The following is a 144,179-nucleotide window of genomic DNA, read 5'->3' as shown; positions in this document are numbered from 1 at the left end:
TCTTTCAAAGTTAATCAAGCTCCTAGACTGGGGTATTAGTTTTTAAAACTGCTTTTAAAAAGCAAAAGCCAAAACTATAAAAATCCTGGAAGACAACCTAAGCATTGCCATTCTGCATATAGGAAAGGGCAAAGATTTCATCATAAAGAAATCAAAAGCAATTGCAACAAAAGCAACAATTGACAAAGGGGATCAATGTAATTAAAATAAAGAGCTTCTGCACAGTAAAGGAAACTACCAAGAGAGTGAACAGACAGCCTACATAATGGGAAAAATTTCTGCAATCTATACATCTGGCAAAGGTCTAATATCCAGCATCTATAAGAACCTTAAAAAATTTCCAAGAAAATAAAAAAAAAAGCACCACCATTAAAAAGTGGACAAAGAACATGAGCAGACACTTTTCCAAAGAAGACATGCATGCAGGCAATGATCATATTAAAAAAAAGCTCAACATCACTGACCATTAGAGAAATGCAAATCAAAACGAGATACCATTTCACGCCAATCAGAATGGCTATTCAAAAGTCAACAAATGGCAGTTTCTGGCAAGGTTGCGGGGAAAAGGGAACACTTATACACTGCTGGTGGGAGTTAAATTAGTTTAACAATTGTGGACGACAGTGTGGTGATTCCTCAGAGACCTAAAAATATAACTACCATTTGGTCCAGAAATCCCATTACTCATTATATACCCACAGAAATATAAAATGTTCTATTATAAAGACACATGAACTCATATGTTCATTGAAGCACTACTTGCAATAGCAAAGATGTAGACTCAACCCAAATGCCCATCAGTGGTAGACTGGATAAAGAAAATGTGGTACATATACACCATGGAATATTATGCAGCTATAAAAAAGAATATTATGTCCTTTGCAGCATCCTGGGTAGAACTGGACGTCAATCATTATCTTTAGCAAATTAATGCAGGAACAGAAAACCAAATACTGCTTGTTCTCACTTACAAGTGGGAGCTTAATGATGAGAACTAATGGATACTAGGCTTAATACCTGGGTGATGAGATAATCTGTACAGCAAACCCCCATGCAATAAGTTTACCTATCTAACAAAGATGCACATATATCTCTTAACTTAAAATAAAAGTTAAATTGTAAAAAAGGAAAATAAAGTGATTCCTTGCCACCTTATCCCCCAAAGACATTCTATTTTCAACTATTTGACTTATTTGACTGATTTATTTGGTATTTAAATAAATACATGAAAATAACTTTCTTGTATGACTACTTGATGATTTTCAGCTTTAAACATTATGTAATAATTTTTTCACTAAAGATAAGAAAACCTTAATCCACTTTTTCCTATCTCTTCCCAACACTAATGCTGAGTTAAAATATTATATCCTCCCATTGTAGCTATATGAATATTTGATTGATATCAGTATCTGTGGCTTATTTCACTATGAAAACTATGTACCATATCATTTACAATGCAGTCATGTAATATACTATGATTGTCTTTTATTTTATGCCTAAGTTTTTAAATTATTCTTGGATTTAATCATTATATTGAATTTTTAGTTGCTTAATTTATTGTGTTATTATTAGTGACTTAAAAGGCAATGCCTTCCCTCATTCCATAATTAGCTTCCTAGTCTATTCCAACACATTATCTTCTAACAATCCATTGTCTTAAAGTATCTCTAACAGCTTCTGGTCTATTAAAGTCGGGAGTGGCTGCTCTCTAAATCCATTGAAAGCACTTGTCTTGTAATTTCTCTTCACCCTCACCCTGGGTTTTTCTATTTCTCTTTTGAATCCTCTCTTTCTTAGATACTAAGTCTTCTGTGTTTGGTAGAGCCCATCCATTAGTAGTTTCCTGGAAAGAGTGCATGAAAGTTTATTTTCAGAGACAATGCATATCTGTAAGTATACTAATTCACCCTCACACTGGACTAGTAGTCCATATTCAGAATTCTAGATAGGCAATTATAATTCTTGAGAATTTTGATGACGCCCTTCATGTATTTTCTAGCTTCCAGTGTTACTATTGGGAAGTTTAACCCCTTTCTAATTATTTTTTTAATTAAATGAAGAAACATGTTTGTCTATTTTGCAAGTCTCTGAATGCTTGTAGAGTTATATCTTTGTCTTTAATGTAATACAATTTCAAAATAGTAGTTAAGATTCCTTGATATGTTTTGGCACTGTGTCCCCACCCAAATCTCATGTTCAATTGGAATCCACTATGTCGAGGGAGACACCTGATGGGAGATGATTGTATCATGGGGGTGGAGTTCTCCCTTGCTGTTCTCATGATAGTGAGTTCTCATGAGATCTGGTTGTTTGAAAGTGTGTAGCACTTCTCCCTTTGCTCTCTTTCTTCTGCCATCATACGAAGACATGTTTGCTTCCCTTTCACTCTTCTGCCATGATTGTAAGTTTCCTGAGGCCTCCTTAGTCATGCCCTATACAGCCTGTGGAACTGTGAGTCAATTAAACCTCTATCCTTTATAAATTACCCACTCTCAGGTAGTTCTTTATAGCAGTGCAAGAACAAATTAATAAAGAAAATTGGTACCAGAGAAGTGGGGCATTGGAATAAAGAGACCTGAAAATGTGGAAGTGACTTTAGAACTTGGTAATGGGCAGAGGCTGGAACATTTTGGAGGCCTCAGAAGAAGATGGGAAGATGAGGAAAATGTTGGAACTTCTTAGAGACTTGATAAATGATTTTGAACAAAATATTGACAGTGATGTGGACAGTGAAGCTCAGGCTGAGGAGGTCTCAGGTGGAGATAAGGAACTTATTGGGAACTGAAGTAAAGGTGGCTCTTGTTATGCTTCAGCAAAGAGACTGGTGCCATTGTGCCCATGTTCCAGAGAACTGTGGAACTTTGAGCTTGACAGAGATAATTTAGGATATCTGGTGGAAGAAACTTCAAAGCAACAAAGCATTCAAGAAGTGGCCTGGATGCTTCTAAAAGCCTGTACTCATTTGCATACACACAGAAACTAGAACTAATTTTTAAAAGAAATGTAAAGCATAGAAGTTTGGGAAATTTGCAACCCAGCCATGTGGTAGAAAAGAAAAACCCATTTTCACAGGAGAAATTCAAGCCTGCAGCAGAAATTTGCATAAGTAGAGAAGAGCCAAACGTTAAGAGCCAAACGTTCATAGCCAAGATAATCGGCAAAATGCCTCCAAGGCATTTCAGAGACCTTGATGGTAGCCCCTCCCATCAAACGCCTGGAGGCCCAGGAGGAAAAAATAGTTTAGTGGGCCAGACTCAGGTCCCTGCTGCTCTGCACAGCCTTGGGTCATTGTGCCCTGCATCCCAGCCACTTCAGCTTCAGCTGCAGATATATCCAGACCACTGCTTTAGAGGGTGTAAGCCACAAGCCTTGGCAGCTTCCATGTGATGTTTAACCTGGGAGTGTGCAGAGGGCAATAGTTGAGGCTTGGGGCCTCCGCATAGATTTCAGATGATGTATGAAATGCCTGGATGTCCAGGCAGAAGTTTGCTGGGGCAGAGCCTTCATGAAGAACCTCTAATAGGTTTTTTATTGTGGAATAAAAAATGTGGTGTTGGAACCCCCACACAGAGACCCCACTGGGGCACTGCATAGTGAATCTGTGGGAAGAGGTCCACCATCCTCCATATCCCAGAATAGTAGATCCAGCAACAGCTTGCACTGTGTGGCTGAAAAAGTTGTAAAAGCAGCCATGGGGTGCTTTACCCTGCAAAGCCACAAACTCAGAGCTGCTCAAGGCCTTGGGAGCCCAACCCTTGTGTCAGTGTGGCCTGGATATGAAACATGGAGTTAAAAAAGATTATTTTGGAGCTTTAAGATATAATAACTGCCCTGCTGTGTTTCAAACTTGCATAAGGCCTATAGCTCTTTTGATCTGGCTGATTTCTCCCTTTTGGAATGGGAGCATTTACCCAATACCTGTACCTCTATTGTATCTTGGAAGTAACTAACTGTTTTTTGTTGTGTGTGCATGCTTTTTTTGTTGTTGTTGTTTTTTGTTGTTTTTTTTTTACAGGCTTATAAGTGGAAGGTACTTGCCTTGTCTCAGATGAGATTTGGACTTTGTTGGACTTTTGAGTTAATGCTGAAATGAGTTAAGACTTTGTGGGACTGTTGGCGAGATATAATTGTGTTTTGAAATGTGAGAAGGACATGAGCTTTGGGAGGGGACAGGGGCAGAATATATGCTTTGGCTTTGCATCCCCACTCAAATCTCATCTTTATCTGTAATCCTCAATGTTGGGGGAGAGACCTGGTGGGAGGTGATTGGATCATGGGGGCAGATTTCTCCCTTACTGTTATCATGATAGTGTTTTCATAAGATCTGGTTGTTTGTAAGTGTGTAACATTGCCCCATCTATTCTCTCTCTCTCCTGTCACCATGTGAAGCTGTGCTTGCTTCTCCTTTACCCCTCTTCCATGATTGTAAGTTTACTGAGGCCTGCCCAGCTATGCCTCCTGTGCTGCCTGTGGAACTGTGACTCAATTAAACATTTTTTTTTAATTACCCAGTCTAAAATAGTTCTTTATAGTAGTGTGAGAACAGATTAATACAGTCCTTGAGATCAAATCACTGTTCTGTGTAATCTTGACCTAATTATTTAACCATTGTGAAGGTCTTGCATGTAAATTAACCTTATCTTTAAAAATGAGTATCATAATAACATGCACATCTTGGAGATGTTGAGAGCATTAAAATGGGTTAATTACATGAAAAGTGTTTAGAACAATGGCTGGCATGGGGTAAGTACTTGATAAACATTATAGGTGCTCATATGGGTCCATTTTCTAACATTGTGCTGGAACTTGATGAACCCAAATAATCTGGAAGCTCATGTATTTTAGAGTGGATAAAATTACCTGAAAAACACTTTTTGGTAATTTTCTACTCTTTATTTTCTGAGGTCTCCCTCTCTGGAATTTGGACTAACCTCTAATTGTCTTATTTACTTCTCTTATTGTTTAATCCATTTGTTTGTTTTATTTTCTGAGATACATTCTCAACTCTATCTCCCGACCACTTTTTAAATTTTTTTTCTTCATTTCTTTTCATTTCACTTAACAAAGTTTTAATTTCCAGGACATTTAAACTTTTTTCTGAATGTTTTACTTTTATTCAATATATTCTTATTTCATATATATATATATACACACACACATACACACACACATACACACACACATATACACATATATACATATATACACACACACATATATATACACACATATATACATGTGTTTGTAAATTTTCTTCTATGTTCATGATCTGTTTCTGCTAATTTGATTATTTGTGTATTTTCGATTTGCTTGTTATGTTCTCACTCTTTCAACCTCTTTGCTTTACTCAAATGCTTGTTAATGCTCACTACATAATTACATTGAAGAGTGAAGTGCTGAAACTGATTAGAAGCTCTCTACACAAGGATATGGCTTTTAGTCTGTGTTCTTCAATGTAGAGTGGTTTGTTTAAGCCAGTTTTAAAATTTATCTTAGTTTTTAATTGGCACAAAAAATTGTACACGTTTATGAGGTACAGTGTGATATTTAAATACATATATACATTTTATAATAATCCATTCATGGTGTTTTGCATGTCTATGGGAAAATCCAATGTCTATATCAATAGATCTCTTTTCTCGGGCAGTATAATCTTCCAGAGAAGTTTCTCCAGTATTTTTTTTTTCTTGGGTCTTATCCTGGTTGCCATCATTATGGGGTAAGAACCCCGAGGTCTCAACATTCATTTAGTACATAGCTCCCTGTATTCAAGATCATACAAGTTCACCTCTGCTAGATGTACCTCAGTCACGATACCTCTATTTCATCTTTTCTATAGAATAAAACTTTAACCTTCTGCTGGAGTTGGGAAGACAAAGGTTTTATATGTTGAGAGGAGAAATACTATTTATTTTATTTTGTTACTATTTTATTTAACTGTATAGCTTTTAAATCTACCCTGCCATTTTCAGCTCAGCTTGCCTCAACACTGCCAGAGGTACCTGATGTTTGCAGTTCCTAAACTTTGGGAAGATATCTCCACTTTTCCAACTTCTACCTTAAGATTCAGGTTTCCTGGGCCTGCTAAGTCAGTTATCAATCATCCATCTGATTTTCAGCTTCCCAGATTTGTCACTATTTTGTTCCTTTTTATCATTTTTAATTACCAATGTATGACTTTTAAAAATTTTAAACCTTATTATATGGAGGTATTACGAACTAGCAGAAATAAATGCATATATCTTGTCCACCATCTTTATCTGTAAGTCTTTCAAAACTACTTTGCAAAATGTTTGCTGTAATAATTTTATCTTCAATTATATTTGATATATGGACAGAAGTTTAAAGACATTTCCTATATGTGTACTTAAACTTTGATTCAGTATGTCATCTAAAGACAAAATAAGCCAATTTCCTGTAACCTGTATGGTAGTAAAAACGACTCCTTTACTTGAAAGAGGTGTATGATGATTTACATTGCTCAAAACTAAGAACTCTAGTTCACAATAACCATGCAGTAGAAAACTAAACATGTAGGTTAAAAGAAGTAATAAATTTAACAAATTAAACATAATCAGGGCTCAACAATCTCTTTAGCATAAATGCCTTGTAAGCAGAAATGCTAAGAGCACCAAATTTTTAAATTTGACCTGCTTATTATGGTTTTAAATTAACTATTATAATAATATTTCAATGCTGTTCTTATGTTTTGTACTTTTAACTGATAATTATGAAAAGATGGTAAGTTAGGCGGATGCATGGCAAATTATACATTGATACAATTAATAATGTTATAGTTTCTTGAAAGGACAAATGAAGTGCCTAGGTAAAGAAAAAGGTTTCTAAGATTAGAAGGTATATTTCAATAACAATTAAAATATTATATTTCCACTATTTATTTTTAAAAATCATTTTACCTAAGTTCTTTGATGAATATACTGTGCCACTGATCTCTTAGCAACTTCAAGTGGCATAAAAAATACATTTTTTCACACCTCTGAAAATGAATCAAATCTTAAATCAAGTAATTTTTCCAATCTTACCTTCTCTCATAATAATTTTCCTTTAAAAGCAATCCCACTTTATAGGTTTCTTTTTGCTAATGTCTAGTGGCAAAGCAAGACTTTTTTCAAAGTGAAAATTTTAAAAATCACTGATTTGTGGCCAGTAATAAAGACCATTCACCTGTAAAGGGTTATCATGATTAATTAAGTATTAGCTGTACAGAAAATAATAACCCTCTGTGAATTTTCTAGTAGTATTAAAGATAAAATCACTAACAGAGTAAAAATCAGAAATAGTTATAAATGCAGCACAACTTTTCATGGTCTAATCCATTGTCATAATTTAATAATCATGTGCAAAGAACATACTAATTCATTAACAATAAGAACTGTAAGGTTATTTTGCTATGAACTGGACAAAAATTCAACCCTATTAAGCTCACTTTGGTTTAAAAATGAAATTCAGTATCATTCATAAAGTGTTGGAAGCATTGCTACTGCTGTATAACCAACTGGTAAATGTGTTAAAGGATAGTATCCTCTGTCATACTCTCTCTCTCTCTCTCATTGTCGAAGTTTAAAATCTGTACATTTTTTTGTAGGTGGTATATATTTGGAAGCTTACAAAGATAACTTTTTGGGGCCTTCATATTCTGCATTACAAGTTATAGCTTAAATATATTTTAACAGCTTAATTGTGACTGATTACCAATTAGCTGAGAACTCAATTTGTGTTTCACAATTGAGGTCAATGGAGTTGATCATTGAATGCCTTTAAACATTTTGGTCTGACTTGCAGTTTTCAGGTGCTAGTGTTACTCAATGACATTAGTATTGCTTAAGGAACCCTCTGTTTGTAGAAATGTTTCAAGGCTTTATTTATTTATTCACTTAAAACATTTTTTTGAGGGATGCAGAGGGTAATTTTTTTTTTTTTTGAATAAAGAGGCTGGCTTAGGAACTTTGGCTGAGGCACCCAGGCCCAAAAGGATTTCAGCCACCTAAGCTGAGCAATCAAGTACTTGGGGTTTAGTTTGTCTTCCCTCAAATAATGTACTTGAAAGGCTCAAAGAGTAATTCTGATATCTTAGTAGATATTATGTAGATTTAATTGTTTTCATAAAAAAAATTTTGTCTGATTTCATTTATTGGTTAAAGTGCCCTAATTCCCTATGTTGTAATTTTAAGCTTTTTATTGTTCCTGACAGAGGACATTCAGACGTAGAATGGAGAATAAATGGATAATAAGGGCCCTTTTTTATTTTTATGCCTGAGGATATCCAGCTTTCCCAACACCATTTATTGAAGAGACTGTCCCTTCCTCAATTGTGTGTTCTCGTTTTTGTGGAAAGCCAGTCGGCTGTGGTGCAATTGTTACAATTGATGAACCAATATTGATACACTATCATTAACTAAAGTTAACAGTTTACGTTAGGGTTTACTTTATGGTACAATTCTATGTATTCTGGCAAATGCATAATATCATATGTCCACTATTACAACATTATACCGAACAATTTCACTGCCTTAAAAATCCCCTGTGCTACCACAATTCATTTGTGTGTCTTCTTTTGAGAAATGTGTATTTGAATATTTTGCCTATTTTTTATTGGATTATTAGATTTTTTTTTTCCTATAGAGTTGTTTGAGCTCCTTATATATTCTGGTTATTCATCCCTTGTCAGATGGGTAACTTGCAAATACTTTCTCCTATTCTGTGGGTTGTCTCTTCATTTTGTTGACTGTTTCCTTTTCAGTGAAGAAGCTTTTAAACTTGATGTGATCCCATTTGTCTATTTTTGGTTTGGTTGCCTGTGCTTGTGGGGTATTGCTCAAGAAATGCACGCCCAGACCAGTGTCTTGGAGAGTCTCCCCAATATTTTCTTGTAGCAGTTTCATATTTTGAGATCTTAGATTTAAGTATTAATCCATTTTGACTTGATTTTTGTATAAAGTGAGAGACAGGGATCAAGTTTAATTCTTCTGCATATGGATATTGATTTTCCCAGCATCATTTATTGGAGAGACTGTCTTTTCTCCAATGTATGTTATTGGCATCTTTCTTGAAAATGAGTTTACTGTAAGTGCATAGATTTGTTCCTGTGTTATTTATTCTGTTTCATTGGTCTGTGTTTCTGCTTTTAAGACAGTACCGTACTTTTTTGGTTACTATAGTTCTACAGTATAATTTGAAGTCAAGTAATGGGATTCCTCCAGTTTTGTTCTTTTTCTCAGGATGGTTTTGGCCATTCTGGATCTTTTGTTATTTTGTATAAATTGTAAGATTATTTTTTCTCTTTCTGTGAAGAATGTGATTAGTATTTTGACAGAGATTGCATTGAATTTGTATTGATTTATGTAGTATGAAAATTTTAACAATATTGATTATTCTAATCCATAAACATGAAATGTCTTTTCATTTTGTTGTGTGTCCTCTTAAATTTCTTTTATCAGTGCTTTAATGTTTTTATTGTAGAGATTTGTCATGCCTTTGGTTAAGGTAATTTCTAAGTACTTATTAATACTTGCATTTTCGGCTATTGCAAATGAAGTTACTGTTTTGATTTCTTTTTTACATTGTTCAATATTGGCATGTAGAAATGCTACAGATTTTTGCGGGTGAATTTTGTACCCTTCAGTTTGACTGAATTTGTTTATCATTTCTAATAGTATTTTGGTATATAAGATTACATTATCTGCAGCAAAAATAATTGTGACTTCTCCCTTTTGTCATCTGAATGCCCTTTATATCTTTCTTTTGTCTAATTCTTCTAGCTAGGACCTCTAGTATTATGTTGAACAATAGTGGTGACAATGACCATATTTGTCACATTTCCTATCTTAGAGGAAAGTTTGCAGTTTTTCCACATTCAGTATGATACTAGCTGTGGGTCTGTTATATATGGCTTTTATTATTTGGAGGTTGTTTCTTCTATCTCGACTTTCTGATAGTTTTTCTAATGAAGAGATGTTGAAATTCATCAAATGCTTTTTCAGCATCAATCGAAATAATCTTTTCTATCATTCATTTTTTTTTAATTATTATACTTTAAGTTCTAGGGTACATGTGCTTAACGTGCAGGTTTGTTACATATGTATACTTGTGTCATGTTGCTGTGCTGCACCCATCAACTCGTCAGCACCCATCAACTTGTCATTTACATCAGGTATAACTCCCAGTGCAATCCCTCCCTCCTGCCCCCTCCCCATGATAGGCCCCAGTGTGTGATGTTCCCCTTCCCGAGTCCAAGTGATCTCATTGTTCAGTTCCCACCTATGAGTGAGAACATGCGGTGTTTGGTTTTCTGTTCTTATGATAGTTTGCTAAGAATGATGGTTTCCAGCTGCATCCATGTCCCTACAAAGGACACAAACTCATCCTTTTTGATGGCTGCATAGTATTCCATGGTGTATATGTGCCACATTTTCTTAATCCAGTCTGTCACTGATGGACATTTGGGTTGATTCCAAGTCTTTGCTATTGTGAATAGTGCCGCAATAAACATACATGTGCATGGGTCTTTATAGCAGCATGATTTATAATCCTTTGGGTGTATACCCAGGAATGGGATGGCTGGGTCATATAGTACATCTAGTTCTAGATCCTTGAGGAATCGCCATACTGTTTTTCATTATTTTAATATGAGTTATCACATTGATTGATTTGCATATGTTGGCCCATCCTTCCATCTCTGGGATAAATCCCACTTGGTCATTATAAATAATCTTTTTTAATGTACTATTGAAATCAGTTTACTAATATTTTATCCAGGATATTTGCATCAATATTCAATGAAACCTTTTCAGACTGGCTTTTTTAAACCTCTGAATAATATTCCAATTTGTGGATGCACTATGGAATATTTATTCACCTCTTGAAGCACATTTTGGTAGCTTCTGTGGTTTGAAAAGTATTAATAAAGTAGTTATTGACTTTTATGTACAGGGTTTTCTCTGGACATAAGTTTTTAATACATTTGAGTAAAGACATGGGATCGTGATTATGGAATTTTATGGCAAGACTATGGTTAGCTTGTAAAAAGCTGCCAAATATCTTTTAAAGTGTCTATACATCTTTGCATCTGCCAGCAATGAATAGCAACCTGCACTGTTTCACATACTCGCCAGCATTTGATGTTGTCAGTGTTTGGGATTTAGCATTTCTCTTAGGTGTGTTTTTGTTTTACTTTTTAATTCTATTATGACATGTGATGTTTAGCATCCTTTCATATGCTTATTTCCCATCCGTATATATTCTTTGATGTGGTGTCTTTTCAGCTATTATACACAGTTTCTATTTGGTTTTTATTTGGGTTATTTGTTTTCTTTTTGATGAGTTATAAGGGTTCTTTGTATATGTTGAATACAAGTTTTTTGTTTTTGTTTTTGTTTTCAGATATGTGTTTAACTCCAATCAGTGGCTCATCTTTTAATTCTCTTAAAATGGCTTTCACAGAGCAGAATTTTTATTGATTTGCATATGTTGAACCAGCCTTCCATCCCAGGGATGAAGCCCATTTGATCATGGCGGATAAGCTTTTTGATGTGCTGCTGGATTCGGTTTTTCCAGTATTTTATTGAGGATTTTTGCAAGGATGTTCATCAGCGATATTGGTCTAAAATTCTCTTTTTTAGTTGTATCTCTGTCAGGCTTTGGTGTCAGAATGATGCTGGCCTCAAAATGAGTTGGGGAGGATTCCCTCTTTTTCTATTAATTGGAATAGTTTCAGAAAGAATGGTACCAGCTCCTCCTTGTACCTTTGGAAGAATTCAGCTGTGAATCCATCTGGTCCTGGACTTTTTTTTGGTTGGTAGGCTATTAATTATTGCCTCAATTTCAGAGCCTGTTATTGGTCTATTCAGGGATTCAACTTCTTCCTGGTTTAGTATTGGGAGGGTGCATGTGTCCAGGAATTTATCCATTTCTTCTAGATTTTCTAGTTTATTTGCATAGAGGTGTTTATAGTATTCTCTGATGGTGGTTTGCATTTCTGTGGGATCAGTGGTGATAACCCTTTTATCATTTTTTATTGTATCTTTTTGATTCTTCTCTCTTTTCTTCTTTATTAGTCTTGCTAGTTGTCTATCAGTTTTGTTTTTCAAGCATCTTTACATCAGCACTCCACTACTTAGTACCAATTTACTCTATTAGCCTGCTCTCACACTGCTAATGAAGATATATAAGACTGGTTAATTTATAAAGAAAAGATGTTTAATTGACTTACACTTCCACATGGTTTCGGAGGCCTCAATCATATCTGAAGGCAAATAAGGAGCAAAGTCACATCTTAACATGACAATAGACAAGAGAGCTTGTGTAGGGGAACTCCCCTTTATAAAACCATCAGATCTCATAAGACTTATTCATTATCATGAGAATAGCATGGGAAAGACCCGCTCCCATGATTCAATAACATCCCACCAGGTCACACCCACGACACATGGGAATTATGGAAGCTACAATTCAAGATGAAATTTGGATGAGGACACAGCCAAACCTTATCAGAATGCTTTATATTTCTTTGGGTATCAACCCAGTAGTGGGATTGCTAGGTCAAATGGTAGTTCTTTTGTTAGCTCTTTAAGGAATTAACACACTGTTTTCCAAAATGGTTCAACTAGTTTACATTCCCATCAAAAGTGTATAGGCATTCCCTTTTCTCCACAGCCTCCCCAGCATCTGTTATTTTTTGACTTTTTAATAATAGCTATTATGACTAGTGTGAGATGCAACTCCTTGGGGATTTATTTGATTTGCCTTTCTGTAATGATTGGTGATATTGAGGTTTTTGTTTTGTTTTGTTTTGTTTTGTTTTAATGCTTTTTGGCTGCAAGCATGTTTTGTATTGAAAAGTGATGGATCGTGTCCTTTGCCACTTTTTAATAGGGTTGTTTGTTCTTTTTTGTAAATTTGGTTAAGTTTCTTACAGATACTGGATATTAGACCTTTGTCAGATGCATAGTTTTCAAAATTTTTCTCTCATTCTGTAGCTTGTCTTTTCACCCTGTTGATAGTTTCTTTTACTGTGCAGTAGCTTTTTAGTTTGATTAGATCTCATTTGTCAATTTTTGCTTTTGTTGCAGTTGCTTTTGGTGTCTTCAGTATAAAATTGTTGCTTGTGTCTATGTCTAGAATGTTATTGCCTAGATTGTCTTCCAGGGTTTTTATAGTTTTGGGTTTTACAGTAAAGTTTTTAGTCTATCTAAAGTTAATTTATGTGAACAGTGTAGGAAAAGAATCCAATTTCAATCTTTTGCATATGTCTAGCCAGTCATCTTACCACTATTTATTGAATAGGGAGTCTTTCTACATTGCTTATTTTTGTCAGCTTTACTAGATAGCTGTAGGTATGTGGCATTATTTCTGGGTTCTTTATTCTATTCCACTGGTCTATGTGACTGTTTTTGTACCAATACCATACTGTTTTGGTTACTGTTGTATTGTGGCATTGTTTGAAGTTGGGTAGCCTTCAATATTTCCAGGTTGTTGCTTTTTGTTTAGAATTGTATTGGCTATTTAGGCTCTGTTTTGGTTAGAGGTAAATTTTGAAGTAGTTTTTTTAGGTATGTAAAGAATATCATTGGTAGTTTAATAGAAATAGCATTGAATCTATAAATTGCATTGGGCAGTGTGGCCATTTTAGTGATATTGATTCTTCCTATCCATGAGCATGGAACGTTTTTTTTTTCATTTGTTTGTGTCATTTCTGATTTCTTTGAGCAGTGTTTTGTAGTTCTTCTTCTAGAGATCTTTCAACTACATGATTAACTGTATTCTAGGGTATTTTATTCTTTTTGTTGCAGTTGTGAATAGAATTTTATTTCTCATTTGGATCTCGGCTTAACTGTTGTTGGTGTTTAGTTATGATAGTGACTTTTGTACATTGATTTGTATCTTGAGACTGCTGAAATTGCTTATCAACTTAAAGGGCTTTTGGGCTGAGACTATGAGATTTTTAAAGCTAAAGGACCATGTCATTTGCAAACAGGGATAATTTGACTTTTTCTCTTCCTATTTGGGTATCCCTTATTTATTTTTCTTGCCTGATTGCTCTGGCCAGAACTTCCAATACTATATTGAATAGGAGTGGTGGGAGAGGGCGTCATTTTTTGTACTGGTTTTCAAGAGGAACACTTTCAGCTTTTGCCCATTTAGATTGATGTTGGCTGCGGGTTTGATATAGATGGCTCTTGGTATTTTGAGGTATGTTTCTTCAGTACCTCATTTATTGAGAATATTCAACATAAAGAGGTATTGAGTTTTATCAAACCCTTTTCAGAATCTATAAAGCTAACCACATGGTTTCTGTCTTTAGTTCTCTTTATGTAATGAATCACATTTAATAATTTGTGTTGTTTAACCAACCTTGCATCCCAGGGATAAAGCCTACTTGTGCAGGATGGAAAAGCTTTTTATGTTCTGCTAGATTCAGTTTGTATTTTGTGGAGGATTTTGCATTGATGTTCATAAAAGATATTAAAGATATTTAAAAGATATTGACCTGAAGGTTTGTTTTTCTGTTTGTTTGTTTTTTTGTTTTTTTGGTTGTTGTTGTCATTGTGGCTCTGCCAGGTTTTAGTATCCTCTGCAGGATTTAGTATAAGTCATTCTATGCTGACCTCATAGAATGACTAAGGAGGAGTTCCTCCTCATCAATTCTTTGGAATAGTTTCACCAGAAATAGTATCAGTACTTCTTTGTACATCTGGTAAAATTCAGCTGTGAATCCTTCTGGTCCTGGGCTTTTTTTGTTGTTGTTGTTGTTTTGGTTGGTAGGCTATTTATTACTGCTTCAGTTTTGCAGTTCATTATTGGTCTGTTCAGGTATTCAATTCCTTCCTGGCTATCTTTGGATTGTGTATGTGTCCAGAAATGTACTCATTTCTTTTAGATTTTCCAGTTTATATGCGTAGAGGTGTTCATAATATTCTGTGATTATTTATATTTTGATTGGTTATTGGTAATATCCCCTTCGTCACTTCTGATTGTGCTTATTTGAGTCTTCTCTCATTTCTTCTTTACTAGTCTAGCTATTGGTCTATTTTACGATTATTTCTTTCAAAAAAAAATCTCCTGGCTTTTTTGATATTTTAAATGTTTTTTTGTGTGTCTCAACCTTCTTCAGTTCAGCTCTAATTTTGATTTTTTCTTGCCTTCTGGCAGCTTTGGGGTCATTTTGCTATTACTTATCTAGTTCCTCTATTTGTAATATTTGGTTGTTCATTGAGCTCTTTCTAACTTTTTGATGTGGGCATTTAGTGCTATAAATTTCCTTTTTAATGCTGCCTTAGCTGTATTTCAGGGATTCTGTTATATTTTGGCTTTGTTTTCATTGATTTCAAAGAACTTCTTGATTTCTGTCTTAATTTCATTATTTACCCAAAGTCATTGAAAAGCAACTTACTCAATTTCCATGTAATTTTATGGTTTTGAGTGAATTTCTTAGTTTTGATTTCTAATTTGATTGCTCTGTGCTCCAAGAGATTGGTTGTTATACTTTCAGTTCTTTTGCATTTGCTGAGGAATGCTCTATTTCCCATTATGTGATGGATTCAGAAAATGTACCATGTGGTGATGAGAAGAGTGTATATTCTGTTGTTTTGGGGTGGAGAGTTCTCTACGTGTCTATCAGATCTATTTGTTACAGTGCTGAGTTTTGGTCCTAAATATATTTGTTAATTTTCTGCCTCAATGATTTATATAATATTGTCAGTGGTATGTTTAAGTCTCCCCTGTTATTGTGTGGGAGTCTAACTCTCTTTGAAGCCCTCTAAAAACCTGCATTATGAATCTGGGTAGTGATTCTTTGGGTGCATATGTGTTTCACATAGATAGGTCTTTTTGTTCAATTGAACCTTTTACCACTAACTAATGCCCTTCTTTGTCTTTTTTTAATCTTTGTTCATTTACAGTCTGTTTTATTTTTCTGAAATTAGAATTGCAATCCCTGCTTTTTTTCTGTTTTTCATTTGCTTGGAAGATTTTCCTCCATCCTTTTACTGTGAGCCTATTTGTGTCATTGCATGTGATATAAGTCTCTTGCCAACAGCATGCAAATAAGTGTTGGTTTTTTATCCCACTTGCCACTCGGTGCCCATTAATAGGAGAATTTCGCCTATTTACACTCAAGGTTAGTATTGATTTGTGTGGACTTGACTCTATCATCATGATGTTAGCTGGTTATTATGCAGACTTGCTTATATAGTTTGTTTATAGTGTCACTAGTGTGTGCACTTAATTGTGTTTTTGTAATGAGCGGTAACTGTCTTTTCATATTTAGTGCTTCCTTCAGGAGTTCTTGTAAGACATGTTTGGTGGTAATGAATTCCCTTAGAATTTTCTTGTCTAATAAGGATCTTATTTCTCCTTTGCCTAGAAAGATTCTTGGTTGGAATTTCTTTTATTTAAGAATGTTGAATATTGGCCCCCAATATTTTATGGCTTGGAGGGTTTCTGCTGAGAAGTATTCTGTTAGTTTAATGGGTTTTCATTTGTAGGTGACCTGACCCTACTCTCTAGCTGCCTTTACCATTTTTTCTTGTGTTTCAAACTTGGAGAATCTGAAAATTATGTGTCTTGGGGATGATATTCTTGTGAAGTTTCTAACTGGGATTCTCTACATTTCCTGAACTTGAATGTTAACCTCTCTAGCTAGATTGGGGAAGCAGTCTTTGATAATATTCTGATATATTTTTTCTGATTTACTTTCATTCTCCCCATCTCTTTCAGGGACATCAATGAGTTATGAATTTGATCTCTTTATGTAATTTCATATTTCTTGGAGGTTTTGCTCATTCATTTTCAATTTTTTTCTATTCATATGTGACTGTTCTATTTCAGAAATCTAATAACAAGCTCTGAGATTCTCTCCTCCTTTTGGTTTATTCTACTACTAATACTTGTGACTACATTATGAAATTCTTGAGATGTGTTTTTCTGCCCTATCAGTTTGGTTATTTTTTTTCTATACTGGTTATTTTGTTTGTCCGTTCCTGCATTGTTTTATTGTGATTCTTAGCTACTTTGCATTGGGTTTTAATGTACTTTTGCATCTCAATTATCTTTGTTTCTATCTATAATCTAAATTACATTTCTGTCATTTCAACCCTCTTAGCCTAGTTCAGAACTCTTGATGGAAAAGTGGTGTAGACATTTGGAGGAAACAACGTACTCTGGCTTTCTGAGTTCTTAGGGGTTTTGATGCTATTTTTTTTTTCTCATTTTTGTGGGCTTATGTTCCTTTGATCTTTGAAGTCACTTACCTTTGTATGGCTCTTTTTCTTTTGTCTTATTTAATAAACTTCAAGATTTGATAGTAGTTTGAGGTAGACTCAGTCAACTGGCTTCATTTCTGAAATATTTTATGGAGCCAGCACTAAGCTACCAACCCCTGGACTGCATTCTCTAACTCTGCAAAGCTTGTATTGAGTGTGACTGTTCTCTGGCTCTTTGAGGTTAGGTATCCACTGCACCGGAGGGGTCTGAGCTGCTCCTAGTCTGCTGGTTACTATACTCGGATGGGTGGTGTCAGCCAAAACACATTGTACTGCATTGACAGTAGCATCAATCTTTGTTTGCATATGCAAGCAGCAGAAGCAGCGGCAGCATGGTGGGCCCTTGCTCCTTCACTTTGGCAGGGTGCTAGCAGGTGCTGGGATGCCTGGCTCCATGCAGGCATTCACCACAGTGGCAGAAGCAACAGGGCTGTGGGGTCAGGTGATCCCTGCTGTCAGTGGTCATGCAGATGATGATATTGGCACAGGGACAGGGTGCTGACAGGCCCATGTCTGTGTGCTTTCCTTTGCCCTGCAGGACAGGATCTCACACAAACCTTGAATGTATTTTCTTAGATTTTATGCATAACTAGGATTTGCTTGGTTGGGACGCTAATAAAAATGGTATTGTTTTATATTTCAAATTCCAATTGCTCATTGCTTGTATATAGGAGCACAATTAACTTCTGTGTATTACCCTTGCAGTTTGTAACCATGCAATAATTGCTTATTAGTTCCAGAATTTTGTTTTTGATTCTGAGAATTTTTTTTTAGAACACCATCATATCCTTTGTGAACAAAGAAAGTTTTTCATTTTTCTTCTCAATCTCTATACTTTTTTTTTTTGCTTTGCTTTTCTTAATACATTAATTACAACTTACAGTACAAGGTTCAATATGAATCATGGGAGGGGATATGTTCACAATTTTAGAGGGTACCATCTAGTTTCTCAACATTAAGTATGAAGATACTGGTAGATATTTTGTAGATGTTTTTATCAAATTGAGAAAATCTCTATTGCTAGTTTCCTAACAGTTTTTACCATGAGTGGGTTGTTGGGTTTTGACATTTTTTTCTGCATGTATTCATATGATCATGTGATTTTTCTTCTTTAGCCTGTTGATGTGATTGATTGCACTGACTTTCAAATATTGAATTAGTATTTCATACCAGAAATAAACCCTATTTGTTCGTGGTGTATAATTATTTGTATGCATTCTGGGAATTATTTTTCTTATATTTTGCTGAGAAAATTTTCAACTATGTTTATGAGAAATATTTTCCTGTAATTTTCCCTTCTTGTGTGTCTTTGTCTGGTTTTTGTATTAGGGTAACAGTTATCTCATAGAAGAAGTTAGGAAGTATTCTCTTTGCTTCTGTATTTTGGAATAGATTAAAAACCATTATTATTATTTATTCTTTAAATATTCAATAGAATTCATCATTGAAACCATATGGATCTGATGCTTTCTGTTATGGAAGACTATTAACTTGAAATTTCATTACTTTTGTAGATAGAGACTTAATCAGTTTATCTATTTTTAATTTTTTTCATAAGTTATTGGGGTACAGGTGCTATTTGGTTATACGTGTAAGTTCTTTAGTGGTGATTTGTGAGATTTTGGTGCACCCATCACCTGAATGGTATATGCTGCACCATATTTGTAGTCTTTTATCCCTCGTCCCTTTCCACTCTTCCCTGCAAGTCCCCAAAGTTCACTGCATTATTCTTATGCATTTTGCAACCTTATGGCTTAGCTTCCACATATCAGTGAGAACATACAATGTTTGGTTCTCCATTCCTGAGTTACTTCACTTGGAATAATAGTCTCCAGTCTCATCCAGGTCACTGCAAATGCTGTTAATTCATACCTTTTTGTGGCTGAGTAGTATTTCATTGGCTATATATACCACAGTTTTTTGTTTGTTTTTTTTTTTATCCACTCACCGATTGATGGGAATTTGGGTTGGTTTCACGATTTTGCAATTGTGAATTGTGCGATTACAAACATGCGTGTGCAAGTATCTTTTTCGAATAATGACTTCTATTCCTATGGGTAGATACCCAGTAGTGGGATTGCTGGATCAAATGGTATTTCCACTTTTAGTTCTTTAAGGAATCTCCCTACTATTTTCCACAGTGGCTGTACTAGTTTATATTCCCACCAGCAGTGTAGAAATGTTCCCTGATCCCCACATTCATGCCAACATATACAATTTTTATGATTTTCTTATTATGGCCATTCTTGCAGGAGTGAGGTGGTATTGCATTGTGGTTTTGATTTGCATTTTCCTGATAATTAGTGATGTTGCACATTTTGTTTTCCATACTTTTGGCCATTTTTATATCTTCTTTTGTGAATTGCCTGTTCATGTCCTTAATCCACTTTTTGATGGGATTGTTTGTGTTTTTTCTTATTAATTTTTTGAGTTTGTTGTAGATTCTAGATGTTAATCTTTTTCAGATGTATAGATTGTGAAGATTTTCTCCCACTTTGTGGTTGTCTGTTTACTCTGCTGACTGTTCCTTTTGCCGTGCAAATCTCTTTAGTTTAATTAGGTCCCAGCAATTTATCTTTATTTTTATTGCATTTGCTTTGGGGTTCTTGATCATGAAATCCTTGTCTAAGCCAGTATCTGGAATGGTATTTCCAATATTCTCTTCTAGAATTTTTATAGTTATAGGTCTTAGATTTAAGTCCTTAATTTATCTTGAATTGGTTTTTGTATAGGTGAGAGATGAGGATCCAGTTTAATTCCCCTACATGTGGCTAGCCAATTATCCCAGCACCATTTGTTGAAAAGGGTGTCTTTTTTACCACTTTATCTTTTTGTTTGTGTTGTCAAAGATCAGTTGGCTGTAAAAATTAGGATATATTTCTGGGTTCTCTATTGGGTTCCATTAGTCTATTTGCCTATTATTTATACCACTACCACACTGTTTTGGTGACTATAACTGTATAGTGTAGTTTGAAATCAGGGAGTGTGATGCCTCTAGATTTGTTCTTTTTGCTTAGTCTTGCTTTGACTATGCAGGCTGTTTTTTTGTTCTGTATGAATTTTAGAATTGTTTTTTCTAATTATCTGAAGAATTATGGTGGTATCTTGATGGGGATTGCATTGAATTTGTAGACTGCTTTTGGCAATATGATCGTTTTCACAATACTGATTCTATCCATCCATGAGCATGGGATGTGTTTCCCTTTGTGTCGTCTATGATTTATTTCAGGAGTGTTTTGTAGTTTTCCTTGCAGTGGTCTTTTGGTTCCTTGATTAAGCATATTCTTAAGTATTTTAATTTTTCTGCAGCTATAGTAAAGGGGGTTGAGTTCTTGATTTGATTTACCTCTTGGTTGCTGTTAGTGCATAGAAGAGCTACTGATTTGTGTACGTTAGTCTTGCATCCAGAAACTGCTGAATTCTTTTATCAGTTCTAGGAGCTTATTGGAGGGGTTGTTAGGGTTTTCAAATTAAAGGATCATATCGTCAGCAAACAGTGACAGTTTGACTTCCTCTTTACCAATTTGGATGCCCTTTATTTCTTTCTCTTGTCTGATTGCTCTGGCTAGGACTTCCAGTACTATGTTGAAGAGGATTGGTGAGAGTGGGCATCCTTGTCTTGTTCTAGTTGTCAGAGGGAGTGCTTTCAACTTTTCCCCATTCAGTATTATGTTGGCTGTGGGTTTGTAATAGATGTCCTTTATTAGGTTAACTTATGTGGCTTGCATGCCAATTTTGCTGAGAGTTTTAATCGTAAAGGGATGCTGGATTTTGTCGAATGCTTTTTCTGCATCTGTTGAGATGATTGTGTGATTTCTGTTTTTAATTCTGTTTATGTGGTGGATCACATTTATTGACTTGTGTATGTCAAACCATCCCTGCATCCTTGGTCTGAAACCCACTTGGTCATTGTGAATTATCTTTTTGAAATGCTGTTGAATTAGGTTAGCTAGTATTTTGTTAAGGATTTTAGCATCTATGCTCATCAAGGATATCAGTCTGTAGTTTGCTTTTTTGGTTATGTCTTTTCCTGGTTTTGGTAATAGGGTGATGCTAGCTTAATAGAATGGATTAGGGAGGGTTCTTTCTTACTCTATCTTGTGAAATCATGTCAAAAGGATAGGTATCAATTATTCTTTAAATGTGTGGTAGAATTCTACTGTGAACCTGTCTGGTCCTGGACTTCCTCATGTTAGTAATTTTTTAATTACCATTTTAACCTTGCTGCTTATTGGTCTATTCAGGGTATCTAATTCTTCCTGATTTAAGCCAGGAGGGTTTTATTTTTCCATAAATTTATCCATTTATCCAGCTTTTCCAGGTTTTCTAGTTTATGTGTGTAAAGGTGTTCATAGTAGCCTTGAATAATCTTTTGTATTTCAGTGGTGTCACTTGTAATATCTCCTGTGGTGTTTCTTATTGAGAATATTTGAATTTTCTCTCTTATGTTCTCAGTTAATCTTGCTAATGGTCTATCAATTTTATTTATCTTTTCAAGGAACTAGCTTTTTTTTCATTTATCTATTGTATTTGTTGTTGTTGTTTCAGTTTTATTTAGCTCTGCTCTGATCCTGCTTGTTTCCTTTCTTCTATTGGGTTTGGGTTTTGTTTGTTCTTGTTTCTCTAGTTTCTTGAGGTGTGACCTTAGAATGTCAGTATGTGCTCTTTTAGTCTTTTTGATGTAGGCATTTAGGGTTATGAACTTTCTTCTTAGGACTGTCTTTGCTGTATCCCAGGGGTTTTGATATGTTGTGCCATTATTGCCATTCAGTTTGAATTTTTTAAATTTCCATTTTGATTTCTTTTTTAACCCAGTGCTCATTCAGGAGCAGATTATTTAATTTCTATGTATTTGCATAACTTTGAAGGTTCCCTTTGGAGTTAATTTCTAGTTTTATTCCACGGTGGTCTGAGAGGTGATTAATATAACTTTAATTTTATAAAATTTATTTGGGCTCATATTATGGCCTATTATATGGTCTATCTTGGAGAAAGTTCCACACACTGTTAAATATAATGCGTATTCTTCAATTTGGGGATGAAATGTTCTGTATATGTCTGTTAAGTCCATTTGTTCCAAGGTATAGTTTAAATCCGTTGTTTCTTTGTTGACTTTCTCCCTTGATGACCTGTCTAGTGCTGTCGGTAGTGTTTTGAAGTCCCCCACTATTATTGTTTTACAGTCTATCTCATTTCTTAGGTCTATTAATAATTGTTTTATAAATATGGGAGCTCCAGTGTTAGATGCATATATGTTTAGGGTTGTGATATTTTCCTTTTTCACAAGGCATTTCACCATTACATAATGAGTCTTCTTTGTCTCTTATAACTGCTGTTGCTTTAAAGTTTGTTTTGTCTAATATAAGAATAGGTACCCCTGCTTGCTTTTGGTGTCCATTTGCATGAAATGCCTTTTTACACCCCTTTACTTTAAGTTTACGTGAGTCCTTATGTGTTAGGTGAGCCTTTTGAAGGCAGCAGATGGTTGGTTGGTGATTTCTTATCCATTCTGTAGTTCTGTATCTTTTAAGTGGAGCATTTAGGCTGTTTACATTCAATGTTAGTATTGAAATGTGGAGTACTGTTGCATTCATCATGCTCTTTTTCGCCTGTGTACTTTGGTCTATTTTTGATGTTTAACTAGCATTTTTGTTTTATAGGTGCTGTGTGATTTATGCTTTAAAGTGGTTCTGTTTTGATGAGTTTCCAGAATTTGTTTCAAGATTTAGCACTTCTTTAGTAGTTCTTGTAGTGGTGGCTTGGTAATTTGTTTGTTTGGAAGCATTTGTTTGCGTGAAAAAAACTGTATGTTTACTTCATATATGATGCTTAGTTTCACTGGATACAAAATTCTTGTCTGATAATTGTTTCGTTTGAGGAGGCCGAAGATAGGGCCCTAATCCCTTCTAGTTCATAGGGTTTCTGCTGAGAAATCTGTTGCTAATCTGATAGGTTATTTTTTATAAGTTACTTGGTGCTTCTGTCTCACAGTTTTTAAAATTATTTCCTTTGTCTTAACTTTGGATAACCTGATGACATTGTACCTAGGTGATGATCTTTTTAGCATTAAACTTCCCGGGTGTTCTTTGTGCTTCTTGTATTTTTGTGTCTAAGTCTCTAGCAAGGCCGGGGAACTTTTCATCAATTATTTCCCCAAATATGTTTTCCAAGCTTTTAGAATTATCTTCTTCTTCAGGAACACCAATTATTCTTAGGTTTGGTCGTTTACCGTAATCCTGGACTTCTTGGAGAATTTGTTCATATTTTCTTATTATTTTTTCTTTGTCTTTGTTGGATTCGGTTGATTTGAAGACCTTGCCTTCAAGCTCTGATTTTTTTTTTCTACTTGTTCAATTCTATTGCTGAGACCTTCTAGAGCATTTTGCATTTCTAAAAGTGTGTTCAAAGTTTTCTGAATTGTTTTTTCTTTAAGCTATGTATTTTCTTGAATATTTCTCCCTTCACTTCTTGTGTCATTTTTTAAAATTTTCTTCCATTGGGCTTCACCTTGCTCTGGTGACTCTCTGATTAGCTTAATAACTTACCTCCTGAATAATTTTTCAGGTAAATCGGGGATTTCTTCTTGATTTGGATCCCTCACTGGTGAGCTAGTGTGATTTTTGTGGGGTGGTGAAGAGCCTTGTTTTGTCATAATACTAGGGTTGGTTTTCTGGTTCCTTCTCATTTGGGTAGGATCTGTTAGAGGGAAGGTCTAGGGCTGAAGGCTGTTGTTCAGATTCTTTTGTCCTGTGGGGGGTTCCCTTGATGTAGTACTCTCTCCCTTTTTCTATGTATGTGGCTTCATATGAGCTGAACTGCTGTGATTGTTGTCTCTTTTCTGGGTCTAGCTGCCCAGTGAGTCTACCTAGTTTTGGGCTGGTACTGGGGTTTGTCTGCACAGAGTCCTATAATGTAAACATCTATGGGGTTTGTCTGCACAGAGTCCTATAATGTAACCGTCTATGCGTCTCTCAGTTGTGGAAACCAACACCTGTTCCAGTGGAGGTGACAGGGTGGGGGGTGGGGTGGGTGGTGTGCAATGGACTCCATGAGGGTTCTTAGCTTTGGTAAATTAATGTTCTACTTTTGTGCTGGTTGGCCTTCTGCTGGGAGGTCGAACGTTCCAGAGAGCATCAGCTGTAGTAGTATGGAGAGAGACTGGTGGTAGGCAGGGCCCTAGAACTCCGAAGACTATATGCCCTTTGTCTTCCACTACCAGGATTGGTAGGAAAGGACCATTAGGTGAGGGCAGGGCTAGGTGTGTCTGAGCTTAGACTCTCCATGGGCAGGACTTGCTGCTGCTCCTGTGGGGATGAGGGTGAGATTCCCAGGTCACTGGAGCTGTGTACTTAAGAGGATTATGGGTGCCTCTGCTGAGTAATGCAGGTTGTCATGGAAGTGGAGGAAAGCCGACAGTCACAAGCCTCAGAAATCTTGGTTTCTGCTCTGACTTATACTATTTCTTTTCCTATTTATTTTAGATTTAATTTGTTCTTCTCTTAGTTTTTTAGGCTTAGATTATACATTTTACATCTTTCTCATTTTCTCATACATTCAATTTAGGTTGCAAATTTACTCTAAACACTCCTTTTGTTGCATCCTTCGGATTTTAATAAGTTTTATGTTAACTAGTATTTAGTTCAATGATGTTTTTGTTTTTCATGAGACTTCTTTGATTCACGGGTAATCTAGAAGTCTGTAACTTAAAACTTAAATACCTTGAGATTTTTGTAAACATACTTTGGTTATTAATTTCTAGTTTTATACTACTATAATGTAAAAGCATTTTTTTTCCGATTTTTACTTCTTTACATTTGTTAAGTCTAATCATCGAGTATGTGGTCAATCTTGGTGAATGCTCCATGTGAGCTAGATAATAAGTATTCTCTTGTTGCAAGAAGTATTCTGTTAATGTCAGTTACATTCAGTTGATTGATGGTGCTGTTCAGTACAACTATATCCTTAACAATTTGTTTGCTTGCTAGATCTTTTAATTATTTATAGAAGATTATTCAAGTCTTCAACTGTAATGGTTAAGATGTCTGCCCCTCCTTGTAGTTATACCAGCTTTTGCCTCATAGATTTTGAAGCTCTGTAGATAGACACATACACATTCAGAGATTTTATTTTGTCTTCTTCAATAATTGACTGTTATCAATATACAGTGACCCAATTTATTATTGATCATTTTCATGGCTCTGAAGTGTCTTTTTGTCTGATATTAATATTTTCCTGCTTTTTTTTCATTATTCTTAGCATGGTATATCCTCCACTATCATTTTACTTTTAATCTCTTTGAGTCTGCTGGTGATAGGCCCCCAAATCTGGCCATAAACTGGCCCTAAAACTGACCATAAACAAAGTATCTGTAGCACTGTGACATGTTCCTGATGGCCATGACGCCCACGCTGAAGGTTGTGGGTTTACTGGAATGAGGGCAAGGAACACCTGGCCCACCCAGGGTGGAAAACCGCTTAAAGGCATTCCTGAACCACAAACAATAGCATGAGCAATCTGTGCCTTAAGGACATCTTCCTGCTCAGATAACTAGCCAGAGCCCATCCCTTTGTTTTGGCCCATTCCGTTGTTTCCCATAAGGAATACTTTTAGTTAATCTATAATCTATAGAAACAATGTTTATCACTGGCTGGCTGTCAGTAAATATGTGGGTAAATCTCTGTTCGATGTCTCAGCTCTGACGGCTGTGAGTCCCCTGATTTCCCACTCCACATGCTATATTTCTGTGTGTGTGTCTTTAATTCCTCTAGTGCCGCTGGGTTACGATGTCCCCCACCTAGCTGGTCTCGGCAGAGACCAGGTATTACTGATGGAGGACTCCAACATGGCTGATTAGTGGCATCTCATGCTCATCTTTTCCATAAGGAATAACTAAAATAATGAGCAAATAATCATACTTTGAATAGGTCATGTAAGAGAGAATGCTATAATTCAACAGAAGAGTGACAAAAAAAATCTAAGCCAAGGAAGGAGAGAGAAGCAAGGCAGGCTGCTTGGCTAAAATTAGCTGGAAGCCCAATGACGATCCCATATGTAAGGAAAGGATAAATTAGACGCCCCAAGTAGTTTGTATTTCCAGTACAGACTCCTGCAATTCTGGCTATGGGAGAGTCTCTTGATCCCTGTGAGCCCTGAGACTAACATAGGGGAGCTGCATGGGGATAGTGCAATGGCAATGATCCAGAGAAGAAACACACAATGTCCCACACACCTCTTGAATCCCAAAAAAACTACAGTATGGTGCCATTTAAGATCCCAGTTCCCGCCAGACTGCATTGTGCCCTGGGGTGCAACAGCCCATGCATCTCAAAATCACTAGAGCCCAATTGACTTCCCCCACTCACTACCACTGAAACTGTGAGCTACTACTTCCAGGACCAAAGCACAAGTCATTGATAGTCACCCCATAACACCTAGAAGCAGGGCCCTTATACATTTTGATGCATCCTGGTGGCAGGCTTTCCCACCCATTGCATGTGCAGGCAGCTGCAGGTTGGTACCAAAGCATAATTCACTGGTGGTGACTCCCTTTTTTTACAGCAGCATGGCTGCAATACTTTTCTATACATCCTGAAGACACACTATCCTGTTCACAACAGCTTCTAATGCTTGTTGTTTTTTCCAGGACCAGAGCACAAGCCACTGGCAGCAACCCAGAAGACCATAGCAATGAGACCACTGCAGATTTGCAAACTTCCTAAAGACATGACAGGCTGGTCCACTCACAGTCGTTCCCTGGGGCTAAAGCATGTGCTCGCATGTCTACCTATGACTAGTGCCATTGAAAGCAACCTTGCCTTCGGAGGTAATAGGGCTGCAGCATAGCCACTGTCACTATTGCATGAACACTCGTCAGGGGGCCTGGGATAACCTTGTCCCTGTTTGCTATAACCAGCGACTACAACACTGAGGCCTGGAGAGGCGTACCAGGCCTGGTTCCGTCTCCTACCCTAGTCCCCAAGCACATCATCTGAAGGCCTGGGGATTTCCCTGCCTCATGCACCACTGTTAACACATGAGCACTTATCTCGGGGGCCTGAGAATAGGTCCACCCAACCTGCCACTGCCATTATACTGAAAACTACCTGCATGCAAATACTGAGAGCCTGAAGACTGGCTTGCCCAGCCCATTACAAGCACCACCAATATTAGCATGAATAGTTTAGGACCCAGAGAGGTTTCCCAACACTGCTACACCATGGACTACGCTATGCATACTGTCAAGGGACTTGAGAATATTGCCCATCAGCCATGTACACAATTGTCAATGCTAGCATTTGAGTAAGGCACCTGGAGGTCCAAGATTTGGCGTTCATAGACCCACTAACACAGAAGCCAGCATAGGCCAACCTGGGACCCAAGAATAGGCAGGTGTGTTCCATTGCTTCACCACTGGAGACAAAGAGTGGCCTACCTGGTGTACCTGTTCTCAGAAAAACTTTACCACAGTCTTCACTAACAACTACTCTCTAAACTGTCAAAGAAACCACAGACACAACTAATGCTGTTCACAGCTAAAGAAATTATGTAAAGACAACACTACTGCATGCACCCAGAATTAAAGCCAAAGTTCCCTCCCCAACAGGCATGATGAATAAACCTTCAGGAAAAAGTCATCTGCTTCAAAAGAAAATCCAAACCAAAAAAAGGAATAAACTGTTACAAGAGATGTACAAATATTAATGTAAGGACACAAGAAACATAAAAAGCAAAAAAAAAAAAAAAAAAAAAATGACATCTCCAAAGCAACAAAGTAATTCTTCAACCACAGATTTTGATGAAAAATATTCTGAAATCCTGGAAAAAAAAATTCAAAATGGTGATATTAAAGAAGCTCAGTGAGATAATTGAGAACAGAGATAAACAATCAAAAAAATCAGAACAAACACTAAGTATAAGAATAAAAAAATTTACCAAAGAGAAAGGTATCATGAAAAGAACCAAGTGAAAATCTTGAAACTAAAGAATTTATTGAATAAAACTTAAAAAAAACGCTTTCAAGGACTTCAAAAATAGACTAGTTCAAGCAGAAAAACAGTTTTAGAACTTGAAAATGAGTCCTTTGAAAAGACTCAGGCCAAAATAAAGAAGACAAAATTTAAACGAATAAGCAAAGTTTTTTGTAACATGGAAAACATAATGTGACAAAATATTTACATTTTTGGTGCGTGAAAGGCAAACAGCAAAAAAAAAAAAAAAAAAAAAAAAAAAAAAAAAAAAATTGAAAAATCTAGTTACTGAAATAATAGTTGAAAACTAAGCTTCCTCCCGCTTCAGCCCAGCATCTGAATCGTCCCACTGTTCACTCTCAATGACTTCCCTTCAAAGAACTGCTTGGAATGTGCCCGATTTTTCTATGTCCTCGTCTCTCAGTGGGAGATTCTCCACCTAACTGTGTCTGGTCGGCCATCTTGGCTCCCCTTCTATGTTATTTTTATGAAACATGCTAACTGATTTCCACAACTTACTGAATTTTAGAACGTAGTTGATGAAAATCTTGTGTGTCTGATTCCTTCTGTTTTGAGAAATATATTTATGTATTAGTCCGTTCTCACATTGCTATAAAGAAATATCTAAGACTGAGTAATTTATTTTTAAAAGAGGTTTAATTGGTTCACAATTCTGCAGGCTGTACAAAAAGCATAGCTGCATATGCTTCTGGGGGAGCCTCAGGAAGCTTCCAATTACGGCAGAAGGCAAAGGGGAAGCAGGCATGTCACATGGCAAAAGCAGGAGCAAGATGGAGGAAGGAGCTACACACCTTTAAATAACTGGATCTTATGAGAACTCACTCACTATCATGAGGACAGTACCAAGAGGGATGGTGCTAAACCATATATGAGAAAACTGCCCTCATTATCTAATCACTTCCCACTAGGTCCCACCTCCAACTTTGGGGATTACATTTCGATATGAGATTTGGGTAGGGACACACATCCAAACTATATCAACTTAGGTAGAGAAAGTAATAATTGCTCACATCGTTATACCAATTACACTTATATAATTTAATTAAATATTACATTAATTAATAAAAGATTAGTGTAAAAGGGCGTTTTTGAATGCTCTGAAAAGAATTGAGAAAAACAAATGAATAAAGTAATGTTAGCAAAATAGCTGTTTAGGAAGCCCCCGAGGCCTTGCTCCCTCATAAAAACATTAACAGTTTAATTAATTAAAACAGAAATTGGGAAAACCTTACAGGAGCTATGAAAAATAGTCAAAGTTTTACAGTAATCAAGTGAATACCCAATCAAGAAAAAAAAAATCCATATTCTAGATGGTAAATAATTTTGTGCCATTTTTATTCTCAATTGCCCCATCCACTTTGGGCATGATACAATCTTGGTCTGGAGAAGTTGGAAGTCCAATTACTAATTCCTAGCCTTAAACTAGAGGGAACAGAGCAGAACTTATGTGAAGTTCCTGTCTAAGAACTGCCTGAAGACCAGTCTCTATCTCACCTAGCTTAGATGTCAGGCAGGGAAAAGCAGCAGTCAATTGTCATGAAAGTTCCAGGGAAACTATAGATCCACAGGTTTCTGGGGCATGAGATTAGATGGATAGATATGTATATAATATACCACATAAGCTCCCAAAGAGAAGCTGAGACAAAACCTTTGAGAAATTAAGGCATTTAAAAACAAATGTGTAAAAGGGAAAATGAAAAAACTGACACACTGGTCCAGGCAAGAGGTATATTCAGAAAATCCCTAAAAAGGTCTAAGCTGTCACCTTGAGTTGACCTCTAAGCTCAGGATTTTTTCAGCTAATCAGAAAGGATAGCCACAACACAGAACCTTTCTACAAAGACTGGAGGAAGGGGCTATTTTTCTTAATTACCAAATTTTGTTTATTTAATGTCATGGGATACACAGAAATAGGAAAGCATAAATCATGACATTTGGTTTGGCAATAATTTTTGGATATAACAAAAAACCACAGGCAACAAAATAAAGAATAGATAAATTTAATTTCAACAAATTAAAAAATTTTGTTCATCAAAAGACAGTATCCACAGAGTTAAAAGGCATCCCACAGAGTGTAAAACATCTGCAATTGTATATTTAATAGAGTTAATTGTCAGAATATATAATATTTTACAAAAGAAACACACAAAACTTTAAAGTGTGCTTCAATCGTCAATTCTTCAATGGCTGTGTACACAAGGTCAATAAGCATATGAAAAAATACAAAACAAATTTCATCCTTACAAAAGTGGAAATCAAAACCACAATATAATACCACTTCTCACCCATTAGGATGGCTATTATAAAATAAAGAAAAACAGAAAATAACAAGTGTTGGCAAAACTGTGGAGAAATTTGAATTTTTTGCACATTGATGGAAATGTAAATGGTGTAGCCACTGTGAAAACATATGGTTATTCTACAGAAAATTAAACATAGAAATAACATGATATAGCAATTCCACTTCTAGGTGTGTACCTAAAAGAACTGAAGGCAGAGGGTTGAAAAGGTATTTGTACGTCCATATTCATAAGCAGCTTTATCCACAGTATCCAAAAGATGGAAGCAACACAAGTGTCCATGAGAGATGGATAAGCAAAATGAGTTATATACATACAATATAATATTATTCAGACTTTAAAGGCATGAAATTCTAATACATGCTACAACATCAAATCTGTTAGAGACAGAAAGAAAGCAGTGGTTACCAGGTCTGGAGGGAGGGTATAACGAGAAGGAATTAATTAGTGAGTACAGAGACTCAGTTTTGGATGATAAAAATGTTCTGGAGTTGAATGATGATGATAATTGTACAACATTGTGAATGGATTTAAGGCCACTGAACTTTACACTTGCTAATGCTGAAATAGTAAATTTATGCTATGTATATTTTAGTACACTAAAAAAAGAAAAAAACAGGTAAATCATTGTTCTTAAATTTTATATGAGTAAGACAACTATAAAAATTTGAATAAAGAGTAAAAGAGTAGCGTGTACCTGTAATCCCAGCCACTTGGGAAGCTGAGGCACAAGAACCACTTGAACCCGGGAGGTGGAGGTTGCAGTGAGCCAAGATCGTGCCACTGCACTCAGGCCTGGGTGACAGAGCAAGACTCTGTCTCAAAAAAAATGAAAAGGGTGCAAAAGTTTTACATTCTTAGTGTTATAAGTTGTCTTTAAGACCTTAGCCTATTAAAGGAAAAATAAAACGAACACTAAAAATAGTAGATCATTCGATATCAGTATGATAATGCAAGAAAGTAAGTGAAAAAATATTAAAACAAAATAAAGACATTAGTGAAAAGGGTGAGGAAATTTAACTAAGAAGTTGGGTTTATTTAGTAGTATGTTGATAGTCTTAATTTTCTGATTTCTGTAATTTTTCATGGTTATGTAAGATTTTAGCATTAAAGTAAGTGGGTCAGGGATTTATGGGCTCTTTATCCTTTTGAAATTTTCTCTGTGTCTAAAATAAGCCTAAATTACAGATTTTAAAAATTACTAATAAATATACATGTAATTTGTATGTTTCTTATATATACATACCAATCTTTGGCCTTTTTATTGTTTCAACAGGATAAAATAGAATAAATTCAGACCTGTGATTCTAAGACTTATGGATTTTGAGAGCTGAAGGTTTATACTCACAAACTGGGGGACTAAAATAGTGTAGCTAATATTTAATTTTATCAAGTTAAGCTATTTAAAAATCTCAAGAACTCTTTCTGCCAAGAAAAAAATATTTCAAAACAAATTATGAAGAATAAAATATCATAATAAAAGATAGTTCTTAATATTTTAAATACTCATTATAGACAATTTCAAACATATTTAAAAGTAGAAAAAAAATACTTTAATGAACCTCCATGTATCCATCCCAAGCTTCAATGTTTACCATCTAATAGGCAATCTTGTTTCATCTATATCCGTCGTAAGTATCCTATTCTTAATTCTAATGGATATTTTGAAGAAGGTACTAGATATTACATCGTATCATTCATAAATATTTTGCACATATATCTAAAAGATAAGGACTCATATTAAAAGTATACCATAATACCATTCTCACTTAAAACAATAATTCCTCATTGTAAACTATCCAGTTTTCAAATTTCTTCAACTATCTTATTAGTTTTTTCTTTTAATTTGCAATTGTTCAAATTACGAGCTAAATAAGGTCTACATATTTTAGTTGATTGATGCGTCTCTTAAGTCTTACTTAATTTTTATATTTTCTTCTCAATCTCTTATATTTTCCTTTGAAATTTATATATTAGAATGTCTTTTCATTTGCCATAGAGATTTTCCCTCATTCTGAATATCTTTGCTGTCATTTAACAGGTTCCTCATTCCCTTATATTTCCTGTATGCTATTAACTGAATCTAGAGAACTGATCAGATACAGGTTCAAATTTTTGGTAAGGATACTTTATAGATAGATCTATATATTTGTATTAAATATTCGTAATGTATAAATGCCTCTACTTTTTTGTGATGTTAAAATTAATCCGTGGTTTTTAGGTGTTAGTTTGATTTGTTTATCATAAAGCGACACATCAGCATTTCAACTAATGGTTTTCTCAAGAATTGATCATTGTTGCCTAGATTCATTTCTTTTCAAAAAATTTTGCAAAGTGTTAATTTTCCTTTTCTGTTTCTTTCCTTTTCTTTTTCTTTTTTTTCTTTGAGACATAGTTTCTCTCTGTTGGCCAAGTTGGAGCGCATTGGAGTGATCTCAGATCACTGCAACCTCTACTTCCCGGGCTCAAGCAATTATCGAGCTTCAGACTCCAAAGTAGCTGGGATTACAGGTGTGTGCCACCATGTCTGGCTACTTTTTGTCTTTTTAGTAGACATGGGGTTTCGTCATGTTGGCCAGGTTGGTCTCGAGCTCCTGGCCTCAAGTGATGCACCTGCCTCAGCCTCCCAAAGTTCTGGGATTACAGGCATGGGCCACTGTGCCCAGCCATATTTTTCTATTTTATCATTTTTCCTTTGATTATAGATATACATTCATTAAAAAAACCTTTCTCTCATCAATTTTTCAGTAGATTAACCTGATGTATACTTTATTCAGTAAAAGTATGATAAATGCTTTGTGAGAATAATTGGTTTGTTCCCTGGCACCTTTCAAAGTTAACCAATTAGTTTTTAAAAAATACTATAAAATCACAGATTTTAACATAATTAATGTGTCAGAATCTATTGAGTTATTTTTCTTTTATTTAGGACTATATGGTTTTATTTAATTTCATTGATTTTTATATTTGTAAGTCTTTTATACTGAAAATCTTAAATGTTCATGACAATAATGTAAATTTTTCAGTTTATCTTTGTTGTGGTTTGAATGTGTCCCTCATTGCTCATGTGCTGTAAACCTAATCCCTAATGCAACAGTATCGGGAGGTGAAGCCCAATAGGAGGGACTGTAATGAGAGTTGTACTCTATTGATTGGATTAATGTCATCATCACAGGAATAGGTTAGTTATTCCAAGAATGGCCTTTTTATAAATGCAAATTTAGCCTCCTTTTTCTTTCCCATGCTCTCTTGTCCTTCCACCTTCTGCCATGAAATGACACAGCAAGAATCCCCTCACCAAATGCAGATCCCCTTACCTTGGACTTTCTAGCCTCCAGAATTACAAGAAGTAAATTTCTTTTCAGAAAAAAGTAAATTGCTCAGGCTGTGGTAGTGTGTAATAGCAACACAAAATAAATTAAGACAATGTAACTTTCAGAGTAACAATTTCAATATTACTGCTAATAATATAATTACTAAAACAGATTATAGTTCTGTTATTTTTCACCTTAAGATATATATCACTGGGGATTTACTGATAAATTACTGTTTTATTTTTAGGTTTCCGGAAGTAAGTCTTCTTGTATCTTTAGGATAGACCTCGCTGAGATTGTACTGTCAAATCACTATATTTTAAAGTTATTTGAAAGATGTTCCCTCTGCATAGTTGAAGTACTCAATTAGCACACAGGTTAATTTATTTTATTTTGCTCTCAAGTTTTACATTTTTTATTTTTTTTTATAATTAGTTAAAATATTTAGATGGCTTAGAAAACCATTCTACAAAACATATTCAGAGAAGTCTACTATCCAGCTGCTTTGCTGCTCCCCATTTCCTCCTATCAATTACCTTATTTTTTAACGTTTTAAACATAAGGGATATATCATACCTTTCTTTCTTAGATAAATGATCACATACTATATAGAATTATCTGCACCTTACTTTGTTTGCTTAACAATGTATCCTGGAGATTCTCTCATAGCAATACATGGAAACAGACTGCCTTCTTTTTATGGCACCATTATAAACCCATTTTGTGTGTATGGACCATAGTTTCTTCTATCACCCAAGAGTAGTCATTTAAATGCAATCCATTTACACCATGGAAACATATTACTTTTCTTATTTTGGATATTTCACATGAGAAACTTTCCTCATAGATGAGCAGTGAGTTGGGAATCAGGATATGAGAATTACTAGTAAGACTGCATCTCTCTCTGAATTTAGGCAGCTGAAGTTTTTCACCTCTTATTTATTTCTATTTTTTAATTGTTAAATATTTATGGGGTACATGTGAAATTTTGTTACATATATACAATAAGTGGTGATCAAGTAAGTCTGCTTAGTGTATCCATCATCTGAATACAATACATTTCTGTGAACTGTAGTCACCCTAATCTGCTATCAAACACATTTCATATATATCTTTTATGTTTTAAGAGACTCAAGCTGCTTGGCTAAACCTGTGCTTTCCAAATAGGTGGTACTAATCCACGTAAGAAGTGGTAAATGGGTAGAGAGTGAGGTGATTTACTAAGGAGTGCAAACATCAAAATTTAGTCCATTATTTGGCATGCTTTTTGATTGCAGTACAATATACATAACATAACTGGGGCATTGAATACATTCGCACTTTGTGCAACCATATGCGCTAGCTTCAGAACTAGTGCAGAACATTTTCAGAACTTTTACATCTTTCCAAACAAAAAGAAATCCATACCCATTAAACAATAACTGTCCATTTCTCCACAACCACCAGTCCCTGACAACCACACTTCTACTTTGTGTCTTTATGAATTTGACTACTTTAAGTACTTTATATCATTGAATTTATACAATATGTGTCATTTTGTGATGGGTTTATTTTATATTTCACTTAGCAAAATGTCTTCAAAGTTATTCAAGGTATAGTATATGTCAGAATTCATCGTTCAATTCATAGCAAAGATGAATATCATTCCATTTTATGTATAAACATTTTCTTAATTCATTCATCTGCCAATAGACACTCAAATTGCTTTCATATTGTGGCTATTGTGAATAATGTTGCCATGAACATGGGTATACAAATATGTGTTTGAGTCCCTGCTTTCGATACTTTAGCCTATATACCTAGAAGTGAAATTGTTACATCATATAATAATTAGATGTTTACTCTTTAGAAACCACCATGTTAGTTTCACAGTGGCTGCACCAATGTACTTTCCTTGCAGCAATGCACAAGGCCTCTAATTTATTCACACTCTTGTCCAATACTTGTTATTGTTTGTATTTTTTGATACTAGACATCTTAATGGGTGTAAAGTGATATTTCTTTGTGAATATGATTTGTGTTTCCCTAAGATTAGTGATTATAGGTATACTTAAATGTACTTATCAACAATTTGTATGCCTTCTTTGGAGAAATGTCTATTCAAATACTTTGCACATTTGTAATATCAGGTTGTTTGTTGTTGTTATTGAATTGTAGGTGTTCTCTGAATATTCTGAATATTAATTTCTTATCAGTTATATGACTTGGAAATATTTTCTCCCATTCTGTTAGTTGTCTTTTTACTCTGTCAATAGTTTCCTTTGATGCACAAAAGTTTTTAATTTGATAAAGTCCAATTTATCTATTTTTATTTTGTTGCTTGTGCTTTTGGTGTCATATCCAAAAAAATATTTTTAAATTAAATATCGACCGGACGCGGTGGCTCACGCCTGTATTCCCAGCACTTTGGGAGGCCGAGGTGAGTAGATCACCTGAGGTCAGGAGTTGGAGACCAGCCTGGCCAACGTGGTGAAACCCGTCTCTACTAAAAATACAAAACGTTAGCTGGGCATGGTGGTGGGTGCCTGTAATCCCAGCTACTCGAGAGGCTGAGTGTGTTCTTCTAGAAGTTGTGTGGTTGTATCTCTTACGTTTAGGCATTTAAACAATTTAAACAATTTTTAGCTAATTTTGTACATGGTATAAGGTAAGGTCTAACTTTATTATTTGGATAATGTGGATATCCAGTATTCTTAATATGATTTACTGTTTTATTAGAAATTTTATTAAGAAGGTAAGAATAAAATCAGACATCATTTATTTAAATTAGGAATTATATTATAGCAGAATGCTAAATTCTTGGATTTAATGATAAAATACAACTTTTACAAGTTTATTTTGCAGCAGGTCTGGTCAGCTTCAAGATTCACCCTCATTCTCAGCCTCCCTTTAAGGGAATACTTTTTCTCACTTCTGCTGTCTGTCTTGCTTTGGTGAAAAAGTTTAATTAGCCGTGGTCTAAAGCAACTAGCCCAGTTTATTTAACCAGCAAAAAATATATTTTACCCATATTCACAGTACTAATCACAATATTAATACACTATATTAACTAAAAGTTCATTGGTTCAAAACATGGCCTTTAAATCTACCTCTCAATTTCCTAAATCACTGTAACTATCCCTATCACCTTTTGGCCTTAAAATAATTTTTCCCACATTGTAGAAAGACTGTCACTTTGCTCAGAATTTTCTAACCAATCTGCTTTCATTTTGAATTATTTTGATATTCAACTGGATTAAAACATTAAATAGTCCCAATTTTGAATTATTTAAATTTGTTTTAATTTGCCTTTACCTATAAACTATTTTCACTCAGTCCATATACACAGACAAAATACAGAGATAAAACTTACAAAATCTTGATCTCCTTACTCTCTTTTTTGTCAATAAACGCTATCTACCTCACTTTCCTCCTCTTTCCTATTATTAATCTACACATTGGCCACATTTGTAACTCTAGTCCCACAAATACCCCTTACCTACAGTTCAATCACATATTTCTTGCCTTTATTTTATTAACTATATTGAAATCCATTATTAGCTTTTGCTTCAATTTTGTCATTAAAACATAACACACATACATATAAAGGTAGAAAACAGGTATACAGTTTGATATAATAGCACAAAATAAACATCCATATAGATATCATCAAAGACCAAGAGAACGTGTTTCTACAAACCTAAATTCTTATTTTAATACTAATCAATACTAACATTAGTCATATTTTGTTGTTATTATATTAAAAAATACTAGCAACAACCAAAAACAATTTACCTATGTTTTCTTTGTAGACTGTGAACCAATCAAGTGAAATAACTTACTGAACAAAATGAATAGCTTTAAGACCCTCACTTCATTGTGCTCACTGATTCAAAGCTGTTGATGTCAAAAAACATTAACCACATAAAAATTATTCAGCCCAGGGCCTAACATCCTACACATACCTTTCATTCACTTTTTCACTTTGAGACACTATGAGGACTTTGTCAAGATGATACACTTTCTTGCCGCAGTAGGTCTAATAAACTTAGATTTACCTTCTCAACAGTTTTCTCTTTTGGTATTTTGAGGAGTCAGTATTTGGCAGTTCCTTCATGCTGCTAAAAAATAACTATTTCTGCCAACTTAATCATTGTAACCGCTATCTTAACATCTAACACTATGATTTAATTTTACCAATTTTTGAACTTTATAAAAATCTTATATAATATGATATCTGCATTTTCCTTAAATCTGGGCATTTTACTCAACATTGTTTATAAAATTTATTCATGTTGTTTTGCATAGCTTAATTTGACTTATTTTCATTACTTCAGTATTATAAATAAATACCAATAATATTTATACCATTATTGGTAGATAGTTGGGTTACTTCTATTTTTAGTACGATGTTGCTATGAACATTTCTGTGTGTATGTATGTATTATTTCTGTTGGGTAACTGCCAAGTCATAGAATATGTGTAAATTCAGCTGTAATAAATACTGCCAAGTAATTTTCCAGTGTGATTATAACAAATTACGCTCTGATCATCAGCTATAAGCATTTCAGAAGTGCTACAGTTTTAACACATAATGTTGTGAATCATATTAATAATTACCAAACATTTCTCTGGTAACTAATGATATTGAGAACACACTTTATACACCATATTAGTCATTTTCCTGTTCTCTTTTCATTTTTGTACAGAGTTGTTAGTCTTTTTATTGATGCACAAGAGTTGTTAATACATACAGAATATGTGTACTTCGCTGGTCATATATACTCAAAACATTCTCTCCAATTGTATATCACAATTTTCTTCTCTAAATGGTTGCTTTTGATAAACACAAGTCCTTATTTTAATGCAGCCTAGTATAATGATATTTTTCTTTATGGCCAGCGATGCTTGGTATTATTTATAAAATCTTTTTCTACCTTCAAGATATCAATACATTTTCCTATGTTATCTTTTAAAACCTCATTTGGCATTTTATCTATAATCCACTGAAATAGGAGGTATAAATCAAAATTATTTTTATATTGATAGTCAATTGGCCCAACACTATTTTTCAAAAGTATCATAAAGAGGGTGGAGGAAAATGATGGAATAGAAGCCTATACTATTCATCCTCCCTGCTGGAACACTAAATTTTAATAACTATCTGCACACACACAAAAAAACCCCATCACGAGAAACCTAAATCAGGTGGGAAATCATAGTACCTGATTTTACCTTCATTTTTTTTTTTTTAAAGGCATTGAGTGGGGCAGAAGAGACAGTCTTGAAATACTGACACCACCCCTGCTTCATCTATGCAACACGGAGAGAGAAATTGTGCACCATGGATTGGGAGAGTGCATCAACTGGGAGACTTTACATTGAACTCAGTGCTACAGTGTCAGAGTGGAGAACAAAGCTGGGTTGAACATACCCCATACCAGTGGTAAGAGCTTAAGTGTCTCAGCAAGTCTTGGTACTGTGGGCTAAAGTACTCTGGGGGTCTTAGATAAACTTGAAAGGCAGTCTAGTATATACAGTGAAAATATCATTTAAATATGAAGGAGAAATAAAAACTTTCCCAAACAAACAGAAGCTGAGAGATTTCATAAACACCAGAACAGCCTTACAAGAAATGCTAAAGGGAGTACATGAATGAGAAAGAAAAGAACATTAGTGAGCAGTAAGTAATCACCTGAAGGTAAGAAACTCACTGGTAATAGTAAGTACGAAGAAAAAAAAAAACACACACACACACAATATATTATAACACTGTAACTTTGGTGTGTAAACTACTCTTATCCTAAGTAGAAAGACTAAAAAATAAACCAATCAAAATAATAACTACAACCACTTTTCAAGGCATGGACAGTACAATAAGATATAAAAAGACACCACAAAATGTTAAAAAGCAAAAGGATGAAGTTAAGGTGAGTTTTTATTAGTTTTCTTTATGTGTGTATGTTTGTTGCAAATAGTGATAAGTTGTTATCAGGTTAAAATAATGAGTTAAAAGATCGTATTTGCGAGTTTCATGGTAACCCAAAACCAAAAGACATACAATTGATACAAATAAAATAAAAAAGCAATAAATTAAACCATATCACCCGAGAAAATCATCTTCACTAAAGGAAGACAAATGAAAGAAAGAAGGAAGAGAAGACCACAGAACAACCAGAAAACAGACAAAAAATGCCAGAAGTAAGTCCTTATTCATCAATAGTAACATTGAATGTAAATTGACTGATCTCTTTAATTAGAAACATAGGCTAAATGGATGAAAAACAAGAGCCATTAATATGCTGCCCACAAGAATCACACTTCACCTATCAAGACTCACATAGACTGAACATAAAAAGATAAATGAAGATATTCAATACAAATGGCAACTAAAAATAAGCAGGAGTCGCTGTACTTATATCAGAAAAAAAGTAGGTTTTAAAACAAAAACTCTAAGAGACAAAGAAGGGCACTATATAATTATAAAGGGGTAAGTTAACTAACAGGATATAATACTTTTAAATATGTATGCATCCAAGATGTAGCACACAGATTTATAAAGAAAATATTATTCAAGCTAAAGAGAAAAATAGTCCCTAATACAATAATAGCTGGAGGCTTCAACACCCCACTTGCAACACTTAACAGTTCTTCCAGACAGAAAATGAACAACAAAAATCAGACAACCTGCACTGTAGACCAAATGGATCTAATGCATATTTAGAAAACATTTCATCCAAGAGCTGCACAATACACATTCTTTCCCTCAGTGCATGGATCATTCTTAAGGATAACTCATAGGTTAGGTCACAAAATAAGTCTTAAAATATCCAGAAAGATTGAAATAATATCAACCATCTTCTCTGACCGCAATGGAACAAAACTACAAATTGAGGAGAGAAATTTTGGAAACAATAAAATTCTAAAAATTAAACAATAAGCTCCTGAATGACCAGTGGGTCAATGAAGAAATTTAAACGAAAATTGAAAAAGTCTTGCAACAATTGATAATGGGAACACATTATACAAAATCCTATGGGATGCAGCAAAAGCAGTACTAAGAGGGAAGTATACAGCCTTAGAGCTATAAATTAAAAGAGAGAAAAATTTCAAATAAACAATCTAATGATGTATCTTTTAAAAAGAAACTAGAGAAGCAAGAGCATACCAAACTCAAAATTAGTAGAAGAAAAAAATCAGACTATAAATAAATAAAGTTGAAATAAAAAACAGAAAATATTATTTGACAAGTTTTTTTTTTTGAAAATTTAAGCAACCTTGACAAACCTTTACCCAGATTAACTGAGAAAAAAAGAGAGCAGATCCAAATAAATATAATGAGAAATGAAAATAAAAACATTACAACTGATGCTGCAAACATTTAAAGGGTCATTTTTGGCTACTATGAGCAACATATGCCAACAAATTAAAAAACTAGAAGAAATTGACAAATTTCTAGATATACGCAACCTACCAAATTTGAACCAAGAAGAAATCCAAAATCTGAACGGAATAATGACAAGTATCAAGACCAAACCCATAATAAAATGTCTCTCAGTAAAGAAAAGCGAGGGACCTGATGACTTCACTGCTGAATTCTCCCAAACAATTAAAAAACAATTGACAGCAAATCTACTCAATATTCTGAAAAATAGAGGAGAAGGCGGTACCTATGAATTCATTATACAAGGCCTGTGTTACCCTGCCACAAAAACCAGAAAAGACACATCAAAAAGAAAATAAAGAAAACTACAAATATCTCTAATGAATATTAATGCAAAAGTCCTCAATAAAATACTACCAAACCAAATTCAACAATACATTAGAAAGATCATTCATCATGACAACTTGGGATTTATTTCTGGGATGCAGTGGTGTTTCAACATATACAAATCAATCTATGGGACACATTATATCAAAAGAATAAAGTATAAAAGCCATGTGATCATTTCAATTGATGCTAAAAAGCATTTGATATAAATCAACATCTTTTAATGAAAAAAACCCCAAAAAACTGGATAGAAGGAACATGCCTCAACATAATAAAAGCCATATATGACAGACTGACAGCTAGTATTAAGCTGAATGGTGAAAAGTGATAGCCTTTCCTCTATGATCTGGAACATGACAAAGATGACCACTGTCACCACTGTTATTCAACATAATACAGGAAGTCCTATCTAGAGCAATTAGATAAGATAAGGATACAAAGTACATCCAAATTTGTGACGAATAAATGAAATTATCCTTGTTTGCAGATGATATAATCTTATACTTGGAAATACCTAAGGACTCCATAAGAAAAGTATTAGAATTGGTAAACAAATTCAGTAAAATTGCAGGATACGAAATGAACCTACAAAAATCAGTAGCATTTCTATACTCCAACAGTAGACAATGTGAAAAAATTTTTTTAAAAAATAATTCCATGTACAAAAGGCACACATAAAATTAAATACCTAGGAATTAACTTATCCTAAGAAGGTCTCTATAATGAAAACTTATAAAAGAAATTAAAGAAGACACTAAAAAAATGGATGAATATTCTATGTTCATTTATTGGCAGAATCAATATTGTTAAAATATCCATACTATTAAAAGCAATTCACAGATTCAATTCAGTCACTATGAAAATACCAATGGCATTTCCCACAGAAATGGAAAAATAATCCTGATATTTATATGGAATCAAATTAGACCCAGAATATCCAATGTTATCCTAAGAAAAAATAAGAAAACTGAAAGAATCACGTTACCCGATTTCAAATTAGACTACAGATCTATCATAATGAAAACAGCATGGCACTGGCGTAAAAACAGACACATACACCAATGAAACATAATAGAGAACCCAGAAACAAATCCACATACCTACTTTTTACTCGTTTTTCACCAATATGCCACTTACGCTGGGGAAAAGAAAATCTCTTCAATAAATGGTGCTGGGAGAACTGGATATCCACATGCAGAAAAATGAAACAAGACTCCTATTTCTCACCATATAGAAAAAAAATTAAAATGGATTACAGACTTAAATCTGAGACCTCAAAATATGAAACTACTACAAGGAACCTGGTGAAAATCTCCAGGACACATTAGTCTGGGAAGAAATTTCTTGAACAATACTCCACAAGCACAGGCAACCAAAACAAAAATAAACAAATGGGATAACATCAAGTTAAACAGCTTTTGCACAGTAATGGAAACGATCAACAAAGTGAAAAGACAACCCACAGAGTGAAAGAAAGTATTTCCATACTATTCATCTTATAAGGGATTAATAATCAGAAGAAGGAGAAGCTCAAATAACTCTATAGGAAACAATTCTAATAATCCAATCAAAAGATGGGCAAAATATCCAAATAGACATTTCTGAAAATAAAAACATACAAATGGCAAAGAAGCATAGGAAAAGATGCTCAACATCATGGAATATCAGGAAAGATGCAAATCAAAGCAAAAAATGAAATATTATCTCATCCCAGTTAAAATGATTTATATCCAAAAAACAGGAAATAACAAATGCTGGTGAGGATGTGGGTCAAAAATAATCCTTGTACACTCTTGGTGGATAGGTAAATCATTATAACCACTATGGAGAACAGATTTGAAGTTCCTCAAAAAACTGACAATTGAGCTACCATATGATCCAGCAATCCTACTGCTGGGGTATACCCTAAGGAAACAAAATCAGTTTATCAAAGAGATATCTGCACCCCTATGTTTGTCACAGCACTGTTTCCAATAGCTAAGATTTGAAAGCAACCTAAGTGTCCATCAACAGATGAATGTATAAAAAAATGTGGTATGTATACACAATGGAGTACTAGTCTGTCATATAAAAGATGAGAACCTACCATTTGCACCACATGGATGGAACAGGAGATTTTATGTTATGTGAAATACATCAGGCACAGAAAGACACATATCACATATTCTCACTTATTTGTGGGATCTGAAAATCAAAACAATAGAACTCAGGGAGTTAGAGAGTAGAAGGGTGGTTACTGCAGGAGAGGAAGGAAGGGTAGTGAGGAGCTGAGGGGAGGTGGGGATGGTTAATGGGTACCAAACAAAGTATTTAGAAAAAAAATGAATAAGTCCTACTATTGATAGCTGCACATAATGGTAACTATAGTCATTAATAAGTTAAATGTACATTTTAAAATAACATAAAGAGTGTAACTGAATTGTTTGCAACTCAAAAGGTAAATGTTTGTGGGGATGGATACCCCATTGTTCATGATATGCTTATTTCACATTTCAGCCTGTATTAAAATATCTCACATAGTCCATAAACATATACATCTATTATATACCCAAAGAATTTTTTAAAAAATATTTATAACATTAGTGAATTTTGTGTTTAGACTTGAGTCTTAAATGCAAGACATCTTATTATGTATAGACGAGTATCCAAAATCTGAAAAATATCTAAAATCCAAAATACTTCTGGTCCCAAGCATTTTGGATAAGGGAGACACAATCTGTATAGGGCTTAAACCTGAATCTCGTTTTTGTCTTCTTCTTGTTGTTATTTATTTCTTATTTATTTATTAATTCATTTGTACATTTATCTATTCATTTAGAGTTTCTGTGCATTTCTCATATCTTTCTTTAGAATTCCATTTTCATGTATCTTTAGTGTTTTTTAGTGTATCTGTTTGTGTAGTTTTCTTAATGATTGCTCTAGGTATTACAATATGTGTATCTTCACTAAAGAAAGGCATAAATGAAAAAGCAAAGACCACAGAACAACCAGAAAACAAATGATAAAATAGCAGGAGTAAGTCTTTGTTCATCAGTAGTAACATTTAATGTAAATGTAAATATCATAGGTACTGGTGTTGACATTTTACTAGTTGAAGTGAAGCACAGAATCTTTAATCCCTTTATCACTTTATCCTCCCCCATTTATAAGCAATTTAAATATTTTCTCTATGTATGTTTGAAATCGCATCAGATAATGTTATAATGTTTGCTTCAACTGTAAATCATAGTTTAGTAAACACAAGGGAAGAAGGAAATCCTATTGCACTGATCCATATGTTGACTCTTTTTGTTGTTTTTACTTCATTTCTCACATTCCAAGATTCTTTTTATCATTTATTCTGTGTTTCAACAATTCCCTTTATTCTTTTAGAAGTATATGTGCTGGCAAAATCAATAATTCCCTTTATCTATTCTTTTAGAAGTGTGTCTGCTGGCAAAAAAATTGTCTTAATAATGTTTCATCTGATATTTCTTTTGATTTTTCTCATTATTCGAGGATTCTTTGCTGGATATAAAATTCTTAATCAATAGTTATTTTATTTTAGCGCTTGAAAAAATATTATGCCCATTCCTTGTGACTTCCATGGTGTTTGATCAGAAATACATTGTCATCTCAATTGTTTTCCTGCTAGGTAAAGTATCAGGTCTCTCTTGCTTCTTTCAAAGCTTTTTTCTTTAGCTTTAGCTTTTACAAGTTTGATTATATGTCTTGGCATGGATCTCTTTGGACATATCCTGTTTGGGATTCAATCAAATTATTTAATCTGTAGATTTATGTCTTTTGTAAAATTAGAGAAATTTTCAGCCATTATTAAATTGCATACTCTTTCGGCCCTACCCTCTTTCTATTCCCCTTTAGGATATCAATGACACTAATGTTGTGTAATAAGAATTGTTGATTGAAGCATTTTTATGATGGTTGCTTTAAACATATCAGGAAACTCTAACATTTCTGTCATCTCAGAATTTGTGTCTATTGATTATCTTTTTATATTGAAATTGTGATTTTCTTAGTACTTGGCCTAGTGATTTTTGATTGATGTCTGGCCATTTAAGGTATTATGAGGTTTCATTTTATTTAAGTTTTAAACTTATCAGGAAACTCTAACATTTCTGTCATCTCAGAATTTGTGTATATTGATTATCTTTTTATATTGAAATTGTGATTTTCTTAGTACTTGGCCCAGTGATTTTTGATTGATGTCTGGCCATTTAAGGTATTATGGGGTTTCATTTTATTTAAACCATCTGTTTTGTTGTCTTCCACTGACACTACTCATGCAGAAGAAGTGGGTATTGCCTTGCTGCCAGATGGGGATGAAATTCCAGATTTTCTTCTCAGCTTTCCTTAACACAAATGGGTAAAGGATGCATTATTATTGCTAGATAATAGCAACAATATTACCTAGCAATATTAGGATGAGAGTTTTAGCTCCCCCTAAGCCTCCACTGAAAATACCAAGACTGGGAAGAGGAGGGATACCACATATTGGCTTACACTGTGGCCTCCACTGATATAAAGGGTGATTGTGTGGGCTTTTATTTCTGCTAGGTGGGGCTAAAGTTATAGCATCTCTCTTTGACTTCTCTAACACAACCCCAGCAGGGAAAAATAAAGGAAATGAATAACTAATTATATTCTGTTGAGAATAAAATTCTAAGCTTTCCACTTGACCTTTGTTGGCTGGTTGGGACTGGAGCCACTGTTATTCCCACTGTGTTTTTATGGAGTAGGGTGGTTTTGTGTAAACCTTCTGTTTTCCTCGGCTGCTCATTTTCTCATCCCTTGGGGCTCCTCGTTTTGTGTGTAACTGTTGGCATGTTCAAGTTGCCATCATCTCTGGAACCCAGTCTAGGATCTATCATGCAACAACAAAAAAACAAGACAAACAAATGGAAAAACCTAAAACTTACTGTTGTACCCATTCTTCAGGTACCAAGGTCTCTAGCCAGTCCCCTTCTCCTGTATACTTATCAGAAACATCATATATTTGTTTTAACTGTAATGTTTGTGATTTTAAGTGTAGTTAGCAGGAATGATAGAGAGAATTGTGTCTACTCCATCTCATTATGGAACAGGAAGTGACTATAACCATACTGACTGTTGTGAGCATTGAATGAATGTGCATAAAACACTCAGAACAATACTGACATGCAGTAAAGTGTTCAATTAAAATTCAGTATTACATATTATAAAGACTGACAACCTGTAAAGTTTTTCTTTTTATGTTTAGGAAAGTTATGTATCAAATAATAAATATCAATGGACACAGACTTTTATATTGTGAATAGATATAAAAATCTATGCATTTTTGTAAGGCCTTCAAAGAGCTTTTGATCTTCTTGAAGAGAGAAGATATGATATTATAAGACAATTAATGGGTGAATATAATCAAGCCACTAAAATATGCAGTACAAAAGGTTAGTCTTGCTGAGGTTTGAACCCACGTTGATAAGGAGTTTGGCTATTGAACAGCTGTTGCTAATGCCGTTAATCTATCCCATCCAAATCTATCATTTTTATTAGGGACTTGTATTTGTTACAGCTCTTGATATCAAAACATTTTTCGACCATTATATTAGTGTGCAATATTTCAGTTACTGAAGTCTCACATCAAAAATATCATAGAAGAACTGTGAAAGCCAATGTGCATAAATGTTACAGTACTTATTAAGGTTATTTCCAAATCTCAACTAACCAATATAAAACTAAAAATATTTGATGTGGAACCGAGCTTTATAATAAGTAATAGTAATGTCATATATTAACTTAGAAGATAGAATTTATGATATATAATTAATACATTTTAATGCTAGAATTATTAACAAACAAGCCAATTCTTTGAGAGTTGTTTTAGAAGAAATGTGAGGAAGGGAGGATCACGAGGTCAGGAGATCGAGACCATCCTGGCTAACACGGCGAGACCCTGTCTCTACTAAAAATACAAAAAAAATTTGCCAGGCATGTTGGCGGGCACCTGAAGTCCCAGCTACTCGGGAGGCTGAGGCAAGAGAATGGCATGAACCCAGGAGGTGGAGCTTGCAGTGAGCTAAGATCGCATCACTGCTCTCCAGCCTGGGCGACAGTGTGAGACTCCGTCTCAAAAAAAAAAAAAAAAAAAAAAAAAGGAAATGTGAGGAAGGTACTTGTGGAATTATTCAGAGACATTATTTTGTTATAATACAAATGAAAGAAAAAATTGAAGGGCCAGAATCACTAATAGTGTTGTTTTCAGTAACTAGAGCTGCATTAGTAAGCTAAAAATTAATAAACAAAAAATTGAAAATGAATACTCCTGGAAACAACAGGGTATAAATGAAAAATGGTAATGTTGTTTCTATGATTGAAACCTGACAGAGAATGAGTCAAAAAGAGACAACATGCACACACACACACACACACACAAACACAAACAAAAAACATTCAAAGGAGACCTCCGTTAAAAGTATTGCAGAGCAACAAGGTTATTTTAATCAAACACATTTTTCTCATCACTTCTGTGGACAAAAATGTCATTTACCAAAAGATATGGACTGTGAATTTGACTATTAGGAGCGATCGGGGTCCTCTCATTTTTTTCTCTCCACAGGATTTTAAAAATTAGATAGCATGAGTTGACTGATCTCATTAGACACCAGAGCTGTTTTAATCTCACCTCACTCTGTTTAATAATGGCATAAAATGCTTTAAAAATCAAGTAATTTATATGAAGTTCCATGGTAACTCTAAAGCTGTCATTCGTAGTACCTAATTTCATTTCTAGAAGAGGAAGGTCAGGGAGTCCCTAATCTCCTAAAAGTGTTCTTAATAACTTATTTTCCTGATTCTTACATCTCCACATATTCTAAATGTGTCTATTACTAGGTTGATATAATCTATTAAAATCATAATTAAAGTCAATGTAAGCTGTATTTCCAGGGGCTCTAATTTGGATTTAAATAATATAATATTTATATTTATGAACATTATGAAATTTATGTTTCATGTTTATGAAAATGTGGAAAAATAATACAGTTATAACACACCTAACATACTCTTGATTATCTTTGTTTAAAGACCACTTTTCATGAGTCAATTAATATTCTAAGAAAACAGACCGTCATTCTGCACTTAATCTATGGTTTATATTTAAAAATAACATGTCATGTTTTTTGATGTGGAGTAAGTGTTTGCATCTAGTATTGTTATAAAAAACAACTGGTGGACTTCAATGAGCATTAAAAACATGGAGAACCTTGGTAAGAGCAGTTTACTATGTGATCTTGGGTAAATCATTTAAACTTGTCTGTATCTCAGGGTTTGTGAAAAAATTAATCATTCAAAGACAATAAGATATTTCCTACTTTATGGGATTGATAGATCAAGTAACATAATGGATATAAAAATGCTTTGAGAGAATAAAACAGTGTAAAGTTTTTCTTTTTCTCTTTAAATATGTGCTGGCTTTAAGAAAAATAATAGAAATGCATTCAAAATACTCCCATAAAGTAGGGAGTATTTATTGTTTTGAATGATAAAAGTAAGGCTTTTGATTTTTAATCTAGTTCTTTGTCTACAATACTATGGTGAGTTTTACCTATACTGCAGTAATAGAGAAAACGATTTTATACCTCTTAGCTCATCTATTAAATAAAAGATTATACTGTTTTTGTTTTTTTTACTCTAAAGCCAGTATTTCACCAAGTCTTCTAGCAACACGGATGTATGAAGACTAAGATATTTTAAAATAATTTTACCAAGGATTTCCATATTTTTAATGCTCATTGAAAGATTTTGGAATATGACCCAGGTGGTAGCTATCAGTGCTAACTGATGAAAATCAGCAAATAGAACTATAAAAGCGGAGGGGAGAAGCCATAACTGAGCCCATTTATTTTTTAATTTTTATATTATTTTATTTTTTTTTATTTCAGTAGATTTTTGGAAAACAGGTGGTGTTTGGTTACATGAATAAGTTCTTTAGTGGTGATTTCTGAGATTTTGGTGCACTCATCACCCAAGCAGTATACACTGCACCCAATGTGTAGTCTTTTATCCTTCCCCACCCTCCGCCCTTTCCCAGTAGTCCCCAAAGTCCAATGTATCATTCTTATTCCTTTGCGTCCTCATAGCTCAGCTCCCACACATGAGTGAGGACATACAATATTGGATTTTCCATTCCTGAGTTACTTCACTTATAATAGTCTCCAATTACACCCAGGTTGCTGGGAATTAGATTATTTCATTCCTTTTTCTGACTGAGTAGTATTCCATGGTGTGTGTGCGTGGGTGGGTGGGTGGGTGGGTGGGTGTGTGTGTGTAACATTTTCTTTATCCACTCATTGATTGGTGGGCATTTTGGCTGGTTCCATGTTTTTACAATTGCAAATTGTGCTGCTATAAACATCTGTGTGCAAGCAGCTTTTTTGTATAAGGACTTTTTCTCCTCTGGGTAGATACCTAGTAGAGCGATTACTGGATCAAATGGTAGATCTACTTTCAGCACTTTTTGTCTTGTCTTATTTTTTAATTTTTAATTTTGTTGTTTTTAAATTTTTTATTTCCGTAGGTTTTGGGGGAACAGGTGGTATTTGGTTACATTGGTAAGTTCTTTAGCGGTGATTTGTGAGATTTTGGTGCATCCATCATCTGAGCAGTATACACTGAACTCAGTTTGTTGTCTTTTATCCCTCACCTCCTTCCCAACCTTTCCCTGTGTCTCCAAACCCCATTGTGTCATTCCTATGTCTTTCACAGCTTAGCTCCCACCTATGAGTGAAAGCATACGATATTTGGTTTTTCATTTCTGAGTTACTTCACTTAGAATAATAGTCTCCAGTCCTATCCATGTTTCTGCCAATGCCATTAATTTATTTTTTTTTTAAGGTTGGATAGTATTTCATTGTATATATACATATACATACATATATGTGTATATGTGTGTATATACGTCTGTGTGTGTATACATATCTCTCAGGGTTTCTTTATCCACTTGTTAATTGATAGGCATTTGGATTGGTTCCACATTTTTACAATTGCAAATTGTGCTGCTATAAACATGCATGTGCAAGTATCTTTTTGGTAAAACTTCCTTTTTCTGGGTAGATACCCAGTAGTAGGATTGCTGGAACAAAAGGTAGTACTACTTTTAGTTCTCTAAGGGATCTCCGAGTGTAGAAGTGTTCCCTGTTCACCACATCCACATCAACATCTATGATTTTTTGATTATGGAGATTCCTGCGGGAGTAAGGTAGTATCGCATTGTGGTTTTGATTTGCATTTCCCTGATCATTAGTGATGTTGAGCATTTTTTCATATGTTTGTTGCCCATTTGTATATCTTCTTTTGAGAGTTGTCTATTCATGTCCTTAGCTCACTTTTTGATATGGGATTGCTTAGTTTTTTCTTACTGATTTGAGTTCTTTGTAGATTCTGGATATTAGTTCTTTGTCAGATGTATAGACCTTGAAGATTTTCTCCCACTTGTGGGTTGTCTGTTTACTCTGCTGACTGTTCCTTTGCTGTGCAAAAGCTCTTTAGTCTAATTAAGTTCCAGTTATTTATCTTTGTTGTTATTGCATTTGCTTTTGGGTTCTTGGTCATGAAATTCTTGCCTAAGCCAATGCTTAGGAGGGTTTTCCCGATGTTATCTTCTAGAATTGTTAGTTTCAGGTCTTAGGTTTAAGTCCTTGATCCATCCTGAGTTCATTTTAGAATGAGGTAAGATATGAATATCCAGTTTTATTCTCCTACATGTGGCTAGCCAATTATCCCAGCACCATTTGTCAAATAGGGTGTCCTTTCCCCACTTTATGTTTTTGTTTGCTTTGTCAGAAATCAGTTGGCTGTAAGTATTAAGATTTATTTCTGGTTTCTGTATTCTGTTTCATTGGTCTATGTGCCTATTTTTATACATGTAACATGCTGCTTTGGTTATGGTGTCCTTATAATATTGTTTGAAATCAGGTAATGTGATGTCTCCAGATTTGTTCTTTTTTTTTTTTTTTTTTTTTTTTGGTTCCATATGAATTTTAGGGTTATTTTTATAGTTCCATGAAGAATGATAGTAGAATTTGATGGGTATGGCATTGAATTTGTACATTGCTTTTGGCAGTCTGGTCATTTTCACAATATTGATTCTACCCACCCATGAGCATGGGATGTGCTTCCATTCATTTGCATCATCTATGATTTCTTTCAGCAGTGTATTGTTGTTTTCCTTATAGAGGCCTTTCGTCTCCTTGGTAAGGTATATTCCTAAGTATTTTTTTTATTTGCAGCTTTCGTAAAAGGAGCTGAGTTCTTGATTTGATTCTCAGTTTGGTTCCTGTGGTATAAAAGAGAGCTACTGATTTATGCACATTAATCCTATATCCAGAAACTTTGCTGAATTATTTTATCAGTTCTAGGAGATTTTTGGAAGAGTCTAGGGTTTTCTAGGTATACAATCACATCAACAACAAATGGCAATAGTTTGATCTCCCCTTTACTGATTTGCATGCCCTTGATTTCTTTATCTTGTCTGATTGCTCTGGCTAGGACTCCCAGTACTATGTTGAATAGAAATGGTGAGAGTGGGAATCCTTGTCTTGTTCCAGTTCTCAGAAGGAATGCTTTCAACTTTTTTTCTCATTCAGTATTATGTTAGCTGTGGGTTTGTCATAGATGGCTTTTATTACATTGAAGTATATGCCTTGTATGCCAATTTTGCTGAGAGTTATAATCATAAAAGAGTGCTGGATTTCGTCAAGTGCTTTATTTGCATCTATTGAAATGATCATGCAATTTTTGCTTTTAATTTTGCCTATGTGATCTATCACATTTATTGACTTGCATTTGTTAAACTATTCCTGCATCCCCGTTATGAAACTCACTTGATCATGGTAAGTTATCTTTTTGGTATGTTGTTGGATTTGGTTAGCTAGTATTTTGTAGAGGATTTTCACATCTGTGTTCATCAGGGATAGTGGTCTGTAGTTTCCTTTTTTTGGTTATGTCTTTTCTTGGTTTTGGTATTATGGTAATACTGACTTAATAGCATGATGTAGGGAGCAGTCCCTCTTTCTCTATCGTGTAGAATAGGGTCAATAGAACTGTTACCAATTTTTCTTTGAATGTCATGTCTGGTAGAATTCAGCTGTGAATCCGTCTGGTTTTGGACTTTTTTGTTGGTATTTTTTTTTATTTCCATTTCAATCTCGCTGCTTTTTGTTGGTCTGTTCAGAGTGTCTAATTCTTTCTGATTTAAACTAGGAGGGTTGAACTTTTCCAGAAATTTATTCATCTATTTTAGATTTTCCAGTTTATGTGTGTAAAGGTGTTCATAGTTGCCTTGAATGTTCTTTTTTTATTTCAGTAGTATCAGTTGTAATATCTTCTTTTTCATTTTGAATTGAGCTTATTTGAATTCTCTCTCTTTTTTTCTTGATTAATCTATCAATTGCATTTATCTTTTCAAAGAACCAGCTTTTTGTTTCATTTATCTATTGTATTTTTTGTTGTTTTTGTCTCAGTTTTATTTAGGTCTTCTCTGATTTGGGTTATTTCCTTTCTTCTGCTGGGTTTGGGTTTGGTTTGTTCTTGTTTCTCTAGTTCCTTGAGGTGTGACCTTAGATTGTCTGTTTGTGCTTTTTCAAACTTATTGAGGTAGGCTTTTAAGGCTATGAACTTTCCTCTTAGCACTGCCTTTGCTGTATTCCAGAGATTTTGGAAGGTTGTGCCAATCTTGTCATTCAGTTTGAATATTTTTTTAATTTCCATACTTATTTCATTGTTGACCCAGTGATTACTCAGGAGCAGGTTATTTAATTTCCATGTATATGCATTTTGAAGATTTGTTTTAAAGTTGATTTCCAGTTACATTCCATTGTGATCTGAGACAGTATTTTATATAATTTAATTTTCTTAAATTTACTGAGACTTGTTTTGTGGCTTATCATATGATCTATCTTGGAGAATGTTCCATGCACTGAGTACTAGAATGTATATTCTGCAGTTGTTGGGTAAAATGTTCTGTGAATATCTGTTAAGTCTATTTGTTCTAGATTGTAGTTTAAGTTCATTGTTTCTTTGTTGACTTTCTGTCTTGATGACCTGTGTAGTGCTTCCAGTGGAATATTGAAGTTCTGTACTATTATTCTGTTGTTGTCTATCCTATTTCTTAGATCTATTAGTAATTGTTTTATAAATTTGGGAGCTCCAGTGTTAGGTGCATATATATTTAGAACTGTGATATTTTTCAGTGAGACAAGGCCTTTTATCATTATATAATGTCCCTCTTTGTCTTTTTAGCTGCTGTTGCTTTAAAGTTTGTTTTGCCTGATATAAGAATAGCTATTCCTGCTTTCCGTTGGTGTCTATTTGCATAGAATGTCTTTTTCCACTCCTTTATCTTAAGTTTATGTGAGTCCTTATGTGTTAGGTGAGTCTCTTGAAAGCAGCAGATAGTTGGTTGCTGAATTCTTATCCATTCTGCCATTCTGTATCTTTTAAGTGGAGCATTTAGGCCATTTACATTCAACATTAGTATTGAGATGTGAGGTACTATTTCATTCATTGTGCTATTTGTTTCTTTCCTGTGTACCTTTTTTTGAATTGTATTTTTCTTTTATAGGTCCTGTGAGGTTTATGCTTTAAAGAGGTTTGTTTGGATGTGTTTCTAGGATTTGTTTCAAGATTTAGAGCTCCTTTTAGCAGTTCTTACAGTGCTGGCTTCATAGTGACAAATTCTCTCAGCATTTCTTTGTCCAAAAAAGACTGTATCTTTCCCTCATATATGAAGGCTAGTTGTGCTGGATACAAAATTCTTAGCTGACAATTTGTTTTGTCTTCCTGATTTGATTTCTCTTCTTCTTCAGGAACAAAATTATTTTTAGGTTTGGCCATTTAACATAATCCCAAACTTCTTGGAGGCTTTGTTTTTTTCTTATTCTTTTTTCTTTGTTGTTATTGAATTGGGTTAATTCAGAAACCTTGTCTTTGAGCTCCATACTCTTTTCTTATGCTTTTTTTCTATTGTTGAGACTTTTCATATCATTTTGCATTTTTCCAAGTGCATCCATTATTTCCTGTGGTTTTGATTGCTTTTTATTTATGCTACCTATTTTACTGAAGATTTCTGCCCTCATTTCTTACATCATGTTTTTGATTTCCTGAAATTGGACTTTGCCTTTCTCTGGTGCCTTCTTGATTAGCTTAATAACTGACCTTATGATTATTGGGAGAATGCCCCATAAAAATTTGAGATTTAAAAATAGATAATGTGTTTTTAAAAGGGAGAGGTTAATGTTGAAGATAAAACAGGCAATGGTAGATTATCCCAACAATTTGTGAGAAAAAAAATTATTTTGTTTGTACTCTAATTGAAGTGCACCAATGATTAACATTAAAAAATATCCAATACCCTAGACATATCAGTTGATTCAGCTTACACAATTCTGACTGAAAAATTATAGCTAAGAAATCTTGATAACCACTTTATGGGTATCACAGCTGTTGAGCCCAAATCAGCTGCAGACATGAGCAGAGCTTTCAATGAAAATTTTAAACAATAATGATCAAGATCCTGAAGTATTTCTCCAAAAAATTTTAATAGGGGATTAAAGCTGGCTTTACCAATATGATCTTGAAGACAAAGCACAATCAGAGCAATGGCTATTCATAGGCAGAAGTGATTCAGTCAAGCGAAAGCAGACTGATCAAGAGCAAAGTTCATGGAAAGCGATTTGGGAAGATTTTTAAGGCATTTTGCTTGTTGACTGTTTGGAGGGAAAATAATGATAATATCTGCTTATTATGCCAGTGATCTGAGAAAGTTAGGAAAAGTTTTAGCAGAACAACCTCTGAAAAAGCTTCACCAGAAAATTCTTCTCTACCATGACAATGTTCCTGCTCATTCCTCTTATCAAGCATGGATTATTTTGCAAGAATTTCGATGGGAAGGTACCTGCCTTCTAGTCTTGATTAGACTTCTTCTGAAATATTTTTGTCTTCTAAACTTAAAAAAAACTTTAGAGGACACCCATTTTTTTCTGTTAATAATGGAAGAAAAGACTACATTGACACGGACACATTCTTAGGGTCCTAAATTATTTAGGAATTGACTAAATGTCTAGTATCATCACTTTAAAGAGTTTTGAACTTGGTGGCACTTATGTTGAAAAATAAAGTTTATGCTTTTATATGTATCATTTAATCCCATTTTCCATGAACTTTTTGAAGCTCCCTCCTATATGTGTGTGTGTGTGTGTGTGTATACACATAGTACCACATCGTAAATTGTACATTACCCTGCTTAAAGTGCAAAATTATGACAGTTTCTTTTATTCTGTACAGCCCCCAAAAGAGTTAAAAACAAAAAATGGAACCGACTATATAATAAATGATTGGTAATTAGTATGATAGGCATGACTATAACAATTCATGATGATGCCAATAGTTACCATTTACTGAGTGCTTATTACTTGCTATGAACTGTGTGTATGTATATATGTGTTTAAAGGTAGGCTCAAAGAGGTTAAGCATAGGGTCAAGATTTAAGTAGGATGAGGCTGTCTTTGGTCATAATGGGGTGAGATTTTTCTATATATTTGACAATGAAACAGGGCTGCTTTTTATTGTTTAAAATATACAGTGGCATATGAATATTCACACAAAGATAGATTTAAGTAATAAAAATAATTCCTTATTGAGATAATTGAGACCATTAAGCAAGGATCTAAAAATTCTTGCTTTGCTATTAAATTTTAATCACTTGGTCCAAATTTCATATATTGAATAAAAAGTCATTTCTAATATTTATGCTGCTTTGATAATTAATTCACTCAATAATCAAAAGATGTAATTTATGAGTATGAAGGCATGGGGCTATCAACAAAGTAATTCAAATCAAGCATTTTATTTTTAGCTATCTTATTTAAATTTTTTAAAAACTGTGGTTGATTTGGCTGACCTGATTATTTATAAAATGCTCATTTAAAAAAAATTTCATGTAAATCCCTCCTAAAGCTATAAGTTTGATATCCACAAAGACAACATTCCCAGAGAAATGAAGAAAATTCTTCAGCAGAATATAGAAATATATGCAATATACCTTCAAAGCAACCTGTACTAGTCTGTTCTCATGCTGCTAATAAAGATGTACCCAGAACTAGGTAATTTATAAAGGAAAGAGGCTTAATTGACTAAAAGTTCCATATGGCTGGTGAGGCCTTAAAATTATGGCAGAAAGTGAAGGGGAAGCAAGGCATGTCTTACATGGCAGCAGACAAGAGAGGACATGTGCATGAGAACTCCCCTTTATAAAACCATCAGATCTCATGAGACTTATTCACCATCATGAGAATATCATGGAAAATACACACCCACATTATTCAATTAACTCCCACCAGGTACCTCCCATGACATGTGGGAATTATGGAAGCTACAATTCAAAATGAGATTTGAGTGACGACACAGTCAAACCGTATAATTCCATCCCTAGCCCCTCCTAATCTTATGTCCTCACATTTCAAAACCAATCATGCCTTCCCAACAGTCCCCCAAAGTCTTAACTCATTTCAGCATTAACTCAAAAATCCACAGTCCAAAGTCTCATCTGAGACAGGGAAAACCCTTCCACCTATGAGCCAGTAAAATAAAAAGCAAGTTAGTTATTTCCCAGGTATAATGGGGGAAGAGACATTGGGTAAATATACCCACTCCAAATGGGAGAAATTGGCCAAATCAAAGGGGCTACAGGCCCCATTCAAGTCTGTAATCCAATAGGGCAGTTATTAAACCTTAAAGTTCCATAATAATCTCCATTGACTCCGTGTCTCACATCCAGGTTATACTGATGCAAAAGGTGGGCTCCCATGGCCTTGGTCAGCTGTGCCCCTGTGTCTTTACGTGGTACAGGCCTCCTCTTGGCTACTTTCACTGGCTTGTATGGAGTATGTGTGCCTTTTCTTAGGTGCAGGATGCAAGTGTGGATCTACCACTCTGGGGTCTGGAGGACAGTGGCCCTCTTCTCATAGCTCCACTAGGGAATGCACCAGTGGGGACTCTGTGTGGGGTCTCCAACACCACATTTCCCTTCTTTACTACTTTAGCAGAGGTTCTCTATGAGGGCCCTGCCCCTGAAGCAAACTCATGCCTGAACATCCAGGCATTTCTATACATCCTCTGACATCTAGGCAGAGGTTCCCAAACCTCAGTTTTTGACTTTTGTGCACCCATATGCCCAACATCATGTGTAAGTTGCCAAGGCTGGTGGTTGGTACCCTCTGTTGTAGAGATCTGTGGAACTTTGAACTTGTGGGAGATTTCCCTAGTTTCTTTGCATAGAAAGAGTGACCTTTACTCCAGTTTCCAACAAGTTCCTCATCTTTATCTGAAACCACCTCAGCCTGGGTTTTATTGTCCATATCACTATCAGCATTTGGGGCAAAGTCATTCAAAAAGTTTCTAGGAAGTTCTAAACTTTCCCACATTTTCCTGTCTTCTGAGCCCTCCAAGTCTCTAGAAAGTTCCAAACCCTCCCCCATTTTTGTATCTTCTTCTGAGCCTTGTGAACTGATCCAGCCTCTGCCTGTTACCCACTTCCAAAGTCAATTCCACATTTTCAGGTATCTTTACAGAAGTGCACCACTACCTGTTACCTATTTACTGTATTAGTTTGTCCTCATGCTGCTAATAAAGGCATACCTTGGACTGGGTCATTTATAAAGGAAAGAGGTTTCATTGACTCAAAGTTCCACATGGCTGGTGAGGCCTCACAATCATGGCAGAAAGTGAAGGGGAAGCAAGACACGTCTTGCATGGCAGCGGGCAAAAGAGAGTATGTGCATGGGAACTCTCCTTTATAAAACCATCAGATCTCATGAGACTTATTTGCTCTAATGAGAACAGGACAGGAAAGACCCTCCCTCATGATTCAATTACCTCCCTCCTGGTCCCTCCCATAACAGGTGGAAATTATGGGAGGTAAAATTAAAAATGAGATTTGGGTAGGGACACAGCCAAACCATATTACCACCCTATAAACATCAAAATTAAAATATTCTTAATCTTTCTGCTGAGCATTACTTTAAATTATATATTTGCATATTTGTAGTGACTTTCTCCTCAGTTTTGCAAAATCTATAAGAATTTTACAAAAAAAGTAAACATGTTTAACAATTTGTTAATTTTATTGTAGATTTATAATTACGGTTTTAAAAAACAAATAATATTCTTTAGTTGTCATTTTAATTGAACTACTGCATTTTTCAGCAAAGTGGGTCATTATACCAGGGAAATATTAAAATGTCTTTCCATATTTGAATTTGACATTCTCTTTTTTTCATTGTATGTAAATTTTAGAGAAATAAGAATATTGTCAGTATTAATGTTTGCTGCAGTGTGAAATCCTCACTGATATGCAGTTTTTTGTTTCTTTTTTTTGGTTTTCACTTACAGTATCTAATTGACTTAAATACTAACCTCTGAAGAAAAAAATATATATTGTTGCCTTTCTGTGGATATTGGTAAGTGTAAGAAAGTTTAGTGTGCCGCTGGAGTTCTACTTCTTCTTTTTTTTTCATAAACTGGTTTGTATTTCCTTGCTTAGTTATCCATCACAATCAAGAATAATAAGAACTATATATGTGTGTGTGTATGTGTGTGTATATATATGTGTATACACATATATGTATGTGTATATATACACATATACACATATATACACACATATATATATTGTTTCAAAGATGCTAAGAGCAAAGAAGTATTACTGTTCCTATATCTACACTGTTAACAATAAGATATCCTGATCTACATGAGAATTGGAGGTTGGAAAATTATTCACTAACACTTTGAACATCTTGTAAATTTTCCAGTCTCCCTCACTAACTCTATTTAGCTCAAAACACAAAGGATCCCTAGTCAGCATTTCTTCCCTTTCTTCTGAATCCCATATTTTAACACCTGATATTATCTGGATCCATTGGTGAAGACATTATCAAAACTTTTTTCTTATCAAAATTCCTCAAAAAAAAAATACATGAATCCATTCAAAATTATGAAGTCTTATCTTTCCTTTTTAAATTACGTCAAAATCATATAAGTAAATCTTAAATTAATGGCATTTAATGTTGGAATTTTAGTCATATTCTGAGATTTATAAATATACAAACAAAAAGAAATTGTCTTGTATTAGTCCATTTCCACACTTCTATAAAGATACTACCTGAGACTGGGTAATTTATGAAATTTAATTAACTCACAGTTTCACATGGCTGGGAAGGGCTCAGAAACGTTACAATCATGGTGGAATGTAAAGGGGAAGCAGGTACAACTTCACAATGGCAGAGCAGGAGAGAGAGAGATCACAGGGAAAACTGTGACTTTTAAAACCATCAGATCTCATGAGAATTCCCTCACTATTACCGGAAAGGATAGGGGAAAATGCCCCCACAATCCAATCACCACCCACCAGGTCCCTCCCTCAACACATGGGGATTACAATTCCACATGAGATTTGGATGTCAACACAGAGCCAAATCCTATCGTTCAACATCTGGCCCCTCCCAAATCTCATGTCCTTTTCACATTTTAAAACAAATTATGCCTTCTCAACCTTCCCCAAAGTTTTAACTCTTTCCAGCATTAACTCAAAAGTTAAAGTCCAAAGTCTTGTTTAAGACAAGGCAACTTCTTTCCACCTATGAGCCTGGAAAATCAAAGGCAAGTTAGTTACTTCCAAGATACAATGGCGATACAGGCATTGGGTAAATGCTCCAATTCCAAATGGGAGAAATTGGCCAAAACAAAGGGGCTCCAGGTCCCATGCAAGTCTGAAATCCAACAGGGCAGCCATTAAATCTTAAAGCTCCAAAATACTTTCATTTGACACCATGCCTTACATCCAGGCCACACTGATGCAAAGGTTGGGGTCCCGTGCCCTTCAGGAGCTCCCCCACTGTGGCTCTGCAGGATACAGTCTTGTGACTGTTTTCACAGGCTGGTGTTGAGTGGCTGTGGCTTTTCAAAGTGCATGGGGCAAGCTGTCTGTGAATCTACCATTCTGGGGTCTGAAAGACAGTGGTCTTCTTCTCAGAGCTCCACTAGGCAGTGTCCCAGTGGGGACTCTGTGCATGTGATCCAAACCCACATTTTCTTTCTGCACTGCCCTAGCCAAGATTCTCCATGAGGGCTCTGCCCCTGCAGCAGATTTCTGCCTGGACATACAGGCATTTTTGTACGTCCTCTGAAATCTAGAAAGAGGTTCCCAAACCTCAACTTCAGTCTTCTTCATACCTGCAGACCCAACACCATGTGAAAGGCACCAAGGCTTGGGGCTTCCACTCTCTGAAGCAACAGCCCAAGGTATACCTTGGCCCCTTTTAGCCACAGCTGAAGCTGGAGTGGTTGGGACGCAGGGTATCGTTTCCCTGGGCTGCACAGAGCAGTGGGACCCAAGGCCTGGATCTGGAAACCATTCCTTTCTCTCAGGCCTCTTGACGTATAATGAGAGTGCCTGCCACAAAGATTTCTGAGATGCCCTGGAGACATTTTCCCCACTGTCTTGGCTATTAACATTTGGCTACTGCAAATTTCTGAATCTGGCTTGAATTTCTCCTCAGACAATGCTTTTTCTTTTCTGCCAGCTGGTTAGGCTGCAAATTTTTTGAAACTTTTATGCTCTGCTTCCCTTTTTAACATAAGTCCCAATGTCAGACCATCTCTCTCGGGTTCAAAGTTCCACAAATCTCTAGGGCAGGGGCAAAATGCTGCCAGTCTTTTTGTTAAAGCGTAGCAAGAGTGACCTTTGCTTCAAGTCCCAATAATTTCTTCATCTTTTTCTGAGACCACCTCAGCCTGGACTTCATTGTCCATATCATTATCAGCATTTTGGTCAAAACCATTCAGCAAGTATCCTGGAAGTTCCAAACTGTCCCATATCTTCCTGTCTTCTTCTGAGCCATCCAAACTGTTTCAATCTCTGCCTGTTACTCAGTTACAACCTTGCTTCCACATTTTCAGGTTATCTTTCTGGAAGTATCCCACTCTTCTGGTACCAGTTTTCTGTATTAGTCCATTCTCACATTGTTATAAAAAATCTACCAGAGATGGGGTATTTTATAAACAAAAGAGGTTTAATTAATTCACAGTCCTGCATGGCTGGGGAGGCATCAGAAAACTTACAATTATGGTGCAAGTTGAAGTGGAAGCAAGGAATGTTTTACATCGTGGCAGGAGAAAAAGAGAAAGCACAGGAGAAAGCACCAGACACTTATCAAACAACAGATCTCATGAGAACTCCCTCACTATACCGAGAACAGCAAGGGGGAAATTTGCCTCCATGATCCAATCGTCTTCCACCAGGTCCATCCCTTGACATGTGGGGACTCCAGTTCCAGACAAGATTCGGGTGGGAACACAGAGCCAAACTATATCATCTCTAGTTAAGAAAATGTGGGAAATATTGTTTTAATTAAAAATAAACATATAGAAGATGGCCAACTAGACACAGCCAGGTGGTACAGCTTCCATGGAGGGAACAAAATAACTGGTGTGCTTCTAACAGATCTTCAGAGGGAAGGCACAGAAGCTTGGCTGAATGGGGAGAAATCTGGGAACCCTACACAAGGTTACCACACACTGGAACTAATTCCTGGCCCACAAAGTCTCTGGGGAAATGGGTGAATTGAACTGGCCAGGAACAACCTGCTGTTGCCATAGGCCTCAGGAACTTCAACAGGAGGAGACCCCTCAACCACCACATACACAAGAGTTGACAGGGAGAGCTACTTAAAGAAGTTGTAGGGGCAACAAGCCAGCTGATGTGGAGACCAGAGGGTTTGGTGCAGTAGTATCTGTAGAAGAGTGTAGCAAGAGACAGTCATCGTGCTAAAATTAACTTGTCCCCATAGTATACTTAAGCCCTAGGGGAACTGTCAGACCTGATTTCTGCAGGTCCATCTTGCCCATCAGATGAGGCTAGTCCAGTCGGAGCACCCCTTGCTCTTCTGGCCTCTCCTGGGGTCTCAGCCTGGCCATTCCTGCTTGCAGGGCAGTCTCAGGTGCCCTGGGGACCTGCACCGTAGCTTCTGTGCTAGTGGACCATGCCTGACTGGCAGAGACCTCAAGCCGGGTGGTCCCTATGGTCACACACCAACCTGCATGCTCCCTCCTCATACTAAAGCTTCTCCCAGGCCCATGGAAATTCCCCATATAGCTTTGCTCACATGTGTCTGGATATGCAGGTTTTCCTTTTCTTGCCCTGTCAGCATGCAGAAGTATAGTGGGCCCACCTTCCCCCTACCAAGAACCATTGCAGATGGAGCCATGGCAGGCACAGAGCAGCCAACCCCACCCCTGACAGCACCCTGACCTTGGGATAACACTACAAAAAGAACAGCATATCCTCCCCGACGCTGAGTGATCACTCCGGCTTGTGGGGCACAGAGAAGGCACTTAGACATGTGCCTGCCAGGTCTGCACCTCATCCCCAAGCCAATACCATTTCTAGCATGGCCACACACAATTACCAGCAGGAATCCTCTGCATCTTCCCAGCTGTGTTGCTCTGCCACTGTGGTGAATGTCTACAAGAAGGCAGGCACTCTGGAATCTGTTAACACTCTGCCATAGGACCCACACTTCAGCACCCCCAGTTCAGTGGATTCTAAACCTCAGGGGGCCAGAGACCAAAGTCAGAGTCCAATAAAATTGTCCCAAAGTTAAGGAAGAGTCCAGGAGTTGGGAGGTGAATTTTGGAGCCCTAAAATCTTCTAGAAACCAGGACAGTAGGCTGAATCCACCTTATACCAGAATCAAACCCTCAAGGTCATCAAATAGGATTAAAAGAGAAAAAAAGAATATCCAAAAGTTAGTAACCTTAAAGATTGAAGGTAAGTAAGCCCACAAAAAGGAGAAAGAATCAGCATAAGAACATTCAAAACTCAGAAAGCCAGAATGTTTTCTTTCCTCCAAATGATCACATCACCTTTGCAGTAAGGGTTCTGAACCAGGCTGAGATGGCTAAAATGACAGAAATATAATTCAGAATATAAATAAGAATGAAGATAATTGAGCTACAAGAGTATGTTGAAATCCATTTCAAGGAAGCTAAAAATTATAATAAAACAATGCAGGAGCTGACAGACAAAATCGCCATTATAGAAAAGAACATGACCAACCTGATTGAACTGAAAAACACAATATGAGAACTTCATAATGCTACCACAAGTATTAATAGCAGAATAGAGAAAGCAAAGGCAAAAATTTCGAAGATTGACGACTGGCTTTCTGAAATAACATAGTCTGACAATAATAGAGAAAAAATAATTAAAATGAATGAACAGAACCTTCAAGAAATATGGGATTATGTAAAGAGACTGAATCTGTGACACATTGGTGTCCCCGAAAGTGATGGAAAGAATGGAACCTACTTGCAAAACATATTTTATGATACCATCTATAAGAACTCCCCCAACCTAACTAGAGAGGTCAACATTATATTTCAGGAAATGTAGAGAACTCCACTTCACAAGAAGATAATCCCCAAGGCATTTAATCATCAGCTTCTCCAAGGTCATAATGAAAGAAAAGAGGTTAAAGGCTGCTGGAGAGAAAGGTCAGATCATCTACAAAGAGAAGCCCATTACTAACAACAAACCTCTCAGCAGAAATCCTGCAAGCCAGAAGAGATCCAATACACAACATTCCTAAAGAAAATAAATTCCACCCCAGAATTTTATATCCAGCCAAACTAAGCTTCATAAACAAGGAGAAATAAGATGTTTTTTCAGACAAGCAAATGCTGAGGGAATTTGTTACCACCAGACCTGCCATATAAGAACTTGTAAAGGAAGCATGACATATGGGAAGGCAAGAGCATTACCAGCCACTAGAGAAACATACTGAAGTACACAGATCAGGCATACTTTAAAGTAATCACATAAAAAAATTCTGCAAAATAACCAGCTAACATCATATTGACAGAATAAAATTCACACATATCAATACTAAACTTGAATGCAAATGGGCTCAATATCCTAATTAAAAGACACAGAGTGGCAAGCTGGATATAAAAAACAAGACTCACTGATATGCTGTCTTCAAGGGATTTATCTCACATGCAATGAAATACATAGATTTAAAATAAAAAAACTGGAGAAAAATCTACCAAGCAATTGAAAAACAGAAAGAAAGCAGAGGTTACAATCCTAGTTTCAGACAAAGCAGACTTTAAAACAACAAATATCAAAAAAGACAAAGAAAGGCATTACATAATGGTAAAAGGTTCAATTTAACAAGATGTAACTATCCTAACCATATATGCACCCAACACAGGAGCACCCAGATTCATAAGGCAAATTTTTAGAGACCATCAAAGAGCTTAGACTCCCACACAATAATGAGAGACTTTAAGATTTTGTTAACAATATTAGATCATTGAGAAAGACAATTAACAAAGATATTTATGATCTGAAATCATGACTGTATTAAATGTAACTAATAGATACCTGCAAAACTCTTTACCCAAAAACAACAGAACATACATGCTTCTTATTACAACATGGCACACTAAAATTAATCACATTATTGGAATTAAAACACTCATGAGCAAATGATAAATAATAACCAAAATTATAACAATCTCTTAGACCACAATGCAATCTAAGTAAAAATCAAGACTAAGAAATTCACTCAAAATCATATGATTCCACAGAAATTGAATAGCCAGCTCCCAAGTGACTTTTGGGTAAATAGTGAAATTAGGGCAAGAATCAGGAAGGTTTTTGAAACTAATAAAAACAAATATAGAACATACCAGAATCTCTGGGACATAGTTAAGTTCCTCTGGCCAGTGTTCAAAGGGAAATTCATAGCACTAAATATCCACATCAGAAAATTAGAAAGATCTCAGGTTAGCAACCTAACATAACAACTATAAGGACTAGAGAACCAAGAGAAAACAAATCCCAAAGCTAGGGGAAGACAAAAAAGAAAGAGACTAAGACATAAAAAAAATTTCAAAACATTGACAAATCCAAGAGCTGGATTTTTAATTAACAAATTAGACCGCAAGCTAAACTAATAATGAAGAAAAAAGAGATGATTCAAATAAACACCATCAGAAATGACAAAGGGGATATTACCACTGACCCTACAGAAAATAAAAAGAACCATCAGAGAATAATATAAACATCTCTATGGACACAAACTAGAAATTCTAGAAGAAATGAATAAATTCCTTGACACATTCACCCTCTCAAGACTGAATCAGGAAGAAATTGTATCCTTAAACAGACAAATAATGAGCTCTGCAATTGAGTCAGTAATAAATAGCCTACAAACCAAAAAAATCTCAGAACCCGACAGATTCACAGCTGAATTCTGTCAGATGTACAAAAAAGAGCTGTTAGCATTAATGCTGACATTATTTCAAAAAACTGATAAACAAAGACTCCTACCTAACTCATTCTATGAAGTTAGCATAATTCTGATACCAAAACCTGGCAGAGACAGAACAAATAAAGAAAACTTCAGGACAACATCCCTGATGAACAATAAGGCAAAAATCCTCAAGACAATACTGACAAACAAAATCCAGCAGCACACCAAAGAGTTTATCCGTCATTATCAAGCAGGCTTTACCCCTTAGATGCAAAGTTGGTTCAACATACACAAATCCATACATGTGACTCATCAAACAAACAGAATTAAACACAAAAAATGAATGATTATCTCAACAGATACAGAAAGTCTTTCGAGAAAATTCAACACAACTTTAGGTTAAAATTTCTCAATATACTGGGTATTGAAGAGACGTACTTCAAAATAATAAGAGACATCTACGACAAACCCACAGCCAACTGCGCATCATACTGCATGGGCAAAAGCTGAGAACATTCTCCTTGAAAGACAGTACAAAACAAAAAGGCCCTGTCTCATCACTCTTATTAAACATAGTACTGGAAGTCCTGGCCAGGCAATAAGGCAAGGGAAAGAAATAAATTGCATCCAAACAGGAAGAGCAGAGGACGAACTATCATTGTTTGCAGCAGAGTTTATTCTACATTTAAAAACCCCATAGTATCGCCCAAGAGCTTCTTAAGCTGGCAAACAACTTCAGCAGTCTTTGGAAACAAACTCAATGTGCAAAAATCACACATTCCTATACAACAACAACAGTCAAGCAAAGAAACAAATCATGAATGCAATCCCATTCATAACTGCCACAAAGAATAGAAAACTTAGAAATATAGCTAATCAGGAAGGCTAAAGATCTCTACAAGGAGCACTACAAAACACTTCTCAAAGAAATCAGATGACACAAACAGATAGAAAAACATTCCTTGATCATTAATAGAAAGAATCAATATGATTAAAATGTCCATACTGCACAAAGCAACTTACAGATTAAATGCTGTTCCTATTAAGTTACTGACCCTCTTCACAGATAGATAAAAATATTTTAAAATTCATATGCATCTAAAAAAGACCCTACATTGTTAATGTAATCCTAAGCAAAAAGAACAAAGCTAGAGGCATCACACTGCCCGACTTCAAACTATACTACGGTGCTGCAGTAACCAAAACAGCATGGTACTGGCACAAAAACAGACACACAGACCAATGAAACAGAATAGAGAACAGAGAAATAAGACCTCACACCTACAACTATCTGATTATTGACACATCTGACAAAAATACGCAATGAAGAAAGGATTCCTTATTCAATAAATGGTGCTGGGATAACTGGTTAGTTATATCCAGAAGATTGAAACTTAGCCCTTTTCTTACAGCATATATAGAAATTAACTCAAGATTGACTAAAAACTTAAATGTAAAACTCAAAACTATAAAAACCCTGGAAGATGACATAGGCAATACCATCCTGGGCATACAAATAAGCAAAGATTTCATGATAAAGATGTCAAAAGCAATAATAACAAAAACAAAAATTGACAAATGGAATCTAATGAAACTAAAAATCTTCTGCACAGCAAAGGAAACTATCAACAGAGTGAAAAGTCCAACCTACAGAATGGAAAAAAAAATTGCAAACTATACATCTGACAAAGGTCTAATATCTACAATCTATAATGAATTTAAACAAATTTACAAAAAAAAAATCCCATTAAGAAGTGGGCAAAGGACATAAGCAGATGCTTTTCAATAGAAGACATATATATGGCCAACAATTATATAAAAAATAACTGACATCACTGATCATAAGATAAAATAAAATAAAAACCACAATGAGATACCATCTCACAGCAGTGAGAATGGCTGTTATTAAAAAGTCAAAAAATAACAGATGCTGGTTAGCTTACAGAGGAAAAGGAATGTTTATACATTATTGGTTGGAGTTTAAATTAGTTCAATCATTACAGAAGACAGTGTGGCAATTCCTCAAAGACCTAAAAACAGAAATACCATTCAACCTAGCAATCCCATTACTGGGTATATACTTAAAGGAAAATATATCATTCTATCATAAAGGCACATACACGCATATGTTCATCGTAGAACTATTCACAACAGCACAGACATAGAATCAACCTAAATGCTCATCAACGGTAGGCTGGATAAAGAAAATGTGGTACATATGGACCATGGAATACTATGCAGCCATAAAAAGAACAAGATAGTGTCCTTTGCAGCACCATGGTTGGAGGTGGAGACCTATCCTTAGCAAACTAACCCAGGAACAGAAAACCAAATACTGCATGTTCTCACTTATAAGTGGGAGCTAAACAATGAGATCACATGAGCACATAGAGGGGAATGACACACACTGGGGTCTGTCAGAAGGTGGAGGGTAGAAGGAGAGAGAGAATAAGGACAAATAACTATTTGGTTTTAGACTTAATACATTGGGTAACAAAATAATCTGTACAACAAACCCCCATGACACAAGTTTACCTGTACAACAAACTTACATATGCACCCCTGAACTTAAAATAAAAGTTAAAAAATTCGACTAATAAAAAGTTTTAATTGATGTTTGCACTTCAGGGCTTTTCAGAGCCTCTAATATGGTAATATCTGTTATGTTTTTCTAAGAGGGAAATACAATAAGAAGCTCTGACATCTTGCAAATTTATGAACGTTCAGAGCAGTTGAGTATTTCCCAATTTGTATAGCCCTTAGAGTTTTCAAGAAGTTAGTTGGGCAATTGACTTGATCCTTCCAGATGTGGAACTGTTGCATTTAGTAAAGTGCAGCAGTTGTACTAGAGAATAAATTACATAATTAAATCATTAAATAAATTTAAGTCATACTTGCTTTGTCCTTCTGTTCCACTTCCAACAAAAAAATACAGCACTTTATTAAACACAAGTATACATGGTATATAGCCCACTATCATTCCTAAGAAACAATAAATACCATTTATTATTCTGTTTGAAGTCTATGTAATAAGCTCCTTTATAAAAGAGGTATAAAAACTAAAAGCCGTTAGAAGTCAACAGGATGTCAAAATTTGAACACCAAAACAAAATGCACATGGTGATATTCTCTGTGATATTCTCTTTATTATTATTATTTTCACACATTTTAACACAATATGCACTAATTGATTTTTCATGGTTTTGTTAAATCTGTACATGACTTATGATACTGTTTTGCTAAAGATAAGTAAGATCGTGGATGCCTAGTTTAGAACCAAAGTATTGTGCTGCATGATACCAAAGCTTGCTTTGTATAAATAAATTTGTAAAAAAAAAAGAAGTCATCCATACTCTCTGCCTCTCGGTTTGTGCTAATAACATTGGCCTTTGTACTTACACAGTGAATTCCAATAATAAATATTCAGCATAACAAAAAATTAATAGTACTTGCCCCCAAAATGGCCTCAATGTACCCAGCACATAAGCTATAACTAATATAAATATTTGTATAAGAACTTCATAGCAAAATCTAGCACTAAGATAAAGGTCTTAAGGACTATGGCCATGCCAAAAAATAAAAACACGGTAATTTTTTAATCAACAGCTGTATTTGTCCTATTACATATAAAGCAATCAGGCTATATATTCTTATTACCTTTCAGGCACTTCTTATAAAAGAAATGTTTGACCTGTGTGCAACAATGCAATTTATTACATTTAACTCTCACTACCAAATGCAATAGAGCACCAAACATGGACGGGCAACAAAAAACAATTTTGACTCCTACAGTATTATCTATGAAGTTGCAATACCCTACATGGTTGGCTGCTACTTGATACCTACTTATTGATTACTTGTGGCAAAACTGTGAGAGAGTGAAGGAAGAGTCTGCATAATTTTCCCTGCATGGATCAGGGCCTGTATGAATCTGCAGTTTTAACTTTCTCTCTCAACTTAAGCGTATTTATTCCCCCACATATAGCAGGGCATATAAAAGAGAACAGAGCCCAAAACCCTATCCCCTAGGACAGAGTTTATATTAGTGCTTTCTGTTTCTTAGTGCTTATATCTCAGATGCCCTAAACTCTGAACCTCATGTCTGGATTCGCTAAACCCATGCTGACTTTAATGATTCTCTGAGTTCAATCTGTAGCCAGTAAGTGCCAGAGTTTTCTAACATCACCTCTCTCTGAGAATGAAAGAAAGTAGAACAAATCTTTATTGGTTACTTCAGATGTTCATGACACCTTCACATATTTTGTCTCATTTTATCCTCACAATCACACTGCAAGAAAGGGATTTTTTCATTTAAAAAATAGAAAAACCGAAGTTCAGAGAAGTAAACTCACTTACTTGTCAAGGTAATTCTACTATGTCAGTGGTGCAGTAATCCAGCCTCATTTACCTAAATCCAGAACTAGAATCAAATCATTGTGAATTAAATGTGAAATAACTTTTTAACTTTTATAATCCAGGGAAATCTTTATATTGAAGAGTTCTATTCATCTCCCTGCTCACACCCACACCTCAATGGAAAGAACACTGAATTATAATTTGGAAAGCAAAGGTTTCCATTCCTTTGTGACCTCAGGCGAAAAATGGACACTCTGGGTCCGTGTTTAATTATTTCTGAAGCAGGGCCAGTTTCCTTGCCCTAATTAGCTTGTAGGTATATTGTGAGGAAAAAGATAAAACATATTAAAATGCTTTGTAAATGATAAAGTACTACCCAAATGTAATCATCATGACCATGATGATGATCATGATTATAATGAACATCATTATCAAAGAGATGTTACATTGTTCTTCCTTCCCAGATCCAGACAAGTCCTTTTTATGTGGAGTTCACAGCCCCAGGTTTATAATGTGCAAACTCCTGGGACTACATGACAAGAAGGATAATGATTTCCCTTTTTGTGAATCCTTGCATTTCTTCAGACTACACTGAAAATCTTTAGCAGAGAGGTCTCTGAGGGTTTCTGACAACCTATTTCCTCCTACTGCAGTTAGGGAGAATAAGATTTACTGGCATAAAAGCAAAATGGGTTCTTTTCAGTTGAGGCATTTCCCAAATAAATGTCTTTAAGATTTGATTTTATAAGCAGTGGTCTATGACGTTATTGAAGTGTTCTCTCTTTCTCCGTCTCTGTCTGTGTCTCTCCACCTCTCTCTCTCTCCAACCTCTGGAGGTACGTGACCCATGCTCTGTATTATTCTTCATCCTCCCTAATAAACAGTTAGTTCCTAATTTTTTATTCCTTAGCTTTATGACTAGATCATAAACACATGTGCACAGAGGGCATACTAGCTCCTGAGGCAAGTGTGCATGTTGCTATTGCTATCGTACTTTGAATTTTAGAGGACTTTCAGCATCCTACTCTTTAATAAAGTGTGTCTAGGAATGTAGACAGTGTTAATAAACTATCTCAATTCATTGACATCTAAAAAGAAAATCACTATAAAACACTTATATTTGAGCAAATTACTTCAATTGTTCTTAGTGTACTCAGGATCTGGGCATTCCTGTGCAATTTTTACAAAGACATAGTGTGAAAGAAATATGTCTTTAACACACTTAATTTAACTCAACATTGCATTATAAATACATATATCTTTTCGGTATACATGTATTCCAGTGGCCTTAAGGATCTAAAATATAAGAGGTAGAGTCCCCTAATTCTGTTCATCAAAAAGCATTACTACATATGTTTATATAGGTGTGCATCGTATATTAATCATTGCAGAAAGAGCTATATTATCTTGATTCTTTTCAATCTTATTTTTTCTTGTGTACAAGTGGTACATAACTTTACACTTACTTGCTAGTGGGAATTCTTGATTTCAAATATCAGAATTTCTGTCTTTATTAAATTAACCCTTTATGTGCTACGAATAGTCTAACCAGTTCATTATTATGCTTAATGGCTGTTTTCTTGGAGAAAATGATTGTTTGATAAAATCCAATATATTAATTGAATTTCCAATATATATATAATGTAGTGGACACTTCAGTGGATAGACAAATTAGCGAAAAGGGCACAATTCCCATGCCTAGAAAGCTTAAACCACGTGGTAAGTTAGACAATGATTTATGAATATAAAACAAGGTACAAGTACAATTTCGGACAAGAAAAGATGCTTTAAATATAACCAGCTTCCTATAACAGTAATACAATTCAAATATCCATGAATTTCTCTAAATGCTTTTGTAAACCGTTACGTTTTTTGTTATATTCAGTATGTATCACCTTCTCATATATCACTTTCCTTCTTTTGATCTTTTTTCATATAATAGTATATTTTAGGCTACAATGAGAGTCCAAAAATGTGGTATTCTGATTTTATATATGTTAATTGTATCATACCTTTACTTCAATCATTCCAGGCTGAATATTGCAAAATTTGCAGTCTATTTATACAGGGAAGGCAGTACATCCATTTGCTTATAGTTTCTTTTTTATTATTACAAATGTAAAATTATTCTGTTTCCAAATATAAAGGTATCATAGTCACATAAATACAATTTAGAGAATATTGTATGCATGAAAATTGATAGAATATTGAATGTTTCCAAAATAATATTTTAAGATTCAAAGTTCTTTCACTCAAGGAGGTCAAAGTACATCTTAAGCAATATTTAATCTCTTAAAAAACAAGCAAGTGGGAAATGTCATCATTCAGAGGATGACTTTTTTCCTTTGGCCATAGCCATTTAAAAACTGCTTGGAAGTCTGAGTAAAACAAACCCTGCCAATACTTTACTGAATAAAGTGTTACTTTTAAAAGATAAAAATGTTGTGATTATAAAGTATTGCAGGTTGTATTAATCCGTTTTCATGCTGCTGATACAGTATACCTGAGACTGGAGAGAAAAAGAGGTTTAATTAGACTCACAATTCCACATGGCTGGGAAGGCCTCAAAATCATGGTGGGAGGTGAGAGGCACTTTTTTTTTTTTTTTTGAGACGGAGTCTCCCTCTGTCGCCCAGGCTGGAGTGCAGTGGCGCGATCTCGGCTCACTGCAAGCTCCGCCTCCCGGGTTCACGCCATTCTCCTGCCTCAGCCTCCCGAGTAGCTGGGACTACAGGCGCCCACAACCGCGCCCGGCTAATTTTTTGTATTTTTAGTAGAGAAGGGGTTTCACCATGGTCTCGATCTCCTGACCTTGTGATCCGCCCGCCTCGGCCTCCCAAAGTGCTGGGATTACAGGCGTGAGCCACCGCGCCCGGCCGAGAGGCACTTCTTACATGGCAGCAGCAAGAGAAAATGAGAAAGATGCAAAAGCAGAAACCCCTGATTAAATCATCAGATCTCGTGAGACTTACTACCACGAGAACAGTATGGGGGAAATCACCCCCATGATTCAAATTATCTCGAACCGGGTTCCTCCAACAACCCATGGGAATTATGGGAGCACAATTCAAGATGAGATTTGAGTGGGGACACAGACCCAAACCATATCACATGTGCATTCCCAAAAACTGAAAAATACTGGTAAGTAAAATAGAGAAAAAGTACTAACATGTGTATTTCCACACCCAGAAATATCTTTATTAAAATTTTGGTCTATGTTTTCCAACCTGTTTGTGTGTATGTGTGGGTGTGAGTGTGTTAAAAAAAAGTGAACATTCTCCACAAAGTTTTATATACTGTTTTTTATTTTACAAAACACAAATTTGACTGTGTGATAAATACAGTTGGCCCTCCGTATCCATGAGTTTCATAGATTCAACCAACCATACATTGAAAATGTTTGGAAAAAATATCTTAATAATAATATGTAAATAATAATACAAGAACAGAAAATAACACTTTAAAAAACAAAGACAACCACTATTTACCTAAATTTTACGTTTTATTAGGAGTTTTAAATAATTTAGAGATAATTTAAATTATATGGGAGGATATGCATAAGTTATATGTAAATACTATGCCATTTTATATAAGAGAATTAAGCATCTATGGATTTTGGTATCCATGAGGGATCCTGGAACCAAACCTTCACAGACACTGAAGGACCAATGTGTTCTTTTGTCTTTTCTTGTCCTTTATTATTATTATTATTATTATTATTATTATTATACTGTAAGTTCTAGGGTACATGTGCATAACACGTAGGATTGTTACATATGTACCCATGTGCCATGTTGGTTTGCTGCACCCATTAACTCGTCATTTACATTAGGTATTTCTCCTAATGCTATCCCTCTCCCTGCCCCCCACCCCATGACAGGCCCTGGGGTGTGGATGTTCCCCGCCCTATGTCCAATTGTTCTCATTGTTCTATTCCCACCTATGAGTGAGAACATGCGGTGTTTGGTTTTCTGTCCTTGTGATAGTTTGCTCAGAATTATGGTTTCTGGCTGCATCCATGTCTCTGCAAAGGACATGAACTCGTCCATTTTTATGGCTGCATAGTACTTTATGGTCTATATGTGCCACAGTTTCTTAATCCAGTCTATCACTGATGGACATTTGGGTTGGTTCCAGGTTTTTGCTATTGTGAATAGTGCTGCTAAACATATGTGTGCATGTGTCTTTATAGTAGCATGATTTATAATATTTTGGGTATATACCCAGTAATGGGATCACTGGGTCAAGTGGTATTTCTAGTTCTAGATCCTTGAGGAATCACCACACTGTCTTCCACAGTGGTTGAACTAGTTTACACTCCCACCACCAGTGTAAAAGCATTCAAATGTATTTTTCATAAAGCTGAAATTTAAATGTTGTCCAATAGTATTCTGTGTTAACATACCTAAATGTACATAACTATTTTACTTTTATTTTCTTTTATTTTCAATTATTTCCTTAAAAATAACATTGTGATTAATATTACTGTGCATAAACATGATGCCCATTACTAATTATTTACTAATCTTCAATTACTATATGTGAATTATAAGTCAAAAGATATAAACAGTGTTTCAATCCTTATACACACTGCCAAATAGCTCTCTAAATAAGTCATCTCAACTTAGACTACCACCAGCTCAAAAGCCCTGGACCCTCTTCACTATATTCCACCCAGAGACAGATGATGGTTTTCACTCCTGGCTAACTAATAAACAAAAACAAAAGGACTTTTTTACTTATAAAAATATGTAACACATGTTGTTAAAGTTATGTATTTCCAGGGCTGAGAGAATGTTCAATTTTAAAATAGGCAAAATCTACAATGTTGCTGTCTCTTTTTCTGTCACATTTCTCTCTACATTTAGTATTCCTTCTTCCTATTTTCACCCACATGAAGCAAGTTATCTCATTATACTGCAATGTTTTACTCTTTTTAGAAAGATAAATTTTGACGTACAATATTAAAGAATGCTAAAATTCTTATCATTAAGGAGTAAAGCAAAATATTTAGTATGAAGCCTCCTTGTACAAACTATTGTACATCAATTTTGAATTTTGATGTACAAAATTCAAACTATCTAAACCATCACTTATTTGTTTAAGGCTAAAGGCAGCCTTGTACACTTCTACATGGAAGGGTGCCTACCACCTGCCAGGTACTATACTTACACTTAAACTTTATGTAATCTCACTCAATTCTTAGTATAATCATTTGAAGTGGGTATTTTTTTCATATTATATAAAGAAAGTAAAGCACAGTGGGGTGAAGTAATTTTCTCAAAGTCTCATAGTCCTTAGAAATAATTCAGCATGGTAGAGAAGATGTATCTAGTCCATTGACTTCTTTGCCCTAATCTCTCAAAGCTCTCCTCCTAATTCTAAATCTAATCACACTTTTATTTCAGTTTTCTCAACACTCATTAATGTTCTCTTTTGCCTTGTCTATTTGAAATTACCTACATAGCTCCTAATATTAGTCCTCCAAACTATTCACTCTACAAGTTCAATTTTGGAGGTTACTTTTTTTAAACAAACTTTCCTAGCTCTCTTCTATCTCTGTTAAATACGTCTCCTATCTGGTCTTAGCGTACACTTGAATGGGTGCTAATAAAGCACATACAATGTTGAGTCACGGATACTTTGTTAAACTACCCAGCTCTCTTTCAGAACTTAGGTACTTAGTCCTCCAGCTGCTTAAAAACATTGGTAGCTGAGCCCTTACCTTAAGACAATACCTCCTTTCCTGAAGTATACGACATTCAATGACTGGCAAATGCAGGTATGTAAAGGTCCAGAATCATAGCCTCAAAGTGATATAACTTTGAAGATCATTTCCATTCTAGAGTATCCAGAGGGACCTGCTGAGGTCTTTGTTAACATTTCGTCTGGTTCAGCTCCCTCTGTCCAATCTTTTTGTCTTCTGCCCCTCATAGGTGTTGATTCCGACAGTATCTTCCATGCCCACATAACAAATGTGGCATGAAAATCTACATCTTGTAGACTTTTCTTAAAGAAGGCAACCAAAATAGTCAATATTTTAACTGATTTCTTTCTTGGCTATTTATCTCAATAAACTATAAATCAAAGAGAGCTTTTGTTCTCCATCATCTCCACAGTCTTTCTCAAAAAATACTAATTGAATAAATGTATGAATGAAAAAGAGTTAGAATTCAAACTCATAATTGTTGGACACAAAAGTCTGAGTTTCTTCCACTATGGAGTATAGCACCACCCTCTTAGGGATATGAAACATAAAATAAGAAAGAAAAGCTACACTTATGTGAAGACTATTCAGCTTCATGTCTTTTCAATCTAGAGGACAAAAAGAGCAAAAAATAAGCCTTTCAGAAAACACAGAATATTTCATTGTTTAAGAAAAGTTAGTCTTTATGTAAAGAAAGCATATAATTTCCTAAATGATTAAGCCAAGCAGTCAAATTATGTAGCACAAAAAATCTATTGTGTATTAATTGCTGTCTTAATTAAAACCAGGAGCTTAATTCTTCCTTCAAGTATATTAGAGTATACTCATTTATTTCTGCTATCCGCAATTATGCTATACTCCTTGAACTGATGAGAATATTTGAGTAATGTGAATCTATAAAACACTAAGCATAGTAAATACCATAATTTCACACCTATGCCACATTTCCCTAGTAATCCCCAAATGAACATCAAAAACATTCAAAACTGATTAAGATAATATAGGAGTACATTATAAATGGACTACCAAAAGCCTGCCACTAAATTTGAAAGAAAAGTTAATGTATAAAACCCTACTTAATTTTGGGGCCAAAATAGAGATACCATAATAGAAGATGCATAACCTTCAATACTTTTCAAATGCTCTTACTTTCACAAATAACAATTAAATTCAACAGTTATCTCCATGTAAAATTTATATGTAAAATGCAAATTTTACTACAATTGTGAAATTCAACCTTTCTCTGAATAACACATACATATATGCATACATGTTAATACTCGTGTATTTACGTACATTTGAGCTAGCATAGAATTCCATTCTTTGCACTCAAGAATGAGATTAGATTATTCAAAATAATCTTAGAAACCTAAGTCCAGCAACAAATATCATATTTTTAAGGACAATTGTGGGTGCCATAGTGTAATCATCTTTTTTGCCAAAAACATAAAGCACAGTGTGAAACATTTTTTGTCTCTTCAAAACAGTCTTATGTAATTTCATGACTGAATATGAATTTGAGCTACCATGAATAATTGAAATGAAATGGTAATTATTAAAAAAGAAGTTGAATCTTAGGCTATTATTAACATGATTTGTATAATATGCCCCTGCTATATTTAAAAACAAACGGAATTTGTAGTCGTATTTGTCTGAATTAGACTTAGAGCAAATCTCGATTTTGGTCTTTGGTTTCTATAACTAGTTAAGTCAAATGATTCATTGAAACACCATTGTATGGGCAAGAAATTTAGATATGAGCAAGCAGAACATGGAAAGAATACCATACTGAAATGATACAGGAACTAGAAAGAAATTATTTAGACAGGTAGTGAGGGTAAGAGAGTCCTCAGTAAGGTTTCCTTTTAATAAAAAGCAGCCCTGAAAAGGCTAGCTAGGGGCCAAGCATGGCCAGCTTCTTCACATGCTGTGTAAATGGCACACCTGGTCTGACCAATCTCTTGGGCCCTATGTAAATCAGACAGTGCCTCCTCAAGCTCGTCTATAAAATCCCATGCATTTAACCGTGAAACTGGGAGACATACTCATGATCCACTCTCTCTGCGAGAGAGAGAGATTTTCTCTTTTCTCTCTCCTATTAAACCTCCACTCTGAATCTCAGTTCTTCCATGTCTGCATCCTCAATTTCCTTGATGTGAGATGACAAATCTTGGGTATTTACCCAAGAAAACAACACTGCTTAAGAATCACTCAATCTCTTTGTTAGAATGTTATGATTCATAACTGATAAGAAATGATTATACAAGGAATGAAAGGTAATAGCCAGAAAAAGGTAACAATAAAAATGTTTTACTTGCTATTCACCTTAAGGGTCCTTGCTTACACCAAAATGATTAATAAATTAATTTAATTCCACATACAAATCAGTCATATTATTACAACTACCAGAGGATATTTAAAATTTTTTCTATTTAGAAAGTTTTGTTGGAATGGTACCCAGTAGTAAACATATCACCAAGTTTGAAACAGCTCACACACTTAAACCTAAAGACAATAAAGAGAAAAAATTCACCAAAAGTGTATGCTTACGACTGAGGTAAGTGACTGCTCACATTATTTCAGCCTCACATGCAAAGGTAAATACAAATGTCAGGAAAAAAAAGTTAGGCCAAATGTGGCTGCTCACGTCTATGATCTCAACACGTTGAGAGGCTGAGGCGGGAGGATTGCTTGAGGGTGGATGTTCAAGACCAGCCTGGGAAATATAGGGAGACCCCCTCATATCTACAAAAAATTCAAAAATTAGCTTAGTCTACTGTTTCTTACCTGTAGTCCTAGCTACATGAGAGGCTGAGGTGTGAGGATCACTTGAGACCAGGACTTTAAGGTTGCAGTGAGCTATGATTGTGCCTTTGCTCTCCAGATTGGGTGACACAACAAGATCCTGTCTCAAAAAATTTTTTTTTGTTTATTATAGAAGAAAGGAAATAGAGGAAACAGGTGAAGCAAGATGAATAGAATGCTCCATGAGTCATCTCCCTGGCAATTTAACAACCATCTACACAAAATGAGCACCTTTATAATAACCAAAAATCAGGTGAGCACTCACAGTACATGATTCTACTTTTATATCACTGAAAAAGACAGTGAGTCACAGAGGGAGGGTAGAGCACTAAGAAGGCTCTTGGGATTCCTGATTCCAGTATTTGGCTCCTGAAAACCATTTCTGGGCCTTTCCTGTACCAGAGTGATTCCCATTGCTCTGAAAAATGAGTCCTATACCAGGCAGCATTCACAACAAGCTGATTTAAGAGACATCAGGACCGAAGGAAACATTGGTGGTAGTCTGGTAGTAACCCCTGTGGGCCTGGTGACAGAGGTCATGAGGTGAGGCTCCTCTAACTTTACAAAGTGGAGGAAAGAGTGAGAATGAATGACTTTTGTGGCTTGAATGCCAGCTGAACAACAGTGTTTTAGAACACCAGGCAGACTTCTAAGGTTTTCCAATCTAGTCCCTGGCTCCTGGATAGCACCTCTTGACATGCCCAGAACCTGTGGAAATTTACCACCCTGAATGGAAAGACAAAAGCTTTGCTGGGTTTGTCACCTGATGATTGCCAACCCCAGGATCTTGAGCAAACATAGGCTGTAGCCAGGGAAGTATTGTATCAGGCTTTGAGGAAGACTAATTCTAATTGCTGTGATTGAATCAGGTCTGACCCAGGGAAGTCCTAGTAGTGATGGCAACAGGGGGCTTGTGTTACACCACTCCTAGCTTTAGCTGACTTGGAACAGATCGAGAGACTCAGTTAGTTTGGGGTAAAATAAGGAAAGAGAACAAGAGTCTCTTCCTGGTAATCCAGAGAATTATTCAGGATCTCAACCAAGACTACAAAGGCAGTACCTCTATGAGTATAAAACAATCACAGCAATACGGAATGTCCTTTAAATAGGATACACCTTAGAGTACACACCTGTCTTTTCGAATATCTGGAATACCTTCCCAAGAAGAAGAGGTAAAAAGAAATCCAGATAGTGAAGAGTGCAATAAATACCTAACTTTTTAATACACAGACACAGACAAGCAGGTATAAATATCAAGACAATCCAGAATAACATTACCTCCTCAAATGTACAAAATAAAGCAACAGGGACCAATCCTGGAGAAACACAGATATGTGACCTTTCAGACAGATAATTCAAAATAGCTGATTTGAGAAAATTTAAAAAAAATAGAATAGGAGGAATCAATAATTCTGTAAGATAAATTTTAAAAAGAAATTGCAATAATTATATAGAATTAAGTAGAAACTCTGTGATTGATAAAAGAAATTGATGTACTGATGAGTGCATTTGAAAGTTTTAATAGCAGAACTGATTAGGTAGAAGAAAAAGTTAGCAAGGTTGAAGACAAGGTATTTGAAAAAACAGTCAGAGAGGACAAAAGATAAAACAATAAAAAAGAACAAAGTACGCCTACATCATCTAGAAAATAGCCTCAAATGGGCAAATCTAAGAATTATTGGCCCAAAAAGTAGGTAGAGAAAGAGATAGGGGTAGAAAGCTTATTCAAACACATAATAACACAGAACTTCCCAAATCTAGAGATAGATATAAACATTCAAGTACAAGAAGGTTATAGAGCATCAAGCAGATTTAACCAAAAGAAGACTACCTCAAAACAGCCAGGCGCGGTGGCTCACGCCTGTATCCCAGCACTTTGGGAGGCCGAGGTGGGTGGATCACGAGGTCAGGAGATGGAGACCATCCTGGCTAACATGGTGAAACCCTGTCTCTACTAAAAATGAAAAAAATTAGCCGGACGTGGTGGCGGGCGCCTGTAGTCCCAGCTACTCAGGAGGCTGAGGCAGGACAATGGCATGAACCCGGGAGGCAGAGCTTGCAGTGAACCGAGATCGCGCCACTGCACTCCAGCCTGGGCGACAGAGAGAGACTCCATCAAAAAAAAAAGGAAAAGAAAAGTAAAAAAAGAAAAAGAAGACTACTTCAAAACATTTAATAGTCAGTCTCCCAGAGATTAAGGATAAAGAAACAATCCCAAAAGCAGCAAGAGGAAAGAAACCAAGATTGTACAATGCAGGCCAGGCACAGTGGCTCACGACTATAATCCCAGCAGTTTGGGAGGCCAAGACGGGCACATCACAAGGCTAGGAGATCGAGACCATCCTGGGGTAACATGATGAAACCCCACCTCTACTAAAAATACAAAAAAATTAGCCAGCCGTGGTGGCGTGTGCCTGTAGTCCCAGCTACTTGGGAGGCTGAGGCAGGAGAATAGCTTGAACTCAGGAGGCAGAGGTTGCGGTGAGCCGAGATCACACCATTGCACTCCAACCTGGGAGACAGAGCAAAACTCCATCTCAAAAAAAAATAATAATAATAATAATATACAATGCAGCTTCAATACATCTGGAAGCAGACTTTTCACTGGAACCCTTAGATGTCAGTAGAGAGTTGCATGACATATTTTAAGTGTTCAAGGAAAAAAATTCTACCCTGGAGTAGTATATCTGGTAAAAAAATATATATATAGATAGATATTTTATATATATGTAAAATATATATTTATATATATAAATATATTACATATAAAATATGATATATAAATATATTACATATAAAATACACATATTTTATATGTAATATATTTATATATAATAACATATAAATGTAATTATATAAATGTATATATTTATATATTAATAATATAAATATAAATATATATTTATAAATAATAATACAAATATAAATATATATTTATATTATTTATATATATATATTTATATATTTATATATAAATATATATTTACATATTATAAATATATATTTATATATATTTAAGCATATATGTGCTTAAATATACATAAATATAAAATATATATTATATATAAATATACTTGCATTTATATATTATATTTAAATATAAATATATTTATATATAAAATACATATATTCTATATGTATTATATAAATATATTTATATCTAAAATACATATATTTTATATGTATTATATAAATATATGAATATATTTATATATAAAATACATATATTTATATGTATCATATAAATATATAAATATATTTATATCTAAATTACATATATTTTATATGTATTATATAAATATATAAATATATTTATATTTTATATATATAATATATTTATATTTTATATGTGTATATATATATATGCTTAAATATGAAGAAGAAATACAGACTTGTTGCCCAGGCTGGAGTGCAGTGGCACGATCTCAGCTCACTGCAACCTCTGCCTCCCATCCCGAGGAGATGGGATTACCATGTGTGCCACCATGCCCTGCTAAGTTTTGTATTTTTACTAGAGACGGGGTTTCACCATGTTGGCCAAGCTGGTCTTGAACTTCTGATCTCAGGTGATCCACCAACTTCGGTCTCCCAAAGTGCTGGAATTACAGGCATGAGGTACCATGCCTGGCCAAACCTCTTTTCTTTATAAATTACCCCGTCTTGGGTATGTCTTTATTAGCAGCATGAGAACAGACTAATACACCACCTGATACCAAAATCAAACCCTCAAGGTCATCAAATACAACTTTAAAAAATCCAAAGGTCACCAACTTCAAAGACTGAAGGAACATAAGACCACAAAGATGAGAACAAACCAGGACAAGAACTCTGACACGTCAAACATCTAGAGTGCCTTCTTTCTTTCAAATGGTGACATAGTCTATCCAGCAAGGGTTCTAAAGTGGGCTAAAATAGCTGAAATGACAGAAATAATAGTATATGGATACAAATAAAGACTGTTGAGCTACAAAAATAAGTTGAAACCTAACCCAGGAAAGCTAAGAATTATAATAAAATAATGCAGGAGCCAAGACACAAAATAGGCAGTATAGAAAAAAAAAAAATCTCCAAGAAACATAAAATTATGTAAAGAAAACAAATATATGGCTCATTGATGTTCCTGAAAGAGATGGGAATGATAGAACCAACCCGAAATATATATTTTAATGTATTATCCATGAGAAAGTTCCCAATCTAGCTAGCAAGGCCAAAATTCAAACTCAGAAAATGTGGCAAATAACAGTGAGATACTCTCAAGAAGATCATCCCCAGGACAGATAATCATCAGATTCCTCAAGGTCGAAATGAAAGAAAAAATGTTAAAGCTAGCTAGAGAGAAAAGTCAGGCCACCTACAAAAGGAAGACTATCAGACTAATAGTGGAACTCTCAGCAGAAATCCTACAAGCCAGATAAAATTGAGGGTGAATATTAAACATTCTTAAACAAAATAAATTCCAACATAGCATTTTATATGTGGCCAAACTAAACTTAATAAGCAAAGGAGAAATAGGATCCTTTTCAGACAAGCAAACGCTGAGAGGATTTGTTACCACCAGACTTGCTGTACGAGAGCTCCTGAAGGAAGCACTAAATGTGAAAAAGAAAATGCATTATCAGCTACTATGAAAACACACTGAAGTACACAGATCAGGACACTATAAAGCAACTATTAAACCAGTCTGCAAAATAATCAGCTACAATAATGACAGGGTCAAATCCACACACAACAATACTAATCATGAATGTAAATGGACTAAATACCCAAATTAAAAGGCACAAAGTGGCAAGCAGGATAAAGAACAAAAAATCATTTGTATACTGTCTTCAAGAGACCCATCTCACGTGGAATGACACACATAACCTAAAAATAAAAGGATAGAGAAAAGTCTACAAAGCAAACAACAACAAGAAAAAGACCCTCCCCCCAAAAAAAGACAGAAAAAAGCAGCAGTTGCAATCCTAATATCAGACAAAACAGAAAATAAACCAATGAAGATCAAAAAACACAAAGAAGGGCGTTATATAATGGCAAAGCATTCAATTAAAAAAGAAGACCTAACTATTCTAAAAATATATGCATCTGCCAGGGCTTGGTGGCTCATGCCTGTAATCCCAGCACTTTGGGAGGCCAAGGCAGGCAGATAACCTGAGGTTGGGAGTTCAAGATCAGACTGACCAACATGGAAAGAACCCGTCTCCACTAAAAATAGAAAAAAATAGCCAGGTGTGGTGGTGCACGCCTGTAATCCCAGCTACTCAGGAGGCTGAGGCAGGAGAATCGCTTGAACCTGTGAGGCAGAGGTCACGGTGAGCCAGGATTGTGCCATTCCACTCCAGCCTGGGCAACAAGAGCAAAAATATGTAAATAAATAAATACATAAATACATAAATATCCACCCAATGCAGGAGTATCCAGATTAATAAAGTAGGTTTCTAGAAACCTTCAAAGACACCTAGACTCCCACACAACAGAAGGGAAAGAATTTTACACCCCAATGATAATATTAAACAGATCATCAAGATAGAAAATTAACAAATATATTTATAACCTAAAACTGTATCAAATGGACCTGATAGATGCCAACAGAACTCTCCAACCCCAAACAACAGAATATACCTTCTTCTCATGGCACATACTCTAAAATCAGTCACACACTCAGAACTAAAACACTCATCAGCAATGCAAAATAACTGAAATTATAGCAACCAATCTCTTCGACCATGGCACAATCAAATTAGAAATGAAGACTAAGAAATTCACTCAAAACCATATAGTTCCAGAGAAATCGAATCGCTTTCTCCTGAATGACTTTTCATAAATAATAAAATTAAGGCAGAAATCAACAGATTCTTTGAAAGTAATTAGAACAAAGATATACCATACCAGAATTTCTCAGACACAGCTAAGGAAGTGTTAAAAGTAAAGTTTACAGCAATAAGCACCCAAATCAAAAAGTTAGAAAAATCTCAGTTTAACAATCTAACATCACAACTGTAAGAACTAGAGAACCAAAAATGTAAAGTAACCCCAAAGCTAGCAGAAGACAAGCTATAAAAAAATCAGAGTTAAAATAGAGGACACTGAGACATGACAACCCACTCATATCAACAATTCAAGAAACTGTTTTTAAAAAATTAATATAATACATAGACCAATAGCTAGACTAATAAAGAATAAAATAGAGATGATCTAAATAAGCACAATTAGAAATGACAAAGAATATCTTACCACTTACCACACAGAAATACAAATAAACATCAGGAATGTTATGAACACCTCCATGCACATAAACAAGAAAATCTAGAAGAAATGGATAAGTTCCTGGACACATACACCTTCCAAAGACTGAACCAGGAAGAAACTGAATCCCTGAATGGACCAATAATTAGTTCTGAAATTAAATAAATACCCTACCAACCAAAAACCATGACCAGACAGAATCACAGATAATTTTACCAAATGTACAAAAATAGTTGGTATCATTTCTGTTGAAAATATTTTAATAAAATTGATGAGCAGGGACCTCTCCCTAAGTCAATCTATGAGGCCAGCCTCATTCTAATTAAAAATACCTGGCAGAGACACAAGACCCAAACTTCAGGCCAATATCTTTGATGAACAACGATGAAAACAATACTCAACAAAATACTGCCAAACCAAAACCAGCAGCACATCAAAGAGCTGATCCACCATGATCAAGTCTGCTTTATCCCTGGAATGGAAGGTTGGTTCAACATACACGAACCCATAAATGTAGTTCATCACATTAGTAGAATTAAATACAAAAACCACATGATTATCTCAATAGACGCAGAAAGTGCTTTTGATATAATTGAACACTCCTTCAGTTGAAAAACTATCAATAAACTAGGTATTGAAAAAACATACTTCAAAATGATAAGAGCTATATATGACAAACCCACAGCCAACATCATACCAAATGGACAAAAGCTGAAAGCATTCTTTTTGAAATCTGGCACAAGAAAAGGATACCCTCTCCCACCACTCCTATTCCACATAGTATTGGACATTGTGTACAGAGCAATCAGGCAAGAGAAAAAAATATACAATGAATGAAAGTCAAACTATATCTATTTGCAGAAAATATTATCCTATATCTAAAAACTCTATAGTCTCAGGCCAAAAGTTCCTTACACTGATAAACAAATTCAGCTGAGTCTCAGAATAAAAAAATTAATGTACAGAAATTACTAGCACTCCTATAAACCAAAAACAGATAACCCAGGAGCCTAAACAGGAATGCAATCTCATTCACAATTGTTATAATAAAATTAAAACACCTAGTAATACAGTTAACCAGGGAGGGAAAGATCTCTACAAAGAAAACTACAAAACACTTCTCAAAGAAATGAGTGATGAAACAAACATATGAAAAAGCATTTCATACTTATGGATAAGAAGAATCAATACCATTAAAGTGACCATACTGCCCAACTCAATTTATAGATTTTTTTTTTTTTTTTTTGACGGAGTCTTGCTCTGTCACCCAGGCTGGAGTGCAGTGGCACGATCTCAGCTCACTGCAAGTTCCACCTCCTGGGTTCACGCCATTCTCTCACCTCAGCCTCTGGAGTAGCTGGGACCCTAGGCTCCCGCCACCACGCTTAGCTAATTTTGTTTTTGTATTTTTAGTAGAGATGGGGTTTCACTGTGTTAGTCAAGAAGGTCTCAATCTCCTGACCTCATGATCTGCCTGCCTCAGTCTCCCAAAGTGCTGGGATTACAGGCATGAGTCACTGCACCCAGCTCACAACTTATAGATTTAATGCTCTTCTTGTTACAATATAATCATAGCAATTACATTTTCACAGAATTATTAAAAAAATTAAAATTCATATGGAACCGAAAAGTCCAAATACTCAGGCAATCCTAAGCAAGTAGGTGAAATCTGGAGGTATCATTTTACCTGACATCAAACTATAATACAGGAGTAAAGTAACTAAAACAGCATGGTACTGGTACAAAAACAGATACATACACCAATGGAACAGAATAAATATCTGAGAAACAAGGCTGCACACCAACAATTATCTGATTTTTGTCCAAGCTGACACAAACACCAATGGGGAAAGGAATCCCTATTCAATAAATGATGCTGAAATAACTGGCTAGCCATATGCAGAAGATTGAAACTAAACCCCTCCTTTATATCATATATGAAAATTAACTCAAGATAGATTAAAGACTTAAATATAAAACCCAAAACTATAAAAATCCTAGAGAAAAACCTAGGGAATATCATTCTGAGCATAGAAACAAGAAAAAATTTCTTGACAAAGATGGAAAAAGCAATTAAAACAGAAGCAAAAATTGACAAATGGGATATAATTAAATTAAAGAGTGTCTGAAAAGCAAAAGAAACTATCAACAGAGTAAGCAGACAACCTATAAAATGGGAGAAATTTTTTTTGCAAGCTATCCACTGAAAAAGGTCTAATATCTAGCATCTATAAGAATCAAACATATGTTCACAGATAGGAAGAATCAATATTGTGAAAATGGCCATATTGCCCAAAGTAATTGATAGATTCAGTGCTATTCCCAACAAGCTTCCACTGACTTTCTTCACAGAACTAGAAAAATAACTACTTTAAATTTCACATGAAACGAAAAAAGAGCCTGTATAGTAAAGACAATCTTAAGCAAAATAACAAAGCTGGAGGCATCACACTACTTGACTTCAAACTATACTACAAGGCTACAGTAACCAAAACAGCATGGTACTGGTACAAAAACAGATGTGTGTATATATGCATATATATATATACACACACACATATACATACACACACACACACAGATACATGTACATACACACACACACACACACACACACCCCCCAATGGAACAGAACAGAGGCCTCAGAAATAACATCACACATCTACATCCATCTTATCTTTGACAAACCTGACAAAACAAGCAATGGGGAAAGGATTTCCTATTTAATAAATGTTGCTGGGAAAATTGGCTAACCATATGTGGAAAATAGAAACTGGACCTCTTCTTTACCCCTTATACAGAATTAACTCAAGATGGATTAAAGACTTAAAACATAAGACCTAAAACCATAAAAACCCCAGAAGAAAATCCAGGCAATACCATTCAGGACATAGACATGGGCAAAGACTTCATGACTAAAACACCAAAAGCAACAGCAAAAAAGAGCCAAAATTGACAAATAGGATCTAATTAAACTGAAGAGCTTCTGCTCAGCAAATAAACCATCATTAGAGTGAATAGCCAACTTACAGAATGGAAGAAAATTTATGCAATGTATCCATCTGACAAAGGGCTAATATCCAGAATCCACAAGGAATTTCAAAAAATTTACAAGAAAAAAACCAAACAATCCCATCAAAAAGTGGGCAAAGGATGTGAAAAGACACTTCTCAAAAGAAGACATTTATGCTGTCAACAAACATATGAAAAAACACCCATCATCACTGGTCATTAGAAAACTACCACAATGAGATACCATCTCACACCAGTTAGAATGGCGATCATTAAAAAGTCAGGAAACAACAAGTGCTGGAGAGGATGTGGAGAAATATGAACACTTTTCCATTGTTGGTGGGAGTATAAATTAGTTTAACCATTGTAGAAAACAGTGTGGCAATTCCTCAAGGATCTAGAATCAGAAATACCATTTGACCCAACAATCCCATTACTGGATATATACCCAAAGGATTATAAATCATTCTACTATAAAGACACATGCACACATATATTTATTGCAGCACTGTTTACATTAGCAAAGACTTGGAATTAACCCAAATGTCCATCAATGATAGACTGGATAAAGAAAATGTGGCACATATACACCATGGAATACTATGCAGTCATAAAAAAGAATGAGTTAATGTCCTTTGTGGGGACATGGATGAAGCTGGAAACCATCATTCTCAGAAAACAAACACAGGAACAGAAAACCAAACACCACATGTTCTCACTTATAACTTGGAGCTGAGCAATGAGAACACATGGACACAGGGAAGGGAACATCAAACTCTGGGACCTGTGGGGTGGTGGTAGGTCAAGGGGAGGGAGAGCAATAGGACAAATACCTAATGCATGCAGGGCTTAAAACCTAGATGACTGATTGATAAGTGCAGCAAACCTATGATGGCACATGTATACCTATGTAACAAACCTGCACATTCAGCATATGTATCCCAGAACTTTAAGCAAAATAAATTTAAATTAAATTAAAAAAAAAGAACCAAACAAATTTACAAGAAAAAGAAAACATTAAAAAATGGGCAAAGAACATGAACAGGCATGCAGTCAACAAACGTGAAAAAAGCCCAACATCACTCATCATTAGAGAAGAACAAATTAAAAACCACAATGAAATACCCTCTCATACTAGTCAGAATGGCTATTGTTAAAATGACAAAAAACAACAGATGCTGGTGAGACTGTGGCAAAAAAAGAATGCTTATACACTGCTGTCGGGAGTGTCAATTAGTTCTACCATTGTGAAAGACAGTGTGGCACTTTCTTAAAGATCTAAAAATAGAAATACCATTTGACCCAGTAATCTTACTATTGGGTACATACCCAAAGAAATACAAATCATTCTATCATAAAGGCACATGTACACTTATATTTATTGCAGCACTATTCACAACAGCCAACACATAGAATCAACTTAAATGCCCATCAATGGTAGACTAAATAAAGAAAATTTCATACATATACATCATGGAATACTATGCAGCCATAAAAAATAAGGTGATGTAATTTGTAACACCAACGATGGAGTTAGAGGCCATTATCGTTAGCAAACTAATGCAGGAGCAGAAAACCAAATACCACACTTTGTCACTCATAAGTGGGAACTAAATGATAACGTGTGGATACATAGAGGTGAACAAAACATACTGGGGCCTATCAAGAGTAGAGGGTAGGAGGAAAGAGAGAATCTGGTAAAATAACTAATAGGTACTAAGCTTAATACCTGCATGATGAAATCATATGTACAACAAACTCCCATGACACAAGTTTAACTATGTAGCAAATCTGCACATGTACTGCTGAACTCAAAAGTTGAAGTAAAAAAACAAAACAAAAAACCACTATTGAGTACATTAAAACTTTAATATGGTGGAGAAGCAGCTGTGTGGAGAACATTCTTCTAAAACGTTGAATAGCATATACAAAAGCCATGACACTTGGGGCCAAAATTAATGATTGTGGCAAAAACAAACAAACAAAAGCAGGCTGATAGCCTGAGTAAAAAACTGGGGAGTAAAATGCTTTATTGAATAAGAGCCTTTAAAAGCTATCACAAATACCAGGGAATCTACCAAGTTACATACATGCCCACAGCAAAAAACATGCTCAGAAAAGACCTGAGAAGACTATAAGCTTTAACATCTGGCTTATGTTTACTTGATAAGGAAAGTGAAGGTCAAAGTAGAACTGTATATGGTCTAGCTAAGCATCAAAGGATTGCCACAACGCAAAGCCAATCTGCAAACACCAGGAAAATATGTGCTCTTATTTCCTCTTAATTTGGAATGCTCCGTATGTTTAAGAAAAATCTTTTAACGACCAGCTGCTCACTAAACTGTAGCAGCACAGCTTTCAAAGATCAAGTGACAGAGAAATAGTCTTTACAAAATGTAGTTTAGAAAGTTACAAAATAAATGAACACCTACAATGCACAGCAAGTAAAAAAAAATCCAGAGAAATATGGAGAATATGATCTCTAGAGCAGCTAAACTATAACATTCAAAATAACTGTTTTTTAACAAAAGCTAACTATACAGGTAAAGAAATAAGAAAGTATGGGTTAGTCAAACAAAAAAGAGAGAAAAAAGAAAATTACACAAAAAGCTAATTTTTTTTCTGACAAGTCACAGACATTAGACTTACTAAATAAATAAATCAACTCCGTTAAATGTGCTCAATAAGCTCAAAAGAAAGCCCTAGGGGAAAAGAAATAATTATAATCCCCAAGGTAACCACTAAGAAAATAACTTAAAAATATACTGAAAATGAAATGGGGAATCAAAAGGAATTACTCTGAATAATAAATTAAATGCAAAATAAAAAGACTGTAATGAAGGGATTATGGTAAAATATAATACACAGCATATAGAAAGCAAATTTCAAAATGGCAGAAATAAATTTTCACTTACCAGTAATCACTTTACATTTTATCTTAGCCAAAAGAACAAGAATCAATCAGTAATCACTTTAATGTAAATGAATTAAGCTCATCAATCAGATGGCAGAGATTGACAAAATGAAAACCAAAAAACCATGATCTACCTATATATTCTCTACTAGAGAATCATGATAGACATGAAGATAAAAATAGGGTGCAAGTAAGTATATGAAAATAGATATCCTATGCATATTTAGTAACCAATAGAAACCCGAGGTAGCAATATCAATAACTGACAAAATAGATATTATGTTTAAAATTATGATAAAAGTCAAAATAGGAGGTTATTTATTGATAAAAGCATCAATTCATTAAAAATAGGTAACATTTATATACTCACCTAATTATAGAGCCCCAAAATATATAAAATAAACATTAAAAGAAATAAAGTCATAGAAAGCTCTAGAAAATAGCTAGAGACTTTAATACGCCAATTAATAATGGGTAGAACTGCTGAGATCAATAAGAAAACAGAGGACTCGCACAACTCTATTAACCTATTAGACTCAATAGACACATACAGGACACTTTCTCCAATGAAAGCAAAATACATATTCTTCTCAAGTACACATGCGACTTTCTCCAAAATAAAGCATGTATTAGGCCAAAAAAAGAGTTTTAGGAAGTTCAAATGACTGAAATCTTACAAAGTATTTTCTCTAAACATAAGGGAATAAAACTAGAAATCAAGAAAAGAAAAAAATTTAACATGTGTGTAAATTAAACCACATACTTTTAAGCAATCAATGTTTCCATGAAAAAAATCACAAAGAAAATTGGAAAATACTTTGAGATGATTAAAAATAAAGACAAAGCATATTACAACTAATAACATGGCCAAAGCAGTGCTCAAAGAGAAAGTGATAGCTGTAAATTCCTTCAGTGAAAAAAAAATCGTTAACTAATAATGTAATTTACACCTCAAGAAACTAGAAAATGTAGAATAATCTAAACCCAAAGATAGTATAAGAAAGGATGTAATAAACGTTAGAATAAAGACAAATGGCATAGACAATAAGAACACGTAAATCAATGAAACCAAATGTTTATTTTTTGAAAAGAACAACAAAATTCCCAAACAGAGAAGACACACATTGCTAAAATCAAAACTGAAAATGAGGACTACATTGTGGACATGATGGAAATTAAAGGTTTACAAAGGAATATTATGAATAATTGTATGGCAACAAATTAGGCAACCTAGATGAGATAGGCTAATTTCTAGAAAGACACAAACTAAAGAAAATGGACTGAAAAATACGGATAGTTCATAGAAACCTATAGTAACTTAAGATATTGAATATGCAGAAAAAAAAAATTCACACACACATAGACACCCCTCCCCACCACACACACACACACACACACACACACACACACACACACATATAAAAACACACAGAAGATCAGAAAGCATCAGTGGTAATTTCTACCAAACATGTAAAGAATAATTAACATTTCTTCTTAAACTCTTCCAAAAATAAAAAGTTGGGATTATTTTTGTACTAATTTTACAAGGTCAGGATTACCCCAATACCAAAGCCAGACAAAGACACTTAAGAAGGAAATTATAAGCCAATATTACTTACAACCATAAATTTTTAAATCCCCAACAAATTACAATAAAACTTACGTGATGTCAGCACAATGGTAAAATAAAAGCAATCTGGCTTTACCCTACCCCACAGAAAACCAAAAACAACTACCCAGTGTCAAGATAAACACCAGGAATATCCCAGAACTATAAATACTGCCGAATCTAAACTAGGAGAGTATTAAAAGGACCATGCACTATGACCATGTAGGAATTCTCCCTGGATGCAAAAGTTTCCCAACATACAAAATCAATGACTGTAATATCCTACCTTAATGGAAAGAAGGAAAAACTCATATGATCATCTAAAATTGATGCAATGAAGCACCTGAAAAAGATTAACACCTTTTATTATAAAAAGTACTCACCATATTAGGAATGAAAAAAAAATCGTCAAAGTGATATAAGGTATTTATATTTAAAAATATCTAATATAATAAACAGTTAAAGATTAAAAGCATTTTTCTTAATTTTAAGAACAAGACAATGTCGACTCTTACCACTTATATTTAAAATTGCATTGGAGGTTCTAGACAGGAAAATTGGACAACAACCAAAAATAAAAATATCTACATTAAAAAATATATAAAGTTATTCATATTTTAAGATAATATGATCTCTGATCTTCTATACAGAACATACCAATGGATCTAAGAAAAATGATGAGTCAAGAAAGTAATTCAGCAAAGTTGCAGGATTCAAGATAAATACACAAAGATTATTATATTTCTATAAACTAGCATAAACCATATTAAAAAGCAATTAAGAAAACAGTTCCTCTTATGAAAGCACAAAAAAGAATATGCTTGCAAATAAATTTAAACAAGGGTTTGCAAGAACTGTACATTGAGAACTGCAAAACACTGCTAAAAAATCAAAGATCTAAATAAACAGAAAAAGTTTTTATATTCATGGATTGAAAAACAATATTAAGATGGCAACAATACCCAATTAAATCTATAGATTCAATTCACTCTCCATCAAAATGCCAGTGGCAGTTTTATTTTGCAGAAATAAAAATACTACTTCTAAAGTTAATATAAAATTGCAAGAGACTTCAAATAGCCAAAACAACTTTGAGAAATAAAACAAAGTTGAAGGACACCCTTCATGACTTCAAAACTTACTATAAAGCTACAATAATTTTTAAAAATGTGATGTTGGGAGAAGATAGAAATATAGATCACTGAAATAAAATTTCTAAAATAAATCCTTAAATCTGTGGCCTACTGATTTTGACAAGGATGCCAAGACATTCAATAATAAAAGGAAGTTCTCTTCTTTAAATGATACTCAGACAACTAGATAGCCACATGAAAAGAATAAAGTTAGGACATTTTCTCACGCCACATAAAAAAATTATCTCAGCTGGGCACGGTGGCTCATGCCTGTAACCCCAGTACTTTGGGAGGCCGAGGCTGGTGGATCACCTGAGGTCAGGAGTTAGAGACCAGTTTGCCCAACTTGGCGAAAACCCATCTCTACCAAAAATACAAAAAATTAGCCGGACGTGGTGGCAGGCGCCTGTAATCCCAGCTACTCTGGAGGCTGATGCAGGAGAATTGCTTGAACCCAGGAGGCGGAGGTTGCAGTGAGCCAGGATCGCACCACTGCACTTCAGCCTGGGTAACAAGAGCGAAACTCCATCTCAAAAAAAAATAATTATCTCAAAATGGATCAAAGAGCTAAATAAAACATCTAAAAATACAAAATTCTAAAAGAAAACTTGAGGGGAAAGCTTCATGATTTTGGGTTTAGCAACGAATTCTCAGATACAAGAAAAAAAGAAAAACAACAACAAATATAGAAAATTTGACATCATTAAAATTAAAGTTTTGTGTGTATCAATAGATACTATAAAGAGTGCCAAAAGAGAACACATAGAATGGGATAGATTGTTGGTAAAAACCATATTTCTGGTTTGGGCCTAATATCCAGAAGATATAAAAACTCTTAAAACTCAATAAGAAACATACAGAAAACTCAATTTTTTTAAATGGATGAATAAATGGATAGACTTTTCTCCAAGAAAACACAAAAAATGGCCACAAGGACATAAAAAGATGTTCAACATTATTAGTCATTAAAAAGATGAAAATCAAAACCACAATAGAGAAAGAAGAATGAAGCACATCTCCAATGTCCCAAGATTTCAGTGCACTGCCCAAATGGCTGGTTTCTGCATCATCTCACATTGAGCACTGACAGAAACAAGATAGTTCACATGCTTGGGAGTAAATAAGAACAAAGAAAAAGTGGTGGATGGCTTGCTGCAATCTGCACAGCTCTTTAAGATTGAGAGAAGGCACAGAATTTGAGATTTCTTCTCCAGGAGAAAAGGAGATGAGTTAAGAGTCCTTCAACATGCCAGTCTTTTATTATGCTGCCAGAGAGGGGTGGTTTCTGTCTTGACATAGAATGCTGACAGAACTGGCATAGTTCAATCACCTGGGACAGCTAAGAATGGAGAAAAATGGGTAGGCTGCTTGCTGTAGCCCATAAGGCTAGACAAGATTAAGATAAAGTGAAGAATCTGAGGCTTCTTCCCCAGGAAGAAGAAAGAGAAGTAGAACATGCCTCCAATATCCTGGCCCATCAATATGCTGCCAGAGTGCCCAGTTTCCATCTTGCCTCACACAGAGTGCTGACAGAACAGATATAATTCAGATGCCTGGAGGGGACAATTAAGAACAAAAAAAGGGACAGGTGGCTTACTATGACAGGTACAGCTACACTCTGTGAGATTGAGAGAAGGCACAAAACCTGAGGTTTCTATCTCAGAAGGGAGGAAAAAACAAAGTGGATCATGCTTCAACAACCTGGCCTTTCGTTGCACTGCCCAAGAGGACAGATTCAGTTGCATGATACCTTGAGTGCTTACAGAATTGGCACAGTGTGGTGGAACCAGATAAAAACAGGAAAAAGGGCAGGCAGCATGCTGTGCCCACCATGTCTCTGCAAGGTTGAGAGAAGGCACAGAAGCCAAGCCTTATCCACAAAGAATGTAGAAGAGGAGTGATGCATGTCTCCAACATCTCAGCCTGCAGCACAGCAGTCAGATACCATAGGGAGTAAAAGATTATAAGTTCTTAAAGGAAAAAGAATCAGTAAACCTTTCTAATTATTAACCTACACATAAAAGTCCGGAGAAGACACATCAATTAAAAAGGCTTGAGAGGCTTACAGAATCTCTAGCATGGATGATTGTTGAAGTAATTTGTGCATTGAAGCTATTCTGTAAAGACTAGAAGAGATGGCTGCTTCAAATTTATTGTCAACACAACAAAGCTATAAGAAACACAAAGAAGCAGGAAAACATAACATAATCAATGAAAGAAAATAAATTTAAAATAGATGACCCTAAAGAAACAGAAATCTAAAATTTGCCAGATAAGGAATTCAAAATAATTATCTTTAAAATGATTACAGAGTTACAGATTAATAAAGATAGACAATTAAGTAAATTCAGGAAAATAATACATAAAATAAGAATATCAACAATGACAGAAACTATTAAAAACAAAAATTCTGCAGCTGAAGACTATAACTAAAATAAAAAGTTCAGATAGCTTTAACAGCAAACTTGATCTAGCAAAAGAAATAGTCAGCAGGCCAGGCGCCGTAGCTCATGCCTGCAGTTCCAGCATTTTGGGAGGCTGAGGCAGGTGGATCATGAGGTCAGGAGATCCAGACCATCCTGGCTAACATGGTGAAACCCCGTCTCTAATAAAAATACAATAAATTAGCCGGACATATTGGCGCGCGCCTGTAGTCCTAGCTACTCAGGAAGTTGGGGCAAGAGAACCACTTGAACCCGGGAGGCAGAGACTGCAGTGAGGTGAGACTGCACCACTGCACTCCAGCCTGGGAAACAGAGACAGACTCTGTTTCAAATAATAATAATAATGATAATAATAATAATCAGCAAACTGAAAGTCATATTATATGAAATGATCTAGTCAGAGAATTTAAAAAATGGAATAAAAAAGAGTGAAGAAGGACTAGGGGACTCATGAAACACCATCAAGCAAACCAATACATGCATTATGAGGTTCAGTGACAATAAGAGAGGATAAGTAAGAAGCAAAAAGGGGCAGAAAGCTTATTTCAAGAATCAGTGGTGGTGCATGCCTGTAATCCCAGCTACTGGGGAGGCTGAGGCAGGAGAATCACTTGAATCCAGGAGGCAGAGGTTGAGGTGAGCCGAGATTGCGCCACTGCACTCCAGCCTGGGAGACAGAGCAAGACTTCATCTCAACAACAACAACAACAACAACAACAACAACAAATTAGCACTCCATTGGCTGCCCCAGGTGATGTTTCAGTATATCATGTGCTCCACAGTCCATTGTCTCTGGGCTGAGTTCAGCACTAGAATTCATCTAAAGTTGCGGTTTTTATGCCCTAGACTACCTTTGAAGATTACTTGGAGTCAGCGAGCAGCGAGCACTTTAGCTCTCTGTGGCGAAGCTTGCAGTCACTCACGTTTGGACTACTGGGATGGGGGATTCCCCTCTGGCAGGCATATTCTGGGTTTGGTACGGTTTTCTTTCTGCTCTAACAGCACAGCATGCCTATATCAAAATATCTCATGTACCTCATAAATATATACACCTTCTGTATACCCACACAAATTAAAAATTCAATAATTATTTTTTTTTAAAAATGGAATTGATGAGACAAGTGACAGAATGAAAGAAATTTGATGATGTCTCACAATTGCTGTGTTCTCCCTCCCTCAGTGCCCAGAGACGCTCTTCACACCGTATCACCACTGCCAGGGGTAGGGGAGGAGTTGCATCAGCAATTCAGGACTGTTTTTCCTATTGCTTCACTGCCTCTTTTAGTGATATGAAGTTAAAACCAGGTACTAGGAGGACCCACCTGATTTTTTGGTTCTTATGAAGGTGTTTTTTTCTGTGTAAATAGTTGTTCATTTTGTGTCCTACTGGGGGAGACAATCAGTGGAGCTTTCTATTCTGTCATCTTGTTCTGCTGGGCAATCTCTCTCAAGGTATTATTTTCTAACATTGTTCTCAAATTAAAAAAACCCCAAGGCTTCTAATAAAATGGAAGTAATTTTATCTTCCAGCTTTTTACATTCTAAGTGGTAGTGGTCTCCTTTCTTATTTCACTATTAATGTTCTTAAAAGATGTTTATGCACTCTGGATGCAAGCGCTTAAGAATATAGAAATATTGATATACAGATAGAGGTCAATCTTTGACCTATCATCTACCTACCTATTCATCTAAATTTCTTTCATTCTGTCACTTGCTCATCAATTCCATTTAAAAAATTTTTTTAACTATTTAATTTTGGGGGGTATATAGAAGGTGTATGTATTTATGAGGTACATGAGATATTTTGATATAGGCATGCTATATAAAATAAGCACGTCATGGAGAATAGGTTATCCATTCCCTCAAGCATTTATCCCTTGAGTTACAAACAATTCACTTACTCTTTTCAAGACATTATAAATTTTACAAATAAGTTATTGACTACCGTCACCCTAATGTGCTATAAAATAGTAGGTTTTATTCATTCTATTTTTTATATCCAGTAACCATCCCTACCTCCCTCACAACCTCCAACAACCTTTCCCAGCCTCTGATAAACATCTTTCTACTCTCTATGTCCATGAGTTTGTTTTGATTTGTAAATCCCACAAGTAATTGAGAACATGTGATGTTTGTCTTTCTGTACCTGCTTATTTCACTTAACATAATGGTCTGCAGTTTCCTTCATGTCGTTGCAAATAACTGGATCTAACTTTTTATGGCTAAATAGTGCTCCATTGTGTATATGTGTCATATTTTCTTTCTTCATTCATCTGTTGATGGGCACTTCAGTGGCTTTCAAATCTTAGTTATTGTAAACAGTGCTGCAACAAACAAGGCAATGCAGATATCTTTTCGATTTACCGATTATTTTTCCTTTGGGTATATACAAGCAGTAGGATTGGTAAATTGTATGATATTGCATTTTTCAGTTTTTCAAAAAAACTCCAAACTGTTCTCCATAATGACTGTACTAATTTGCATTATCACCAACAGTATACTGGTGTTCCCTTTTCTCCACATTCTCACCAACATTTGTTATTGCCTGTCTTTTGGATATAAGTCGTGTTAACTGGGGTGAGATGATGTCTCACTGTAGGTTTGATTTGCATTTCTTGGATGATCAGTGATGTAGACCACCTTTTCATATGACTCTTTGCCTTTTGTATGTGTTCTTTTGAAAAATGTCTATTCAAATTTTTGCTTATTTTTAATTTGATTATTAGATTATTAATTAGCAGGTGATAAAGGCTTCCAGAACTGGGTTTGTTTTTTTTTCCTTCAAGATAGCAGGTTTCCTACTGACCCAAGGTGAGTCTAAAAATATCTGGGATCTAAGGCCTAGAACAGGGGTGCATGACTCTGACCAGTGCCCTATCCTATTGTGGCTGAGCTAGTATCTAAGAGCAAGACAAAGTCCTCCCCACTCTTTTCTTTTCTTTCCTCAAGTAGAAAGATGGGATCTCTTTTGGAACTGTGAGCTGTGCAGCCTGGGGTTAGGGGAGGGTGATGTCAGCACTCTCGGCTGCCCCAGGTATTTTCTTAGTATGTAAAATCCCTCCCTCCCCAGTTCACTGTCTCTGGGCCGAGTTCAGCACTAGGATGCACCCAAGAGTTGTAGTCCTTATGGCACAGTTTGCCTTTCAAGTTTATTTGGAGACACAGGGAACTGTAGCCCTCGGTGACGAGATTTGTGGGAACTCAAGCCTGGACCACTGTGATGGGAGATCCCCCTCTGGCTAGGGCTGGTTTAAATGGTTTATCTCTGTGTGGGCATCCTCTGAGTTTGGTTCAGTTTTCTTTTCTGCTCTAACAGGACAGCACTGAGTTTAATGCCTTACAGTTGCTTTGTTCTCTCTCCCCTAGTGCCCAGACACGCTCTCCACACAATGCTGCTGCTACCAGGGCATGATATCAGGGATTAAGGACTGTTTTTTCCATCTCCTCAGTGTCTTTTTCAGTGATATGTAGTTTAAACCAGGTACTATGCGTGCTCACCTGATGTTTGTTTCTTAAGAAGGCAATTTTTCTGTGTAGATGGTTGTTGAATTGGTTGCATCTTTGTGGGGGAGACAATCAGTGGAGCCTTCTATTCCACTGTCTTGCTCCACCTCCAAATCTCTTCTTCATTTTTTAATGGTTTCTTCCAAAGAGCAAACATTTGAAATATTTATGAAGTCCAGTTTATCAATTATATTCTTTTGTTTGCTATATGACATAATTGACTACTCAAAATTTTTAAAATGTTGACCTATATTTTCTTATGAAATTATTATTGTAACATTCACATAGAAGCCTAAGATCCATTTTTTTAAAAAAACTGGATAATCTTTAAATATTATGAATGTTAAGCCCTTCAGATTCCTGAGATTAAAAGACAACCAAGTGAAATGAATTACAAAGACTGAAAAGTGTCTCTGAGGAGAGACGGGGCATATGAACACTCTAATAGGCAAAGAAAAAGAATTTCCATCTTCAGGAGTCAGTATGATTTGCCTCAGTTTATATTTTCTATGCACAATATTCCGTTTCATAAAAATGAGCCATACAAAAAGCAAGAAAGGTTAAAATCATTATCAAGAGACAAAGTCATCAATAGAATCAGACCCCAAAATAATTTGTTAACAGAATAATAAATGAATTTAGAAGCGTCTGGAATAAGATGTCAACATATAAGAAAACTGTATTTCTATGTATTCGCAATAAACAATTGGAAATGGAAATAATATTTATAACAACATTAAAAGTCATAAGATTTTTAAGGGGTAACTTTGATAAATATATGTGATATTTGTATTATAACATTTATAAAACATTAATGAGAGAAAATAAGGAGGACTTAAATAAATGGAGAGACATACTGCATTAATAGATTCAAACTTTTAATATTGTTAATTTTTCTCAAATTGATCTATTACCTGTGATAACAAATAATGTCTTTTTTTAATTATAAAGGAATCAATTCACCGTGAGGACACAGAAATTCTAATGTCTGTGTACTCAATAACATTACAGACCTTCCAAATACAAAAGCTAAAACTGATAAAACTGTATAAGAAATACATGAGAGACAGAAATACAATATTTAATACGCATGTTAAGTAAATATTCTAATTGGATATTTCAATAGCTCCCTCAATATGTTTAATAAAATACATAGTCAGAAAATCAGAAAGAATATAGAAATCTTGAATAACACCATAAATCAACTTAATAAACAATTATAGAACACCACTCAGCAACAGCAGAATACATTCTTCTTCATTATGTATTATTGTTATTATTATTATTGATTCAGATGGTACATGATCAAGTTTGTTATGTGGATATATTGTGTAATGATGAGGTTTTAGTTTCTATTGTATCCATCACCCAAATAACGAATATTGTACACAGTTTTATAACACTCACTGTCCTCCCACTATTCCCTCTTTTGTAGTGCCCAGTGTCTGCTATTTCCCTCTGTATGTCCATGTGTACCCATTGTTTAGCTCCCACTTATAAGTGAGAACATGCCATATTTGATATTCTGTTTCTGAGTTATTTCACTTAGGATAATGGCCCCCAACTCCATCCATGTTGCAGTAAAGAATTATGGCTGCATGATATTCCATGGTGTATGTATACCATGCTTTCTTTATCTAATCAACCACTGATAGACACTTAGGTTGATTTCATGACTTTGCAATGGTGGATGGTGCTGGTATAGTTGTCTTTTTGACATAATAATTTCTTTCACTTTGGGCAGATACCCAGTAGTCCCACTATTTTTCATATGTTGGTAGGCTGCTTGTATGTCTTCTTTTAAGCAATGTATGTTTATGTTCTTTGCCCACTTTTTAATGGAGTTTTTTTTTCTTGTTAAGTTCTTTGGGTTTCTCTGAGATTCTGGATATTAGTTTCTGATCAAATGCATAGTTTGCAAATATTCTGTCATTCTGTAGATTGCCTGTTTACTCTGTTAATTTCTTATTTTGCTATGAAGAACCTTTTAATTTCATCTCATTTGTCTGTTTTGTTGCATTTGCTTTTGATGCCTTAGTCATAAATTATCTGCCTAGGCCAATGTCCAGAAGAGATATTCCTAGGCTTTCTTCTAGGATTTTTGTAATTTAAGGTCATCCATTTAAGGCTTTAATCCATCTTGAGTTAATTTTTGGTTTATGGCAAGAGAAAGGAGTCTGGTTTCATTCTTCTGCATATGGCTATACAATTTTCCCAGCATCATTTATTAAATAGAGTATCCTTTCCCCATTGTATATTTTTGCCAATTTTGTCAAAGATCAATTGGCTGTAGGTATGTTGCTTTAACTCTGGGTTCTCTATTCTGGTCCAGTGACCTATGTGTCTGTTTTTTGTACCATGCTATGTTGGTTACCACAGTCTCATGGTACAATTTGGAGTCAGTTAATGTGATACCTCTGACTTTTCTTTTTGCTTGGGATTACTTTGGCTATTTGGTATCTTTTTTGGTTCCATATAAGTGTTAGAAACTTTTTCTAATTCTATAAAAGTTGATATTGATAATTTGTTAGGAAATTTGTTGAATCTGTAGATTGTTTTGAGCAGTACGATCATTTTAACAGGATTCTTTCAATCCATGACTATGGGATAATTTTCCATTTGCTTGTGTCAACTACATTTTTTTCAGCAGTGTTTTGTGGTTCTCCTTGTAGAGGTATTTTACCTCTTCGGTTGAATGTATTCTTAGACATTTTCTTTTGAGGAACCATATATGGGATTCAGCTCTTGATCTGGTTCTCAGCTTGAACATTGTTGGTGTATAGAAATGCTACTGAATTTTGCACGTTTATTTTGTATTCTGAAACTATACTGCAGTAATTAATCAAGTTGAGGAGTCTTTTGAATGAGTCTTTGGAGTTTTGTACATATAAAATTACGTCATATGTGAACAAAGATCATTTGACTTCTTCCTCTCCAGTTTAGATGTGTTTTATTTCTTTCTCTTGCCTGATTACTCTGATTAGGACTTCCAGTACTATGTTGAATAGGAGTGGTGAGAACGGGCATCCTCGTCTTGTTTCATTTCTTAGAGGGGATCTTTTCAACTTTTTACCATTTAGTATAACATTGGCTAATATCTAGTTTGTTAATGTTTTTATATTATGAAGGAATGTTGGTTTTTTTGTATTGCTTTTTGTGCATGTATTGAGGTAATCATATGGTTTTTGTTTTAAATTCTAATTATGGTAGTAAATTACATTTATTAATGTACGTATGTTGAACTATCCTTGTATCCTAGGAATAAAAAACACTTGATCATGATGTACTATTCTTTTGATGTGCTGTTTGGTTCTATTTGCCACCCCTCCCCTTTTTTTAAGGATTTTTGCATCTATGTTCATCAGGAATTTTTTTTTATTGTGTTCTTACTTGATTCTGATATTAGGGTGATACTGGTTTGTAGAATGAGTTAGACAGAATTTTTTTTTCTTCTTGATTTTTAGGAATAGTTTCAGCAAAATTGGTGCCAGCTTTTTGCACATCTAGTAAAATTGACTGTGAATCTGGGTGCTCTGGGCTCTTTTCCTTGTGAGAATTTTTATTACTGATTTGATTTAATTACTCAGTTTTGGTCTGTTCAGAATTTCTACTTCTCTCTGGTCGTATACTTTCAGAAATCTATAAACTTTTCTCATGTTTTCTAGTTTGTGTACATAGTGATACTTAAATCATAGTCTCTGAAGATCTTTTGTATTTCTGTGGTATCAGTGGTAATGCCACGTTTATCATTTCTGATTGTGTTTATTCGAATGTTTTTTCTTTTTTTCTTGTTTAGTCTAGCTAGTGGTCTGTCAATTTTGTTATTATTTTCAAAGAACCAACTTTTTATTTCGTTTTTGAATCATTAAAAAATTTTTCAATCTCATTTAGTTCTTCTCTGATCTTTATTATTTATTTATTTTTATTTTTAGCTTGTTTTAAATTTCTTTTTGTTTCTCTTTGTTTTTCTTGTTCCTTAAGGTGTGATATTATGTTGTTAACTTGAAATCTTTCTATCTTTGGATGGCATTTAAGGTTGCAAATTTCCTCTTAGCACTGCTTTTGCTGTATTACAGAGGTTTTGGTACGTTGTGTATCTATTTTCATTCGTTTGAAAAAATGTTTTAATTTTTGTCTCAAATTTGTCATTTAACCAAAGATCATTCAAGTGCAAGTTGTGCAGTTTTCATGTATTTGTATAGTTTCCAGAGTTCCTCTTGGTATTGGTTTTTATTTCACTCTGGTCCTTGAAGTCACTTGATATGATTTCAATATTTTAAGATTTATTGAGACTTGCTTTATGGCCAAGTATATGGTCCATTTTGAAGACTGTTCCATGCACAGATAAGAAAAATGTATGTTCTGCAGTTTTGGGGCAGAATGTTTTATAAATGTTTGCTAGGTCCACTTGGTCTAGAGCTCACTTTAAGTATAGAGTTTCTTTTTTAGTTTTCTGTCTCAGCGATCTGTCTGTATGTGTCAGTGGGAAGTCAAAGTTTCCCACTATAATTTTATTGCTTTCTCTTTTCTTAGGTCTAGCAGTATAAGTTTTTGTCAATTTGGGTGCTCTGGTGTTGGGTGCATATATATTTAGGTTAGTTATATCTTTTTGTTGAATTGAATGCTTTATCACAACATAATAAAATTTCTTGTCTTTTTTACTGGTTTTCTTTAAAGTCTGATTTATCTAACATAAGTTTAGCCACTTCTTATTTTTGTTTTCTGTTTGCATGGTATATATTTTTCTATCCCTTTACTTTGAGTCCGGAAGTGTCTTTACCTATTCAGTTGGTCTCTTGTAGGCAACAAGTGGATGAATCTTGTTTACTAAATCTGTCAGTCTACACCTTTTAAGTGTAGCATTTGAGAGGCCATTTATATTCAAAATTAATATTGATATGCCAGGATTTGTCCCTGCCATAATGTTGTCATCTAGTTGCTTTGTGGTTTCAATTCTGTAATTGCTTTATAGGATCTGTGAACATTGTACTTACATGTGCTTTCGTAATGGCGAAAATTTTCCCTTTATGTCCACCTTTAGAACTCTTCTGAGCATTTCTTAAAGAATCTGTCAAGTGACTATGAATTTTCTTAGTGCTTACTATTTTGAGAAATATTTTATTTCTCTTTCATTTTTGAAGCTTTGTTCAAAAGGATACAAAACTCTTGACTAGCTGTTCTGTTATTTAAGAAGACTAAAAATAGGCCGGGTGTTGTGTCTCACGCCTGTAATCCCAGCACTTTGGGAGGTCGAGGAGGGTGGATCACGAGATCAAGAGATCAAGACCATCCTAGACAACATGATGAAACCCCGTCTCTACTAAAAGTATAAAATTTAGCTGGGCGTGGTGGCACATGCCTGTAATCCCAGCTACTCGGGAGGCTTAGGTAGGAGAATCACTTGAACCTGGGAGGTGGAGGTTGGAGGTTGCAGTGAGCCAAGATTGCACCACTGCACTCATAGCACCTTTCCAGTTTGTAAGGTTTCTGCCGAGATGTCTGCTCTTAGTATCATTAGATTTTCTTTGTAGATGATTTGGCACTTTTCTCTAGCTACTTTCAAGATTTTTTTTTCCTTCATATTGACTTTGGATGTGCTTCTTATATCTGTATGTCTAATTCTATAGTTAGATCAGGTAGATCAGGGATGCTTTTCTACATTATTACATCAAATGTATTTTTTCGTCATTTTTACTTTTTTTTCTCCCTCAGGAATGCCCATCATTTGTATGTTTGGCCTGTTTACTAAGTTCATATTTCCTGAAGGCATTTTTATTTTTTATTTTTTTAAAAATTCTTGTCTGACTTGGTTAGTTCAAAGAACCAGTCTTCAAACTCTGAATTTTTTTCTTTTGGTTGGTCTAGTTCATTGTTAAAGCTTTCAACTATGTTTTATAATTTCTTCAATAAATTTGCTTTATTTTCAGAAATTCTGTTTGTTTTTAAAATATTTATCTCTTTAGTCAATTTTTCATTCATATTCTCAATTGTTTTTCTGATTTATTTGTCTTGGTTTTCAACTTTCTCTCGGATCTCATTGAGCTTCCTTATAACACACATTTTGAATTCTTTTTGTGTCATTTTAGAACTTTAATTTTGGTTGGGATCCATAGAGAGCAACTGTAATCTTTATGGATGTTAAAACACTCTATCTTTCAGTACTACTAGAGTTCTTGTGCTGATTCTTTCTCATCATCTAAATAAGCTGTCACTTCTTACTTTACACATGCTTTCGTTTAAATGTGACTTTTTAATTTTTTTTCCATTTTCTCCCTTGAGGGAGTGATTGTAAGCTATGATGTTAATGATCATTTGTCTTCAATTCTGGGTGATTTCAGGGGCCGGCTCTGTATAAGTTTCTTGTTCATAGACAACATCGTGTGGTGGCTTTCTTAAATGCTAACTGTTTAGTAATATATTGGTCATGTGAACTGACTCACATCTTCTAGGGGGCTGGGAGTATGAAGATATCAGGAAGCTTATTTGTTCTCTAGCACTAGGTTCTTCTGTCAGCAGGTTTTTAATTTGGTTATGCAGTTAAGTCTTCCGTCCAGCAGGTGGCACTTCTAAGTAAAAGTTGGCTCACCCTTGGATATCCCGATGACCAATGAAAACACCTGACCTCATAGGGGTGGTGGTGGGAGCTCAGATGCACTGAAGTCTCTGCAGGAGAGTGCTGTACCAGCTTATTATCCTGGACAGGCAGAAATGTGATTCACTTCTCTATCACACCCTTGAATCACAGCTGACAGCCCTGAGCTCAAATACACAGTATCCTTTATCTCCAGGTTGCAATGCAACTGAGATCTGTGGAAAATGTCAATCCTGTGGCTATTGTTGAAATGACTTTGAGTAAAAACCTTTATGTAGCCCAAAACAGGCAGCACTATGGCTGGTCCACACTCTGCTGCAGGAACACTACTGCTCTACATAGGAAAGGGGAGATGAGCCTGGCCCTTCAGGCAAGCCTAGGCCAGTGGATAAATTTTCAGTGGGTATGCAGCTACCCTGAATAACACTGGAATGTTTGTTACTGAGTGCATTCATGCCAACCCCCAGCAGGGAAAGTTGCAGCTGCATCCACAGCCGTAGATGGGAGATTGGGAGAAGATCCCCTCTTCACTTTCCTTTCTGGCCACTGGTTCCACCTGTCCGATGGAGTGGACCAACACTTTTCCTCTTCAAAGATCAGTATTGCACACAGATCTTCACTGTGAGGGGCATAGTCACATTTTGGTCACAAATGGTGGGATCTTAGGCAGGGGAGAGCATGCAATCTGGATTCCTTTGTCACAGAGGATGCTTCGGCAGACTGCGGTCTCCCTTCCCCTAGGTGCAGCTTATGCTGAGGGCTAGATCTCTGGGGATCTTGTGCCTCCTTAGAGTCCTGCTTGTTCCATGTGATTGCCACAGTCAGAACAAATACTGGGAAATGTTTGTGGGGAGTCTATTGATGAGGAGACAAAAGGGTTGAGAATCCCTAGGCAAGATAGTGGCCCACAACAGGTGCACAACCAGTATGGCACATGCTGCTTCAGCTCAGGCTTGAGAGGAGAGAAGGAGAACCTGTGCAATCTGCTCAATTCTCCAGAAGTTTCCAAATTATCTTCAAGAATGATCCCTGAACTTGTAAAGACACAGGGGCTTTCTGACAGTTCAGCAGTCAGTGGTCTGTTGCAGGGATGAGGGAACAAAAACACCCCACACTTCCACCTACCTTTTCCATGGGACCCCAAGTTTCTCAGGGGTCAATCTCTCCCAGGCTCTTGCTGCCTTATTTTTCTGTGCCCAGATTCTTCTCAGGGCTTCTCCAACAGGTTCTAGCTCCCTCTCCTCAGCAGTCCACTTAGCCATAATCATTCACCTATAACTGTGGATCTTCTGTCTGAGGAGAACTGACATTTGACATTTCTAGTTATTCATTTTGAAAAAAAAATACAAAATCTGCTTAAATAAATGTGGAACACTTACCAAAACAGGCTATGTTCTGGGTTAAGGAATGTCTCAATAAATTGAACGAATTAAAGTCATATAAAATATGTTATCCCACCACAATAGAATTACATTAGAAATTAATTGTAAAGATCTCTGAAAAAAAGCCAAATTTAGAAACTAATAATTTATTTCAAAATAACTAATGAGGTTATTTTCCTTCTAAGATGGTGAATTAAAGGCTTTTAGCATGCCTGAGCCACTTGGAAATAACAAGATAGTGCATAAAGATCAACTCTATTAGCTTTAATTCAAGAGAAAAAACAAAACAAAACAAAAAACAAGAACCCACCGCAATTTTGAAGGACACCCCACTCCCCAGGAAAAGGAACACAAGCTAACAGGCCCTGTGTTGATGTCATCCAGCTGATGAAAGTGAGTTAAATCCCAGTATGTGAGAGAGGCAGAGAGCCTCCCTCTGTGATTCTCCTTTCCACTGGTTATCTGAGCAACCAGGCTAAGGGAGAGCACCTTGTTTCTCCCAGTCCCCAAAACTATCATGGGGAGTGGCTTGGAGGTTCTGAAAGGGAAAGACACTGGGAAAAGCTACAGACATCTTTCCAGATCCAGGACCAAAGGCAGGACACTATTTTTAATCCAGGCACATGGAAAGACAAATATTCTTTGGTGACCCAGCAGTGTGGCTATGCAAGCATTTTCATCTTGGACTAGAGATTGGAGCACTTGCTCTTGAGTAGGTTAGGGTCCTCCACAGCCAGAAATGTGGAAAGCACCTATGCTTTAAGCACTGAGATCGTGCTTTTCTTCCTTGGAGGGCTGGGACAGGAGGAAAACTCTACAGTTTCTGTTTCTTCTTGGTGATGAGACTCACAGCCAGGGGCAACTTGGTGAACTGGAACTGTTCTGCGTGTGTCATTACTGGGTGCCCCAGCCTGCTCCCGTGAGATCATGGTGGAGTGGGGCCCTGTCTGATCCCTCTCTAGGCATAAATCCAGGCCTTTAGGGCACGTGCTCACAAAGACTAGCAATGGCACTCTACCCTTCCTGTGCAGAGATGCTAGTGCAAGGAGGCCCCGTCTGTTCCACACCCAGGCATATCTGCAGGCATGCAGAGCACCCATATTCTTGCATAAGCAGCCTGACCTGCTCCACCCTACCTGTGCAGAGATCCCGGTGCAGGGGGCCCCTCCCCACTTCACGTTTAGGCAGATCTCCAGGCATTTGGAGCACCCGTTCACCTGGTTCAGCAACCTAAGCCACGCCATCCTTCCTGGGCATAGATTGTGATGCAGTGGGGCACTCTCTGCTTCACACACAGGTAGATCTCCAGGCATTCAAAGCATCTGCTCACCTGAATTGGTATCCTGGGCTGCACCACCATTCCTGTGTAGAGATCCTGGAACACTAGGGCCCTCTTTAGTTTATGCTCAGTTAGATTTCCAGGCATTTGGAGCTCTCGCTTGTCTGGGTTAGCACCCTGACTCACCCCACCCTTCCTCTGCAGAAATATCGGTGCAGGAGGTCTTCACTCTATTCCCAGGCAGATCTCCATGCATTCAGAGCACCTGCTTGCCCAAATTGACAGGCTGAGCTCTCCATTCTTACTGCATAGAGATTGTGGTACAGCAGGGCCTTATCCACTCCACATCCAGGCAAATCTCCAGGAATTTAGAGCACCCACTTGCCTAAATCAGCAACCTGAGCCAGCCAACCCTTCTTGTGCAGAGATTACGGTGAAGTGGGGCCCTCTCTGTCCCATGCCCAGGCAGTTGGTGCACCAATTCTTCTGAATCACCAGCCAATGCTGCCCTATTCTTTGTGTGCATATATCATGGAGTATCAGGGTCCTCTATACTCTACACCTAGCAGGTCTCCAGGTGCCTGGAGCACCCACTCTTCAGGATTGGAAATTTAGGCTGCACCTCCTGTCTGTGCAGAAAATTTGGGGCCAAGGATGTTTCCTAGCTCCATGCATGACCACACCTCTGGGCACTTGGTGGCTACTCACTGGATTATCTCTTAGCACTGTTGCTTGTGCCAGAAGGTGGGCCTGCACCATCTGGCCCTGCCCATCGTTTCTCCCACCTGCTTGGGCTGAGCAGGGAGCTCAGATAACAGTGGACTTCACAGATCAGCCTATTGTTGGAGGCAATAGACAGCTTCTCCCTGCAAACAAGGGTCAAGTATATACCCAACCATACTGGAAACACCTGGCTCTTGCCCATAAAAACCATCTACTGGCTTGTAGGTTTTACTGCAGAGTCCAACATAAAATCTGCCAAAAGAAGTGGATAAGGATATAAAAGCAAAGCCAAAGGTCCCTACCCAACATGCTTTAGTCACACACCCTAAGGAGGGAAGAAAGGAAAGAAAGAAAACAATAATATTACAGCAAAAGAAAGAAATTTTTAAAAACTACCAAAACAAAAACAATTACAAAATTTGGAAGTGCCAGTGTCTCTAGATGAGAAGAAACCAGGGTAAAAATTCTGGTTTCATGAAAAATCTGAATGTAGTGACACCACTAGCTCTCCAGCAATGGTCCTTTACCAAAATGGAAACTCAGAAATGACAGATGAAAGATTTAAAGCATAATTTGAAAAAAAAAAAAAAAAAAAAAAAAAAAAAAAAAAAAAAAAAAGCTCTGTGAGACCCAAGACAAGGTTAAAAATCAACACAAAGAAAACTTTGCCAGGCATGGTGATGGGCGCCTGTAGTCCCCAACTACCAGGAGACTGAGGCAGGAGAATGGCATGAACCCGGGAGGGGGAGCTTGCAGTGAGCCAAGATCATTCCACTGCACTCCAGTCTAGGCGACAGAGCTAGACTCCGTCAAAAAAAAATAAATAACTAAAATAAAATAAAATAAAACTAACTTCCTTTTCTTTAAAAAAAAAAAAATCAACACAAAGAAACACCTACATAAATCCAGGAAATGAAGGAAGAGATGAACTTCTCAAAAAGAAATGAATCAGAAATTCTGAAATTGAAAAAAGTCAATAAATTTTAAAATAAAATGGAAAGCATTATCTATAGTCTGGACCAAGTTGACGAAAGAATTTTAGAGTCTGAAGGCAAGTCTTTCTAACTAACCCATTGAGACAAAAATAAAAATGTGTTTTAAAAAATCAACAAAGCCTTCAAAAAACATGAGATTGTCTAAAGTTTGCAAACCTACAAATTGTTAGCATTCCCAAGAATAATGGATAAAAAGTAAATAACCAAGAAAACATATTTGAGAAAATAATTCAAAAAACAATTTGAATCTTGCTAGAGAGGTAGACATCCAGATACAGGAATTCAGTGAATGCCTTAAAGTACTATACAAAATGAACATCACCAAAGCATATCACCACTAGACTGTCCAAGGTCAATTATAAAGAAAAAAAAAATAGATGAACCTAGACAAAAAAGGTACATCACGTGCAAAAGGAACCCAATTAAGCTAACAGAAGACTTCATAGGAGAAACATTATGAGCCAAGCGAGATAGGAAGCCTATTTTCAGCGTTTTTAATGACAAGATATTTCAACCAAGAATTGTATATACCCCCAAACTAAGCTTCATAAGCAAAGGAGAAATAAAATATTTTCCAGAAAGAAAGTGATAAGAAAATTTGTTGCAACTAGACCAACCATATAAAAGTCCCTTAAGGTAGTCCTAAACATAAAAACAGAAGAATGATACTTGCTACCACAAAAACACACGTAAGTACATATCCCTCAGTCCCTAAAAAAATGCTTTGGAGTTTTTTTTATCATGTAAAACAACAACAACAACATGATGAAGACTATAAAGCAATCAGCTAACAACTTAATGATAGTATCAAAACCTCACATATCAATAATCAATATTAACCTTGAAAGTAAATCAGCTAAATGTCCCCACTTAAAAGGCATAGAGTTGTAAGTGGGATAAAAATTAATACCCATCCATCTGGCTTTTCAAGAGACCCATCACACACTTAATGACACACATCGGCTCTAAGTAAAGGGCTGGAGAAAGATGTATCACACAGTGGAAAGCAACAACAAAAAAGTAGGGTTCACTATTTTTATAGAAGATAAAATATACTTTAAACTAGCAACACTAACAAAAGACAAAGAAAATACATAATAATAAACAGTTCAATTCAACAAGACTTAACTATCCTAAACATGTATGCACCTAACATTGCGGAACCCAGATTCATAGAGCATCTACTTCTAGACCTACAAAATACTTAGCTACAAAAGAACAGTGGGGGACTTCAATCCCCAACTGACAGCAAGATCAGTGAGGCAGAAAACTAACAAAGAAATTCTTAACTTAAATTCAACACTTCATCAATTGTACCTAATAGAAATATGCAGAACACTCTACTGATCAACTACCAATTTTCTCTCACAGAAAATACATTATTCTCATCTGCACACAGAACATACTCTGAAATCAACCACATACTCGGTCATGAAGCAAGTCTCAATGAATTGAAACAAGCTGGATCATACCAACCATACTCTCAGACCACAGTGGGAAAAAAAAATAGAAATAAACAGAAAGAAGATCTTTCCAAACCACAAAATTACATGAAAATTAAACAATTTGCTCTTGAATAACTTTCAGTTAAACAATGAAATTAAGGAAGAGATCAAAAAATTCCTTGAAATAGATGAAAACAGAGACACAACATACCAAAATCTCTGGGATGTAGCAAAAGTAGTGTTAAGAGTAAAGTTGATAGCACTAAATGCACACCTCAAAAAGTTAGAAAAAATTCTCAAATTAACAATCTAACATCACACCTAGAGGAACTAAAAAAAATAAGAGCAAACTAACCCCAAATATACCAACAAAAAATTAATAAAATCAGAGCAAACTGAATGAAATCGAGACCCACACATTCACACAAAGAATCAACAAAATCAAAAGTTGGGTTTTAAAAAGGATAAACAAGATCGACAAACTGCTAGCTAGATTAACAACAGCAAAAAGACAGAACATCCAAATAAGCAAAATCAGAAATGACAAACGGTTGTGATATTTACAACCAGTCTCACGGAAATACAAAATATCCTTAGAGACTGTTATGAACACCTCTATGCACATAAAGTAGAAAATCTACAAGAAATAGATGAATTTTCCATAGATAGATATGGAAAAAATTGAAACCCTAAAGAGGACTGTACTGAGTTCCAAAATTGAATCAGGGAAATTGGCTGTCGTTTTCTTGTTTCATTTGTGTCTCTGCCAGGTTTTGGTAGCAGAGTGATAGAATAAATTCATAGAATAAATTAGAAAGGAGTCCCTCCTCCTTGTTTTTTAAAAATAGTTTCAGTAAAATTGGTACCAGCTCTTATTTATTTATTTTTTTTTACTTTTTTTTACATGTTCTAGGGTACATGTGCACAACGTGCAGGTTTGTAACATATGTATACATGTGCCATGTTGGTGTGCTGCACCCATTAACTCGTCATTTACATTAGGTATACCTCCTAATGCTATCCCTCCCCCCACCCCCTCCCCATAATAGGATCCAGTGTGTGATGCTCCCCTTCCTGTGTCCAAGTGATCTCATTGTTCAGTTCCCACCTATGAGTGCTCTTATTTTAACATGTGGTAGAATTCTGCTGTGAATCCATCTCTTCAGGGTGGTTGATAGGGTTTCTTTTTATTACTGATTCAATTTTGGAACTCAGTATAATAAAAAAAAAGAAAAGAAAGAAAAAAATGACAGAAAAATACAAGCAAACTGAATCCAGCAGCATACCAAAAGCTAATTCACTATGATCAAGTAGGCTTCATTCCTGGGATGCAATTGTTACCCATGGAAGGTATCTGAGTTACCGGCAACGAATAATCTGTATGGGTCTGCAGCAATGTCAATTCTTGCCTCCTTAGGAGAAAAAATTTGACTGAGGGGCATAACGCAAAATAAAATAAAAATAAAAATAAAAAGAGAGAGAGAGACTGAAAGACCAAGGCAAGTTTTAGAGCAGAAGCAGAAGTTGTGTGTGTGTGTGTGTGTGTGTGTGTGTGTGTGTGTGTGTGTGTGTGTGTTTGAAAGGCCTTAAAACAGGAAAGAAAGAAAAGTATGCTTGGAAGAAACCCAAGTGGTCAGGTGAAGGTCCAGTGAGTGCAGTGTTTATCCTTGATCCGAGAACTTTATAGGCTGACCCCTTTTTCATTATTCTTCCCTTAGAGTAAGCTGCCCACTTGCCCAGTGCCCTCCTTGTGCTTGGGAGGTGAGCATACTCAGTGAGTTTAGGAAGCTGCACCCATGCCCATCTGAGGCTTTCTTCCCTTTCCTGGTGGAGTGCCCCTGGAAGGTCATACTTTGCCATTCTGCCTCTTAATGTGCATGTCCAGGCTCACCATCCCAATACCTGAGATTTTAGCATATCCAGGCTCACCGTCCCAATACCTGAGATTTTATTGGAAATTTCTTTTTGTTTCTCCTTGGTGCCCGCATTCAATTAACACCTTAATGCAACAGGTGTGGATCATCAGAAAAGTCAGGGAGAGCCCTCTCTAGCCAAGCTCATGCCTAACTACCTGTAATACAATGATGGTTCAACATACGCAAAACAATAAATGTGAATCACCACATAAACAGAATTAAAAACAAATAAAATAGATCATCTCAATAGATGTGGTAAAAGACTTTGACAAATTCAACATCCTTTCATAATAAAAATCTTCAACAAACTAGGTATCAAGGGAACATTCCTCAAAATAATAACCAACTATTACAATCCCACAGCCAGCATCATCCTGAACAGGCAAAATCTGGAAGGATTCCTCTTGAGAACTGGAACAAGACGAGGATGCTCAATCTCACCACTTCTTTTCAACATAGTACTGGAAGTTCTTGCCAGACTTTTCAGGCAAAACAAATAAAAGGCATCCAAATAGGAAAAGAAAAAGTCAAACACTCTTTTTTTCCTCAATATAATTCTATGCCTAGAAAACCCTAAAGACTCTGCCGAAAGGCTCCAGGAACTGATAAACTCTTTCAGCAAAGTTTCAGGACAAAAGATTGATGTACAAAAATCAATAGCATTCTTATTTACCAATAACATTCAAGATCAGAGTCAAATCAACAATACAATCCCATTTACAATAACAACAAAAAATACCTAGAAATACATCTAACCAAAGAGGTTAAAAAATCTCTACCAGGAGAACTACAAAACACTGCTGAAAGAAATCAGAGATGGCACAAATAAATGGAAAACCTTCCATGCTCATGGACGGAAAGAATCAACATTTTCAAACTTACCCTACTGTCTAAAGAATTCTACAGATTCAGTGCTATCTCTATCAAACTACAAACATCATTTTTCACAAAACTAAAAAAATACTATTTTGAAGTCCATATGGAACCAAAAAGAACCCAAATAGCCAAAGTAATCCTAAGCAAAAGCAACAAAGCCGGAGACATACCATTTCCGAACTTTATACTATAAAGCCACAGTAACCAAAACATTATGGTACTCATGCAAAAACACATAGACCAATGGAACAGAATAGAGAGGCCAGGGGGGAAAAAAAAGCTGCGCTTAACAGCCATCTGATTTTTGACAAAGTTGACAGAAGTAAGGAATAAGGAAAAGACAACCTATTCAATAAATAATGCTGGGATAGCTTTCTATCTGTAGGCAGAAGGATGAAAGTAAACACCTAACTTTCATCATATAAAACATTAACGTGAAAAGCATGTTTAACCAACTTAAACATGGAAATAATTTTAATATATTTAAGATGGATGAAAAATTTAAATGTAAGACCTTGAATTATGCCATTATGTCTGCATGCACACACACACACAAAAAGCTATTTATTTTTAATTTTTGTGGATATAGTTTAGCGGTATATATTTGTGAGGTACATGAGATGCTTTGATACACGCATGCAATGTGTAATAATGACATCATAGAAAATTGGGTATTTACCACCTCAAGTATTTATCCATAGAGTTGCACACAAGCCAATTACACACTAAGTTATTTTACAATGTACAGTTAACTTATTACTGACTATAGTTAACATGATGTGCTGCTATAAATAATGTCTTATTTATTCTTTGTAAATATTTTATTTTGTACACATTGACCATACCCACCTCACTTTTAGTCACTTACTACACTTCTCAGCCTTTAATAACTATCATTCTACACTCTATCTTAATGAGTTCAATTGTTTTGATTTTTAGATCCCACAAGTAGTGAGAACATGTGATGTTTGTCTTTCTGCATCTGACTTATTTCACTTAACATAATGATATCCTGTTCCATCCATATTGTTGCAATTGACCAGATCTAATTCTATCGCATATATGTGCCACAATTTTTATCCATTAATCTGCTGATGAACACATAGGTGGCTTCCTAATTTTAGCTATTGTAAACAATGTTGCAAAAAATATAGGAGTGAAGATAACTGTTTGATATACTGATTTCCTTTATTTTGGGTATATACCCAGCAATGAGAGTGCCAGATTATACAGTAGCTGTTTTTTAGTTTTTTTGAGGAACCTCTAAACTGTTCTGCATAGTGGTTGTATTAATGTACATTCTCACCAAGAGTGTACAAGGGTTCCCTTTTCTCCACATCCTTGCTAGCATTTGTTATTGCCTGTCTTATGGATATAAGCCATTTTAACTGAGGTGAGATAATAATCTCACTGTAGTTTTGATTTGCACTTCTCTAATGATCGATAATGAGCACCTTTTCATATACCTGTTTGCCATTTGTAGGCCTTCTTTTGATAAATGTCTATTCAAATCTTTTGATGAGATTATTATATTTTTTTCTATAAAATTGTTTGAACTTTTTATATATTCTGGTTATTAATCCCTTATAGAGTGGGTAGATTGCAAATATTTTTTACAATTCCGAGTGTTATCTCTTCATTTTTTTTTATTGTATCTTTTGCTGTGCAGAAGCCTTTTAACTTGATGTGATCCCATTGGGCCATTTTTGCTTTGTTTACCTGTGCTTATGGGGAATTGCTCAGGAAATCTTTGCCCAGACCAATGTCCTGGAAATTTTCCCCAGTGTTTCATTGTAGTAGTTTCATGGCTTGAGGTCTTAGATTTAAGTGTTTAATTCATTTTAATTTGATTTCTATATATGGTGAGCAATAGGGGTCTAGATTCATTCTTCTGCATATGGATATTCTGTTTTCTCAGCATCATTTATTGAAGAGATTGTCTTTTCCTCAGTGTATGGTCTTGGCGTCTTTTCAAAAATGAGTTTAGTGTAGGTGTATGATTTGTTTCTGGGTTCTCTATTCTGTTTCATTGGTCTGTTTTTATTCCAGTACTATGCTGTTTGGCTTACTCTAGAGTATGACTTGTCAGGTAATGTGATTTGTCCAGTTTTGTTGTTTTGCTTTAGATAGCTTCAGCTATTATGGGTCTCTATAGTCCCATATGAATTTTAGAATTGTTTTTTCTATTTCTGTGAAGACTGCCATTAGTATTTTGATAGGGGTTGCATTCAATCTGTAGATTGCTTTGGTTATTATGGACGTTTTAAAAATAGTGAATCTTCTAATCCATGAACATATTTTTTTCCAACTTTTTTGTCCTCTTGAATTTCATTCATTATTGTTTTATCATTTATATTATATATATATCTTTCACTTCTTTGATTAATTCTTAGGTATTTAATTTTATGTGTGGCTATTGTAAATGGGAATATTTTTTATTTCTTTTTCACATGGTTCACTCTTGCCCTATAGAAATGCTACTGACTTTTGTCTGTTAATTTTCTCTCCTGCAATTTTACTAAACTTATTAGTTCTAAAAGTCTTTTTATAGAATCTCTAGGTTTTCCCAAATATAAAATTATATTGTCTGCAAACAATAATTTGATTTCTTCATTTCCAATTTGGATACCCTTAATATTTTTATTTTGTCTGATTGCTCTAACTAAGACTTCCTACATTATGTTGAATAACAGTGGTGACATTGAGCATCCTTGTCGTGTTCCAGGTTTTAAATAAAAGGTTTTCAGTATTTCCCCATTCAGTATGATACTAACTGTGGGTCTGTCATATATAGCTTTTATTACACTGAGATTTGTTTCTTCTAGACCCAGTTTTTTGAGAGTTTTTATCATGAAGAGATGGTAAATTTTATTAAATACTTTTTCACCATTAATGAAACGATTGTATAGTTTTTATCCTTTATTCTGTGAATATGATGTATCACATGGATTGATTTGCATATGGTGAACCATCCTTGCATCCCAGCAATAAAATCAACGTGGTCATGATGAATCATCTTTCCAAAATATTGTTGAATTCAGTTTACTAGTATTTTGTTGAGAATATTGTATAAATATTCTTCAGAGAAATTGGCCTCTAGTTATTTTTTATTGATATATCTTTGTGTGGTTCTGGTATCCTGGTAATACTGCCCACATAGAAGGAGTTTGGAAGTATTCCCTTCTCCTCAATTTTTTTAAGAATATTTTGAGAAAGACTGGTATTAGTTTTTCTTTAAATGTTTGATAGAACTTTACAGTGAAGCCATCAGATCCTGGGCTTTTCTTTCCAGGAATAGTTTTTATTATAGTTTTTATCTTACTACTTGTTATTGGTCTGCACAGGTTTTCGATTTTTTCCTGGTTCAATCTTGTTAGGTTGTATGCAGAATCAATTGCAATGTCTCCTTTTTTATTTGTGATTTTATTTATTTCAATCTTCTCTCTTTTTTCTTAGTTATTCTAGCTACAGCTTTGTCAATTTTGTTTAACTTTACTGAAAACTAACTTTTTAATTGATTTTTAAATATTTATCTTATTACAATATCATTTATTTCTGCTCTAATCTTTATTATTTATTTTCTTTTACTAATTTTGGTTTACTTTTAATTTTCTAATCATTTAAAGTGTATTATTAGGCCCAGTGAGTTCCTCACACCTGTAATCCCAACATTTTGGGAGACTGAGGTGGGTGGATCACTTGAGGCCAGGAATTCGAGACCAGCCTGGCCAAGATGGTGGGACCCCATCTCTACTAAAAATGCAAAAAAATTAACTGGGTGTAGTGGTGCACGTGTCTAATCCCAGCTAATCTGGAGGCTGAGGCAGGAGAATTGCTTGAAGGGTGGCAGAGGTTTCAGTGAGCCGAAATCTCACCACTGCACTCCAACCTAGGCAACAGAGTAGACTATATCTTTAAAAAATAAAAATAAAAAATAAAATAAAATGTATCGTTAGACTGTTTAGTTGAAGTTTGTTTTTTCTTTTTTTGATGTAGGCACTTATACCTATAAATTTTGCTGTTAGCACTAGTGTTTGGTGCATAGATATTTAAAATTGTTATATCCTCTTGCTAAATTGACCCCTTTATCATTATACAGTGACTTTCTTTGTCCCTTCTTATAATTTATGTCTTGAAATCTGTTTTGTCTAATATAAGTATAATGACTGCTGCTGTTGTTTGGTTTTCATTGACATGGAATATCTTTTTTCATCCCTTTATTTGTAGTCTAATTTTGTCTTTAATGATAGCGTGTGTTTCTTCTAGGAAACAAATAAAAGGGTCTTTTTTTTTCATTTATTCAGCGTATGTCTTGATTTGAGAGTGAGAGTTAGTGCTTTTACGTTCAATGTTATTATTGATAAGTAAGAACTTACTCCTGTCAATTTGTTTTGTTTTGTTTTATTTTCTGGTTGGTTTATGGTTTTCTTTCTTCCTTTCCTGTCTTACTCTAATAAAGATAATTTTCTCTGGTGATATAATTTATTTCTTGCTTTTTATTTCTTTTGTATCAATTGTATGATTTTTGGTTAGAAGTTACCATGATACTTTATCTTATAATCTTATATCCCATTATTTTAACCTTACAACAACTTAACTATATTTGTGTTAACAAGTACACAAACAAGCCAAAAAAAAAAAAAAAAAAAAACACTAATGTAAACTCACCTTAACTTCATTCCCCTGCTTTTTAACTTTTTGTTGTTTTTATTTATGTCTTATTGTACTATGTCTTGAAAAACTGTTGAAATTATTTTTGATTGGTTCATCATTTAGTCTTTCTACATAGGATAATGTAGTTCACACACCACAGTGACAGTGTTATAGCATTCTGGCTTTTCCATGTACTTAGTATTTCCAGTAAGTTTTGTACATACAGATAATTATTTACTGCCAATTAATGTTTATTATTATTATTTCTGGTTGAAATACTCTCTTTAGCATTCCTTATAGAATGATTTTAGTATTCATGAAATCTTTCACCTTTTGTTTGTCTGAGAAAGTCTTTACTTTTTATGTTTGAAAGATAATATTTTTGTGGATATACTATTATAGGCTGAAAGTTTTCTTTTCTTCAGCACTTTAAATATGTCACTCTCTTCTGTCCTGTAAAACTTCTACTGAAAAACCTGCTGCGAGAAATAGTGGAACTCCATTGCATGTTGTTTGTTTCTTATCTTTTGCTGTTTTTAGGATCCCTTTTTCATCTTCAACCTTTGGGAGTTTGATTATTAAATTCCTTGAGGTAGTGTTCTTTGGGTTATATCTGCTTACTGTTCTATAACCGTATTGTACTTGGGTATTGATATCTTTCTCTAGGTTTGGAAAGTTCTCCGTTGTTACTACTTTAAATAAATTTTGTACCCCATATCCTTCTCTGCCTCTTCTTTAAGGCTAACAACTCCTAAATTTTCTCTTATGAAGCTATTTTCTAAATTCTATAGGTGTGCTTCATTGTTTTTATTTTTATTTTTGTCTCCTCTTAATGTATTTTCAAATAACCTGTCTTCAAGTTCACTAATTCTTTCATCTGCTCTATTTATTCTGCTATCAAAAGACTCTACTGCAGTCTTCAGTATGCCAATTGCATTTTCAGCTCCATTATGTCTGCTTATGCTTAAAAATTATTTCAATTTCTTTAAAAAATATATCTGATAGAATTGTGAATACCTTTTTAATGTTATCTTGAATATTTTTTAGTTTCCTCAAAATAGCTATTTTGAATTACCAGTCTAAAAAAGAACATATCTCTGTTTCTCCAGGATTGTCCCCAGGTGCCTTATGTAATTCATTTGGTGAGGATATGTTTTTCTGGATCGTGTAGATGCTAAGGATGGTGTTGATGCTGGTAGATATTATTTGTTGTCTGAGCATTAAAGGGTTAGGTATTTATTGTAGTCTTCACTGTCTGGGCTTATTTGTAGCCTTCCTTTTTGGAAAGGTTTTCCAAATATTTACTTTCTCCCAAAGTTACCGAGTCTCTGTCTCTATTCTGAGCCACCTAAACCTATGGATGGAGTGACAGTAGCATCCTTGTGGCCACCTCCATTAGGACTGCACTGGGTCAGACCTGAAACCAGCACAGTGCTAGGTCTCAACCAAGGCTTGTGTAACCACTCCCCTGCTACTGCCTATGTTTGCTCAAGACCCAGGTGCTGTACAATCAGCTGGTGGCAAAGCTAACAAGGCCTGTGTCCTTCTCTTCAGTGCAACTAGGACTGCACTGGGTCAGACCTGAAGCCAGAACTGTGCTGGGTCTTGGCCAAAGCTTGTTGTAACAAATCCCTTGCTACTGCCTATGCTTGCTCAAGGCCCTGGGGCTGTACAGTCAGTAGGTTGCATGCCCCTTCAGTCCACTGCCCCTGGGTCTATTTTAGCCCTAGGACTTGCCTAACAGTTGCAGTTCTTACAGCCATGACTGCCTTTCAAGTTTACTTAGAAATGCAGAGCACTCTGCTCCTCGGTGGTGAGGTTGTAGGGCGATGAAGTACAAACTGCTGGGACTAACAATGTCCCTCTGGCTAGGGCTCGTTCAAATGCTCCCTCTGTGGGCCAGTGTCAGCTGAGTTTTGTCTGTTTGTTCTTTCTGCTCTAACATAACAGCAGTGAGTTCAATGCCTCACAATTGCTTTGCTATCCCTCCCCCAGCACCCAGAGATGCTTTCTGCACCAGGCTCCCAATGTCATGGGGGTGGGAGAAGTGTGGTGTCCACTATTCAGGACTGTCTTTCTTATCCTTTCAGTGCCTTCTTCAATGAAATGAAGTTATAACCAGGTAGTATGAGTGGTAACCTGATTTTTGTTTTTCATGAAGGTGTCTTACTTCTGCACAGACAGTTGTCAACTTAGTGTCCTTGTGTGTGTTGGGGGGGTAATCAATGGAGGTTTTTCTTTCACTACCTTGTTCTGCCTCCTCAAGATGTCAACAACTCGCGAAGGCCTGCGGCGGGTGTTGACGCGATGTGATTTCTGCCCAGTGCTCTGAAGGTCAAAGTGAAGAAATTCAATGAAGCGCGGGTAAACGGCAGGAGTAACTATGACTCTCTTAAGGTAGCCAAATGCCTCGTAATCTAATTAGTGACGCGCATGAATGGATGAACGAGATTCCCACTGTCCCTACCTACTATCCAGCGAAACCACAGCCAAGGGAATGGGCTTGGCGGAATCAGCGGGGAAAGAAGACCCTGTTGAGCTTGACTCTAGTCTGGCATGGTGAAGAGACATGAGAGGTGTAGAATAAGTGGGAGGCCCCCGGTGCCCCTCCGTCCCCGCGAGGGGGTGGGGCGGGGTCCACCGGCCTTGTGGGCCACCGGTGAAATACCACTACTCTGATCGTTTTTTCACTGACCCAGTGAGGGTGGGGGCGAGCCCCGAGGGGCTCTCGCTTCTGGCGCCAAGCATCCAGCCGTGCGCGCAAAAATATGCCAAAATGTAAAGACCATCGAAGCTAGGAAGAAACTGCATCAACTAACGAGCAAAATAACCAGTTAATATCATAATGGCAGGATCAAGTTCACACATAACAATCTTAACCTTAAATGTAAATGGACTAAATGCTCCAATTAAAAGACACAGACTGGCAAACTGGATCAAGAGTCAAGACCCATCAGTCTGCTGTATTCAGGAGACCCATCTCACACGCAGAGACACACATAGGCTCAAAATAAAGGGATGGAGGAAGATTTACCAAGCAAATGGAGAACAAAAAAAAGCGGGGGTTGCAATACTAGTCTCTGATAAAACAGACTTTAAACCATCAAAGATCAAAAGAGACAAAGAAGGCCATTATATAATGGTAAAGGGATCAATTCAACAGGAAGAGCTAACTATCCTAAATATATATGCACCCAATACAGGAGCACCCAGATTCATAAAGCAAGTCCTTAGAGACTTACAAAGAGACTTAGACTCCCATACAATAATAATGGGAGACTTCAACACTCCACTGTCAACATTAGACAGATCAACGAGACAGAAAGTTAACAAGGATATCCAGGAATTGAACTCATCTCTGCAGCAAGCAGACCTAATAGACATCTATAGAACTCTCCACCCCAAATCAACAGAGTATACATTCTTCTCAGCACCACATCGTACTTACTCCAAAATCGACCACGTAATTGGAAGTAAAGCACTCCTCAGCAAATGTACAAGAACAGAAATTATAACAAACTGTCTCTCAGACCACAGTGCAATCAAACTAGAACTCAGGACTAAGAAACTCACTCAAAACCACTCAACTACATGGAAACTGAACAACCTGCTCCTGAATGACTACTGGGTACATAACGAAATGAAGGCAGAAATAAAGATGTTCTTTGAAACCAATGAGAACAAAGATACAACATACCAGAATCTCTGGGACACATTTAATGCAGTGAGTAGAGGGAAATTTATAGCACTAAATGCCCACAAGAGAAAGCAGGAAAGATCTAAAATTGACACTCTAACATCGCAATTAAAAGAACTAGAGAAGCAAGAACAAACACATTCGAAAGCTAGCAGAAGGCAAGAAATAACTAAGATCAGAGCAGAACTGAAGGAGATAGAGACACAAAAAACTCTCCAAAATATCAATGAATCCAGGAGTTGGTTTTTTGAAAAGATCAACAAAATTGACAGACCACTAGCAAGACTAATAAAGAAGAAAAGAGAGAAGAATCAAATCGACGCAATTAAAAATGATAAAGGGGATATCACCACCGACTCCACAGAAATACAAACTACCATCAGAGAATACTATAAACACCACTACGCAAATAAACTGGAAAATCTAGAAGAAATGGATAATTTCCTGGACACTTACACTCTTCCAAGACTAAACCAGGAAGAAGTTGAATCCCTGAATAGACCAATAGTAGGCTCTGAAATTGAGGCAATAATTAAGAGCCTACCAACCAAAAAAAGTCCAGGACCAGATGGATTCACAGCTGAATTCTACCAGAAGTACAAGGAGGAGTTGGTACCAATCCTTCTGAAACTATTCCAATCAATAGAAAAAGAGGGAATCCTCCCTAACTCATTTTATGAGGCCAACATCATCCTGATACCAAAGCCTGGCAGAGACACAACAAAAAAAGAGAATTTTAGACCAATATCCCTGATGAACATCGATGCAAAAATCCTCAATAAAATACTGGCAAACCGGATTCAGCAACACATCAAAAAGCTTATCCACCATGATCAAGTGGGCTTCATCCCTGGGATGCAAGGCTGGTTCAACATTCGCAAATCAATAAACATAATCCAGCATATAAACAGAACCAAAGACAAGAACCACATGATTATCTCAATAGATGCAGAAAAGGCTTTTGACAAAATTCAACAGCCCTTCATGCTAAAAACGCTCAATAAATTCGGTATTGATGGAACGTACCTCAAAATAATAAGAGCTATTTATGACAAACCCACAGCCAATATCATACTGAATGGGCAAAAACGGGAAAAATTCCCTTTGAAAACTGGCACAAGACAGGGATGCCCTCTCTCACCACTCCTATTCAACATAGTGCTGGAAGTTCTGGCTAGGGCAATTAGGCAAGAGAAAGAAATCAAGGGTATTCAGTTAGGAAAAGAAGAAGTCAAACTGTCCCTGTTTGCAGATGACATGATTGTATATTTAGAAAACCCCATTGTCTCAGCCCAGAATCTCCTTAAGCTGATAAGCAACTTCAGCAAAGTCTCAGGATACAAAATTAATGTGCAAAAATCACAAGCATTCTTATACACCAGTAACAGACAAACAGAGAGCCAAATCAGGAATGAACTTCCATTCACAATTGCTTCAAAGAGAATCAAATACCTAGGAATCCAACTGACAAGGGATGTAAAGGACCTCTTCAAGGAGAACTACAAACCACTGCTCAGTGAAATCAAAGAGGACACAAACAAATGGAAGAACATACCATGCTCATGGATAGGAAGAATCAATATCGTGAAAATGGCCATACTGCCCAAGGTAATTTATACATTCAATGCCATCCCCATCAAGCTACCAATGAATTTCTTCACAGAATTGGAAAAAAAACTGCTTTAAAGTTCATATGGAACCAAAAAAGAGCCCGCATCTCCAAGACAATCCTAAGTCAAAAGAACAAAGTTGGAGGCATCACGCTACCTGACTTCAAACTATACTACAAGGCTACAGTAACCAAAACAGCATGGTACTGGTACCAAAACAGAGATATAGACCAATGGAACAAAACAGAGTCCTCAGAAATAATACCACACATCTACAGCCATCTGATCTTTGACAAACCTGAGAGAAATAAGAAATGGGGAAAGGATTCCCTATTTAATAAATGGTGCTGGGAAAATTGGCTAGCCATAAGTAGAAAGCTGAAACTGGATCCTTTCCTTACTCCCTATACGAAAATTCATTCAAGATGGATTAGAGACTTAAATGTTAGACCTAATACCATAAAAATCCTAGAGGAAAACCTAGGTAGTACCATTCAGGACATAGGCATGAGCAAAGACTTCATGTCTAATACACCAAAAGCAACGGCAGCAAAAGCCAAAATTGACAAATGGGATCTCATTAAACTAAAGAGCTTCTGCACAGCAAAAGAAACTACCATCAGAGTGAACAGGCAACCTACAGAATGGGAGAAAATTTTTGCAATCTACTCATCTGACAAAGGGCTAATATCCAGAACCTACAAAGAACTCAAACAAATTTACAAGAAAAAAACAAACAACTCCATCAAAAAGTGGGCAAAGGATATGAACAGACATTTCTCAAAAGAAGACATTCATACATCCAACAGACACATGAAAAAATGCTCATCATCACTGGCCATCAGAGAAATGCAAATCAAAACCACAATGAGATACCATCTCACACCAGTTAGAATGGCGATCATTAAAAAGTCAGGAAACAACAGGTGCTGGAGAGGATGTGGAGAAATAGGAACGCTTTTACACTGTTGGTGGGATTGTAAACTAGTTCAACTATTATGGAAAACAGTATGGCGATTCCTCAAGGATCTAGAACTAGATGTACCATATGACCCAGCCATCCCATTACTGGGTATATACCCAAAGGATTATAAATTATGCTGCTATAAAGACACATGCACACGTATGTTTATTGCAGCACTATTCACAATAGCAAAGACTTGGAATCAACCCAAATGTCCATCAGTGACAGATTGGATTAAGAAAATGTGGCACATATACACCATGGAATACTATGCAGCCATCAAAAAGGATGAGTTTGTGTCCTTTGTAGGGACATGGATGCAGCTGGAAACCATCATTCTTAGCAAACTATCACAAGAACAGAAAACCAAACACCGCATGTTCTCACTCATAGGTGGGAACTGAACAATGAGATCACTTGGACTCAGGAAGGGGAACATCACACACAAGGGCCTATCATGGGGAGGGGGAAGGGGGGAGGGATTGCATTGGGAGTTATACCTGATGTAAATGACGAGTTGATGGGTGCAGCACAGCAACATGGCACAAGTATACATATGTAACAAACCTGCACGTTATGTACATGTACCCTACAACTTAAAGTATAATAATAATAAATTAATTAAAAAAAAAAAAGATGGCAACAACAGACACTGAGGACTAATAGAGGAGGGATGGAGGGAGACGAAGAAGGGTGGAAAACTATCCAGATAACAAGATCATTTATGTTTCAAATGCTGGCACCACACAATATACCCATGTAACAAACCTGCACATATACCTCCTAAATCTATAACCAAATTTGAAATTATAAGAAAATGTGAAAAAAGTAACCAATGCATCAAATAAGATATGAAAGATAATTTATTAATTATTTTGAATTATCTAAAAATTAAAACACAAAATATCAGAATTTGTGGGATGCTGTTAAAGCAATATTTATGAAAAAAGCTATAGGACTAAATGGCTATATTATAAAAGAAAAACGATCTCGAAACAATGAAAACAATTACATTTAAGAAGCTAGAGAAAGAGGAGAAAATTTAAAACAAGAAAGACAAATAAAGGAAATGGGGGGAAATGGCAGACAGGAGGCAGGACTAACTTGCAGCTCTCACTTGTATGAACAGAGCAGCGTGTGAAGACTCACACTGTGAACTTTTGCTACAAGAATAACCACAAGAACATACTAGTACAGCCAAAAGAATTCATAGACCCTTTGAAAAAGTGGCTTGCCTCCACAAACATTGAGAGACAGCCAAAAAACTGTGAGTGCTCGAAGTGTCAGAAGGATAAAGTCTGCCTCTGAACACACATTCTCACCAGGGAGCCTGAAAATCCAGATCTTGGGAGAAAGACTTAACCTTACCTAGAGCTTAACCTTACCTAGAGGTAAGACTTAACCTTACCTCTAAATAAATTTAGAGAGCCCAGTGAAACATGTAAGTAGAAGAAGCAGTGGGAAGTGCCCTGTAGACACTCCCAACCCCCAAGGAATCCCAGGGAACAAATTCCTGACTTTATCTCAGAAGGGTCCTTGTGGGGGGCTGCCAGTGGAGTTGGGGAAAAGACCATAGAGAGAAGAAAACTTTCAGCTGAACTTTGTAATAATTTAGAAGGAGCACAATTTTTCAAGGGCAGAATCTGGGGGTGGGGGGTGAACAGAAGAGCAGATACCAGCACAGAAGCTGCAGGTGGAAGGGGTGAAGCCTGAAACACTGCTTGCTTTCTCAGTGGAGAGGCTTGTAGTCTAGAGAAAGTTCCCAGCCCTACTCACCAGCTGCCTGGATATAAACTCTGTGTTGGAAAAGCACAGTGGGAGTGAGACTGGCCTTTCTGGCTGCCTGGGAGCTAGGTGAGGCCTGTCATGGCCAGCTTCCCCCGACTTCCCTGGTGACCTCTACGGCACAGCAGAGGCAGTCATAATCCCCCTGGGAACATAACTTCATCAGCCTGAGAACCACATCCCCAGCTCCCAACAGTGGCTGCAGCAAGCCCCACCCAAAACGAATCTGAGCTCAGACATACATAACCCTGCCCCGACCTGATGGTCTTTCTCTTATCCAAGTGACCCTAGTGCAAGCTCATGTCCTCCCTATACTACCACAGCTGATGTTTTCTTGAAAGTGCCACCTACTGGCTGGAGGCCAACCAACACAAACCATTACTGCAAATTATAAAAGAACAATCCTGCCCCCAGAAAAGAGAAGATAGCTAATACCACCACCTTTAACATCCTGGCTAACCAGGAGTCCTGAGTCTGTCCATGTGACAACATTACTGCCAGCACAACCAGCATTTGAGAAAACCAGCACACTAAACAAAACCACAATAAGGTCTCACACAGAGTCTACCTCATTCCCCTGCTACCTCCACCAGAGAGGAGCTGGCATCCATGGCTGAGAGACCTGAAGATGGATCACATCACAGGACTCTTTGCAGACATTTATCAGTACCAGCCTGAAGCTTAGTAGCTCTGCTTCGTTGCTAGACCCACAAGAGAAATAATAATAACTGCAGTCTGGCTCTCAGGAAGCTTCATCCCTAGGGGAATGGGTAGACCACCACATCAAGGTAGCACTCCATCTGACAAAAGAATCTGAACTGCAGCCTTTGAGCTTCAGATCTTTCCTCTGGCATAGTCTACCCAAATAAGAAGAAATTAGAAAATAAGAAGAAACCAGAATAATAATTCTGGTAATATGACAAAACAAGGCTCTTTGACACTCCCAAAGATCACACTAGCTCACCAGCAATGGATCCAAACGAAGAATAAATCTATGAATTGCCAGAAAAAGAATTCAGAAGGTTAATTATTAAGCTACTCAAGGAGGCACCAGAGAATGGTGAAAGCAACATAAAAGAATTTTAAAAAATAATACAGGATATGAATTTTAAAAATCCAGATAAATAGATGATAGCATAAATAAAAAGTTATCACAACTTCTGGAAATGAAAGACACACTTAGAGAAATCAAAATACACTGGAAAATCTCAACAATAGAATAGGATAAGTAGAAGAAAACCCTTCAGAGCTTGAAGACAAGGCTTTCAAATTAATCCACTCTGACAAAGACAAAAAAAAAAAAAATCAAAGATATAAACAAAGCTTCCAGGAAGTTTGGAATAATGCTAAATGACTAAACCTAAGAATAATTGGTGTTCCTGAGGAAGAAAAAAACTTCTAAACGTTTGGAAAGCATATTACAGGGAATAATTTAGGAAAACTTCCCTGGCATTGCTAGGGATCTAGACATCTAAATACAAGATGCTCAAAGAAAATCAGGGAAATTCATCACAAAAAGATAATCACCTAGGCACAGAGTCATCAAGTTATCTAAAGTCAAGATAAAAATAATAACAATCTTAAGAACTGTGAGACAAAAGCATTAGGTAACCTACAAGGAAAAACCTATCAGATTAACAGCAGATTTCTCAGCAGAAACCCTACAAGCTAGAAGGGAATTAGGGTCCTCTTTTTAGCTTCCTTAAACAAAACAATTATCATCCAAGAATTATGTATCCAGAGAAACTAAGCTTCATATATGAAGGAAAGAAATAGTCTTTTTCAGACCAAAAAAAATGCTGAGACAATTTGCCACTACCTGGCCAGCACTATAAGAACCGCTAAAAGGAGCTCTAAGTCTTGAAACAATATGTCAATGCACAAAAATAGAACCTTCTTAGAGCATAAATCTCACAGGATCTATACAACAATAGCACGATTTTTTAACAAAAGGTATTCAGGCAACAACTAGCATGATGAATAGAGTTGTACCTCACATCTCAATACTAACACTAAATGTAAATGGCCTAAATGTTCCACTTAAATGATACTGAATGGCAGAAAGGGCAAGAATTCATAAACCAAGTATCTGCTGTCTTTCAGAGATTCATCTAACACATAAGGACTCACATAAACTTAAAGTAAAGGGGTAGAAAAAGATATATGCAAATGGACCACAAAAGTATGCATGAGTAGCTATTATTGTATCAGAAAAAACAAACCTTAAAGAAAACAAGAGTTAAGAAGGACAAAGAGGAAGATTATATGATGATAAAAGATCTAGTCCAACGAATAGACAAAACAAATATTTACAGAACATTTTACCAAACAACTGCAGAATATACATTCTATTCATCAGAACATAGAACATTCTCCAAGATAGACCATATGATAGGCCACAAAAAAAGTCTCAATACATTTAAGAAAATTTAAATTACATCAAGTACTCTCTTAGACCACAGTGGAATAAAACTGGAAATCAACTCTAAAAGAAACCCTCATAACCATGAAAATACATAGAAACTAAATAACTTGTTCTTGAAGGGTTATTGGGTTAAAAACTCAAGGTGCAAATTAAAAAAAAATACTTGAACTGAATGATAATAGTGAAACAACCTATCAAAACCTCTGAGATACAGCAAAAGCAGTGCTAAGAAGAAAGTTGATAGCATTAAATGTCAATATTGAAAAGTCTGAAAGAGCACAAATAGACAAATAGACAATCTAAGGTCACACCTCAAGGAACTAGAGAAAATAGAACAAACCAAACCCAAACCCCACGGAAGAAAAGACATAACAAAGATTAAAGCAGAATTAAATGAAATTGAAACAAAAAATACAAAAGATAAATGAAACAAAAAGCTAGTTCTTGAAAAGATGAATAAAATTGATAGACCATTAGTCAGATTAACCAAAAAAAAGAAGAGAGAATATTCAAGTAAGCTCAATTAAAAATGAAACACAAGATATCACAACTTACAACTTACAATTGATACAACAGAATATAAAAGATTATTCAAGACTACTATGAACACTTTTGTACACATGAAGTAAAAAAAAAAAACTAGAGATGGATGAATTTCTGGAAATATACAACCCTTCTAGATTAAACCAGGGTGAAATGCAAGCAATGAACAGATGAATAACAAGCAGTGATTTTTAAATAGTAATTTAAAAATTGCCAACAAAAAAAAAAAAAGTCCAGGATCAGATGGATTCACAGCTAAATTATCTCAGACATTCAAAGAAAAATTGTTAACAATCCTGTTGACAACATTCCAAAGGATAGACAAAGAGGGAGTCCTCCCTAAATCATTCTATGAAACAAGTATCATCTTAATACCAAACCAAAAATGGACATAACAAAAAAAGAAAACTACAGATAAATATCCCTGCTCAATATAGATGCAAAAATTCTTGACAAAATACTGGCTAACCTAATCCAACAGCATTTCAAAACAATAATCCACCATGATCAAGTGGGTTTCATACTAGGAATTCAGGGATGGTTTAACATACACAAGTAAATAAATATGATACACCACAAAACCAAAAACAAAAATTGCATGATTATTTCAAAAGATGCAAAAAAAAGTATTTCACAAAATTCAGCATCCTTTTATAATTAAAACCCTCAGCAAAATTGACATGGAAGGTAGCTTTATACTTTAAGGTAATAAAAGCCATCTATGACAAACTCACAGCTGACATCATACTGAAGAAGAGTTGAAAGCGTTCCCCCTGAGAAATGGAACAAGATAAGAATGCCCACTTTCATCAGTTCTGTTCAAGACACTACTGGAAGTCCTAGCCAGAGCAGTAAGGCAAGAAAAAGGACATCCAAATCAGTGAAGAGGAAATGAATCTTTTGCAGTTTGCCGATGATATGATTGCATACCTTAAAAACTCTAAAGACTAATCCAAAATCTCCTAGAACTGATCAATGAATTCAGGAAAGTCTCAGGATACAAAATAAATTTAAACAAATTAGTATCACCGTAAAACACCAAAAGTAACCAAGTAGAAAATGAAATCAAGAACCCAACCCCTTTTACAGTTGCTGCAAAAATAAAATAAAATACTTAATATACCAGCATTAATCTGTTCTTATGCTGTATGAAGAAATACCTGAGACTGGGTAATTTATAAAGGAAACAGATTTAATTGACTCATAGTTCTGCATTCCTCGGGAGGCCCTGGGAAACTTAGAATCATAGCATAAGGGAAATGGGAAGCAAGGCATCTTCTCCACAGGGCAGAGGGATGGAGTGAGTGCAAGCAGGGGAAATGCCAGACATTTATAAAACCACCAAATCTCATGAGACTCATTTACTATTAGGGGAACAGCATGCGGAAAAGCATCCCTGTAATTCAATAACCTCCACCTGGTCCTGGCCTTGACACATTAGAATTATGAGGAATACGTGGATTACAGTTCAAGATGAGATTTTGAGTAGGGACATAGCCAAACCATAGCTTTTCACCCCGGCCCCTCCCAAGTGTCATGTTTCCACATTTCAAAACACAATCATGCCTTTCCTACAGTACCCTAAATTCTTAACTAATTCCAGCATTAATCCATAAGTCCAAGTCCAAAGTCTCATCTGTGACAAGGCACTTCTCTTCCTCCTATGAGCCTGTAAAATCAAAAGCAAGTTAGTTACTTCCTACATACAATAGAAGCATAGGAATTGAGTAAATACATCCTTTCCAAATGGGAGTCATTGGCCAAAACAAAGGGGTTACAGATCCCGTGCAAGTCCAAAATCCAGCAAGTCATTAAACCTTTAAGTTGCAATACTATCTCCTTTGACTGCATGTCTCACATCCAGATCATGTTGATGTAATAGGTGGACTCCCACAGTCTTGATCAGCTCTGCCTCTGTGGCTTCGTAGGATGCATCCCCTTCCAGGTTGCTTTTATGAGCTGGTGTTGAGTGCCTGTGGCTTTTTTGGTGGACCTACCATTCTAGGGTCTGGTGGATGGTGGCCCTCTTCTTACAGCTCCACTAAGCAATGTCCCAGTGGGGACTCTGTATCGGGGCTCCCAATCCACATATCCCCTCTGCACTGCTCTAGCAGAGGTTCTCCATGAGGGCTCTGCCCCTGTAGCAAACTCCTGTCTGGAAATCCAGGAATTTCCATACATCCCCTGAAATCTAGGCAAGGTTCCCAAACAATTCTTAACTTGTGTGCAAAACAGGTTAAATACAACGTGGAAGCTTCCAAGGCTTGGGGCTTGCACCCACTGAAGCAATGGCCCAAGCTGTGCCTTGACCTCTTTTATCTACAGCTAGAGCTGAAGCAGCTGGGATGCAGGTCACCATGTCGTGAGGCTGCACAGAGCAGCGGTGCCCTGGGCCAACCCACCAAATCAATATTCTCTCCTTGCTTCCAGGCCTGTGATGGGAGAGGCTGCAATGAAGGTCTCTGACACACCCTGGAAACTTTTCATCCATTGTAGTGGTAATTAGTATTCAGCCCCTCATTACTTATGCAAATTTCTGCAGCAGACTTGTATTTTTGCTCCCCAGAAAATGGTTTTTTCTGTTCTATCACATCCTCAGGCTGCAAATTTTCCAAACTTTTACGCTTTGCTTCCTCTAGATTACTTTGCCAGTTAGAAATTTCTCCCACCAGACACCCTAAATTATCTCTTCCAAGTTCAAAGTTCCACAGATCTCTAGGGCAGAGGCAAAATGCTTCCAGTCTCTTTGCTACAGCATAGCAAGAGTCACCTTTAATCCAGTTCCCAAGAAGTTTCTCATCTGCATTAGAGACCACCTCAGTCTGGACTTCATTGTCCACATCACTATCAGCATTTTAGTCAAAACCATTCGACAAGTCTCTACAAACTTTTCCACGTCTTCCTGACTTCTTCTGAGCCCTCCAAACTGTTCCAACCACTGCCAGTTACCCAGTTCCAAAGTCGCTTACATATTTTTGGGTATCTTAGCAGCACTGCCCCCCACTACCTCAGTACCAATTTACTGTATTAGTCCATTTTTACATTGTGATGTAGGAATACCAGAGACTGCGTAATTAATGAAGAAATGAGGTTTAATTAAATCACAGTTTCACAATGCTGGGGAGGCCTCAGAAAACACAACCATGGTGGCAGGTAGGCAAAGGGGAAGCAAGGCACCTTCTTACAGGGCAGCAGGATGGAGTGAGTTCAAGCAAGGGAAATGCTAGTGGCTTATGAAACCATCAGATCCCATAAGACTTACTATCCTGAGAACAGCATGGGAAAGATTGCTCCCATGATCCAATTACCTCCACATGGCCCCGCCCTTGACACATGGGAATTATGGGGATTATAGTTCAAGATGAGATTTTTGGTGGGGACACAGCCAAACCATATCAATATCTAACCAAAGAGGTGAAAGACCTCTGCAAGGAAAACTACAAAATACTGCTGAAAAAAAAATCATAGATAACACAAACAAATGGAAACCCATCTAATGCTCATGGATGCATAGAATCAGTATTGTGAAAATAACCATACTGCCAAAAGGAATATACAAATTCAATGCAATTCTCATCAAAACACCATCATCATTCTTCACAGAAGTAGAAAAAACAATCTTAAATTTCATATGAAACCAAGAAAGAGCCCACATAGTGAGAGCAAGATAGGCAAAAAGAACAAATCTGGAGCCATCACTTTACATGACTTCAAACTACACTACAAGGCTACAGTTACCAAAACAGCATGGTATTGGCATAAAAACAGCCATGTAGACCAAAGTAACCAAATAGGGAGCCCAGAAATGAAGCCAAATACAGTCTACTGATCTTAAAAAAAAAAACAAGCAAAAACATTAAGTAGGGAAAGGACAGCCTATTCAACAAACGGTGCTTGGATAATTGGGAAGTCACATGTAGAATAAAACTGGATCTTCATCTCTCAGCTTATACAAAAATCAACTCAAGATGGATCAAGGACTTAAATCTGAGACCTGAAGCCATAAAACTTCTAGAAGAAAACATTGGAAAAACCCTTCAAGACATTGGCTTAGGTAAAGAATTCATGACCAAGAACTGCAAAGCAAATGCAACCAAAACAAAGATAAAGTCATGGGAATTAATTAAACTTAAAAGCTTCTGCACAGTAAAAGAAGCAATCAACAGAGTAAACAGACAACACACAGATTGGGAGAAAACCTTCACAAACTATGCGTCTGACAACAGGCTAACATCCAGAATCTATAAGGGATCCAAACAAATCAGCAGGTAAAAAACAAAAATTTCATTTAAAAAGTGGGCTAAGGATATGAATAGACAATTATCAAAAGAATGTATACAAATGGACAACAAACATATAAAAAATGCTTACCATTACTAACTATCAGGGAAATGCATATCAAAACTACAGTGCAATATCATCTTACTCTTGCAAGAATGGTCATAATTTAAAAACCATAAATAATAGATGTTGTTGTGGATGTGGTAAAAAGGGAACACTTTTCAACTGCTGGTGGGAATGTAAACTGATACAACCGCTATAGAAAACAATATGGAAATTCCATAAATAACTAAAAGTCTAAAAGTAGATTTACCATTTGATCCAGGAATCTTACTACTGGGTATCTACTCAGAGGAAAATACGTCATTATACAAAAAAGACACTTGCACAAGCATGTTTATAGCAGCACAAATAACAATTGCAAAAATATGGAACCAGCCCAAATGGTCAACAATCAATAAGTGGATTTTTTAAAAGTACAGAGACAACTTACAAAGTGGTAGAATGTTTTTGCAATCTATTCATCTGACAAATGTCTAATAACCAGAATCTACAAGAAACTTAAGCAACTTTACAAAGGAAAACCCCAAACAACCCCATTTAAACATGGGCAAAGGGCTGGGCATGGTGGTTCATGCCTGTAATCCCTTTGGGATTACAGCACTTTGGAAGGCCAAGGTGAGTGGATCCCCTGTGGTCAGGAGTTTGAGAGCAGCCTAACCAACATGGTGAAACCCTGTCTCCACTAAAAATACAAAACTTAGCTGGGCTTCATGGCACGTGCCTGTAGTCCCAGCTACTCAGAAGGCTGAGGCAGGAGAATCATTCCCAGGAGGCGGAGGTTGCAGTGAGCTGAGGTTGTACCACTGCACTCCAGCCTGGGCAACAGAGCGAGACTCCATCTCAAAAAACAAAACAAAACAAAAGAAAAACAAAAGTGGGCAAAGGTCATGAACAGACTCTTCTCAAAAGAAGACATACATGGGGCCAACAAACATATGGAAAAATGCTCAACATCACTGATCATTAGAGAAATGCAACTCAAAACCACAATGAGATACCATCTCATGCCAGTCAGAATGATGATTATTAAAATGTTAAGAAACAACAGATGCTGGCAAGGTTTCGGAGAAATTGTAACACTTACACACTGTTGGAGGAAATGTAAATTAGTTCAAACACTGTGGAAGACAGTGTGGTGATTCCTCAAAGATGTTGAACCAGAAATACCATTTGACCCAGCAATTCCATTACTGGATATATACCCAAAGTAATATAAATCTTTCTATTATAAAGATTTATGCATGTGTACAGTCATTAAAACACTATTCACAATAGCAAAGACATGGAATCAATTCAGTTGCCCATCAATGATCAACTGGACAAAAAAAAAGGTGGTACTATAAACCATGGAATATTATGCAGCCATAAAAAGGAATGAGATTATGTCTTTTGCAGGAACATGGATGAATCTGGAAACCATTTTCCTCAGCAAACTCATGCAGGAACAGATAACCAAACACAGCACATTCTCACTGATATGGTTTGGCAGTATCCCCACCCAGATATCATCTTTAATTATCACGTGTTGTGGTGGGGGAACCTGGTGGGAGGTAACTGAATCATTGGGGAAGGTGGTTCCCATTCTCATGATAGTAAGTCTCATGAGATCTGATGGTTATTATAAGGGGGAGTTTTTCTGCACAACCTCTCTGCCTGCTGCCATCCGTGTAAGATGGAAATTGCTCCTTCTTGACTTCTGCCATGATTATGAGGCTTCCCTAGCTTTGTGAAACTGTAAGTTGAGTTAAACGTTTTTCTTTTGTAAATTGCCTAGTCTTGGGTATGTCTTTATAGCAGCACGAAAATGGACTAATACAGTAAATTACAGACTAATACAAATACAGTAAATTACAGACTAATACATTAAAGTTTCAGTAGAGTGGGGCATTGCTGAAAAGATACCCAAAAATGTGGAAGCGACTTTGAAACTGGGTAAGAGACAGAAATTAGAACAGTTCGGAGGGCTCAGAAAAAGGAAAACATGGGAAAGTTTGGAACTTCCTGGAGACTTGTAGAATGGCTTTGGCCAAAAGTCTGATAGAGATATTGACAATAAGGTCCAGGCTGAGGTGATCTCAGATGGAGATAAAGAACTCGTTGAGAACTATATTAAAGGTTACTGTTGTTATGTTTTAGCAAAGAGGATAGTAGAATTTTGCTCCTGCCCTAAAGATTTGTGGAACTTTGAACTTGAGAGAGATTATTTAAGATATCTGGCAGAAAAAATTTCTAAGCACCAAAACATTCAAGATGTAAACCGTGTGCTGTTAAAGGCATTCAGTTTTATGAGGGAAGCAGGGCATACAAGTTCAGAAAATTTGCAGCCTGACCATGTGATAGAAAAGAAAAACTCATTTTCTGAGGAGAAATTCAAGCCAGCTGCAGAAATTTGCATAAATGATGAGGAGCCAAATGTTAATACCCAAGACAATGGAGAAAACGTGTCCAGGGCATGTCAGAAATCTTCACAGCAACCCCTCTCATCGAAGGCCCGGAGCCCTGGGAGTAAATGGTTTTCTTGGCCAGACCCAGGGTCCCCGTGTTGTGTGTAGCATAGAGAACTGGTGCCCTGCATCCCAATCACTCCAGCTGTGACTAAAAGGGGCCAAGGTACAGCTTGGGCTGTTGCTTCAGAGGGTGGAAGTCCTAAGTCTTGGCAGCTTCCACGTTGTGTTGAGCCTGCAGGTGCACAGAAGTCAATAATTGAGGTTTGGGAACCTTTGCCTAGATTTCAGAAAATGTATGGAAACACCTGAATGCCCAGGCAAAAATGTGCTGTCGGGGCTATGGGGGGCTGCTCATGGAGAGCCTCTGTCAGGGCAGTGTGGAAGGGAAATGCAGGGTCAGAGCCTCCACACAGAGTCCCTACTGGGGTACCACCTGCCTAGTAGAGCTGTGAGAAGAGGGCCACAGTCCTCCAGACCCCAGAATGGTATATCCACTGACAGTCACACAATGTGCCTGGGAAAGCCGCAGACACTCAATGCCAGCCCAGGAAAGCAGCCAGGAGGGAGCCTGCATCCTTCAAAGCCACTGGGGTGGAGCTGCCCAAGACCCACCTCTTGTATCAGCATGAACTGGATGTGAGACATGGAGTCAAAGGAGATCATTTTGGAGCCTTAATAATTGACTGCCCTGCTGGATTTCAGACTTGCATGGGGCCTGTAGCCCCTTCGTTTTGGCCAGTGTCTCCCATTTGAAATGGCTGTATTTATCCAATGCCTGTACCCCCATTATACATAGGAAATAACTAACTTGCTTTGGATTTTTCAAGCTTATAGGCAGAAGGGACTTGCCTTGTCTCAGATGAGACTTTGGTCTGTGGACTTTTGAATTAATGCTGAAATGAGTTAAGATTTTGGGAGACTGTTGGGAAGGCATGATTGGTTTTGAAATCTGAGGATATGAGATTTGGGAGGCTCCAGGGATGCCATGAGATAGTTTGGCTGTGTTCCCACCCAAATCTCATCAGGAATTCCCAGGTGTCGTGGGAGATACCCAGTGGGATGTAATTGAGTCATGGGGTCAGGTCTTTCCCTGCTGTTTTCCTGATAGTAAGTAAGTCTCACGGGATCTGATGGTTATTGTAAGGGGGAGTTTTCTGGCACAAGCTCTCTCTTTGCCTGCTGCCATTCATGTAAGATGGAGACTTGCTCTTTTTTGCCTTCCACTGTGATTGTGAGGCTTCTCCAGGCACATGGAACTGTAAGTCCAATTATAAACCTCTTTCTTTTGTAAATTTCCCACTCTTGGGTATGTCTTTATCAACAGAATGAAAACAGAATAATACACAACTTATGAGTGGGAGCTGAAAAATCAGAACATATGGACACAGTGAGGGGAACAAGACACACTGGGTCCTGTCAGGGGAGGACGGGATGGGGAGAGCATCAGGAAAAATAGCTAATGCATGCTGGGCTTAATATCTAGGTGATGGGTTGATAGGTGCAGCAAACCACCATGGCACACGTTTACCTACGTAACAAACCAGCACATCCTGCACATGTACCCCAGAACTTAAAATAAAATAAAGAAATAAGAGAAGTGGCATGCAGATTCAGCAGCTTTTTAGAGAATAATAAAGGCATGTTATGAACAATGTCATACCTATAATTGTGACAACTTAGTTGAAACAGTTGAAATTTCTTGAAAGACTCAAACTATCAAACTCACTTAAGAAGAAATAAATAACTTGAATAGAGCTGTATCCATTACATAAATTTATAGTTTAAAACCTTCTACAAAGAAAACTCCAGTGTCAGATGGTTGTACTGGTGACTACTCTAAAACATTTTAGAAAAAATTAATGCCAATTATATGCAAACTCTTTCAGAAAATTAAGCAGGAAAAAATTATTACTAACCCATTCCATCAGACCAGTATTAACCCAACATCAAAAGTAATTGAAAATGTTTCAAGAAAATAAAGCTACAGATTAATATCCCTTATGAACATAGATGCAAAAAATTCTCAACACGATTTTTTCCCAATCAAATTTAAAAATATATAAAATTGATAATATACCATGAGAAGGTGGGGTTCCTTCCAGGAATGCACAGATAAACATTAGAAAATAAATCAGTGTAATTCATTATGTTAATAAATTTCTTAAAATAGGATCAGCTGAAAAGATGCAGAAAATTCAAATGAAAAAATCCAGCATTTATTCCTGATTTTAAAAAGTCTCAGAAAATTAGAAGAGAACTTTATCAACCAGTTAAAAGATATGTAGGGGAAAATGTACAGCTAATCAGGATTTGAAATAAAAACATTATCATTTAAAAAATCTTCAAAAGACATGAAATATTAGAATAAATCTGACAAAACAGGTGCAACACTTGTATACCGAAAATTGCAAAATATTGGAGAGAATTTTTTAAAGGCCAAAATAAGTAGAGAGGTATACCTTGTTCTTAGGTCAAATATCAATTCTCTGCATGGATCCTTAGATTCAACTACTATACCGGAAAGAAAACTAATGAATCACAGATATACATATGCAGGGGATCAGAATATGCTACATCAAATATGCCACTTTAGCATAAGGATTATTTTAAGCTGAAGGCAATTAAGAAAGAGCAAAGACAGGAAAAGCTTTCTGTCCTGTCCCTATCTGCTGAAAAGCAGGGCATAAATTCACGTTGTGAAAGTGCAAATTCCTCCTCTATATCAGAAAGAGGAGAACAACACTTATTACTGGAAATGGAGACCATACTGAGATGAGTATGCATATACAAACCTTACTAAATAACCCTTATGTGCCATTAGTTTCCTCCATATGTTTACCTTCCCACAATTTACCATCCCTAGAAGCCCAAGTTCCCTTTCCTTTATGTAGCCATTTCTTGGCAATCTATCACTCTTTTATAAATGGTTTATAAGCCCCTAGTCTAATTGCTTTTTCTAAACTTTATCTTCTGTGAAGCCCCATACAAGTAAACCTAGAAACATTAAATAAAATTTGTTTATCTGTCTTTGGTAAGTCACAAATCCCAGCTATAGAACCTAATAGGGTAGAGGTAGTTTCCCACCCTTCTATATTGAACAACTCTTAAGAAATAATACACAAAGAATGAGGCCAATAAAATGGCATGCTAGGAAGCTCCAAGCCCTGGTTTCCCCTAACCTTATAGAATCTCTGGAAAAAATATTCTGCAGTAACCAAGTGAGTTTATAATTGCCCAGTCAAGAAAACGTCATATTCAAACAGAAAATTTCTCTGGCCCACCCTTTCCCCATACCCACCCCAGCAACAGGGAGTCATCTTGTTCTGGAGGAAGCAGCATTCCAGTTTTTCATTTCCTTCTATAAACCAGAGGGAGAAGAGGTGATCTTATTTGCAGTGTTCTACCTGGTCTGGGGCTTCCTAAATTGTTTGTCTGTCTCACCTATCTCAGTTCTAGGTGAGGAAAAAAAGGACACCACTGCTCCTGAAAGCTACAGGAGGAATACAGACCACATACATAAGACATTATGTGTGGAGACTGTTAAATTAAATTAAATTTTACCTAAACCTGCCTCTGTATATAGTGAACTGCCACCTAATTTAGTCTATAAACTGCAACCAAATTAAGAGCACATTCTTGTAACATATAGCTGAGTCTCAGCCAATCACAGGTTGCCAACTGATCAGACCATTTCCATATAAGGCTAATGCCTCATCACATCACACACAAATAAGCTAAATGCCAAGCTGTAACATATCAAGCTGTTTCTGTATCTCACTTCTGTAAATACTGTCTGTCCACATTCATGAGTGGAGCTCTCTGAACTGGTATTGTCTGATTCATGAATAGTTATTTCCTCAAACTCTGCTAAATTTAATTTGTCTAAAGTTTTTTTGTTTTCTTTTGATAAGACATACAATAGAACATCTAAGAAGATGGGGTGAGAATTTTTTGGGAAATCAAAACATTCAGAATCAGCTCTATATATCCGTTAGAATGGCTGTTTTAAAAAGAAAAAAAAAAGAAAAGAAAGTAATAAGTGTTAGCAAGTGTGAAGACATAAGAACCTTTGTTTATTGCTTGTGAGAATCTAAAATTGCGATGCCACTGTGGGAAACAGTATGCTGGTGCCTCAAATGAATACATATAGAACAACAATATCATCCAGCCATCTCAATTTTAGATGTACACCCAAAAGAACTGAAAGCAGGATCTCAAAGAGATGTTTGTTCATCAATGCTCATAACAATATTATTCACAATAGCCAAAAGGAAAAAACAACCACAGTATCCACGAATAAATGAATGAATGTAAAAACAAAACTTGCCATAGCCATACATTCAGTCTTATGAAAAAATGAAATTCTGATACATGTAACAACACAGATAAATCTTGCCACATATTAAAAAAATGAAAAAATATTCAGAAAAAGAAACAAATCACTGAAGAATACCTACGCTCATAAATTATTATTCTAATTACTTTAAATTTAAGAACTGACAATAATAAATAATATTTTATTTAGAGATATGATACATATTGTTGGTTAAATTATAAAGAAAACTAAGGTAAGATTAACAGATATTTAAGGGAACGATTAACTCTGAACAAAGGGAATGTAATGTGAATGGAGAACACAAGAAGGTTATTTCTAAGGAAATATTAAGGTTTCCAAACTTATGTGGTAAGTAGAGAAATGTTTCCCTTTTTTGGTCTTAAATTCTTCATATGTGTTTGATTCAATATTTTGTATGTATGAGTTATTTCACAAGAAAGAGGTGGCTAGAAAGGTTGGAGGAGATTATTAGATAGTGGTTAGGTAAGGGTCATATATTTAACTTCTAATATCATCCAACATTGCCTAGCTCAAGAAGAAAATGCTTGTGGAGAGAGCATCTCTAAAATTAAACATCAATAATTGACGCTTTCTTCAATTTGCTTTTGTTAACATTTTACTCTGTAATTCAATAATGCTATGCCTCAAAACATAGTTGACATATAACCCACTTTACATACATTCCAAAATTGAGAGTAGTGAGCTCAACATTCTACTGAGAAAAACACTCATTACACTTAAGTACGAACTTCTGTATTATGTCCTTTAGTCACTGACATTAGTTTTGTTTTTTCTCTTTGCTCTGAAACATTGAGAATTATTTTCACTCAATGAAAAACAATTCAAAAATTAATTTAAGAAAAAATTAGCAGAAGCCAAATTTTTGAATTTCTGTAATTGACAATGATCTGGACTATACCTGTAATGCAATTTATTACCTAAAAAATAGATTTGACAGCATTTCTCTACCTCACATAAAGATTAAATGGTTTAATAAATGTATAGTGTTTGCATGTACAACACATCTCTATTAACATACTAATGCTGATGTTGCGCATAATACAAACTCAGTTCTAGTGTCATTTTCTATAATCACCTTAGTCTTACCACCAACTTGGAAATGAATTGACAATTTACTCTTTTGAAACCTACCTTGGGTTCTTTAAACCTGACCTCAGTATTATTTAACAAAGCGTAAAGAAAAAAATCATATTAAATCATAGCTGTGTCATCGTAGCTGAATCTCGGTGAACGCTTCTGGATCTGCAGAGCAAGAGGGAATGACAGTAGCAATGGTAAAATTTTTGCATGTAAATAAGATCTCCACCTTTTCATTATGCATGAGAGTTTTCTTCCAGAATACAGAAGCGTAAATCCATGTACTGAATAAATGAGGCTGTGGAAAAATAAAGGATACTGGTCCCTTTATAACAACAAAGGATGTTGTTAAATGAGTTAACAACAATAAAACAAAATTTTTAAAATGCCCACATTTTTCATAAGATTTTAGAAACATATGCTTTAGAGCCTAATGCCATCTTTTGGTGTAACAAAGCAATATCAATACTTTACATTTGTATAGTACTTGATTATTTACAAATTGATTCCATATACTTATCTCACTTTGTCCTCACAACAGACTTATAAGTTAATATATTTCACAGCTGAAGAGACATCTCAGAGAGGCTATGTGGCTTCTCTGATATCAAACATCTAATGAATCAGAGCATGATACTTAAAGCCAGGTCTTTTTTAATCTAATGGTTATTTATACGATTCCACACCCTAAAGGGCACATGCCTACACACTTCATAAAGGAGAGAAACTGTTAGTTAATTCAGAGCAAGTGTTACAATGAGGACCCTGTTTGATTATCCAGATGACTGATACCACAATTGGGGTATTTCACCAATTTAACAATACTTACTTCTGAATTCATTAAATAGCTTGGCTTTTCATGAAAGGGCTATGGATTTGTAACTAAATTTTAATTTACAAGTTAGAGAAGCAATTTTAGCAACTTAGTGATTTGCAGAAAGAAAAAAACATTAAAAATTACAAAACCAGTTTTTCCTCTTCTAGGGAACTAAACTACCTGCCTTATAACTAAACGGCTTTTTAGTATTTGTGTGTTTGTGTGCGTGTATGCATGTGTGGGATGTGTGAGAGAGAAAAAGATACTTTTGTATATAATATCAATGTGCCATTTTGTTTTGCATATTATCCATTTATTTATCTAGCTACCCATCCCAAGCAAGAATAATCAATATAAGCATATCCTTAACAAAATTTTCTAAACATGTGAATAATACCCTGTATCTATGTAATAGCCTATGTGCTAAGAAGAGCACACTTTAAAATGGTGTGTACTTATGGCCTAATTTAAAAATTTCAAATATATCATGGTACTCTTCTTTTAGCCTTAAAATACAGAGACTCTCATCAGGAAGAATTGCATTCAA

Source organism: Macaca nemestrina, chromosome X (assembly GCF_043159975.1).
Source record: "Macaca nemestrina isolate mMacNem1 chromosome X, mMacNem.hap1, whole genome shotgun sequence".
Taxonomy (NCBI): Eukaryota; Metazoa; Chordata; class Mammalia; order Primates; family Cercopithecidae; genus Macaca; species Macaca nemestrina.
Note: the sequence above shows the minus strand (reverse complement) of the source record.